The following is a 144,179-nucleotide window of genomic DNA, read 5'->3' as shown; positions in this document are numbered from 1 at the left end:
ATTATTATTATTTAGAGAATAGCCCAAACCTTTACTCTACATCCAAGTATCTCTCAGACTTTGAAGAGTTTGGAAATCTAATCCCATATCCAAGCTTTGCAAACATTCCCTCTCTTTATAATGGGCCAAGCTACAAAGCCAAATCCAATCATGCTGAACCTTCGCATTGCTCAATACTTTATGTGAGCTCCAACTTCTGCAATGTGTTTCCATCTCTTCTATTCATTACTGCTGTTATGCTGCAACTCTTTCTCCTTGTATCCACAGGAAAATGCATCAGACCAAAACTTATGAGACTTTCTAATAGTGTCAATGGTATTATTGCAGAATTGTATCCATTAAGTAGCCTGAGGCCTATTACAAGCATCTGGAAAGCTATCTATCAAGGATGTCTACAGAGACCTCTGAGATGTCATCTTTTCCCTTTCAGACAAGTCTCTCTTAATTTTCTTTTGGATAAAGAGCTCCAAAACACCTCTGCTTCATCTCTGGTCAAAGTATCACATAAGAGGTAAATATATGCTATTTATATTATGTATTTATATTTGCTTGCTGTCTTTTTTCTTTTTTTTCCAAAATTGCACAATAAAACTTTAATGATTCTCTGCATATATTATAGACATATATATGGAGATCTATGCTGCTTAAAAGTTAAGTGCAAGAGTTCACTTCATAACTAATTGCTGCAGAGGTTTACACTACCAATAAAACAAGACTCAGCATGGGGCAGTAATAGCCAAGGGTAGACACTTATCTTTTGCTCTCTAGAGATATAACCCACTTTAAACAGTATTAAATGCAAACCCAAACACTGATACAAGCTAAGGGATGGATTAAAAAACATAATTGGGTGCCTGATTCCTGCATAGGTGTGAGTCCTTGATTCTTCCTGCTTTCTTCCCATAGGACTTTCTAGTTCTCAAAGCTTTGGGGCTTTTCTGCTAAACGTTTTGAATTTCCTGTAGGCTCCTGGGAAGCTGTGGCATCTCACTGGTGGCTTTCTGTGAATATTTCTGGACTCTAAGACTCATCTATTCTACAAGGGAATATTCTTTAGCCCTGGGGCCAAATGGTACTGCTCAGGTTATGTCCATATGGCTTCCTCCAAACTGAGCTTGGGCATTGTCTCGTCTGTTTGCTGGCCTGACAAAACACATCAGCAAGTGATGCTAACACTTAAATGGACTAGACAACTGCAGAACAGTGCTATAGTCCATGCTCTGGCATGGGTTAGTCTGCTGGGATAGGTGCAGACAACACCTGCTGAAGCTGTAAGAATCTGGTGAACTCAGTATGTTATCCTGGAGTTCCTCCTGTTGAATGTTCCTCTGATACCTAAAGAATTACAGAATGGTTGGAAGGTTGGAAGGGACCTCGGGAGATCATCTGGTCCAACCCCCCTGCTCAAGCAGGGTCACCTAGAGCACCTTGCACAGCATCGCGTCCAGGCGGCTTTTGAATATCTCCAGAGAAGGAGACTCCACACACTCTCTGGGCAACCTCTTCCAGTGCTCTGTATCCCTCACAGTGAAGAAGTTTTTCCTCATGTTCAGATGGAACTGTCTGTGTTTCAGTTTGTGCCCGTTTCCTCGCGTCCTGTCGCAGGGCACCACTGAAAAGAGTCTGGCCACATCCTCTGCTCACTCTGCCTTAAGATATTTGTAGACATTGGTAAGATGCCCCCTCAGTCTTCTCTTCTCCAGGCTAAACAGGTGCAGCTCTCTCAGCCTTTCCTCAGAGGAGAGAGATGCTCCAGTGCCCTAATCATCTTCGTAGCCCTCCGCTGGACTTGCTCCAGTAGTGCCACATCCCTCTTGTACTGGGGAGCCCAGAACTACTAAGAGTACTCCAGCTGGGGCCTCACCAGGGCTGAGGAGAGGGGCAGGATCACCTGCCTCGACCTGCTGCCAACACTCTTCCTGATGCCCCCCAGGATACCATTGGCCTTCTTGGCCACAAGGGCACATTGCTGCCTCGTGCTTAACTTGGTGTCCACCAGGTCCTCCAGGGCCTTCTCAGCAGAGCTGCTTTCCAGCAGGTCAACCCCCAACCTGTCCTGGTGCATGGGGTTATTCCTCCCCAGGTGCAGGACCCTGCACTTGCCTTTGTTGAACTTCATGAGGTTCCTCTCCGCCCACCTCTGCAGCCTGTCCAGGTCTCTCTGAATGGCAGCACAGCCCTCTGGGGTATTGGCCACTCCTGCCACTTTGGTATCCTCAGCAAACTTGCTGAGGAGGCACTCTGTTCCTTCATCCAGGTCAGTGATGAAGAAGTTGAACAGGGCTGGACCCAGCAGTGACCCTGGGGGCCACTGCTAGCTACAGGCCTCCAGCTAGACTCTGCACCGCTGAGCACAGCCCTCTGAGCTCTGCCATTCAGCCACTTCTCAAGCCACCTCACTGTCCACTCCTCTAGCCCCCACTTCCTGAGCTGCCCGAGGAGGATGTTCTGGGAGACAGTGTGCAAAGCCTTGCTGAAGTCAAGGCACACAACATCCGCTGCTCTCCCCTCAGCTACCCAGCCAGGCATTCCATCAGAGAAGGCTATCAGATTGGTTCAGCATGATTTCCCCTTGGGGAAGCCATGCTGACTAATCCTCATCACCACCTTCTTGTCCTCCACATGCTTGGAGATGGCCTCCAGGATGAGCTGCTGCATCACCTTTGCAGGGATGCAGGTGAGGCTGACTGGCCTGTAGTTTCCCGGCTCCTCCTTCTTGCCCTTTTGGAAGACTGGGGTGACACCGGCTTTCCTCCAGTCTTCAGGCACCACTCCTCTTCTCCATGACCTTTCCAAGATGATGGAGAGTGGCCTAGCAAAAACATCTGCCAGCTGCCTCAGCACTCGTGGGTGCATCCCACTGGGGCCCATGGATTTGTGGCTCTCAGGTTTGCCTAAATGGTCTCTAAGCCCATCGCCCTCAACCGAGGGAAAGTCTTCCTTTCTCCAGACTTTCTCTCTTGCCTCCAGGGTGTGGGATTCCTGAGGGCTGGCCTCAGCAGTAGAGACTGAAGCAAAGGCGGCACTCAGTAATTCTGCCTTCTCGGTATCCTTCGTCACCCCAGCATCCACCCCATTCAGCAGCGGGCCCACATTTTCCTGAGTCTTCCCTTTGCTCCTGATGTATTGGAGGAAGCCCTTCTTGTTGCCCTTGACATCCCTTGCCAGATTTAATTGCAAGGATGGGAAGCAGCAGCTGGCATAAGATCAGTGCTGGCTTCAGAGGCTCCTGCGCTGGGAGTGAGAGGGCAGGCAGGGCAGATGCTTCCAGCGGGAGCTTCCCAGCCCTCCCTGCCATCAAGGCTGCAGGTGCAGGGCCCCAGCACAGAGAAGCCTGCATCCGCTCGGGGCAGCGTGGCAGCAAGGCGGCAGCACGTGCCCTCGGCCGTGCCTCCTCCTGCGAGCCCCACGCCCAGCAGCCAGAGCAGACACAGGCACCTGCAGCATGGGACTGCAGCGAAGGAGAAGCAGGCAGCCAGCTGGGCTGAGCTGGAGGCAAGCTGAAGGAAGCGAGAGTGGGAAGCCAAGCAGCAGGCGGTGCCAGCCGATGGCTCTGCGGCACAGAGCACATGTCTGCACAAAGGAGATGGCACCGCCAGGCCGGACCAAGACACCGGCTGCTGGGAGATGTCCCTGACGCTGCTGGTGCTCTGTTGTGCACACCAGTGACCCTGGCCAGGCCCCCGGGACACCCCCGTTGGGGTGCTTGTGGGTCTGCGGGCAGGAGGTTGAGGGAGAGTGACATTGTGGTGGGAATGAGGGGGAGCGGGTCACATCCACGTGCTTCAGGTTGAGTTTTGTGAATGACTCTGAGCCTCCTCTTCCAGAAGCTCCGCAACTAAGGCTTATTACGCTGCTTTCCTGCACGCCCAGCACCATGGAGCTGAAGGACACTTGTCCCTGAGGCTGGGGAGGGAGCGGCAGCTGCTGCTGCTCTGCTGCAGAGGTGTCAGTGGCTGCCCAACCCTCTGCAATCCCAAGCTGCTCCTGGCACCTGGGGCAGCTCTTCCTTCTCAGCCTGCAGCACCACCTGCTAAGGCACTGCCAAAGGCCTCTCAGCAGCCCAGCCCAGCCCAGTCCAGCCCAGCCCAGCCCAGCCCTGTGCAGCCCAGAACAGCCCAGCACAGCACAGCCCAGCACAGCACAGCACAGCACAGCACAGCACTGCCCGCGGAGGCAAGGAGAGGCTGCAAGAGAGCTCTGCTGCACCGGGCGCGCAGGGTGTCTGTGCTGGCAGCGGCGGGGCAGCGTGGGGGCAGCGGTGGGTGGGTGGGTGGGTGGGAGAAAGCGCCTGTGCGCAGCCCTGCGATGAGCTGTGCCCGGGTGGAGAGAGCCCGTGCGCCGGGCTGCTTTGCGCGAGGAGCCCTGCGGCCCTGCTCTGCCCGTCTGCCACACCTGCCCTGCCTGCCTGCCTGCCTCCCTCCCTCTCGCCGCCTCGGTGCGCGCTGCGTGCCCTGGGCTCCTTGCTGGGCCGTGGCCAGCACAGCGGTGCCCTCCTTGCCTCAGCCACGGCCAGGGCTGCCGGTGGCTCCTCGACTCCGGCCCGGGCCTTTGCCCACCTGCTGCAGCTCCAAGGGCTCCGGGCAAGAGCAGCGGTGCACGTTGCTCCGTGCCTGTGCTCGCCGCCTGCCTGGCTGGGTGGCTTTGGGGAAGAAGGATGGCTCTCGACGCCCGCCGACTGGTGCCCAGAGGTTTATTTGCAGCGGCCGGGAGGGGAGCAGGGCGTCGAGCTCAGCGGGGCGCTCGCTAACGGCGCCTGCGGCCCGGCGCCGAGCTCCCTGCTTGCGCGCGGCAGCGGCTCCTCGCCTGGCGCCTCGCGGGCGCTCGCGGCCTCCTCCCGAGGAGGGCGGCGCATCTGCGCACGGCCTTGCGCAGCGCTCGGAAGGCGCCGCGAGTGCAGCCCGGGCACAGCAGGGAGCCCAGCGGCGCTCTGCAGCCGGCAGCGGCGGCAGCGCGGGCGGCGGGAGGGGAGGGCGGCCGCGCTGGCGGGGGCCAGAGCTGCGCGGTGGGCCAGCGCGTCAGGGCCGGGGGAGCCGAGGGCCGCGCTCGGCTTGGGCCGCGGGGCTGCGCGGGGGGCGCGAGACGCCGAGCTGCGCCTTGGCCTGCGAGCGGGACGGGCGCCCAGGCCCCCAGCAGGATGGACCTGCGCTCCACGTGCGCTGGCCAGTCCACGTGTGGGGTTTTGGGCACGCAGTCGAGCAGCTCGTGGCCCTCCTCGCTGAGGAACACGGTCTGGTTGGGCCCGAAGCGCACACGCCGGCCTGTTGGGATTGCCGGTGGGGCTGTGGGGTTGACCAGCTGTGCCAGGTCTCCTGCAGCCGTGGGGGCAGTGGGCAGCAGCACCACGTGTGGCTCCAGTGGGACAGGGATGAGCAGGTCAGCGGTGTGCGTGTCCTGCAGGCAGGGCTCGTGAGGCTGTGGGGCTGTGGGGTTGACCAGCTGTCCCAGGTCTCCTGCAGCTGTGGGGGCAGTGGGCAGCAGCACCACGTGTGGCTCCAGTGGGACAGGGATGAGCAGGTCAGCGGTGCGCGTGTCCTGCAGGCAGGGCTCGTGAGGCTGTGGGGCTGTGGGGTTGACCAGCTGTGCCAGGTCTCCTGCAGCCGTGGGGGCAGTGGGCAGCAGCAGCAGCGTGTGCTGGGCGACAGGGAAGAGCAGGTCAGCGGTGTCCGTGTGCTGCAGGCAGGGCTCGTGAGGCTGTGCAGTGGGCGAGGCGTCCTTGCTCGCGAGGCTGGGAGGGAGAAAGGAGGTGAGGAGGGAGCGCAGGGCTGCGTGTTGTCGCCCAGCAGGAAGCCCTGGTGCCCGCCGTGGGTCTCCGCGTGGCCGTGGGGCAGCCCCCCTGCAGGCAAGGGCTCCGCTTACCCTGCCTGCCAGCTCCCTGCCGGCTCCTGCACGTCTGCCGTGGGGAGGAAGGAGGCTGCTGGAAGAGGAGGCAGAGAGGCAGTGAGCGAGGGCAGCCCCTGCGCGCAGCCCCAGCCGGGGCAGAGGGTGGTGGGCGCAGGCAGCAGGGGGTTTGTGGGCAGGAGGCGCTGCGGAGCGCGGCTGCGCTCTGGCACGGGGCTGCTCACCTCCGGGCTCCTGCACGCTGCCATTGCCCAGGCTGCCATCATCGCCCCGGGGCCCCTACAGAGGCCAAGCAAGCGGTGGTCAGTGGTGAGCATGCAAGCTGCGCCCAGGTGCCCCCTGCTCGCGGAAGGGCTGCGCTGGGAAGGCAGAGCTGAGGGTGGAGGCAGCTCTGGGGCAGGCCAGCGCGGGTGCCCTTGCTGCAGGCGCTGCCGGAGGGCAGAGCGGGCAAAAGCAGGGCTCTCTGCCTGCCTCCTACCTTGGGCCAGCGGCTCCTCACACCCGGTACGAAGAGCACCGCCACGCACAGCGCCGCGACGACGTTCCAGGCCGAGGGCACGTCGCGCAGGCACAGCAGCAGCAGCAGGCTCAGGGCCACGAGCTTGCACGCGGCTCTCGCGTGAGGCTCCATGCCGCCGGAGCGAGGGCGCCTCGAGCGTGCAGCCGGCACAGCGCTCTGCGCCCACGTCCTGTTTGCAGAGGGCGAGCCGAAACGCGGCACGCGGCTCTTAGCGGGGCTGCCCCGACAGCGACCCTCAGCCTCCCGGCACAAGGCAGGGCAGCGGCACCCAAACTGCTCCGCAGCAGCTCCCTTCCCGTGCCCGTGCACCAGCCTCCCCGGCCCCGAGCCTCTGCTCTGCTCCTGGGCTCACCCTGCGCACGATGCTCCGCGCCCCGAGATTGACGGCGTCAACCTGCACCGGGAGAAGAGGCCGAGGCCGCCGAGAGCAACCCTGGAGGAAGAAGGGCGCAGTGCGCTCGCTGCACGGGCCTTGCCAAAGGCAGGCAGAGCGCCGCGAGGGCAGCAGAGCCTGGGCAGAGAGCCGAGGAGGCAGCTCTTACCCCGCTGCCTCGCTCCTGGGTCGCAGCGCAAAGCCGCGCTCTTCACCCGCTCGCTCGCTCGCTCGCTCGCTCGCTCACGCACTCGCTCGCTCGCTCGCTCGCAGGCAAAGTGGCCCCAGAGGTGCCCCAGCCCCAGCGCCAGAAAGAACCCGCGTTGTGATGCGATGGCGACACCACGGCGACACCCCTGGGGCGCGATGGCACCGCCAGGCCTCGGCTGACACCGCTGTCCCCCAAACGCCAGCAGTTCCCAGCACTGCCAGAACAAGCCCCGCGCGGCTGCGGCCAGCAGAAACCCCAACACACCCGAGAGCCGTCACCTTTGCCAAGCCCATAGGAAGGCGGTGGCCTTTTCCTGGCGGTGCCAGACCCCTGTGTCCTGGCCATGCAGGCAATGCCAGCAGCGACGTCTCCCCGAACACGGCGCCCAGTGCCAGCGCACCGCGCGCTGCCCCAGGCTCGCCCGCGAGCGGGCTCTCGTGGCACGCCTGGGTCGCGGCGAGGCTCTGCTCTGCATCCGTGTGCAGCTGAGGAGCTGCCAGGGCCAGGGCTGGCATGGGGAGTCAGGCCCTTTCCCCGGAGGTCCCGCATGGCTGCGGAGGCAGCAGCCTGGCCAGGCCCCGCGCGGGAGGCCTGGGAAAGCGCCCGCCGGGTGGTGCAGGCACCCTCGATGCAATGCCCGACTCAGGGCTGCTGCCTCCGAGAGAGCAGCAGCCGGCAGGACGCTCGAGGAGCCAAGGGCGCGCTGGCAGCACGCCCGGCCGCGGGGTGCCGCGGGCCCTGTCCCACTGCAGCTGCCTGGTGCTGAGGGAGCCCGTGTGCCCGTGCCCTGGCAGCCCCGCGCTCACGCCTCTGCCCGCAGCTCTGCCCGCACAGGCTCCCTGGCTGCTGGGAAGGCAGCTGCTGCAGGGCCGGGCACTGCCCCTCGGCCCCCGCCACGCTGCGGCCAGCTGGGCACGCGTGGGCCCAGGCCAAGGAGCCCTGGCCCAAGCCGTGCCCAGGAGGCAGCAGATATTGGCCAGGGCAGAGGGCAGCTTGCTTGGGAGCTGCCTGCGGGGCTGCCAGGCCCATGGGTCAGGCAGAGGGTGTGGGTGGAGGCGCCAGGGGAGGCTGCTGAGGGCCACGAAGGCCTAGGAGGGACCTCGTGGCCCTGGCAGCTCTCCGCTTGGCCCACCATGATCTCCCTCCCCTTCCTTCACCCAGGATGGCTCCTGCCAGGCCCCCTTGTGTCCTTCCTTGGATTCACCATGCTTTCCAGGGTACCTTGCTCCATCGCCTTCCCAGGAGTGTGGGGGAGGCTGAGAGGCTTGTAGTGCTCCGGAAGATGCATGTTGGCCTCCTGGAAGATGGCAGTGACATTTGCTGGCACCCCATCCTCGGGAACCTGTGCTCACTGCCATGGCCGTTTCCCGAGAACGGAGAGTGCCCAGTGCCAGTGGGCCTCAGGGTGCCTCAGGGTGCGTGGATGCCTGGCCTCAGGTGCCATGGGCTTGGATGCGCGCAGCTGCCTTAAGTGCTCCCTAAGCTTCTGCTGCGGGGAAGTCTTCCTTGCTGCAGGCTTTGCCACTGCTCTCTGGAGCCTGGGACTGCTGAAGGGTCGGTCTTTCTTGCGCCTGAAAGGCTGAGGCAAAGAAGGCACTGAGTAGCTTGTCCTCCTCCAGGTCCTTTGTCACCAGGCCCCCTCCACAATGCAGTAACGGGCCCAGGTACTTCCTAGTGCACCCCTAGCCCAGGTGTCCCTCCCAGAGCTGAGCTGAACCTGGCAACAACTGGCCACACACGAGAGACAGCATCACCGAATCAGAGAATCACTGAGGTTGGAAGGGACCTCGGGAGATCGTCTAAGTGCAACCCCCCTGCTCAAGCAGGGTCACCTAGAGCACCTTGCACAGCATCGCGTCCAGGCGGCTTTTGAATATCTCCAGAGAAGGAGACTCCACACCCTCTCTGGGCAACCTCTTCCAGTGCTCTGTCACCCTCACAGTGAAGAAGTTTTTCCTCATATTCAGATGGAACTGTCTGTGTTTCAGTTTGTGCCCGTTTCCTCACGTCCTGTCGCAGGGCACCACTGAAAAGAGTCTGGCCACATCCTCTGCTCACTCTGCCTTAAGATATTTGTAGACATTGATAAGATGCCCCCTCAGTCTTCTCTTCTCCAGGCTAAACAGGTGCAGCTCTCTCAGCCTTTCCTCAGAGGAGAGAGATGCTCCAGTGCCCTAATCATCTTCGTAGCCCTCCGCTGGACTTGCTCCAGTAGTGCCACATCCCTCTTGTACTGGGGAGCCCAGAACTACTAAGAGTACTCCAGCTGGGGCCTCACCAGGGCTGAGGAGAGGGGCAGGATCACCTGCCTCGACCTGCTGCCAACACTCTTCCTGATGCCCCCCAGGATACCATTGGCCTTCTCGGCCACAAGGGCTCATTGCTGCCTCGTGCTTAACTTGGTGTCCACCAGGTCCTCCAGGGCCATCTCCGCAGAGCTGCTTTCCAGCAGGTCAACCCCCAACCTGTCCTGGTGCATGGGGTTATTCCTCCCCAGGTGCAGGAGCCTGCACTTGCCTTTGTTGAACTTCATGAGGTTCCTCTCTGCCCACCTCTCCAGCCTGTCCAGTTCCCTTTGAAAGGCAGCACAGCCCTCTGGGGTATCAGTCTCTCCTCCCAGTTTTGTATCATCAGCAATGCTTTGGCTGTACCCTCAGCAAGGGAGAACTTCAGAGACTGATGCACAGCTGAGTCTTAAAAGTTCAAGACCAAATTCTGATATCCATTTCTTCAGAGCAAACCTGGAGCCAGTTTGGGGCACAGTTTGCCATCAGAGGAGATAGAACAAATAAGGCTGATGTATACAGAATGGTTTATTTTTCTACAGCCGAATTCAGAGCTGGGATATGTCCCATGGCAAGCTGAGAGTGAACATGGAATTGAACTGCTTTTCGCAGCAGGAGACACCGGCTTGGGTGAGTGTGATCTGGTGTGAACCTTGCAACTGAGGACAGCTGCTCTTGGCCTGACTCCCTGCTTCCACAGTGGCAGTGATTTTGGCGCTACACCTGCCACAAGTACAGCATCTGAACTGAAACACAGCAGCCCTTCAGGTCTGACCTGCAGCAATACTGAGTAGCAATCACTGAGAAGGAGTTTCCTTTTACCAAAGCCTGGAAGATGCCACAGCTCGGAAGAGAGACAGGCAACAGAAGATGGCTCACCATTTTGCATCCAAAATGTCATGCCGCAGCATTATTTTAGGCAGGTTGAGGATGATAAGTAGGAGTAAGTCACCAAGACAAACTGTTGAAGTCAGCTACTTAAAGCATAGCGGACAACTATGACAACAGACTGTCAAGGGAAGCAAGATATCAATGCTAGAATAACCACATACCCCTCTTTTCCAGATATATTCCTCCCTTCTTCCTCTATTTCCTATAGCCATAGTGGCCAAGTTCTAGCTCTTAATCAAACCTCAATTTTGCTTATTCTGCCAAGAAGCCCCAGTCCTTCTTTAATGCTTCCAGCACTGCTAACAGCAGAGCCAAAGAGGTGATATCTCAGCCTGATCTGTTTGGCTGCATTCATCACAGTAGTATGAAAGTCTGTGCCAAGGTTGCTGAACTCCAGACAGTACAGTTGTGAAGACGTTTAGTTTTCACTATCACACAGCCAAATAGTCATCTACCCCAGGGTCTCTCTGTTCTAACCTAGCAGTGTCACTAAGCTGAGTGAGTATAAATACACAGGTTTTTCTACATTGCGACAGTGCAAACTGGGATCTGGCTAGCTATGAACTTTATCCTCCCTCATAACTACACCTCAGCTCTGCTTAGTCACTCTTTGACTAGGTGTCATGGGTCTGCTTGCCCAGAACAACGTGTCTTATGGCCTGGAACAAGCCTTCCCTATGAAGAGATGGATGCTGTGAATGGAAATGCTCGCTAGGCGGGGGGTTCAGCTTGGGGGGTGAAGGCCTGCAGAGTTCAAGGAAATGTGAAGAACAGATGCTTTGATATGGTCCTGGCTCCTACTGCAAGGAGGAGAGAAAAAGAGTTAACTCATCACAACACATAACCCCTTTTGTATTTCTTGCTGGGAGCTCCTTTAGTGTCAGCACAGATGTCCACTCTGGGGAACTGTTTGCTTTTCCTCTATTCATCTGTTTTTCTGCCAGACAGTGAAATAATAGGGTTTAGCATTCCCATCCTTGATTGGATGTTTATAACAAGCCAGTTCCAGCTAAACAAACTCTGGAGGAGATGTGTATATTTTACAAGACCTCAGAAATAAAGAATGCTAATAAAGACGCATAAAACCCTTCCAGGAGACCATGCCCTCTGGCCAGGGTGTGGTGACTATATTTCATGTTCTGTTCCTAGATGAACCCATGCCTGGAGCACTAGGGAATAAACACCTACGTAGAAACAGAGAACAGGAGACACAAATGTGTTTCCATTATCATTTCAACTTGACTCTATCCACCCATCTGTGATAATTCAATGGCTCCTGTTGCCATAGCAATGGAGTGCCTCACCATTTTCATGTATTTGTCTTCACAACACCCCTGTGAGGTGAGGAGGTATTGTCTACACATTACAGCTGGGGAACTGAGGCGCAGCGGGATGCATTTCAATCACCTTCTTTTAGTGCCTAACTGAAGTAGAGGGTTCATTTCAACATCCCAGCTCACAGAGTCAGGAGGGAGCCAGACCACCTGTAACCCAGCTCTGCCAGGCCCTGGCATCTCCCCGTTCAGGAAGACTGGTGCAGATGTAAGGTGTTTTACCTGCTAAAGCAAGTGGTTTGAGCACAGTCTTGAGAAACAAGACTGGGTGAGGGTATGCTAGAAGCTCTCTGGAGGATCAGGAGGTTGAATACAGGCCTTCTGGATCTGAGGCCACTCCTCTGACCACTTCCCTGAGCACTTAGGTACAGCAGCACCTGTATCTCTGTGCATACTTGGACCTAGAGCCACTGTCTCAGGGACATTAACCTGTGGTGACAAACTCCTCCACGAGGCTCACGAATCCCAGCCCTCACATTAGCTCCTGCCCACTTGCAAGCTGGGGATGCAAGCTGGAAGGCCATGCCTGGAGATCCTCCTCCTACCTACCAGCACTGGTGATGAGATAAACTGCCTGTTCTCACCCTCCTCCCCTCACTAATGAAGATGGACAAGCTGATAGGCCACCTCCACAGTTTGCTCAGCCATCCCTTGGGAATACCAATTACAGCATTAACAATATGGACATCTGTCCACTAGCAATTGGACTGAGACCACCAATTCATTTCTCAGAGGCTGTCAGCTGCTGATGCTGTTTAATTCCCACTGACCTCAGGTGTAGCTCAGGCATCAATTTGCAGGCAGACAGGGGGCTTCCAGGTTCTCGAGAGATTTGGGCCTTTCAGACATTCACCTGGATGTTGCCTCTTAACTGTGCTTTGGTGCTAAGGGCCAGATCTCCCGTGGGTGAAAGTCAGAGGAATGCTCTTTGACATCCATACATCTCTGGTAATCTTCTCCTACAGACATAGAAAACTGGGAAACAAGATGCCCTGTAATAAACAGGCCAAAGATTGTTTGGAAGGGGCTACCTGTTCCTGAATTGGAGACTGAGATATCCTTTGAGACTGCTACTCTTTTCAGAAAGGAAAGGCGAGTCTTCTTCCCCCAGCCCATGATGGCAGCATGTATTATCTTTTCATACAGTGCCTGGCACAGTCTGGTTTCCAGACCACAAAGGCTATTCCTGATGGACAATAACAACACCAACAGCAAGACCTTAAAAAACAACAAAAAACAAACAAACAAAAAAACCCAAAGAACCAGACCTCAAAACCCTACAAAGAAAATCTATTTGTGGTTCTCTTTGGGTCTTTTGGCTCTCATGCATCAAGGTTTCTCTCCAGAACTGTTCTAGCTAAAAATGGAGAAAAATAAATAAATACACAGAGGCAGAAAGAAGGAAAAATTGTTCTGAAATAACCTGATTCCCCCAAACTGAAACTTAAGAAACCGCTCCGCCAGATCTAGGAGAATCATGATACAATCTGTTCTGATTTTAGGCACTGGTCTAAGCAGAGGACTCTTGGGTTCAGTTGCCTGTTTGGCCCAGAGCTTTGTGGTAAGGCACTGAAGGTAGATCCAAAACCCCTTTAGGATCATAGAGTGAAATGGAGGTGAGAAGAAATCCAACTTCACCCACCCATTCTGATGCTTATGAGTCTCCAGGCATGTCTGTTTTCTCCAGCAGACACACTTAAACCCCTGCCACTGAGCGCATCCAGACCTCCTGACATTATGGTGAGAATAAGGCCCCCTGAATCCTGCCAGTAACATCTGTACAAGCTGTGGGATCTGGTGGTGCCACTGGCCCTCCAGCATGGGCAGCCCATGGTACAGCTCTCCCAGACATTGTCAGTCAGACACAAGCTGGAAGGGGGAAAGGTAGCAGAGGAGCACACCTGGAATTCAAGTCAGAAATCCATTCTTGGGCAGCTGATGTCATCTGAGATGCCCTGGGGTATCTGAGACATCTGCACAGGGCTGATAGATACAAAACAGCCTATGGGAGACCTCCACCCTTTTGAGATGTCAATGGGAGACCAGGTGGGACACCTTGGAGCCCTCAGAGGGCATTAGGGAAGCAGGTATGGCTGATTCACATGATGACATTCAGGTATTTAGTGGCATGGGAGACAATCTAGGATATTGCAGCTCCAGCAGAGTGTGCATTTGCTGTATGAGTTATGTCTGACCCCACACTGATGTGCTGGACCCTTAGGACACTGTAAATGTCACCAGATAGCTAGGGGGTGCAGCTGAATAGAGCTATTCAGTTGGCCAGATGTATAAGGGGAGCTGAGTCGCTTTCCAGGCTCCTTGATGGCTCCAATGCCACTGATTGCCATGGGAGCTTAGGTACCCTACGGACATGGAGACACATCCTTGTGTCAGCTGCAGTGGGCTCAGACCCACACCAGTGCCACTGTAGAAGATGCTTCTGCCACCAAGCATGACTGGGAAGGGATTTCTTGCAGCTGAGGTACTGCGCAGAAAGGAAAGAAGGTTTCACAGAATGTCAGGAAAGGAAGGACTGACTTCATGGCCAAGGAACATTTGGAGGACCAAGCTTCCCATCCCCTGTCCATTGGTGTTCATGCAAAGAGACCACCTGCTGTGACAGCCCCCATCCCCACTGCTGGGGTGCCAGGTCCCTCATCTCCCCCACTTTTAAAGCAAGGGCATCACTTTGCCATCCCCTGTGTCCTGGCCCCACTGCTCTGGAGAGGACAGGTTTTCTCACCCTGTCCGAAGTGTAACAGGACTGGGTGTCATCCACAGGCTCCGTTGCTATCCAACAGGGAGCAAAGTTTGGGAGACAGTGCACCAGACAGCAGCACCGAATCAGAGCAGCCTGCGGTGATCACACATCCTAAACACATGGAAACAACACCCCCCGCATCCAGACATCACTTTAATCACAGCCAAGGGCATTCCCATTCCCTGGAGGAACTAGCTGGGTGTTTTTCAGGCATCATGCTTCATTAAGAGTTTTTACAGCATTACTTTTCAGCTGCAGGGTGTGGTAAGCAGGGGGCTGCAGCTTTGACTTGCTCATTAGTGGAAAGACTCTTACGCACATGGCTAGATGATATCCAGCTATCGTCTGAGCAGGAAAAGCTCAGAATGGCATGAAATCAGGAGTGGTTGTGATAGGTCTGGCATTTGGGGAGTACTCTGAACTGTCTGTCATCCTCATACACTCACCACAAGGGAAACTTAATTAAAATGACATGTTACGAGAGACTTGCCAGTGTACTCCCTTCTTTCCAGAGCAGCTCATTGCTTAATCAGAGAAATGAACTGTACTTGATGGTTAAATGGAACAACAGAGAGTCTTTTTGATAGGAGATCCCCCAAAATTAAAAGAAAAGCTGAGGCCAGTGAGATATATTTTATCAGCACTCATTTCAGCTTGCTTTAAGGATCAAGATCCTACTAGTGACAGTTTAGTCCAGATGATAATCTGGCAGATTGCACTTTCCCTTGGAAAAATGTGTGACTGAGAGAACAGAAAGCCCCTCTTTTGTCATGCCTTCCTGTTTTGCTTGCAAGCACATGTGTCCCGCAGAAATACCTTTCCTGAAAATAAAACCCTGACAGACCAGATGCTAATGCACTCGTGTTTGATTGCCAGCGAGTTGACTTGGGGGGATTTGGAGGTGAGCAGGGGATTAGAGTGCAGCCCCGGGGACCAAGTTACACCAGCTGAGTCTGCTTTCCAGCTTAACGAGTTGGAGAAGTGTGCAGTCTACCAGAGAGGGAGCGCTCTCTCGTGGACTATGCAGGACATGAGCAGAGCATGTGTCAGCTACATCGGCTCAGACATGATTAATAAGGAAAATAAAGATGATGAACGAAAGAAATTACATAAACCAGCACAGCAGTAAAGTGAAACCAGATGCCAGGTTGTTTTGATCTTCTCCTTGAAGAACTAAAGAAGAGGGAAGACAAAAAAGCCCCCCAGTGTTTGAGCCACTTTTGGTGCCCACCATGCTGCTTCAGGCCAAGTGAGGTGAAAGGAAAGGTCCAGGGTATCAGATGACCTTGGCTGGGGGCTGTCAACTGCAGAAGGTTGTAGGTAGCTCCTGTTCTTGCTGCAAGACAGAGACATGGTGGATTTCCTCTACCCTCCCCCACATGAGGGCTCTGGTGAAGCTGTCAGCACTGAGAATGGCAGCAGGGCAGGTTAATTTTGGTGGGTGTTATTGGGCCTGTGGTGGTGAGGAGAGGGAAAACATAAGGAAGGAGAAGAAGGGTGGAGAGAGAATGAGAGGAAGAACCTGTAGAGTGGTACATGGAGGCTGACTCAGGGCTAACTCACACCTCCCTGTACAACATCATGTAGCTTCTTATCATTGCTGTATGGATGAAATGATTTTGCCCTATGGTCTTACAAAAAAACTGTGACAAAGCAGGGAACCCTGAACCCAGAAGTAGTTCTCCCAATTACTGGAGTACTGTCCACCTCTTTGGACCTGCCTTGGTTTTCAGTGAAGAAGGTGCAAGTTTTTCTGCTCCCATTGCACCCACATACTCATCTCTTATACATCTCATCATACACAAGTTTTCAGAAACTGGAAGATCCACCATAAAAAAAACAGGAAGGCAACTGGAGCCTTTTCCAGCACAGCTGTAACACAAGGAGCTGGAGCTAATGTGGGAAATGTAGACCTTTACAGTTAAGCTTATCTTTATTGGCTTTACTGTATTGGAGTTCTTTCTACCCCAGGGAGAATTCCACCTTGGCCTTTCCACCCAAAGGATATTGCCCAGAGGTTGGGATAGGTTCAGAACCTGAAGTTAATATTGCTGTGGATGGGCAACATCTCTCCATCAGCTGAATGTTTACTCTAGTCCTTGAGATACTCCCTGCCAGTCAGCCAGGTATGAAATCTTTTTGCATATTCCCATCTAAACAATCTAGGGTTAAGGAAGTGCAGCATAAATGGCTCGCTCCTGGGATAAAACATGGCTTGCATATATAATGGTTATAAGATCTTAGGGAAGATGTGTAAGTGACAGCTCTTAGCTGCATCTGATGCATTATCTATTCAATATTTCAGTTATTCACAGTGATGCTGATCCAGATACAGGCCTTGAAGTGTTTTGTGCTCTTTAAAACACAGAGAAAGTATCCCAGGCCCCAATATCTTCTTGTATAAGACTCAACACTATCTGCTGCAGTGACAGCTGCGGAAGGAAAATTGACAGTGGGAAAGAGGTATTGTCTGTGTCTCTTTTTCACAGCATGAAGCAGGTGGTACTGGTAAGAAAAGGCAGATTATTCTACCCTTAGATTTGCCCCTCAAAAATCCATCTGCGAAGGGGGCAGTAGGAGGGTGCACCCACCCACCCAGGACTTAAGGTTGCTTTTATTTTCCTGGGAGAAGAAAATAATGTCCCCTAGTATGCTAAGGAGGAGAACAGAAGATGTGCATAACAACTTGCTGTTGTCTGCACCAGACCTTCTCGTACCAGACCATATCTGCCAGCTTGTAAAGAAGGGATTGTAGCTCCTAAACCCCAGGATCTGTGCCACATGCAGACCTCCCCCTTGGGGCAGCTCCTGGAAGATGGCATAGGGTGGATATTGCTTTAACCCCAATGCTGTGACAGGTTTCTGTCAGGATGTGTTTGAGGGACCTGGGGAAGTGATTTCTCACCAGACTCTTCCATTTTGCCCACCTCTGAGCGCTGCAAGCCTCACAGAGATGCTTCAACACCAATTTGAAAGGCCAAGTCAGAACTGGCCTGGCCAGGGTTGGAGTCTGGACTCAGATTTGGTGTGTGACTCCTTGATCCCTGATGGGGAGCAAAGGCTGATGAAGCTGGAGCCGTGGGAAGTTGGGACCAGCCCATCAGAGCCAAGAACAGTTTGGGAAGGAGTTTTCCTGACCCACCTCAGATAAATCTCACAACAGGTCTTCCCACAGATCCCTGCAGACATGCACTTTTAATCCTTCCAGGTTCCTAGTGTCCCACTGCCAGAAAGACTTTTTTTTTTTGGGGGGGGGGGAATGGATGAATTTTGGCCCTGAGTGACAGAAATCAGCATTTTGGCCCACTGCAAGCCACTGCTGCAGCCTGGCAGATGAGTGCTTGCACCCTGACCTGACCATAGGTGAGGGACATGGTTCACGGGGCAACGGTTCCTGTAGTGAGGTGCAACAAAACCTGCTGCCTGGAGAAAATAACCCCTTCCAGTTCTCAGTACCATCATGCCCACGGACCTGAGGCCAAGCAATCTGCTCAAGTCTAAAAATGTGATCCAGGCCCTGCTGCCCTTGTGTCTGGCTCTGCTGTATACCTACCTCTGCCCAGTCTCAGCATGGATCTGATCCAGATCTGACCACTGTTCACGCAACGCCCTAGCAGCTGCTTTCTGCTATTGTCGCTGCCCTTCTCAAATTTTGTGCCCCACTAAATGAAACAGAGAGTGCCCTTAGCAAATCTAAGCCCAGGGGAATGGCTGACACAATGAATGGCAGAGCTTCAATCCAGAAGGACCTCAAGTTAGCTGAGGTTTGGGCCAATAGAAATTTTATGCAATTCAACAAGGAGAAGTGCAGATTTCTGCACCTGGGCCAGAATAAGCCTGTGCATAAGTGCAGGCTTGGAACTGACTCTCTGAGAGGCAGCTCTGACCATAAAGGCCTGAGGCCATGGTGGAGACCAGTTTGGATATGAGCCAACATAATGAATAAGACAAACAGCTACATTAGGAGGTGCATGGCCAGAGGATCCAGGGAAGTTGTAATGCCTTTCTCTTTGCATTGGAAAGGCTACTCCTGGAATACTGTCGAATAGTTGTTTTGAATTCCCCAGGCTCAAGAGGGATGCAAAGAAACTGGAGATAGTCTTGTGGAGGGCACCCAAGAACATGACCCATGAGGAGACACTGAGTGAGGTGGGCTCATTTAGTCCGGCAAGGAAGAAACATCCATCCAATAGCAGCCACAAAGTACCTGAAGGACGGCTGCAAAATTGACAGAGCCAAGTTCTTCTTAAGACTGCCACATGATATAACAAGGGCAATGATATAAATCGTGGTTAGGAGGTGCAGGTTGCACAATAGGATAAAATTTCTTCCGTGGGAGGGTAGTGCAGCCCTGGACCGGTCACCAGAGAGGAGCTGGAACCTCCATTGTTGAAGGATTTTAAGGCTCAGATAGCCAAAGCCTCAGCTGACCTGATCTAGTGTTGGCAATAGCCCTGACTGGAGTGGGAGTTGGGACTGGATGACTTTCAGCTCCAGCCACCCTGCCTGATCCCCGTCCAACATTTCCATGATTCTGTGAATCTCTGAAAAGTTTCTCCCAGCCCCAGGCAGATGGATCTGGCTCCTCAGAAATTCACTGCTTTGCCAGACCTGACTGTTGCTCTTCCCTTTTTCTCCAGTGGCTCTGCAGCATCCAAGTTTTCCATTTTGGCTTGCAGAGCTCTCCACAATAACTACCAGCCTCTCATGTCTGCTGCCCATACACAACTGCTGAAGGCAACAAAGCAATATGCAATCAGCCTGAGAGGCTTATCGTTATCAGCTTAGGAGATGTAGGTCTGCAGGGAATTTTAATCAGCAGAGACACTTTCGCACCCAAAGAGACAAGGTTGATATCAATTCCCTTAAATGGGCACCAGCAGAGCTGACCTGCAGTTCTTGGGACTCTTCCTCTGGTCATCCTGGCTGATATAAATCGCTCCATGGACTGCAGCAGTGCCGTGCTGATCCCCATCAGCTAAGGCTCTGCCTCTTCAGCCGCAGATGTACCCTGCAAAGCTTAATTTCTCTGCTGCTGAACGAATTCCTTTTCTGCATGGAACACGCTGTTGATTTCTCTTGCAATTTTGAAATGGACCCTAGGTAAAGGCCACCCCGAAAAGTTGTACTGGGCCACAGCAGGCTGCTGCTATCTAAAAATGACTCATGGTGTTCTGGGTCAGTACTTAGCTGCACGAGCAGTTTTGATCTGTTTTTTCTCCGTCTCTTTGAGGGCACGCTGCACTTGGCCTGCTGTACTGTACCACACTGTGCAGCAGTAGATAATAGGGACTTAGCAAGGTGTTAGCCTGGATGTGCGTGTTTCAGAAGAGGGGATTAATATGTGGGGGCTTGTCTGGGACTCCTGTAGACTCCGGGTTTGAAATGCCAGAGTATTTACACTGGGCTTTATCCTTTGTTTTCCCTCTGTCAACATCTCCATTAGACTCTGATTCCTTAAGAGAATCACATGGTTGACATGATTCCAGCTAAGAGCTATTGACTTTTTTTTTCTTTCTATAGTTAGATGAATTGTCGGTTTTGCCGTTTTGCTCCATGGCTGTATGACAGTCAGGACTGATTGTGTCTACATCTCCCAGGAGGCAAAGAAAAAGAGACATTGGGGGTGTTTTACTTTCTTATCTCTGGACTTACCTTCACTGAAGAGCTAAAGCATGTGATTAGCAGAGGAGTTACTCTAGTTGGGTTAACTGAGTTTGAACAAAACAACTGCAACAGTCCGTGTGGTTTAAATGATGATTGGAAACAGTCATCTTGAGGGTTATCGTTATGAAAGATAATTAAAGGATATTAAAAAACTAGGCATGGACTGAAACTGGATATGTTCAGCCTCAGTCTCCAGCAGGCTTAGGAAACAGAGCATGTGAAATCAAAAGAAGGCTGTTTTTTAACTTTAGAGAGGGTCATCAGAAAAACTTTAATACAGTTTAAATAATCATCTGTAACAATACCTTCAGATTAGCTTTTCTGAGAGTCTGAAGTAGGGCCAGTTTATAAATTAATTCCCAGTTAATTGAGCAGGAACTTGCCCATCCTGATGGGCACAGAGGGGAGTAGTGGGGAGGCTCAGGTAGACCACAGGCACTTCAGTGTTAGGTTGCCTTTGCTCGGGATTAGGGATGTGTTTGATGTTCAGGAGTTTTTTCTTGCGAATTATCCCACAGCCCCTGCTACACCACTGAAATTCCCATGTTGTAAACCCAGGACCCATGTGTGTCAGATGCCCACAGCTGCTTGGTCCTCATTTCATCTATCACTAAAATGAACATAAAACTTTGGGTTTGGTACAGACATTTCCTATGCAGCCTAGGCTAGATATTTAAACTTTGTGTCTCCTTAGTTTCTAAACCTTTAAATGATGATAATGGTCCTATTCTACTGCCAATTCTCTGTTAGATTTTGGGGAAGTCTGGCAATAGGGCACATAGGCATGTACCAAGATAGGCAAGGCGGAGAACTGGAGGAAGAGATAACACCAGTGCTGTATGGCCTGTGTTGTAGTTGCATCCAAGTTAATGCTTCACTAGCAAATATTTGAAAGTTCAGTTGTTTAGATAAGGTTGTAAAACTGGCTATTTTTTTCAAGCTGCCAAAGGTGCTGGAGGCTAAAAGAGACCTATTGGGTTAGAAGATGTTCTGGGACTGTTTTCTTTAAGGGCTTTGTGAACACTTGGTATAAAGAAAATGAAAGCTTTATTTTATGTTCAAGCTTTATTTTAGGGAGATATGCCATTAATCAGGTCTGGCAGCAACAGGTAAATGCTCCACTGAGGTTATTTTGTTGAGGGTAAGTCTGCAAGATACCATAGGGTAAGTCATCATGCAAAATGGCAGCCAGCCACTCGTGAGTCAATTAGTGCACTTGGAAGCCAGGTTACTATTCACTGTGAACAGAGCTGGCCAAAAACCATCATTCTTTGCCAGAAAATTTAGTGTTTTTCTTTTTCGGTTTTCAGACACACTGGATTGAAGCCTTTTTTTTTTTTCCTTTTTTCCCCCTAAAAATCCAAGGAACTGGAAACTTCCTGAATTCTACAAGTGCTGAGTGGATTTGCTGTTCTCCTCAGTTTCTCTGTTAAGGCCATCAATGAAATTGTCATTTTCATTGACCTGCTATGGCTGGTTTCCAGGCTCCTCTGCGAGGGCCAGACTTAAAGAGTACATATCAAACACACAGCTTTCAGCTACCCTGGCCATGGGGCAGACCTGCCTGATATCTTTAGTCCCAAATAAGACACCTGGAAATTTCTAAGGTCTCCAGATATAGATCCAGACGCAGCTGAAGTTTGTTGAACCTGAGTTATTGCAAGAAAAACATTTTAGACTCAGTGTGCAAGTGTTTTTTTTTTAATCAAAGCTGTATGAGATATTCACTCTGCCTCCTCTAGCACCTAACTTTAACTTGTCTATTAAAAGTTCAGCCTCACTAAGCCTCACGTAAAGAAAATCCTGAACAGTAGTTGATTAGGTCTCTCTTAGGTCCTCTTAGGTTGATTCATAGCAAGGTTCTAAAAAGCTTGGAAATGTCCTCTGGAAGAGCAGCAGAGCTCTATATACTATATAATGACCTTCTGGAGATGAGGCTGTCAAACATGCAGTTTTAGATGCCTAAATAAATATCCAGTATTATGAGACTCTTCCCTGACAGCTCTAATATTGACTATCCAAACTACCTACAATGTCATATATTCCACTGATGCCAGTGCCAGAGACTTCAGATCTTACAGGCTACAAAATCAGCATCCAAGAATATCAAATAAATCAGGCCATTTTGGGAAAGAAGTAGGTGCATTTGAACCTGGCTCTATGGGACTCTTCAGGGCTGACAAACAGTTGCTGATAAGTTTTTGTGGAGAAAAAGGGATTCCACATGCCAGACTGCAACTTGAAAACAGGATAATATGACATAGTAGGAGACTTCCTCACACAAAACCCAGCACAGTCGAAAACACGGGACATCAAACTCTTCCTGTACTGTACTGCCAAGAAACTGATGTCAGTTTGGGTTGGCATCAAGCTAACTCAAAGTCATGGAAATGACAAAATGGAGAAGGGCTTGTAAGGAATTAAAGGATGGAGGTTAACTAATGCCATTCAGTAAGGTCTGAGAGATAATAAATCTTGTCATTCTGACTTTTGATAATTTTTTTGATGGAGTCACAAGTCTGTCATGTAAAATCAAGTGGTGACATTGTGTTCCTCAAACTCTGCAAGTCCTACTGCAAGGTGATTTGGAGAGAGACAACTAGTGCTACATAGTGAACCCAGTGTGTCCACATCATAAGGAAGTCAAACATGATTAACTGATACTTTAAAATAAAATAGTAGATGAGGACACCTCGTTTCATAGGTGTTTTCTAGTGGAGTCTTTTGGGATCTTATTTGTTCCGGTGCTGTTCAATAACTGTCTCAAATTATCTGGAAGAAACAGGAAAATCAGTATTCACAAAAATTGCACATTGGTCCAGACCTCTCATTAAGTGGACACTGTTGAAAATATCTGCTAAACTATGGCCAAAAGTGTATGTATAAACCTGGGGACAATGAATTTATGTCACACTTCCAAGACACGGGTTTGTATTAAGGAAAGCAGAGGTGGGTTTGAGAAAAGCAATGCTACAACTGTGTAGATGTAAGCTATACAACTGAAGTGGAGAACATAAAACAGGTGATAAAAGGTGATATGTCTATTTTCAGCATTAGGTGATGAGACTCACTAATTGATATTGTGTCTTTTATCAGAGAAAGAGACAAGTAAAATTAGAAATGAGTGTCAAAAAAGTTACAGGGGTGAAATCCTGAAAGTATGCTCCATGGCAAAAGCCTCAAGGAGCTGTTCATTTATTTTACTCAGAAGATGGCTAGGATGTGAGCTAATTATGGTGTGCAAATACCTACAGGGCGGTGATATTTGTTTCGCTTCCTGGCTTTTTGTTTTCCAGGCAAAGCTGGAACGAGAGCCCGTTGCAGGAAACTGAAGCCAGACACACTAGACATCAGTGGATATTTTTAATGTTGAGGATAATTAACAGTTGGAATAATATACATGAGGACCTGACATCCTCCAAGGCTTGGATCTTTTAATTAAGGCTCGGAGGATGAGAGCAAAGACTAACACGAGTGTTGCTGTGCTGCTTTCCCTGGACTATCTCTGTAATTGGCGGAGATAGCGAGACTTTTCTGGAGGGAGAGTTGGAGCAGGAGCCAAGCTTTTCCCCTGTCTCTGCTGGCTGTAGAGGGTTTCCGGAGAGATCAGCTTTATTCCTCTGTATCCGCAGGCATAATTCATCACAAAATGCATTTTATTTCTGGTATTCATGAAGAGCTCAGTGCAGCGGGACCTGGGAAGTGCTGTGGCCAGGCTGATGCGGGAGGTCAGACTGAGAGATTAGAGCACCCTCTTCTGCTCTAAAAATTTAAAGCAAAGGGATACAGCTGTGGTTTAAACTTCCCATGGGGCATGTTACGGCAGTATGAATCCCTGCATCTGCCACTCGTTTCGGTGAATAAAGGCAGGTGTCAGGAACTGATCTTGTAATGCAGCATTGCAAAGCAGCTTCAGTCCATGGTGAGGTTGTTGCAGCAATGATGAGCTTAAGATTTGAGGGGGAAAAAATGCAAGGAGACATTCATAGGGTCTTAAACTTTAATGCTAATTCCAGCCAGTTGAATTATGTCTCACTTCCTTAACTTGTTTCTTTCTTTGTGAGATGGATCAGGCAGTGCCAGGACCTGAGTTTGTTCTGCAAAGGTGTGAGTGTTATCCCTAGTCCTGCCCTGAGCAAGTACTGTATGCATGGGATGGATATGGCAGAGCTACCTGGGATAATCAGCTTTTCATAGCTGATGGCAGGAAGGGTAGATTCCTGCCACTGCTATCACTTCATTACATGAGGGTCCTTTCAATGGCAAACAAGAAGCAGAAGACAAAGGAGAAAGTGATAAACATTTTAACTCACTTGGCTATGGGAAAAATTTGAATTGTTAAAGCTCAGAGAAATTATGTCAATAAAAAGACCTCCATATCGCTTAGTTTTTAACCTTTCATTGTCGGGTGCCTGACTCATATTTTTTTCAACACAGGAGATTTTAATGCTATAAATATCCCCCAGAAGTAAGTCACTGGAGCATTGCAACTACTCTGAGAGACCTTGATAATATTGACGACCCTGAGTGAAATTAAACTGTGCAGTATCATTGTTTATACTGGAAGAAATGAGACAACAGTAAGCACATGATACATGAATATAGATATAGGTATATATAGATATATTTGTATATATATGAATGAAACTTGTAAGTTCTATTTAAAAAAATCAGACTTTAAGCTGCAAGGATTTTATTTAATTTCACACTTTGATCAAAATCCAGTGTCCACCTAAATGTTCATACATAAGAAAAAAAATTCCCCAGTCTCTCATCATAACTCATGTAAGTCAGATTCCCTCTAATGCACTAGTAGCATACAAAGCAGTGTTCTCAATTTAGACCTGAAGTTAGCACAGCCCTTAAGTACTTTCTAAATGTTAAGTACCTTGGTAATTTCTGATAACTTTCTTGAGCTATATCAGTCTTCAATGAAGGACATATTGGGAACCTTCTTGAATATGGGCCACACAAGGGAATGAATGAAGCCGTGGAGAGAGCTGTTCTCCCCGTTGCATCTGAAAGACTTTGTGGCTTTCCACAGTCATTAGTCATGAAGAGAGAACTGCTGCTGAACACACGTCAATGAGACGTGTGAAATTTATATGAAGTTAATACAGCTAAAAGGTTGAATTACAAATGCTTCCCTCTATACCACAAGTGCTGGTCCTACGATACCAGCTAAATTATTGCAAGGAGCTTCTTAGCTAGGACAATCATGGAGAAATTCAAGGTCTTTTCAGGATGATAGTTTTCTTGCAAGGTCCACTAAGAAGGAAGGTGTCTGGGAGTGTGGAGAGGGTTAGTGGAAAGCCTAGGTGTAGAGAGAGATCTAAAGGACCCAGGGAAATAACCAAGAGTATTTTGCTGCAAATGTAAAAAGCTCTATGTGTGGTAATGAGGACAAGAAAGTATCAGGCAACGGGTGCCTGTAAAACATCAGCAAGATGGTGGAGCCAGAACCCAAATATTCTGCTTACCCCAAACCTAAAATAGCTCTTGGCTCTGCTGCTTACAGGGCAGAACAGGAGCTATCCCTGCTGTGGATGCACAGAGACTTAAGGAGCTGTTCTGCAGGGGCAGGTCTCAGGAGCTAAATCCCCCTAATCCAAGGGCAGAGCTTTAATATGCCATCCCCATAATTACTGAGTTAGACGTGAATAAGTCTCTGCATTGAGACGGTTGGGAGGGAGGCAGCCTTGGAGCTCTGCAAGACCTGCATCAAGGGACAAAGAGCTCTGGGAGAGGTAACTCAGGCTGTGAAAACCTGGAGAAGGATGGTGCTCACCAAAGGGGACCTGGGAATATTCTGACTCTGCATGAAGGGTCTCAAAGCACCCACCTAGTTGTGGTGGCCCATGCAAACCACAAATTCAAGGAGGACCAAGCATCACCTCTCCCTGGGGCAGGACCCACGTCTCAGGAGAGCCACTGCTGCTGATGAGAAGCTGCTCAGTTGGCGAGTGGCTCCTTCTGGAGGACTCTCTCCATCGTGCTACAGGAGCTGCAGATGTATTTATAGCATGCGCTGTTCTCCAGACCTCTACATTTTGTGTCTCAGTGGCTGGTGATCCAGGATAAAAATACTTCTTCAGTAATGAACAGGTAAGCTGGTATGGGGCCCGCTACTTTTAGAGCACAAACCTGCTTGGATCAGCAAATTTTCTAAGCCACAGGGTGACACTGTGTGTGGCAGGGAGACTATTGTGGGCTTGTGATTTCAGCCCCTGGCAGTGAAGGGTGAGGTTGTTATCCCAACAAACTCATGGCTGTTAGTTGTTGACCAATGATGTTTTAAACCAAGAGTGAACCCAAAACTTTTGCCACTATGTGTGAATTAACAGTCCTTTATCTAAATCCGAATCACAGTCCTTCTTCTCTCTCATTTGTAATTGTATGTTTGTCTACCTCCGTTCATTCTGCCAGGTTTAAAAGACTCTGCCAAGCGAGATAAAGTTGTCCTGAAAAAGCTTTTCAAAAGATTTTAGAATCATGTGCACACATATATGTATCTATATGTACACACATATGTGGGTCTATATATATGTGCATATGTGCGTTCATGTATATTTGTATATATGGACTCTGATTCATACTCAAAACTCACTGAGTATTTTGGGTTAGCAAAAGTTGCCATCTCAGTGTGTTTCACCTTTTTGTTTTATATGTTGTTGTTCCATGCGGAGGTGTATATGGCTTGGGATTTATCTTTCTAAAGAACTAAAAATGTCTTTTATCAATAGGTTACGTTTACTGCTGTAAACAAAGTGGAGTCACTCTTCACTGTGTGACTTCAAAACATATTTCAAAGCACTTAAAAATGACTGTTTATATGCGTGTCCATTTCAGGACTATTGTAACTTGAACTGAACAGTTATAATATTTGCCCATGTGGTGCAACGGCTGATATGGTGCCTATAGATGTGTTTATGCAGGTTCTTGGCACCACATACACTTACACCTTGAGAAGACAACAGTTGTGTACTTTGGGCTGACTCGGCTGTACTTGCATGCACTGAACAAATATGCATACAGGAAGGCAAATGTAATCTACTTTTCTCCCAGCAGCTGGTAGTGCACTGCTTGGCTTCCTGAAGAATTCAGCTTAGATCTACCCATCTGTAAAACAATGTCATTTCTCCTACTGTGTCCTAACAACTTGTTCTGGGTGCTGTCAAGGCACATTCAATTGCATCAGTTCAATACTGGAAATTCATTCAAGACATTTCTCCAGGCTCTCTGGTGGCTGCTGCTGGGAATAATCGTACTTTGCTCTCCAGCACATTGCTCTGTTTTTCAAATTGGACTGCTCGGACCCTGGAACTGTGACCCCTTCTTTTCCAAAGCCTTTCCCCATGTGGCTGCCAAGTTAGCAGTGGGACGAATAAGCAAAGATCCTTCACTAAATCTTGGCCAGAGGCTGGATTATGTAATCCTGCAAGAAGAATGTGAGACATCTAGAGCTCTGACTAGTTTCATGAAGTTTGGAAAGCTTTCTTCAGCTTTCATAGGCCCTCTGAACCCTGGCTTCTGTGAGGCGGCTGCACTTTTAGGGGAAAACTGGAACAAAGCCATCTTCTCATGGATGTGCATCAATTATAAACTGGATTCTACCATCCACCACCCTACATTTGCAAGGACCTTGCCCTCTCCAACCCGAGTTTTGTTTACAATAATGAAATATTTTCACTGGGCCCACGTTGGCATTATTTCTTCCAATGAGGATATTTGGATGGACACAGCCAACAAGTTAGCGAGTGCACTCAGGAACCAGGGGCTTCCTGTAGGCATTGTTACATCCATGGGTAAAGGGGAAAAAGGCATTGAAGACACTTGGCAAAAGATTAAAGAAGTTGGTGGCATTAAAAGTAAGTGTTTTGAATCTTATTCCCCTTGTTCCTCCTGAGTAGGGACTGCGTCGTTATCCAATGGGCAAAGCCTAGAGAAAGAAATTCTCAAGTCATTTAAGTCAAACAGAATTTTATCTCTGACTTTAATGAGGCCAGGATTTCACCAAAGAGAACCCTGGGCATTTTGTATGTGATAGAAATGGAATATAATAGCATTCTATAGCAATCAAAGATTGGGTCCACGTTGTTTGGAAAGATAACACTTAATAAAGATGGGTATCTGCATTTGACTCTTTGAAGCGTAAAGGGGGGACAGGTTTATAGGAAGCTTTTGTATTGTTGCTGTTTGGGATTATCAGAAATCTCATGCTTTGGAAATGCTGGCATTGCTACCTGAGTCCAGTAAAGGTATCAGAAGGGAAATCCAGTGCTGTACACTGCACACTGAAGGAGTGGAAGGGCCTCTGTTGGTGTACAGCACAGGCAGTGAAGAATAATCTCTGTGCTCATGAGGAAAGTGAGACAGAGACATGTTTTCCTGGCATAGGGCACTGTCAGAAGGTCTGTGATCCTGGATGTACCTCTTTACAAACAGCACTGTGCCAAGGAAGTACAGTGTGAATCCAGATGATGATGCATTTTAGCTCAGTGTTTGACTGTCTGGCTAAAGGATAACAAAGGTAACAAGAGCTGTCTAGCTTGGAAGTTTGTCTGTGCCCAGATCTGTGCTTGAGACCAAATCCATCTTGGGTGGGTTCATGTCATCACCTTCACAGCTCTCCATGTGAGTTAGAGGTGCAGGGCTCCTTTCAATAGGGAGAACCAGTCATTCTTCAAACATGACCTGTCTGACCAGCTTAAGCTCCCCACTATAGCATGAGATGTATATAAGTACCTGTTTCTTTCCTTTAAGTCTCAGGGAAGTCTGAAGCCATAGCTCAGACACCCACCTATGGGTGTACTGCTGTGGAACAGTCTAAGGGACCATTTGCTGTCCTTGAGCCAAGTGGCACGGACCAAACACACAGCATGCCAGAGGGCTTGGGTTATCTTTTGGGCCCCACATTATGCTGCCATGGCCCTAACAAATTATCATTACTTTCTGTGCATTTTTTTCAAAATTCAGCTCAAGGTATCAGAAATAATGTGAGGGCTGTGTTGTAGCCCATAAGAATGTTCCCTTTACATCATGAAATTAAGGGGATGTGTTTGTACGCCTGAGGTGTGGCATGACAGTGATGGGTGTGAGGGTGTGAAGTCTGCTGGGATAGTGCTGTTGAAATAGGCAGGACAGAAGGAGCCAAATCTAAAGCAAAATCTCCAATATTATTTATTGAGAATAGATTTATCTCATAAAATATTCCTGGATAGTGTCTTGGAAGTAGCTAGCTGGTACAAAGTCAAACCTCACTTACGAGGCCTAGGATGACCATGGTATCAGGTACCAGAAAGCCATCTAGGATTCATGAGCAGCCTGAGGTCATATTAACTTTGGATGTGAGGCTACAGGCATCTCTATATCCATATGCATAGATCTGGGTCAGGGAGTGAGCTGGACATTATCAAGACCCAATGTGGACCTCACCAATGAAAGCTGCAGTGCTCTTCTAATTGGACTGTAGCTTTATCCAAGACAGAAGAGGACCAAAGGAGCCTTGTTTCAGGTCACCAAGTGGGTTCAGAGTCTATAATCCTCCTGCAAAAGCTCCAGGGGTGGTTGATCCCTTCATAGATGAAATGTGAATACACACACATAGATATAGGCAAATGAAAGGTCCTTACTCACCTACTGAAGCGCCACAAATAGTCCATCCCTCCAGTTAAACTTTTGTAGGTTACAAAGCCTCCTAGCCCTCTCACTGAAGGGGTTCACGTATGCAGCAGGCAGGAACCCAAGTGGGAATGTGCCCTCTTGGGGGGAGAATTCCAGGTACCTCCATAACAGTATGATTACTCTTAGGCTTGCTTGTAGGCTTTCCCTTCTCCCCAGGAGACAGTGGCTGCTTCATACAGTTTCTTCCCAGAAGCAGCATGAAATAGATGGAAGAATAGAAAAGAAGTAATCTGAGATGGCATTGTTTTCTAGTATTGGATGTTGGGACTTCTTTTACTTCCAGAGGACTTTTATGGACTCTAGAGCCCCTCTAGACCCTAACCAGGACTCAGTTCCTCTCTGCTGGTTTCCTGGTTTGGGGAAGTTTCTCAAGTGAATAATGGAGCAGCTGATAAGAAGATGTTGCCTGTAGTTTGTAATAAAAAGACATTGAAACAAATGAATGCATTTGGGGTGTGAGGAAGACCCCACCTAGAACTACAAGAATGGGCCAGGAGAGGAAGGATGGAGCTGAAGGAGGAAAATAATTCAGAAGGAGGAAGATGATGAAGAAATGAAAGATCTATATCTGAGCAACCAAAGTTCAGGGACAGTTCGGCTCTTCTGATCTAAATCTTCTGCTCAGTCATGTCTATAGGGCTTCTCAGATATTAATCATTTCACTGAGCTGATCAAACATTTCAAACTCTTTCCAGTTCAACCCATTTTACTTGACTTTAACAGTCAATACTCATGATAGGCCATGGAAGGGAGCAAACGTTATCCCTTAGTTTTTGCTGATGAGGAAATCAAGGCAAAGAGCAAGCTTTACACAAGATGCTTCAACAAGGCAACAGTTCAACTCTCTATGAGAATTCAAAGTTCCCTTGTTCTCAAACAAGTATCCATACCAGTTCATTCCTAATGACTGAATTCAGATACAGATGGCAGTTAGCATTAAACAGGATTGTCCATGCTATGAAACCTTAGTGCTTCCAAGGAGTTGACAGGATCTGGCCCTGAAACTGCTGTAGTTATTGTGCTCTCTGTTTTGCACCCACCTTTACTGATGCATCTGTAGCAAAAAGCAGGCACGAACTTCCACAGAAGCAGGGATGGGCAGAGGATGAGAACATGGGAAGGGTAGTACTGCAGGGTGGCCAGGCTCTTCTTGAGAAGAATTGAGCTGGTTTTTCTCCATCTGTAACAGTGTGGAAGAGCTGCAGGTTTGAGAATATTCCCATTAATATTGCAGCTAATTATGCTTCAAGGCTTCACAGTGCACAGATATTTATTAGGAGTTGGTGACCCACCCCAAAGCCCAATACAGGACCTGAAAATGCTCTCATTTGGTTTACCTACTTTTGCTGAGGCACTTTCCTTTTTAAGGAGAGGCCACAGCTACTCTATAGATCCTGCTCCTGCCTGGTTTATTAGCAGGCAGGTCTCCTTTGCAACCTTCCTTCCTATTACTTCTCTATTTTGCTGTGCTGACTGACTCCGAGTTTTAAAAGGCTGTCTTGGGTGAGAGAACCAGAGTGCTTCCTTTTGTAAAGGGCCAGCAGGTGCTGTGGAAAGCCCATTACACAGATACCTGTATCTGTCTGTCAGAGTCCAATACTCTCTGACCAGGTTCTTTTAGATATTCCACACACGGAGAGTGCAATGTTTAATATAAAAGTTTACTTTGAAGGTATTTGGTGTTACACAGGATTTTTGATTTAGCAGAGTGATACAGCAATATGCTGAAATCACAATACAAGTGTATACACTTAGCAAAATATAGCAATTGCAATATACAGTTCAATCACGATACCAATGTGATTCCCATTACCTGTCTCTATAATATGCTCACCGTCACGATGGTGGGTGTCTCCAGTCACTGGGAAGAAATATGGATTTCTGGATTGAAGCCAGCTCAAGCCCATTGCGCTCTTCGAAATTCTTTTGTTAGTTGTTCAGGTTTTATACTCTATGTTGGGCTGAGCCACATATACACTTCCCCTATGCCAGTCTGGCTAACTCAGGGAGACATTCACACTCCTGATGATAAACTCAGGAAGAAGCATTTACACCAGTTGATCCACTCAACAGATACGACTGCTTATCTGAAACAAAGGTCACCCTCTGGTCCCCTTTGTGTTGAGATAAAGTCATTTTTCTGTGCAACAGCTGTGGTTAATGAGTCACACCCTATATTCCTGAGCCTCATGGGCACCTCACCCTTGCCCATCTCCTTTGAGCCTTCTCCCGTTGTAGGGGTTTATTGGTCGGTCACACTGTCGCCCACACCAGACAGGGTGGCATGGGCACCACGGCATTTTGCAGGCAGAGACACAGACTCCGAGGTGGCCAGTCATGAACCAGATGTAACACAACACGGTTCCGGAGCCTCTATATGCAGTGACAGGTTGAATGGGTGGAGCTTGGGCACTGATAGTGACTACGTGGTGTCTGTCAGCTCAGGGCACCCAAAGGGAAAATTCACATCTCTCAGCCAATGGCAGCGGAGAGCCATGACTACCCACCACGCTAGCCCATGCCTCACTTTGAAAGTTCTCTCCACTTCACTACAGCTCCAGGAATGGGTAATGCTCACAGCCTCTCTTGACAGATGTTGCAGACCTCAGAGGTTGAACAAGAGGAGTGTAGCTCCCCAAATCCTCAATACATTGCAGGGTGGGAGACCATTTGGGTCTGACTTGATGCAGTAGGTCACACAGCTCTTTCACTGGGGGGTCTGTTTTGTATTGAAACCCCCAAATGGATTAGTGATGTTGTCTGTGATCATTGTGTTTCAGTTGTACTTCTGTGCATGCATTCTCTGCTCATTGGAGGGGAAGAACAGGCCGCCTTACTCACAAAAGCTCAGGAAATGGGACTAACAGACGGAAGATACGTCCTCATTCCATATGACACTTTACTTTACAGTCTTACATACCAAAACAATTCATTCTACGCTTTTGATGACAACAGCAAGCTCCAGGAGGCATATGATGCTGTGCTCACGATCACACTGGAGTCTGGAGAAAGGACTTTTTATGACGCATTCAAGGAAGCTAAAGAAAGTGGTGAAATAATCAGGGAGTTGGAAGCCACCCAGGTAAATACTCTTTCTCTCTGGCTTTTCTGGGAGGTGGTAGTGGGAGACATGGGTCATTGTTTTATAAAGGGACAAGTAATAATTATAGAGAAAGCACAGGGGAGAGACAACTCAGACTGTGCTTGTACTTTGAAGTAAATATGGTGAAGGTTGAATTTAGTCTGCATTCATCTGGAAAGGCTCTTTCTCCTGAATATCTGGTGATCTAACTTAGAGTTACTTAAGCTGCAGAACCATGCTGGGGATTCAAAGATTGAATCTGGGGCTGTCAGATTTTGTTTGCTAAGTGCTAGCTGCATTAGGACCAAGTTAGAGAGGTCTGTTCTGCCGTGGATGAAATCAGAGGAGTTTTTAAAGCACCAGAATAAGATATCCACATGCCTGAGAATCTGTGGGGAAGCTACAGGTAAACAAAATACTGTATGCTTCTAGAGGGAGATGATTAGGAGCATTACCACCTCATTCTTCTTAGTGCTATAGTCAAAGTTATGCTTTCAAATGTGTCATCACAATCATCTAAATGTCACCAGTAGCCTATAAAAAGCACAGTCATTTTCTACTCTGTAGACATTACAAGAACTGGAGAATCTGTCACACTGGTGAGGGGTTGCAGGATTCGGCTGAGCTAAACTCATGCCACTATTATAACTGAAAAATTGTAAGTACTTTTAAGGTACAATTCATCAGATCTGCATTAGAAGTCTACTTTAGAAGAGGATGAATCATGCCTTAAAAGCAACCATTTTTTTTCCCTTTGCTATAAAGAGAGCTCAGGTTAACTATACTGAATGTAGAATTCAACATTGTAGATGTCTGAATCTGCTTGATGAATCCCACCACAGATGCCAAATTCTATGGCTCCCGACAGCACTTCTCATCTCAGTTTTTCAGGATTGTCAGTCTAAGACTATAAGCTCTCTTTTCCCACCAACTGTGAATGATCATGCAACTGCAAAAGCCACCATGTGTGTTTTGGGGGGAGGGGGAGATGTAACAGCTTTCTAAATCAAGTCCGGAACAGAAGGGATCAAAGCAAGGAGAAAAAGCTCTGAGACCCCAAAGAAAGAATTTGCTCTGGTTCTACTTCATGAATTGTATGTTTTATGAATAAACAATGCCCTGACAGAGAGGACTGACCACCTGGGCATGACATTTTTCCACCTGGGAAGGGGAGGCAAACCTCTTGCTATGATCTTCTCTTCATGGAAGATTATTTAGCCTAGCGCTTTGAGGCAGGGTGTGATGAAGAGCCAACTCAACATCACACTCAAGTCTTGGCTCTTCCTATAACAAAGTAAATTTATATGGTTTTAAAAATATTTTGAGAGTACATTTTTGACAGCAACCATAGGAAAAAGATGGATATTCAAGGTGACCCATATATTTTGGTCCATTCAGAGCTACCTTCAATATAAGATTCTCCAAACACATTACTCTGTGAGCCTTAATGCCAGTGTTCAGGTACCTTCATCTTGACATCCCCAATATTTAAGCTGACCAGATGTTTCCAAGGTCTAACGCCTAGACTGAAGGTATAAGTGAGGCCAAGATATCCAAGTCCTCCAGTAAAGCTAGAACCAATATATTGGCTTGAGGGTACACAGACAGCCTGTGACAAGCTTGGAGAACAAAACCGGTGACTCAGTTCTTGAGTTTACAGCCTAGCCAGTGGAACAACCTCTGCCTCAGATGACAAATCAGAGGTTGGCAGCAGTATATCCCGGCCTTAATTTCTCCTGTATTTTCAGGTTTCTCCACTCTTTGGAACAATCTATGATGCCATTTATTTCATGGCAATGGCTATAGACAGTGCTCGGAGGAAAGGAGCCTGGATCTCAGGAACTAACATAGCCATGCACACAAAAAACTTCAGTTTCGCTGGATTTAGCCATTGGATAGAGACAGACGACTCAGGGAACCAACTGAGCAACTACGTGATACTGGACACAGATGGCAGAGGGAACCAGCTCTTCCCAACCCACTTGCTGGACATGTCTTCAGACTCTGTGAAGTCCCTAGGCCGGGCCATCCACTTTCCCAGCAGAGCCCCACCCAAGGCAGATTCTGACTGTTGGTTTGATCCAGATGTTCTCTGCACTGGAGGTAAGAAAGGCAGAAAAACAGTGTTAAATGATGTAGGACCCAGGCCACCCATTTGTTTCATCTTTTCTCTTACTCCAGATGATTGCCCCTTAAATTAGAGCTCCTCAAAGAGAAAAACCTAAACCCAACATATTCATATAAAGATGACCAGTCCTCATGTTGTTCATCATGGGAATCCTATACAGAGATCCCACTGTTGATCCACAAGACTGACATTGTTTATTAGGTCACTAACACTGTTGACAGTGTTACGTGCTGGAAAGAGCTTTCCCATATATCAAGGTGCTGCCAACCACTGTGTCCCTGTCTTTTTGAGGGAGAAGAGTAACAAGAGGATTTATGTTGAAGACACCCTAAGAGAACTGCACAACTGCAGATGTTCTCACCATCTCTTCTGGTTAACACCAACTTCTTCACACAGTTAATTATGAGGCTTTAAGGATCATCTGAAAAAGAAAATAATCGTTACTCAAAATAATTTGAGTTACAGTACCTCACAGAGGTCATAATCAAAGACTTAGAAGGAAAGATATCTGTGCTGTTTGCTGGGTTTGTGAGATAGGGCACTGGTTTTACTTATGACTTTTAATTTGAGGAACTGAGGTGCAGTTTTAAAGTCATCAGAGAAGTCCAAATCTCAGGAAAGGACTCTTAACCTCTGCTTGACATATTTACTTATAATACTACACAGTTACTCCTGCTGCTGCGGGATATGTCCAGAAGTTTCACAAATTCCCACAGTCCCCTTAAAGTATTCCCTAATGAGCTTAACACAAGCCCCAAAGCCCCCTCACGTATGCCATAACAAGTTTGCTCTTTCCCATGAGTCCATGATAATCTTATTTTCCCTTCTTATTAGTTGTAAATTCTGGCTGAACTTTGTCAAGGCTTTGAATGGTTCCTGCAATGGCCTATCCATCAGTGATGAGTTCTCTGGTCTTTGTTATTGCCTCTGTCTCCTGTTCCCTTATGTTTTTGCATCTGAGTGTTTAATTTTTACTTCTCCTGCCTCTTGTCCTGGTCTTTTATGCTCAATATCCTCACAAACCAGCTGTCCTTACAGTCCACATATCCTTACAGGCATATTTGCTGCTTTGGTGAGTCTTTCCTTCCTGTCAGTTGGTGCAGTCCTTTGAAATGACACACATCTCAGTAGGACTTTTTAAAAAGTGGAGGCAACAGGCAGTATGAATCTCACTGCTCCTATATGGTAGAGGGAAGTCCACCCTCTTCATGCTCCTTTGAAAGCCCCAGGATTTGTCGAAAGTGGGCCGACAATTTTGTCTTTTGAAATTATTTCTTTGATCATTAGCTCAATGCTGATGCTGCAAAACCCGCTCCGTTCCCTTGCTGCAGCAGAGGCAGGCATCTCATCCCACTGCTACTGATGTTTGTTATGATAACAGAGTTATGATAACAGAGATAACAGATAATGACTAGAATGCATATTCATTAAACCTTTCTCTTCTCTATTATGTCATGAAAAAATGAGGAGCAAAGTGCAGCAAACAAGACCGGAGGGGAGGGTATGTGCCATTAAACGCCTGCGACTGACTATATTACCAAGGAATATGCTCACATTTCAGTCCATAACTTAACTTACAAGCAAATGAAGAGAATTTGCACATGCAGTGTTTAAGACAATGTAACACTGCTAGCTCCCCCCAGTGAACTTTGTGCTCCAGCTAGCTCTCACTCTCAGCTTAATCAGACACTGTTTCAGTGAATGCAATTGGATTTTGTCTGTTTTCCAGCCTTGGAAGCATTCTTGCGTCATGATGGGTAACAGTGCTCCAGAGAGGCTTCCCTCCTTCAGACAAGTGGCACGATCAGGAAAAGACCTCTTGCTATTGCTCGGTTTTCTGTGCTGGTTTTGATTTACCACATTGCAGCAGAGCTCTCTAAAGTATAGCCAAGCACTTGTGAGTTATACAAGGCAATGATAATAAATAAAAGAACTTCTCTGGGGTTCTTTTTCAAAGGAGCATTCTTCAGACAGTAGTATCTCTGGTGGCTATCTGAGGAAGCTTAGGAGATAGTGCCAAAAAAAAAAAAAAAAAAAAATCCTGACTAAGTATGGAAGATAGCAGCAACAAACTCTGCATTAGTCCTACCATGACGTGATCTGGGACACAGATCCTCTGGAAATGCTAGGAGGCCATGCAGAGACTTGAGATGGGACTTTCATGCCTCTGCACTTCATCGCCGGTTTGTCCAGAAGGCATTTGCTATTTTGTGCAGCAGCCAGACCAACTCCTTCCTCTGTGTCTGGGCCATTCAAAACTCACTCTCATTTCAATAGCAGCTTTCTCAGCAGGCAAACAGAAGCGTGGAGCATCAGGCCCTACTGTACTCATTGGACTTTCCTCCTGTTCAGAGAAGACTTTTGCCTCCACAGCACAAGGATGGTGATTTCTTTCTTCCTCTCTCACTCTGTTTTGACAACAAGCCAATGAAGTTTGAGACCCTTCACTAAGATGCTGACCCAGTGTGCAGCTTTTCTTCTCCTGTCTGCCATGCTCTACGGACTGACACCACTGCCCCCCTGGGCTGGGATTCCTAAAGGAAAACCATTACCATAACTGGGCATCCAGCCCCCACTGGGACCATGTTGACTGGGACCATTTTCTGAGAAGCAAATGGTCCTTTCAGCCCTTTATGATTTGTCTTCCACAAGTCTGCATCTAAACTGACCCAGTCCCTCCTTTTCCATGGTTATAACATTATGCAAGACCTTTGTGGGATGTCTTCTGGCTTCACACTTCACACCAGTCCTTCAGGGGGAAGGAGGGCTACATCTTTGGCAGCTCTCTTGTCTCCTAGGGTTGAACATCGGGTTGCCATCACCCACTCTTACAGAGACCAGAACACACCAGCTGTGTCTGTACATGAAGAACAAACCCTGGTCTCCAGGCCAGTTTGGTGTGGTTTTGCTCATTCTCATACTATTCAAGGTGAACATCCTCTGGGGAAAGCTGATTGGGTCTTCACTGCATGTTGATGGAATGAAAACTTGGTCTACATCTGTATGAGCCTTGTTCCAGACTGGAGCATGATAGCATGAGGTGTGGGAGATCAGGGCCCTGGACTGAAGCAGGAAGTGAGTCCAACTGACAGCAAAACCTGGCAGGAAAATTTCAGCTAAAATAAAATTATTGAAATGACATTATTGAAATTATTATTATCCTGGCTGTTTCTGAAAACAATACCAATTTCCAAAAATTCTTACAGCTTTCACTGGGAAAATCTAGGTCTTGTGCTTATGTGGTGGCATGCAATTTTGGAACAAGACTGACTTAGATTGATAAGTCTTTTATCAATCCAAATTTCCCCATACTTGTTTGTGTTTAAGGATCTCTGAAGATAAAAAGAATAAAATAAAAATAAACAAAAGACAGAAGGGGCAGAGACAGCAAACGCTTCCCATCGGAACTGAGCTCATCCATCCACGTCAGCTTCCCTTATCTTTCTAGCAAAGAAATTCATGAGCAAAGCGTCCGTTCCCAGCACCTTCTATCAACGGGTGATGAGGAAGACATCAGCCTTGTCTTGCTACCCGTTGGTCTGCTCTTTTCAGCGTTAGAAAAATGTAACAGGGAATGAAAAATCCCAGATGGGCTGGTGACTCACACTGGCAGCCAGTAGGGTACCGCATGATTAAGCTTTTTCAATGTTTCAATTCCTTGAGAGGAGAAGGTCAAATGTTCAAAAGTTATGAACTTTGCAGAAGCTTTCTCCATAATTTAATTTTTCCTTGCAAATCCAGTCCTTATTTACTTGATGAAAAACTGTTTTCCCACTGATCCAGGGCTCTGAATCTGTTATATAAACAAAGGACATGTAAATAAATAATTAAAGTATTTGCACTCTCATGTAGATAAAGTCATTAAGTAATGTCTATACACAAATTAACGTTACATAGGAAATAGCCTTCTAGCATCCTCGTAGCTGAATATTTGATTTTGCAGTCCGGTGTTCTATTAAAGAGATTTTTCAATATTATTGCCTAAATCAAAGGGACCTTCTAATTCACTGTCTGATTTTTTTTTTTTTCTTCTTCTTTGCACAGGGATTGAACCTACAATCATGATCCTGGGACTAATGCTGGTATTTGCTCTGGTGCTATGTGCTGTGGGCCTGGCTTCTCTCATCAGGTGAGAATTTCAGTATATATCTGATTTATTGCTAATTTTAGCTTTTGTGGGAGTTTTGCACTTTAAGCAACATTTGGACCATGTAACTTATAGCAGGTCTGGGCGTGGTTTTTGCCCTTCAGCTACACCTCTCTTCTCTTTATTAACAGAGGGTGGCTTGAGCACTCTGGACAGATCTAGGGCTGTATCTCGTTGATTCTAGCAATCTCTGGAGGAGCCAATTTACACTTAAACGTGTTCAAGTTTGGAAGGGCATTGCAGTAAACTGTTGAAAGGACTAACTGGATGATGACTCTGAAGTGTTAGGAAGCTGACTATCACTTTGGAAGTGCTAAGTGTGCCAGGGCAGGAATCTGCTTTGAGAACACTGGGGTGGAAACTGAGCAGGCTGCCATGTTAAATGTCTATTTTGTTACTCCAGATCATTCTTTTCCTGGATTTCTGTCCCACCTGTTGACTAGTATGGTCATGCTTCCTATCGAGCACATAGTTTGATCCTCCTTAATTTCCCCATGTATTAGAGAGAAGGAGAAAGAGACTCTCTGGAGAGGGTTCAGAGCAGTTAATTAGGATGCTTCATTATTATCAAGTTAATTCACTCTTTGTTTTGCACCAGAGTCCAGGTCCTGGTCATCCGTGTTGCGTATAAATTGGTCTGGGCATGGGATCTGCTCTGGAGCAAAGAAAGCAGTCTCCTAGGGAGGGAACAGTTTCCAACAACTGCATATGTCACGCTCATGTCCTGACTCTGCACCCGGGGTGGACAAGAGCCAGTATGCAATGGGTGGGCAAGGAGCTATGGGGAGCTCTTTGGCCAGGATGGTACGGCTGTAACCTAAGTTAGGCTTCTGCTCTGAGTTGTCCCCGGACGAATCTGTGGCTCCGTCCTGTGCCACTCGGAGCGAGTCTGTTCATTCAGTGGGGACAGTCATCATCTACAGGTGGTTCTGGTCAGTGGACATCAGCAGGCTAGAAATTTGGTATCCAGTCATCTTTAAGCTCAACAGCAAAAGCAGCATCCATGCCTTGCTTGGATTATACACCTAATTTTAAATGACCAAAGTAAGCTGACATTAATTCTGGCCTCAATCAGATGAATGGTGCTTCAGAAATGCCTGCTTTTCTCAGCTGTCTGGAAAGGGAGCCGAAGTGTTTCCTAGCTCAGGAGGAGATGTCTACACAGTGCATGACTGAAATTAGAAGGCATATTTATCCAATAGCAATGTGTTCAATTGAGTAGGGTTTAAATACTCCAAGTATCCTGTATTGTCCCATCCTCTTCTGCCTGTGAAATCATCCCCAAACCTGTTTTCTCTCCAATCTTGAATCATCCTTCCAAACCCAGATGATATAAGGCCACCCAGCACGCAACACCCCAAACACCTCCCCCGCTTATGACACGCAGCTGCTTCTGATGCTTTATAATTGCAGGCACTGAGGAGTTCATCTCCATCTACTCGTTCTTTAAAACCCGGCTCTGTCCTTTGGCCAGCAGTCTCTGCAATTGCATAAATAATAATAATTAAAAAACCCTACTCTATGTGTAAGCTGTTTCACAAGTACCAGACTGTGCTTGGGAAGGCCCAGTTGTGAATAAAAATATATGGCCATCTGCAGAAAAAAAAAAAAGGCTGGAGTGACTCAGACAATGATTTATCTTAGGGAAGGGCTTGTCTGGAACTAAATTTAAACCACAGTGTGGACCGAGTTCAGATGTGGGAGCTTTGGTCTTAGCTCTGCCAGGGATCTGCTACATAACCTTAAATGAGTCACTTCATTCCCTGTGCTTCGCTTTTGGGAGGGGGATGCTTTCTTCCATGTTTGGGGGAGAGGATGGGATTGCCTGAGCAAAGTTTTTCAGGAAGACAGGCAAAAGGTACAAAAGAGATGAATTTTTGCATGGAGCTGAGTTGGGTGGTTTGGGACAAAATGGTTAGAGAATGATTGCAAAAAGTCATCCCAAGTGATACTTGCAAATATGTGCCCAAGGCTCCTCTGATTTCCAGAGCTGTCCATGCTCTTCTAAAATGCCCAATGTGGAGCGGTATCTGCAAAGGAAAAGTGAATCGTTCTGACCTGTGGAAATTTTGCAAAATGAATTCCTTCCACAATATGGTTACCAAAAGGAATCCTATTGCAACAGGATCAAATTTGCTTTTTGGGGATCTCATCAGGAAAAGTCTTAGCTGTCCGCAGATCAGACCTTTTCTGGAGTGTAAACAGAATTCATTGAACAAAGAAGTGACATCTGCATCTCTAGGGAGCTTTTCTTTTCCTTCTCTGTTTCTTCCTAATGAGTATTTGATGTCCTGTGGGTACAGTACGCTTTGCGTTGCAGCTTGGCGTCCATTGAAAGAGTGAGTTTGAAAGGATAGTGTGCGACTTCTGTCTCTTCTCTGAGACATAAAATTGCCACTTGGTGGGTACTAGTGTAAGATGAATCCCAACTGAAAAAAAAAGCAACAATAATAATAATTAAACTCTGGGATGTTTCACATTGATTCGAGCAAAGTGGACATAGGCCTGGTTGAACTAGCCCATTAACATGTGGTGACTTGTGTCCTGGCTGCTTTTATAAATTATCTATCGTGCAGTTTCAGGCCTTTAGAAAGGCTGCTGTGCCTGAAAGCTGGTTTATTTGTTCCCCAGCTAGATTAGCTGGTCTAATAAGAACTATTTTTCTCTCCTACTGGCGATATGAAAAACAAAACCAAGCAATACAAAGTATGCATCACATACACATCCATTTTATGTTTGTATCCAGATTGACTCAAGGTGTCCATTTGTGATGAGACCCTTTGAGATTATAGCTTTTGTTGTCCGTGAATTGGCTGAGATCCCTGGATAATCCTTATTGTTTGATTCAGAGGATTTCAATCCTAGTAGGGCATCATGGCTTGTCTACTGCTTTCACCCGTGTCCAGCCCCATTGCCTCACCACATGTGACACTTCCCTAATACTACGAGGAAGACAGATGTTGGAGATTCATATATGTTGTAAACTAGTTACATAGTTAAAAATGATAACTCTCACTTTCTGAATCACTCAGGCATAGTATCCTGAACAGCCAGTTATTCAAGGGGCCTAACAAGATATTACTGACCTTAGATGACCTTGTCTTTGTCAACCCAGAGCTGAATAAAAAGGTAAGTCCTTCCACTCTTGCAATTAATCTGGTGAAAGCAGGACACTCAAAGGCAGGCTTTCTGTATGATATTTTCATACCCATGAAGTTCTGGGAAGGTCATTCACTTCTCTGTGCCTCATTTTTCCCTGTATATCAGATAGTTCCCTATGTGTTGAGTGGTTCTGGATCTCTGATTAGATGCACATGAAGTGTCAGAGCTGTTATGCTGATGTAAAATACTGTTCTTGGTTGTTTTATTCTAACAGCCAGGGCTTATTCTTTGTTCCTGAGGCTGGATGACATAACATGGCTTGTGCCCATACAGACAAATTGTCTTACCCTGTAAAACAAGGTGTCTGCATGTGAACTGCCTACTGGCCACAGTTCCTGGCCTGTGCTAACTCCTGACCAGAGCCAGAGATTGTTTGGGAGAATGTTAACTAGCTCAGGCCAGGACCATGCCCCAAACCATGCTAATGATATGGCCTGCTGTGGGACAGTTCCATTGCATAGGTCACTGATGAAGATACAGGATTTCTCTCCATGTCAGAGGAGAGTCTTCGCTGTGCCTTGCTCAGAGGGACATCTGCCTCTTCTGATGTCTCCCCTGAGCCATGGCATTTCCATCACATAACGTATGGCTGTAGTGTTTCAAGATGCTACATGGGGTCAGACTTATGAGCCTTGCAGAGGCCTGAAGCTGGGGAGCCTGGGAGGTGTGAGAAACCCTTCTAGCATGGGTGAAGCATACAGCCTGGAACTGAGCTGGAGCAGAGGTTTACATCCAGAGGTGTTAACTACCTTACATCTGCTTTCATTGCCTTCCAGAGGCTGACTTTGGACAGTCTGACTGATGCAAACAGTGTAGCCGAGGGCAGAAGCCTGAAATCTGCAGACCCATCCGTTTCCTTGAAAAGTGCAGCTGCCACTCACGAAACCTCCAACGTGGCTTTGTATGAGGTAGGCAGGAACCTAGTGTAGCCTCCCACTGCTTTGGTTCACTGAGCTGCTCAAACAGTAGAAGTCTCGGACTGCAGCACTGTAGATCCCAGGGTCTGAATACTGTTGGTGGTCCCCGAGGGTGGAGGTAGATTATTCCCAAGCAGGGATTTACCAGTGTTTAAGGGGACTCCCCAATATTTTGAGTCATGTGAGGTTTTGATATTAGACAGGTAGCACCTCCATCCATACATGGTGTTCCCAATTCTGGTCGTTATTAGAGATGTCATCACCTGAAGGCACTGTGAAGAATGTTTCTTACCAGACAGAGCTTTTAGATGGATGATGACATCACTAAAAATGACCTTTCTTACAAGACAGGAGCAAAGTACTCCACAGGATTAGGGACATCAAATTCTATTGCCTTTTGTGTCAATAGAGCTGTATGGAGTTTAAGCAAAAGAAGTAGTTAGACTCCCTCCCCCTCTCCCCCTCTGTCCCATGCACACTGTTTTTTCCAAAAATCATGGAGATTTTTCCAGAGAAGGTACAAATGAAACTGGTTCATTAATGCCGCAGAGAAACTCCAGAGAGACACTTTCCCCTTAATCAGTTTAATATTGTTTGTCAGACACCAATAACCACCTTCCAGGCACGATGTTCTGATCCAGGTGAAGGTCTTGCCTCACCCTATTTTCAGAGTGTTTCCTGCTGATATTCTTATTTGGGCGCAATACAGAAAAAATCTACTGCTATGAACATTGAAAATTTCGACCACTCTCAAAGTCAAGGATCTGGAACTCAGATCTAGGTCCCTATATCAACTGTTCTTCAGAGACTTGTTCTGTCATTCATCCACCTGTATTGTGGACAGGGAGACTGGGTGTGGCTGAAAAAATTTGAGACGGGAGCAATACACACTCTGCGGCAAAGCTCCACCAGCATCTTGAGGAAGGTAGGAGCAGGGGCTGACTGGGCATGTGGAGGGAAGGTTATCTGGGGGCCTTTGCAATTGTAGGGGTTTTTTATTCTCCTTGTCTCCTGTTTATCCACTGAATCATGCATCATTGCTCTTAATAATTCGTGCCTGGTGAAATCTGGTGGAATGGACCATGCACAATTGCAAATGACAAGCCTGTCAATGACCAATGTATCACATTCAGCAGCTTGCAAAATCCTGCTGTGGACCTGATACTTCAAAGCTGGTACGACATTGAATGTACAATAAGTCCTCTAAGTGACTGTGTCCTCAAAAGCATAGTGGTTTGCAGCAAATCACCCCTGGCTGTATCAAGGCAGGATAATAGACTAGTAACTATTTTTATGCATTATTTGTTGACTGCTTAGCAGTGTGACACAAACATGGCCATGCCTTTCTCAGGGTTCTGCTTTGTTTCCAGCCAAGATGCCTGTTAGAAGCTTGCCTCTATCTTATTGTTATTACTAAATGACGAGTGAACACATTTATTTTCCAGATTCAAGGCCATTAGTTATTGGCAGCTATTGCTAACATTAGAGTGGCATTTTTGTGCATATAAATATAACAAGAGTTTACCAGGGCATTTCTCCAAAGCCACCATTAACAGATGGATACTCCAGATCTGGTGTTACTTTGCAGACCAGACCTGGAACAAGACTCTCTAGGAGTCTTGGAGCAAGACTTTACATGTTGAACTGAGTTTTCCCCAGCTAAGCCATTTTGCCCTAGTGAAGGACCCAATCCAGCTTGTCTAAACAAATACAATTTTCTATTGAGCTTCCTTCTGCTATCTTGCTTTCTTTGTCTTACCAGTTAGACTAAGAAGAGCAAAGCTAAAAAAACCCAAAGCATAGGAGAGCTGAAAGGAAAGGGTAAAGAGTTTGTTTTCTTCCCCATCCTTGTGTCAACATGAAAGACTGTTTGGGAATAGAGGAATGGTAAGAGTATCTGATGATATAAAGAAGCTGCTGAGCAGATGTCTGGCTGACTTGGTCTCCTGTGATTCACTGTCTTGCTTCAGATGAAGGATCTGCGTCATGAAAATGTGAATCCGTTCCTGGGCTTTTTCTCTGACTGTGGCCTCTTTGCCATAGTAACAGAGTACTGCTCTCGAGGAAGCCTGGAGGACTTACTGAGAAATGAAGATATGAAACTGGATTGGATGTTCAAGTCCTCTCTTCTGATGGATCTAATTAAAGTAAACCCATTGCTCATGCTGAGGCCTGACCTGCATGTGATTTTTGTATTCACATAGCTATTTCATCTAAGATTGTGGGATTTTTATAGTTATGCTGGGATAACCAATGTGAACGTAGTTATGCTGGTATACATGGGTCTTTAATAGAGATCTCTTACTCCTGTTCTGTTACTGTCTGAGAGAAACTCTATTTAGATAGTAAGACTACATCCACCTGTCAAGCTGGGAAGTGAAAACTATATATCAGGCTGGAACTGACTGCCTGGAACAATTAAATTGTTAACAAATACCGACTTTCCCAAGACCCTTTCTTGTCATACAATCAGAACAGCATTCATCACAGAACCAAACTGCAGTTATCCCTTGTCATGGGATGCCTACATGTATGGCCACTTCACAAGAGTGTCCATACACTTCAATCACATCCCGCGTGTTTTGATTCCATTATGGTGAACTGCCAGTCTGGGGACATGGGGGCAGGTGGCTTGCAGAGGGTGGACTTCCAGAACTATTCATACAAGCCATGACCCACCTCCTGCTCTTCCCCGAGCGAGTGGGATCAGGACATCCAGCCCTCAAAGGCTCTGTGGCCTCCCTTTGCTTAACATTTGAGCACCGTTTGTGTCTGTCTTCTTAAACTAGTCCAAAAAGTACAACCTCGGAGCGCAGTGAGTCCTAGGGCTACAAAGAAGGAGGCATCTGGCTCCTCCTAAAGATGCTAGTTCTTTTCACTGCTACTTCTGGCCGCCAGCTAGAGCTAAGTCAAATGCTTCTTTCTAATTGATTTCTGAACTTCCCTCTAATTTCTTGGGCTTATCAACACCTGTGTTGCGGTTTGGCACATTCTAGAGGATGGTGTCTGAACTGACTTCCATATTTGGCATGGGGTCAACACCATGTTTGGTGCCATTCAGGGTGAAAATCTGGTGTCTCTGAATGCTGGTGGTTAATATACTTTCTAAAGAACGGCATCATTCTTTTCTATATTTCACAGGGAATTAGGTATTTGCACCACCGAGATTTTGCCCATGGACGTCTCAAGTCTCGTAACTGTGTTGTGGATGGCCGGTTTGTGCTGAAGATCACTGATTATGGGTATAATGAGCTCTTAGAAACACAGAAATGCCCATACGTTCAGCCACCCCCAGAAGGTAGGTGCCATAAGAAAAGATCTGTGGGAAATATTTGTCCATGGTTTAAAGATGTTTGTCCTAATATAATTGTGGACCAGTGACCACATGAGGAACTATGGGCTCACAACATCTAGTTACCCATATGCAATGCACTGTTATAAGAAAGGATATGCAAAGTTTTTTTCAGACTTCCTGCAAGTGAAGTGAATAGCAGAGTGTCACAGTAACGGAAAGAGATTTTATTATAAGCGGAAACAAAGCTTAAGCTTGTCAGAGTTGGGGAAGGATTTAATTCTACCTCAAATTGATGCAACCCTGAATTTTTCTGATCAGTGGAATTGGTTTCACATCCTTAGCTCTGACCCTGTTTGTGATGATTTTGGTTAAGTTAAATGCAGAGAGCCATGTTTTCTAAAACTAATCCATCTGAAGCCCAAGATGATACAGGTGTCTTTGAAATACAGCCTCTACTTGCAGTTCCCTAAAAGCTGCCGCATGGAATTTCCACCATTTAGGGGCAACATCTGATGGGAAAAGATTTGGAGACTTTGGCTGGATTTGTTTCACCTGGTCATTGCCTTGGGGTTCCTCTGGTATCCCAGCTTATCCTTGAAACCTCATTTTGGGATGGCAACAGGGATTTGACGCTCACACATTTCCACAGTGTCCCAACTATGGCAGTTGCCAGAAGGCCTGGCTTCTCTCTCCTTACAAAAATTAGATATATTGCAGTACCTGGAACACTCCTTACTTCCATTACCCCGAATGCACAGTTAGCAGGCTAACAATATCTTGGTTTGAAGAAGATTCATTTCTTGATGTTTCGGGGCATGTTTTACAATTTTGTTTTTTATCACTTGAACTACTAGGATTATAAAGACTGATCGTACTTCAGACTGTCATAAGTTGCTATTATAAAAATTTCTTTAATCTGAGAAGAACTACATGAAAAATATTTATTAGTTGTTGCTTTGTAAAAGAGCAACAGCAGTAATAAGGAATACAGGTTTTAGGGCCACTATTTTGTGTGACTGGTGTCTTCAAACAAAATAGAAGTAAAAGCTCTTGACAGCAACGAGGTCTTATGTGAGCCCCAAAGTTCAGGGTTGGCATTACAATATGCAAAGTTTTGGTATAACAACATTAAAAAAAAAGTAGAGTGAAATTTGGAAAACTCAAATTTTTTGTCGTCATAGTTTAATATTTCTAACACATCACAAGAAACAAAAGGCCTAGTCCAGTAAAGAGTGAAGTATGTTTCAGCCTTTCCTCAAATGACTGAAACGAAGAGCCAGGAGGATCATTATAAATAGCAGTAGTCTGAGCCCAAGTGGAAGAAATGTAATGCTCGTGAATGTTTTAGAATTGCTCTGGACAGCTCCTGAGCTACTGAGGGACCCAGACATGCGCAGAAAAGGCACGTTCAAAGGAGACATTTACAGCTTTGCGATTATCCTACAAGAAGTGGTTGTTCGGGGTCCACCATACTGCACATCAGATCTCACAGCTGAAGGTAGGAAACTATTTTAGTTCATTTTTAAGACTCTATACACAGTGTTCATGGAAAGTTTGGTCAACTCCTTGAGTAAAATATTGGTATGAAAATGAGGTCCCAAACACACGACCTTTCTCAGTGAGAAAAAGCTGTTTTCAACAAAACATCCATAATGAGCTTCAAAATGTGCAGTTCTGATCTCAGCCTCTGTATGTGACTCATTCACTGCTGCCAATGGGATTGCAATTCTGCATCCCTCATGCCTCATTATATGCTGTGAGTCCTGAGTCCCAGATGATTTGTGTCTCTTGTGATGCTTCAGAGCTTGCCTGCAGCTAAGCTGCTGCAGTACACCCAGTCTTGCCCCAGAATTTTGACTTTTCATCTCAGTGTGGCGTGAAATCTGATGGCAGAATTTCCCACAGTTTGGAAATTCATTTGCTTCCCACCCATCAGCCCTTATTTGTATGTCATGACAGGGGTGAGGTTTTGGGGCTGGACTCTGTGCTGGTGGTGGCTTTTTCCTGTTTTTTCCATCTGTGTAGTCTGCATGCTCAGAGTCTTAGAGCATCTGTAGCATTTATGTGTGGGCAAAGCTGTCTGGGCCATTTCTGCTTGCTGAAATTATTTCTAAATGCTTCTGTGACTCAGTAAAGTAGGGTGGGTCTTTAGGGTGCAAGTGAAGTGATGTCTCCGTTTGTTATTTGTTAATTGTTATTTTTTCATTAATTACTTCCCCGTTTACAGAGGTTCACCCTCCTCAGCACAGATCAAAGTGGTACGTCATGACTCTGGTGACTTATACAGAAAGTGGCTTATATCCAAAATAGCAAATAGCTGAACTTCTTAGGAACAGCTCATGGTGCAACTCTCGTAAGATCAAACCATGTTGTGAATGCGCAGGAAAACCAAACACACTGCAATCAGGGTCAGGTCACAAACACTTTCTGGACAAGGAGGGGGTGAGAACAATAAAAAAAAAAAAAAAAGAGCTGATTTCAGTGAATGCCCGTTCACATTTCAGACTGGGCAGTTCCTGGGTGTGGTAAGGCCATTCAGTGTTTGCCGGTCCAGCACCTGCAACAATGGGACTCTGACCTTGCTGCTCTAACAATGGGATAACAATGATGATTATAATGTAACCAGCTCTGTAATTCGGACTTGGACCAGTGTGGATCCTTGTGTTTTGACCTCCCACCTAGCCCTTCCGGAGAACCTCCAGCAGATGTTAAATGTAGCGCACTCTAGTTTCCCGATCTGATAAAATGATGAATTTCTACTCATTGTTTCCTAATCCTCAAAGAGCTTTCACTCGTGGCATGAACTTTAAAACTGTCTGAGGAAGGCATTTTCCCTTGGCTGCCTCTGGAAATAATTGGGCCAGGTTCTTTGTTTAGTTCATTTGGTGGAGCCTGGTAGGATGGGCCAAGGAGAGCTTTAAAGTAAACTGTCAGCACTGAAAATCTTTGGGTACTCACAACAACAGCTGTGGAAATGCAGGCCTTGTGGTAGGAAACTGCCAGAAAGTTACTGCCCTGCACTATACAAGATAAAACCTTTGAAAAGAGACAATCAGATTTTTTTTTTTAAGCATGAAGATACACTTCTACCTTATATTTTTTTCAGTGACAAAGTTGGCTCCCCAGCCTTCTCTGCTCTCTGAAGGTGACTCTTCTTCTCAGTCAAAATTGCAGATATCCAGGCTTAAAAGCAACAACACCACCCCACCAAATCTTTGAAAACATCCCCAAAGTTTCAGTGCTCTGATATAAAACAAGCTCCCACAGAGCGTAACCTCAATGCAGCTGAGGAAGTGGCAACCTGTAATTTGGGATATGAAATGAAGTGCCGGGGCAGGGAAGAGGGAAATTTCATGTGGAGCTACAGCAAAAATGTCTCCTCCAAGATATATTTCATAAGAAATACTTAAACTGAAGTCAGTGCTCAGGTCAGAGCACTGCATTTTCAGCAGAGGAGACTTTGGTTGGTCAACAGCTCCAGCAAAGGAAAGAGAAGGTGCCAGGGACTTGCAGGTGCTGGAGGCTGGGCTGGTTCCCAAGCATCTTTAGCCATCCCTTCTGCTAGGCAGTCACTGTCCTGGCCCTGCTGCACGGTAAACTTCAGCCTGTCTTGGACTCATGTGTTGGGGTCAGACATCACAGTGCCCCATCCATGATTCAGCTGTCAAAGAAACCCGCAGCTCAGCTCCTTCGTCTGTTTTATCCAGAAACTGCAGGTACAAGGACTAACTTCTCAGGATCTGCAAGCCCAGGCCCAGTTCTTTATTAGTCTGCTTTCACCTCCAAGTAGGGAGTCACTTCCCAGATGTTGTTTTGAATCCATGCCTCCCCCTTAAAATATTTTCCACTGTTTCCATTCCCGGCAACCTCCTACATACTGGTTCCCATTTGACAAAGAAGGGTCAGTGGCTGGTATTCTTCCTGTCTGGGCATGGCCTTAACCCTCTCCTCTCTTAGAGGACCACAGATCCTAATATAGAGAGGCAGAGGCAATTTTATTAAACATAAACCTGCAGGCTCACACATCCCTCACACAAGCTTCTCCCATCCTGCCACGTTATTGCTCATAACTTTGCTCCCCAGGGATAAGAAGGCAAACGAATATCTCTTTCTTAATTCCTCTGAGACTCCTGGCAGACATGACAGCTGCAGTGGAGGAAAGCAGAACCCCTCCAAGTTCATTTGATGCAGTCGCGAATAACAGTCTGTGATGGCCAAGGGCATGAGCAAGGAAGAGGTGAAAAGGTCCACATCCTTTACCCTCAGCGAGAGCCCCCATTCGCAGTGTGTTCTGCATTCTCCTCTTTGTCACAGAAATTATAAAGAAAGTGAAGAAACCCCCTCCCCTGTGCCGCCCAAGCATAGCCCCTGAGATGGCCCCCATGGAGTGTATCCAGGTGATGAAGCAATGCTGGGGTGAAGCTCCTGAACGACGGCCCAGCTTTGAGGACATATTTCACAAGGTCAGTGGACAGAGCAGCAGGTGCAATCCCTTGTTCACACCTGGCAGCAAAGTGTTGAGGGTGGTGTCAGGAAATGGTTGGAGCAGGGGTCTCAGAGCTCTAGTTTTGCCACTGTCGTCGGCTCATTTTGCAGTCTGTGGTATCTAGATATCTGTCTTCACTGGCCAGCTCTAGCCTGGCTCTCATTCTGTGCTGAATGTGGACTTCAGTGGCACTACCACGCAAGGGTGTGATGCAGGACTGGTGTCCTCATGTCTGCAATGCACCTGCCCTGATGGTGTCATGGAGATCAAAAAGCTGCAAATTGTGATCGCACCTCCAGATCAAAATGTTGCTTGATCTTTTAAAGTCTGACAGAAAGACCTTTTTATTTCTTCTTAATAACATTGTCAGAGATTTGTAAAATCCCAAACTGACAGCAAACTGAATGAGGTTAAATGACCCTTGATGCCAAGGAATGGCTGACCAGACTAAGACTTTGGCCTGGAGAAGAGGCAGCTGAGGGCAGATATGAAAAACATCTATGAAATCATGAGTGCTATAGAGAAGGTGATTAGGGAACAAGAGTTTATCATTTCTTGTAATACAGGAACTAGGGACATCAAATTAAATGAGCAAAATGACTCAGAGGAAACAGAGGGAGATATTTCTTCACATGGTGCATATGTAAATTGCAGAACTTGTTGCCACAGGATGTTTCCAAGTGTTTAAAAGGCAATTAGACAAATTAATGAAAGGAAAATTCACCAAGGGCTGTTAAACACAAAGATACAACATTTGGCTTAGGAAACCTTTGAATTGCAAATTGGTGGAGGCTGGGAGCATATCCAAGGGAAATATGACTGTACATGAGCTCTCTTTCAACATCTTCCCTAGACATCTGTTACTGGCCACTCTCATGGACAGGAACTGGCAAAATAAACCCTTGGTCTGATCCAGGAATGCTGTTCCTATGTTCTTAAAAGGTCAAACTAGATAATCCAATTCTACCCTTCAATTCGATGCAACTATAATTAATTTTACATCCATGCAACTCCACTGCTGAGTCTAAGGCAGCATCTGAAGCCACGATTTGTCCAAATGGACCAGATGCTGAGCTTCAGCTCAAGAGGAGAGAGCATAACGCAACATGGAATCGGGGTGGGGGAGTGGCAGTACACATACATGCATGCATACAAAGGTGGCTTTAAGACCAATAAGACAAAAGCAGGTTGTAAATATTGCCTATTCCCTGCCCTGATATTTGCAGATCTAAATGCAAAGGGTTGCAGTTGAAAGGTTGGTCATAACCAATGAAGTTATCATGGGATAAACGAGGGTGCAAACCAGCAGCATGCTAAGACTTCCTCACAGTTCACATATGTGCTGTCATCCCATGGGAGGTGATGTTTGGCTTAACACTCAGTGAAAGGTCATAGAGGAGCAATATGCCCCCAAACAGTTTCTATAGTTAATGATGCAAGTTCACAAGCTAGTGTGCCTGTTTCTTTATTGTTTGAAGTTTTACCCTTGGCAAAGCCAGCCTTTAGTATTCTTCCTTTAAAATAAGTCTTTGCTTTTTGTTCCTTTACAAATTTGTAGTACTACAATGGTTTAATGAGATGGGGAAATAACTCTCCAGTTTGATTTTCCAGTTCAAAACCATCAACAAAGGCAAAAAGACCAATATCATTGACTCAATGCTCAGAATGCTTGAGGAATATTCAAGCAACTTGGAAGATTTAATCAGGGAGCGGACTGAAGAGCTAGAGATTGAAAAACAGAAGACAGAGAAACTCCTGTCACAAATGCTCCCCCCGTAAGTACTGGTACTTTAGATGGTAAAAAACCTTGTGTCACCATATAGCCAGATTGGACCAAAGAGTTCCCCAGAGCTGAGAAAGTTTGCAGACCAGACCTCCAATTTTTGTCAAGCACCTTCCAATCAAAGAAAGTAACTTTGCTTTCATTGGCAGTTCTTAGAGCCCTATAGACCCTTCTATTTATTGGAAGGTCTTTTGGGCATAGTAGGAGGAGAGTGTTTGAGCTCTTGGGTGTGCTAAGACAAGAGCCCTTGCCATGTCATCTTTCCTCACTTTGTCATTTCAGATCAGTGGCAGAAGCCCTCAAGACCGGTGGCACTGTGGAGCCAGAGTATTTTGACCAGGTCACCATCTATTTCAGCGACATCGTGGGCTTCACAACCATCTCCGCCCTCAGTGAACCCATCGAAGTAGTTGACCTCCTGAATGACCTTTACACTCTGTTTGATGCTGTCCTTGGCAACCACGATGTTTACAAGGTGAGAAGCACCTGGACATGGAGATCAAATCATCCCTGAGTCAAACATTCCTGCAGTTTTATTCCACTGCTCTTTCCCCAATTTTTCTTTTTTCTCCTTTCTTTTAATTTTTTTCTAATAATGTCATGGTGTTTGCCAGGTGGAGACAATTGGTGATGCTTACATGGTTGCCTCAGGACTCCCAAAACGAAATGGAAACAAACACGCTGCTGAAATAGCCAACATGTCCCTGGACATTCTCAGCTCAGTGGGAACCTTCAAGATGAGACACATGCCTGACACTCCCCTCAGGATACGGATAGGGCTGCACACAGGTAAGCAGCAGCACTCGCCCGTGCCTGAACATCAAAGAACTTCTTCACAATTGTCTTTCCAGCTTTGAACGCTTTCTCCCCACTCACCCCAGAACAAGCATCCCTAGATGATGCTTAAAAATCTTCCGTAGCAACAAGAGCATTAAAATGGAAGCACAAACTTCAAACACAAAAATGGCTCCGTATCATTAGGTGGAGAAACTGTGTATTCTGTCACAGTCAGAAGCTACATCAGACGCATTAGTCCCAAGGGTTAAGTTGTAAGGATAACTCTTTGATGTGCCACAAGATTTTCACTGGTGTCATATGGAGACACCCAGTGATGTCTTTGTAACTCTGTTCTGAAATAGAAAAACATAGGAAAACATTCATATAAAGTGAGACAATGAAGAGGCTGGGGAGATTTGCTACAGATAGGATATTACTAGAAGAATATATGGTGCAGCTATTAAAAAAAAAAAAAAAAGCATGTTATAAAGAAAGTAAATTATCTCTTTTCTTAAACCAGAAGTTAGAAGCTATTCAATGAACAATAGATTAGCAGGTTTAAAAAGAAAAGAGGAAGTTCTTTTTTTATGCAAAGCATAATTAAACTTCAGAGAAAAAAAAACAAAAACAAAAAAACCCAGTAAGACTGCAGTCATCATATAACTGAAAGTATGACTGGGATTTTAAATGGAGGAAGAGACATCTGCTGTTATCATAGAGTCAATATTTTTAGAAGACATATAAACCTTCATTATTTAAATCACAGTCATCCACTAATACGTTTTTCCCAGCTGTTCATTACTGGGCTTTTTGCATCTTCCTCTGAAGTACCAGGTATTGGCCATTGCTGGAAGAAGAAGAATGAATAAGATTATCCAGGAGTCTGATACACTATTACAGCTTTTTTTTTGTTTTTCTTTTTTTTTTTTTTGACTCCTACCGGCTAACTACTAATGCCCACTTTTTTACAGACTTGGCACTGCAGATGCTTTACAGAAGTCAGTGTCCTGGTCCCTATTGTATACTAGGGAAACAAAAGCAGAGAAAAGGCAATGTCTCACCCAGAAAGCCCCAAGAAGAGAGCTGTGACTTGAGCAGAGCTAAAATCAATACTTTATATCTCCTAGACCATATAATTTCTTTTTTGGGAATTATGTCTGAAAAGTCATGTCCCCACTGTTTTCTTTGCAATTTGAGGGTCTTAGCTGGTCCTTCACAGAAGTATGAAGCATAAAGGAGTGATTGCAGGAGCACTGTGAGTTTTACACTCTGGTAGCAATCAGACGAGAATAAGACCCTGACTTGTCTTCCCCAGAGCAGGAGTCTCTGGAGCACTGGCAGTACATTTTCAACACAGAAAGAGAAGAATTCGGTGTGCAACATCTGCTGCTGCCTGTTGATAGAGGTTTTGCAATGTGCCTTCCATACACCCAGCCAAAAATCTGTCCCTAGGTGAAGTGAACAGGGGGTTAGTTATGTTTTTTCTTCTTTTTATGAACTCTGGGTGTCTGGAAAGTGATTTTGCCATGAGCTGTTGTGCAGGGTGTGAGAGGAAGAGGGGAAACTGTTGGTGTTTTCTTTTTAAAGAACCAGAAGCCAGATCTTGTTTTGCACAGATCTGGCAACATTCTTCTGTCATGGGAGCAGGAAGAAATACGTGCTCCAAAGCAAACCAGCCTTCCAAGCAAGTGCCCTGAAAACAGAGTTTGATTAACCCTAAACCCCATTGCTCCTGAGGAAAGAAACCCTAAGGGGGAATCACCAGCATCATGAAGAAACACGTGGCGAGAGGAGGGCTTGGCTAACATTTTCGCCAGCTTGGAAAGACTGGAGAATGGGTGTGAACCATCATTTTTGTGGTCCCACTCCCTTCTGGAACCCGGTGCTGAAAAAAAACTCATGATCCCCTTCCTGCAAGTGCAGGAAATGCCACTGTGGCGTGGGCTGCCCCATCCCCATCCCTCCTGGGCTATCACGTCCACTTCCACCCCGACAGAGAGCTGGGACCTCCTGCTGGCCAGTGCTCATGGCCCGCTTGTGGCAGTGCATGGGTAAGACGAGGGGGACAAGAAGGTCAGTTGTCTGTTTTTCCACTTTTTTAAATGTGCTCTGGACTCTTGGCTGTCTTTTCTCGACTTGACTGCCGGTCCAGAGAAACTCAGCTGACTCAGCTACTTCCACGCTGGCCATATCTGGGCTGGAGCTGGATGGCGGGAGAGAGCAGCGGCAAGAAGATGAGCTTTTCCGTGGAGGCTTAGCTGGCCCTGTTTATCAGTCAGGCTCTCTGGCAGGCAGCCCCACGCTTCAGTCGAGCTTATTAACCTCCACAGCATCGCTGATGGCTCTTGCAGAGGTTTAGCCAGCACAGCTCATTAACTGACTCTGCAACCCCTGGCAAAAAGATATTTAAAAACAAACTAGAGACCTTGTATAATTAAACAACTAGGCCAAAACGTTCTCATTGCAGAGTGTCTGGTTTCCTCTGAAAGTTGTTACTATGGGAGATTTATCTCTGGAAGTTTTTTGTTAGTCCTTATTGAGGCTGTCTAGACAAGGGGGAACACACACAGGCAGCGAAGGCAGCAAGTGAATTAACTCTTGGACACATTCAACGAAGAGCAATCCTTTTGTCGTCCTTAGATGTTAAGGCTGGTTTTGAGCTGAATAATAACTTTCCGCAACTGAAAGACAAGCTAAGAAGCGATGCTCTAGAAAACCCTAAAAATCTTGCCTCTCTAAGGATGTGAGCTTCATGGAAATGACTGGATGATTGACCTGACTGATTAGGAAACTTAGATTTAGGCTTCCACACGGAGGTGTTTGCAGGAGTGTTAGGGACCTGTGCTCCCTGTGTAGTCAGTGGAGATCCGGCAGATATGGTAAGCAGACCCTGGAGAGCCATTTCAGCTGCGGGAGTCTGCTTTAAGGTGAGCTGAAAGTCTCTTATGGCTCCGTTGACTGCACTGACCTGGTCTCCAGTGGCTACAGTGGGAGCTCAGCTACCTGAATTTATGCTTCTTAAAACAGAATAAACTCCCTGTGCAGTGAGGGCTGTCTTTTTCAACAAGAACCATTTATTTGTGTCCTTACAGCACATAGCCCAGAAGGAGCTTTGATCCATACTGAGATTTCTGAGTGCTGCAGTCATGTTATTATCACAAAATAAAGCAAGCCTATGCTATATGAGCTAATGTTCTCTCAGAGAAAGCTCTTACTGAAGCATGCATTAAAAGGCTTCCAGTGAGACCCTTTATTTATGCATATGCCACACTGATGAGCACACATTAATGATCAGTTAGGTAAGCCTTAAGTCCTTGACCTAGGAGTATCAACAGTGCCTTTACAGCTGTGCTACAGAGGTGCCTATAGACTTCCCAAACCAGACCCTGCAAAAGCTTCCTTTAATGCTTAGTTCCTCTCCTGAAGAGCTTGAATCAAAATAGAGAGCATTAAAAAGGTGGGAATGAAATCAAAAGGGACTCAGCCTTGCAGTGACTTACCCAAAGTCGCAGAGTGCATTAGTGGCAGCAAAACCATTAAATGAGACTCTCCTGATCACCAGTGTTACCCACATGCTGTGTTCAGATCACATAAGCTGTTTAAGTCCTTGCAACACTCTTGGTATTGGTATGGTAGTCTTCCTCTTTTTTTCTTAAACTTTAAGCAAGTGATGCCTCATTGGGCAGGAGTTAAAACCGGTTTTACCTCTAGTTTGCATCCTCTATAAATTGGGTTAAAATAGTGCTACTTTGAGTTTCCAGAAATGATTTTTCAAGGGTTACAGCAAAAAGGAGCTATTGGAAAGTTCTCCATGTTTTTCAACTTTGCAAGAATGGTGTATTTCAAAGTGCTTTTTATTCAAATGAATAAATGGGTTAGATTGAGAGCTAAAATTCGTGTGCATATGTATGTGCCTTAATAGAGTTTCACTGGTTTTAAGATACATATGAAAACTCTGTGAAGAATCAGTTTTGTGACTAACGTTAAAATCATGGTAAAACTACCTGCTTTGTTACATTGTCATCAATACTCAGCAGCCAATGAGTAACTGATCACTTCTAAATTAGGCTACAATTATTAAAAAATATATATATACAACATTTTGTATTATCAAAAATCTTTTCTTATCTATAGTATACTTTCAAATACTGTTGATGATGTACTACATTCACATGTCTTGTAATCTTTCATGGGAAAAGATTTTCTAGAGATCAGCTTTGCTAAGTATTAACCCAGAATAATCATGAAATTGAAGAGCTACATACAGAGCCCCAAAAGACTTGTGACATAAAAGCATTCAATGAAAAATACAGAGAGGCCTGTCTTTTCTCTGCAGGAAGCCCCACCTCTCCTTACATTTCTGAAAGCACTCTGTTTTCTATTTTTTTCTTTTTTCTTTTTTTTTTTTTTTGCATTTATTTTGCAAGCCAGACTTTTTAATACGTAGGTGATGAAATTTAGCATCTCATCCTTCAGAACACAGTCCAAACATTCGCTGACCCGAGTGCCCCAGATGACAGTTGTTTGTGCTGTTTGGCTGTCACATTTTAAGTTCGAGCTCTGTGTGTGCGTGTTCGTGTAAATCTTGCATGCATACCTCTCCCTGAGAACTTGGCATGAGTTCTTTGGGAGCTACTTTGGAAGGGAGTGGGTCTTGACTAAAGAATGAGAGAGAGGAAAAATAAACAATATTTGGCCAGACAGGCAAGCTTATGATGTCTTCCTTTCCGAGGAGGGGACACAGGGTGGTCCAGTGTGCTGCCAGCATCTTTTGAGATCCAATGCTGACTTTAAACCTTATTTCACTGGGACATGGGGCATGTCACAGGATATGAACTTCAGTTTTCCCAGATGGAAAAGGAGGTCAGAACTGGCTGATTAAGATGAGATTTCAATAGTGCTTGAGCTTCTGATGACTGTGAACGAATTTCTCCCAGATGAGAGCCAACCAAAGTCTTTCCACATAAGACCTTTGTCTGTTAGGCATAAAACACCACTGTACAATCCAGAGCAACGTTTAATCTTCGGTGGCTTGTAGCAAGCAACAAAGCCAGTAACATCTTTAAAGATCCTTCTCCTGTATTCCGAAGTAGTTTTCGAATATCAGAGGAGTGGGTCAGATTTGCCTATCAGTGAACTCCTTGATTTGTGCAGTACCATTTGTTGGGTTATGCAGATGATGTCTCTTTCCAGGGCCTTGCGTGGCAGGCGTGGTAGGTCTTACCATGCCACGGTACTGCCTCTTCGGGGACACAGTGAACACGGCATCACGGATGGAGTCCACGGGCCTGCGTGAGTATCTGTAACAGTGCGTGGGGCTGGGTTACTAACAAACTTCTCCAGAAAGGCAAAGAACTGTGTGTCTTTAGTTACAAACATTGCAATGGAAGCAGCAGTGGTGAAAGGACAAGTCCAAAGATTGAAATTAAAAGCTGCCTGGGCAGCAGGCATCAGCTTTGCCCTCATAGGCCAGCCTTTAAGACAAGGAGGTCATTCAGTTTTGCTTCTCTTTTCCATGCAGTATCTCAAACAAACATTCAGTCTGGTCCTGCGATATGGGATCTGCAAACGGACTGACTCAGTGTGACTCACACTCTGCATGCCAATTACAATCCTCTGATTTGGATCCCATTAATCAAAATTAATGTGGATCTTGCCCTAGATTTCTCCTACACGGGGGCTGCTAGTTACATCATGCTCTCAGGCAGGTCAATGCAGAGGTTCCCTTGTTCCCGCACAGCATTATAATGTACCTACCTGTCACAGCTGGTATAAGGCAAGGGGTGAAACACATGTGGGCACTGCTTCCATCACGCTGTTGGAATCAGAGAGGGAAAAGCAGACCACAGACGACGGTGCACTGCAATGTGCAGGGCTTATTGGTGTAGTTTGTGATGGTTTCACTCATCAGCAATAGCAACCCTATGAGCAAATGGATCTGTAAACCATGGTGGCTGACCTGTGGATGACACAGCAGACAACTAGGGACAGCAGTGTCTTTAGTTGTCTTGCAAGATTTTCTAATTTTCTCATTTTTAATTTTTCTAAGACTTTCTAACCCATCTGTAAGAGCACTGGATGGTATTAGAGTTTAATCCTAAAACCTTGTCAACAAGAGAGTTTTGAATATGCTTTTGATGTTCAAGCCTTCAGTACAAGGAGATTTCTAAAGACAATATGTCTCTTATATTTTAATCCTTGCTCTTCTCTGGCCTCCTTCTTGACATTTCTAACAACTCTAAGAGATGGGCCAATATGTCTAGTTCACAAGCCACAGGAAGTCTGTGCTATTTAAAATTAAAATCTTGAGAACTTGTCAGGCCAGAAATATGTTGTAGTACATAGACCACATTGGAACTTTTTTCAATCTGTCATATAATTCTCACGTTTCTAGCTCCAGTGATTTTGATTAGATAAATTAGACTAACAATTAGACTAACCATTAATCAAGAAAAATTGTCTTTCTTGTGATTATAGCTGACTTTTTTTAGGAGGCATGTATTGAATTTAAAAAGCTGTGGAAAGCAGTAAATACTTTGATGGCAGGTTCCTAATGGCAAGACAGATGTTTGAAGATTCTCAAGTTTTAGATCCTTGAAAATGTGAAGTCCCACTGAAACTGGAAATACCAGGAGCACTGCAGATACAAAACCATCCTTTCATGTTAATAGAAATATAAATGGATACATAGTAATAGGAGAATTCTAGGTTATTTTCTCAGAAAATGTAGCTCAAAACAGTATGATCCTCCGCTGCATATCTGAACTGCTGTTCTTTCTGATCATTCTGCAAAAAATTTAATTGGTTCATCCCAGACCCTTCAAGGGGGAAGAAAATGAAAGTGTGATACATTTGAAAGATCTAGATACACAGCCACATTCTCATTATGTCCCTGAGCAAATTCCATCTCTCTCCTGTTTGTCTCAACACCTGGTTTTCAGATGACTGTTCATGGGAAGCAGGTCTGGACCAAGACATTTGGGTGCCTGGAGCAGGACTTTCGTTGGATGCTTCTCCTTTCTCTCACTCTCTAGTTAAGCTGTGGCAATAGATATTAAAAATGACATCCTTGATTCCAGCCAGCAATGTTGTTCAAACACTCTTCACTGTCTTTATTAAGAGCCTGACTTCCCATTCTCAGCACGTTACTCTATTTGGCATCCTTCTGCAGAAAATCCCCAGTGCAAATCTTCTCTCACCTTGCGCTTTTTACAGCTTTATCTGGGAGGATCCAATCAATCAATCGGCACTGTACTCTTCATAGAGGAGCACCACACAGCTACAACAGCTACGCTCCTGCATGCCTTGGAGCAGTTTTCTCCTTGCCAGTATGAAGCAGTGGGGAATTTGCTGCGTGTGTACAGTATAATAATCCAGCTGTTTTGCTTTCCACTCTCAGCTTACAGAATTCATGTCAGCCAAAATACAGTGGATACACTTCGGGCTCTAAACGAAGGCTATGAAATCACACCTAGGGGAAAAACAGAATTGAAGGTAAGAAGGCCAGGGCTGTGGGAAATGTTTCATAGGGAGCTTTCTTGCTTAAGGAATTTTAATATTAAGCTCTTGTTTGGCCTTCATTCACCACTCTTCCTTCCAATCCTTCCCAAACTGTCCCCATCCATTATTTGAATACATGAGGTAATTCTTGAAACACCATGGAAAAATCCATGGGATCAAACAGCCAGCTGTATGTGCTGGATCTAACAATTTATTCCTGGGTTAGAAGCAGAAAAAGGTCTTGAAAAGGTTGATAAGGAAAGGAAGGCATTCAGCAATGCCACCTTGATTTGAAACCCTCTGTTGTGAGTAGATTCCTGATGGAGTGGGTAAGTGAAAAGAAAAATGTCTTTTCCTGAGTGAATTTTTCTTTCCTGGTCTTTGTTTCTGAAGTTTTTCTGGGAGAGTTTATTTGAACCTTGGATCACAGATATAAGCACAGCTCTTTAATCAACTTTGGAGCTCCGTCCAAGAAGTTTTCAGGCCCTTGAAATCTGATTTCTCATGAAATGCCACCACTGCTTTGGCATTTAACTCTGCTCACTGCTGGGAAATCCTGTCAGAAGGAAGTCCCCTGGGATGGATTCTCAGCTAAGATAAATTAATAGCATCCACTGACGCTGGGGAAGATGCACCAATTCATCCCAGCTGAAATTTATACTTCTGCCAATTACTGCCCTGCAGACAGAGCTCTGCGTGACATTGAAGTCTGCCTATTTAGTAAAGCCCAGTTCTGTCACCATTTCTTTCAGTTTCAGACTGTCCTTGAGTTACTTGCAAACAACAGGGAGTCACTGATTACAATAGGATTGCTCACATGAGTCAGGCCTTGCTCAGGGAGGGTAAAGTGTCAGAATCAAGTCGTTAGTAGAATTTACCAGTCTCTCAGTGATTGTCAGAGAAATGTAAAATATTGGCAGAAAGAAAGAGGAATGCTGAGTGTATGAGGCAACTGTATTTATTATTCAGAAAGGGCTTGTTTTAACTCTTAAGACTGATAAATAACAACAGAAAGAGGAGATATACTTTAGAATAATGCATGGTTCCAAACCATGACTTTTTTTGAGGTATTGTATAATGACAGGGGATTCACAAAGTTATAAAGGACTTGGTTGAAAAGAGAAATACAGAGGCTAGGATTCATCTGATACAAAGTCGGTGTCTGCAATGTATGCATCTCCACCTGACTGAGTTGTCTATAGTCCCTGTTTAGTCAGTGAGAGCTGTAGGTACAGTTATAGCATCTTACTAAGGTGGGCATTCGAAACAGGTTGGAGGAATACAGCTAAAAGCTGACTGCTACCTTCTTTCCCTTGACTGCAAAGGGTACCTGGATGATTTGCTCAGATGAAGATATCCATACTATAGATGTTTAAATTTGGTTATACTAATTCTACTCAACATTCGCGTAACAGACAAAGCAGAGTGCACTGCCTCCTTCATAAGCCTCCCACTGTATGAATTGAGGACTTTTAATAACACAAGAGGATCTCTTAGCATTCAACATTTACCTATTTTTTTTCCAGCCACAAATATGACTGATATTTAGGACTCTATTTAGTCTACCTCTGGCAGAGGCTGCTACTTTTCACAATGTCCAAAGGCAGGGCAACACTAAATAATTCAAAGCACTGTTTCTCCCCTTGCACTGTCAATAGATAGAAGTAGGAGATTTGCTTCCCATAAACACCTATAGTAGGTGGTCTGAATATGGCCCCACATCTCTCAGCAGTCTGTCATCAAAAGTGGAATCATCTCACCTACTTTATATGTCTGCAGTGGAGATCTCTGCATCTGAGGGAGTCATTCCAAGTTTAGTTAATGGAAAGAAACCTTTAAAAAGTCAGTGAAGATAAATGCGCACTTTAGGTAATATTAGCCTTACTTATTTTCACTGTCCAGCTTATGTGAAGATGAATCACACCCCAGAAGTGTCTGTTTTCCTCCATTGGCCCCAAAAGGAGTCAAGGGTGATTGAATTCGATATGGATGTCTACATTTCATCAGATGCATCTCACCTTAAAAAGCTAAATTTATCAGTGTAAAAGAGGTGAAGCGGTTATTGTGATACTTAGTCTAGCAGTTGTAAAACCTCTCAATTAATGATGATGCCAAATAAGATGATTAGAGAACCTATAGTTTCTCATTTCTCCCTTCAGGTCAATGAGGGTCATTTGGCAGTATGACCAATGCCTCCTCTTTTAGGACAGCGAAACTCAAATCATCCCTGAAACATTGTAAAGGAGACACCAAAATTTCCAGCTTTGCTCTTTCTTGGAATGTATACTAAGACCTCAGAAACCCAGTGGTGAAGTTACATATCTAGCAGAGGGTGGTCAACAAGCTGCTTTTTATCTGAACTTTCTTTTTAATTTTAGGGTAAAGGAGTAGAAGACACATATTGGCTAGTTGGGAAAAAAGGTTTTCTAAAGCCCTTACCTAAACCTCCTGACATGAAGCCAGGGTAAGTGTGTCTTCATCACTGGTTCAATATATTCATTAAAAGGTCACTGTTGGATTTCACAGTTTGAATTGCTGTCTTTCCATGGTATCTGTTTGCAAATCCACATCATTTTTCTTAGGTGATGTATGTTTCTTCAGACATAGTACTGGGACTCAGAAGTGGCAAAACTGTTTCATCTTTTCTCCTTAAATACAGTTCCCAAGAAACTTACTGTTTCCTCCCCATAGTCCCTTGGAGATGGAACACTATGGAGTTCCCTCCTGAATCTCTTTCCTACTGTGTGTGCATGTGGGAGACACACAGATAGTGACACTTTTAGGCCTGTAGTGTCATCATCATATGGACGACACTCAGATTTTTCTCTCCTTCCCTCAAGCTCCTCCAGGGAACACCAGCCTCATTCACTGTATTAACCTGAATTTTCTCTGTAGTGTTGCTATCTGAACAGAACGAGAAGGAGATTCTGTGTTTTACACGTGGCACAGCTATATAATTAAAGACTTAATGATGTTGTCTGCACACAAGTGGAGATGAGCAAAGGTTGCACACACAAAATTCATTAAGCCATTTTGTAGCTTTGCAATGGATGGCTTTGCAAACTGAATATTCCTTGACGTAGTCTTTCAGCTGTCGTATGCTGTACGCCTGCAAAGGATGCTGGGGCCAGGACATAAAACACAGGAGTGGGATTTGTTTGACAACTCTGTTGTCGTGACCCCTATTAAAGCTAGTGAACCTTGATTCCGTTTATAGTCAAGAAACGGAAATACCCTCTCGTAGGATGTGATTAGACTGGCCTACTTAGACTTCTACATAAAGAGATGAATCTCTCTTAAAATATTCCTGTTTCATTGACTATAATGAGAACCTACAGTGACTAGCTCAGAGATAGATGTCTGACAGCAAACAGGGTCTGTGTTTACTTTGCCTCTGACTTTCTGAGTAATCTTGTTCTAACTTTTGCCTCATTTCCTCTTAGTAAAAAGAGGGTATTTACTGCCTTTTGTGGATAATGGTTAACTATACAGGAGTTTCATATATTCAGGAGCCCCCAGAGATTTTGTGTAACAGTATTTTGGGCAGTAATTTTCAAGGTATTTAAGTGTCAATCAGGGTGAAAGACAGAAGGCGTCTGGAAGGTAATTGTGAAAAACACATCACATTTCTTAGGCTTGGAGGCATTTATTGGTAATTTTGATGGAAAAGAGCTTTTATTGAGTAATGTGTGTTGATACCAATGATGTATTTGTTATGGGAAAAAAGAAACTTTGAGGAGCTTTGCCAGATTAGCAAGGTGAATTGGCTTGCCATGAACTCACGGAAGCACCAGTTCTGCTACCTTGAAAGTAGGCCCATATCACCCAGGTTTAACCATTTAAAAGCTGCATCTTGGGCCTCTATTGACTGTTGATGTTTCTTCTACAGTCCTCTAAGAGTTGGGGAGATCTGGCCCCCGGTAATGTTTGCCCTTCATTAATCAGATTTATAGGTCAGAGCTGTTTCTAAACATGGACTGCAAATGATAGAAAATACATCAGGCTTGGAGGTTAAATAGGAGAGGGCCTACCTTGTGCTGGCTTCCTATTGCCCCACATGCCCAGGATCAGGGGTTGCTGAGTGTCCTTGTGTAGCTTCAGAAGAGTCTACCAGTAATGTTGCAGAGAGGGAGGCGATCTTCTGTTCTTGCCCCAAGGCCCTGGCCTTGCTGGTTCTTTTGCAGTATTTCTGTCCCCACAGATCCTCACACAGCAGTTGAATGAATGAGAAAATAGTCACTGAAAAAATCAAACAGCTTTACGAAACCAAATCTGTCCTAGTGAAGGGCTCAAAATGAAAGTGGGACCCTGTAGAAATTAAAAGGGGAAAACAAGTAACTGCATCTTCAAGCAAAGCAAATATTTGGAGAACTCGCTTGTGCACAGACCTGCACTATTATCGGACTGATATCAGACAAGGTGTCCTGTTTTTTCAGACTTTTCTTGCTGGGTCAGTTTTATGCCAGTTTATGAGAGGCTGAAAATTGTTCCTCTGTTATGACCATTTTTTGCTCAATATTGTGGTCTCAGCCCACTGCCCGATATACTCCTGTGGGAATTTCCACATCTGTAGGCTTTTGAGCTGAGGAAGGAGGTTCTGAATGAACTCCTATTCATCTTTTCATCCTGTTCTGAAGCAACTCATCTTGTCTTTTCCTTAGGTCTTTACTTTACATGAATTCTGGTGAGATCTGTTCCCTCACATCTAGGGGGATCAGTGGGTAGCAGCAGATTTTCTCCTCCGGTTCGTAAGGTTGTGGGACAAATTCCTCATCACCTCATTCCTCATGCCTCACTGCAGCTAGCAGTCCTCCTCTGAGAGGTATGCTGGAGATTTTCAGCCCATAGCTTGGCTTTGTATCCAAACTCTTGACTTAGACTACCACAGGGAATTACTCTCATTAAGTATTAAACAGCAAGGAAAGGGGATTTGATTTAATGAAGAAAGTTTCAACTCCCAGGACAGGACATTCCCTTTACTTAAATGAGACCACTTAAGGTCTGTTTTTAACATAATTTGCTCAGCCCCCTGAGGGGCATTTTGCTTGAACATTTTCTCATTTACTCTGAGGAAATGTGAGAGCTTATTGCTCACAAAATGCTGGATGCACACAAGGCTGGATGTTGATATTTCCTGTGCTGCACGCTCTGAGGGACTTCTTTCACTTGTCACCATGAAATTTCCCTCCATAACGGTCTAAGCATCATGTAAGAGAACACAACTGAGCTATCTGGCTTCGCATTTTCCCATCTGACAGCCAGATTGCCAGGAAAGATAAAATGGCATTTGTTTAGGTATCAGTGGAAGAGTCCATGTCTTACTTCGCAAGTAGAGTGGCCTGAGCATCTACAGATGAGCAGTTGTGGTGGTCCTGCTGAGAGGTGGTACTTGGCAAGAAAAGGAAATACAATTGTGTTTGGTCTCATGTCCACGCTATGGAAAGAGAAACCTGTGGGCCATGGACTTGAGGTTCAGACGCTGGGGACAGAAGTGGTATGTGAAGACAGGGCTCAAAGTAACCCTAAGAAGAACAATTTCATATTCATAAAGATCTCTGGATCTGTGTCCAGGCTGTATCTGACACCATGAGTTATCTTCTGGAGCTCATATGGACCTGGACAAATCGACCGACTGACTCTGGTCTCACTCACAGTTGGTTAATGCCACTTACTGCCTATGACAAATCATAGCCCTTGAGATGTGGGGTGTTTCAGGCCTTGACTGCAGTTGTTTGTGGTAATGGTAGCAGATAAAACCAAAAAAAGTGTTAACTTCCTATTATTTTCGACGATGTAGACTTCATCAGCCAAACAGAGCTAGCTGTAAGCACAGTCCTTGGCAGGAGTAGATTTCTTGGCATGTGAAGGCAATTGTCCAGCTCTGGTAGGCATTCATGAGCGAAAATGTGACCACGTAGCTCATGAAGCTGTTCATAGATGTCTAGGGATATTCATTACCCTACTTCAAGCCATCATTACGCTTGCAGTAGTCTTGGCGTTCCAGATGGGCCCTGAGAATGATCCTTGACCTTTACATAGGTGAATCTATATGCAGGTTAGAAGATAAATTTCAAGCAAACTTAAAAATGTAGGAGAATATTTAATTAAGTACATGATTAATATTAATGGCTCAGTAAAAAACTGTGAAAACAATCCCTTCTGGTAATGCTGAAATTGCTGAGGGAATACATCCGATTGTCTAGAAATGATTCTCAAGCCACAGCTACATGACTAACAAAAGAACAACTACTGCACCTACGTAATTTAAATTTAATTGATATTCATCAGCTTCTCTGTTTAATCTCAATTACAGACTTCTTGGACACATTAATTGGAATATTCTCATTGATTTTCATTGTCTGCAATAGGCTTTCATAAATTTGAAGCTGTGTGAGGAGGTTCAGAAAAATGCACATTACTCTTAAAACCCAGATGCTGTGGGTGATGTGGCTCACACAGGATACAAAACACTTTAATTAAGAAGAAAGGTAGTTCAATTAAGATACCTAAAATGCTTCTTACCACCTCTGCCTTCTTCTAACCATGCATAAAATCAAATGAAAAGGCTATTCTGAAAAACCTTATGTCCAGCTGCTAGACCTGTATATCTGTTTTCAAAGCTAAAAAGCTTAGAAGAAATCAAGTTAGAATCCCTTTCACATGTTATTTTTTTGAGTTAGGGTGGAGGTTCAGGAGTAATCTCAGAATACTTGAAAAGTGCAACGTTAATGTCCTGACTGCAGTGCTGGCTAGCATTCCAGAGAGTTTTCATTTCTGAAGGTTAACCTCTCTCCTTCCAGGTCTGGTCAAATCTCAGACACCACACTTGTTTTGCATGGGAGCTTTAGGCCACCTCTGCATCACAGAAAACAGAGCGGGGAGTTCAATAGGCTCCTTAGTCCTTTCCTTGCTCCAAGGCAAGATACTACACCTTCCCTGACAGATGTCTGTCTCATAATGGAAGTTATTTCTCCTCCTTACTTGTAGCTTGTTAGGATTTGTATTGCTTCATCTCAGGATCCTGTGGATTGAGGCTCCATCTATACCCACAGAAGACAAAGAAAAAGGCTTTTCCCCAGTAGCCTTTACTCTACCACAAGAAACAACGGCAAATTGGGATGGGCATTGAGAAGATATGGACATAAGGAAAGAACATAAGGAAAAACTTTTTTATTGTGAGGGTGATGGAGCACTGAAACAGGTTGCGCAGAGCATTTGCGTAGTCTCCATCCTTGGAGATATTTAAAAGCTGTCTGGATAAGGTCTTGGGCAACCTGCTCTACGTGACCCTGCTTAAGCAGAGGGTTTGGATCAGATGATCTCTAAAGGTCCCTTCCAAACTCAGCCATTCTGTGATTCTGTGAAAATAAAAAAGATGGTGATATTGCAAAGAACAGCCTGCTGGGCAGCTGAGTGGCAGCCTACCTGTAGTCTAGATTGCTTTGGAGGTTTCATAGTCAGATAGCTTTGAAGGAAGACTCTGAGGTTTCTTTGAGGATATACCAGGGGACTAATTTGGGGGCTGTAGAGCAGTTGTTGAGAAAGCACAAAGTTATTAGTTTATAAATGCAGGATACTGGAACTGGCATCATGCAATGCTCTGGGACAGGCATCCATTTGTCAGCACTGGTGGGGAACTCCTCTTGTTCAAAACAGCAGAAAAGATATGAGGTTATACAAACTGAGCACATACAAGCCTAACCTGGGCTGAATTACAGATGCTTTTGGCAAAGCACTGATAAACTATCTAGTACCAGGAAATAGTCAATAGCCAATGAAATTCAAAAAAAGACAAGCGCCTGGTTCATGTTCATTTCACATTTCAGAGGCATGAGTGACCTAATAGGTTTTCTAGCTTTCTAATATCTGTGATCTAGGTTCTGAAATCCCTTGCTTTGACACTACTGAACACAGTGCTTTCAAGCAGCAGGAACCCTCTGTCCCAGAAGGTAGTTAGTTGTATCTAGTATCTTTACCTTTCTAACACTATTTTAAATAAGCTATATAAAGTCGACTGGAAGAAAATAAAAAGAAGAATAAAATTCAGCAAAGAAAGATACAGACCAAAGGTCCTCTCAAAGGGCTTTTAACCGTGAGCCCACTGCCCAGGAAAAGAATATAAGAAAGTTTTGGATGGTTATCATCAAGCCCAGGTCTCTGCTCTTGTAGGAAACCATGCAGTAGGTGTTTAGTCCAGAAAAGTCCAGAGAATACCCAGTCTACCACCACCAGAAATGATAAGTACAGAATAAAGTGAGAAATCACTAAAAATGGGGATTCAGCCAGGAACAGGAAGATGTTTTTCTATCCCTTCCTCCCATACATGAGGGCCAACCTTGGAGAAAGTACCAAGATTCTTGTTTTAAAATGAAATGGGCAAACAGCAGTGAAGGATGCTCAAAGAAGCCATCTCCTAGTAGCAGATGAGAAGCATCCTGTTGCAAGCCAGGAAAAAGACACCTACTAGGACAACATGGTTTCTTAGTCTACCCACTACAAAACTGTGTGATTACTATGTCTGTGTTGTGGCACACTGGCAGGATGGGAGAGGATCTGCGAAGGATCTCTACTGTTGCTGTTGCCGTACCTGCCTAGAGCATAAGTGAAAAGTTTTCTACTCAGGCCCCCTTTTGAAATTTTTCAGTCGATACATTTTTTAATCAGAAAGAAAGAGCTTGTACAGCAAACACTGAAAAACTTTTGCTGTCCTTGCATGGCTGGAATTATACAATATCATCACAACATTTCACAAATAAACTTTATATAACACGTAAGAAGAGTTATTTGGAGAAATCAAAGCATATTCTGGCTCATAGTCTTGATCACTCAGTGTCAAGACAGACAGTTTTTGTTTTGCAATCAATGCTTTCTTTTCAAATGATTTCTGAACCCCTAACATGACAGCACAATAAAGGAAAAAATGTTTTCTGGTCCTGGCTACAGCATAATGAGAATGAGAAAGAAGAATTTTATCTGAAATCTGATTGTTTTGGGGGAAAAAAGGATAAGAAAGCCAGTGACTCATCTCCCTTTGAACAGGGCTCTTTGACTTGAAATGCAGTTGTTACAGTTGATATGTTTAAACAGGATCTTTCTGAGGAAGCTGAGGCTTCTAGAAGACTGGCTAGAATATTAGATTAGAAAATTATTGCCTATATGAAGAAACCTTAAATGAAGTGTTCAGAAAGGAAACAAAGTCAGCTAGTGACAGTCTGGAATACCTGATTCAATGCATAGCCCTTTCTGGGTGGTTCTGAAATTATGTTTTGGGTCTTGATGTGTTTGTGGATTGTATTCTATCTTGCAGGTATGGCCTCAGGCATGGTTAAAAAGTGCCAGATATGCCCAGTAGCTTCTCCTGGGTCACCCAGACAGGCTGTGTGGTTGGGAGGTGAAGTGGGAGGTAAAGGTCACTTTGAAAGAGTACAATGAAATGTGGGGCAAAATACAATAAAACATCTAAGAAGCAAGTAGTCACAGAGACAATCCTGACTGGGTTGAAGAGGAAGCTTTGGGATGAGCAGTCAGTGAAAGAGCCCCAGGGCAGGATGGAGCAGGACTGCAGAGCTGAGATGTGATGGGCTGCCCAGGAGACCTGTGCCTTGGAATACAGCACACATTTCTCCAGCACTAGGTTTGTGTGAGGGGGAAAAGAGACACAGAGAGGAGGACAGAGAGGACGAATGCATGTAGATGACCGAGGTCTCCAGGCAATTCAAGCTGCAGTAGTTCTCACCTAAGGGTATGGAGGGACCGAATCGTAAAGATGCACTGTCTATGGGCCTGAGCCTTCCCTCCCATAACTGTGTTTTCTTAGGAACCAGAGGCTGTGCTGACTGCTGCAAGTTCAAGCCAGGGCCTTGTGTTTTCACTGCTCAGAAGAAAAATGTTTGTGCTATCATTTTAATACGCCTTCACTCCGCATTCAGGAAAAGAAAGGCGAATTCCTTGAACTCCACTGTGTAGCCCCTGCAGGATAGGCAATGAGTGAGGGGCTGGACTAACCAAAGGCTAGATCTTCATGGCACTTTTTCTCTGCTCTTTGTTTTGATGAATTATGAGGAGGATCAGAGGATCAGGATTCAGCCATCTAACACATATCTAGTTTGAGTTCCTCAGGGAAGAAAGTCATTCATCTCATCCTGGGATAAGCATCTAAGATGTGTCAAGAGCCCTCTGGAAGTGCCTGGCTTTGTAGACTACAAAAGATGTCTGTCTCAGAGCAGGCACCTAACTTTGAGACAATTAAAATTAAATTAGCTAACCTCATCCTTTGCAATAAGTGGAGATGAAGTGGTATAAGATAGGAGTAAATAAAATCTGAACCAGGCCCAATATTTGTTTTCCTTTTTAGCACCAGAGGTCACTTACATGTCATTTGGTCTCCATGACAGTCTATTCTTTACTGTAGATGATACTGAACTGGTTTTCTCTCTCTAATGGCCTACATGTTCACTACAGGTGTAGAGCTCATGGGTTACCTGCAGAAGAAATTGCAGAGTTCAAAAGGAGGAAAGCTGAAAAACTCCTTGACAAAAAGGCCTAGATCTGAGGTAGTAGCTGTAGGACAGTCCCAAGGTAGCTCTGCTGTTTAGTGTCTGCTTGTGTGTTATTTGTCTGCACTTTGATGGTTTTAGTGTCACACTTTTTTTTTTTTTCCTAAAAATATATACAATTTTTTTTTAAGTGTCTCATTCAAAAGCTACTGAGAATAGCAGCAGAGCTGTCTAGAGATAGTAGTAGCCTTGTTGGGAGATTTCCCTGCAGACAAATTTATGACCTATGGCCAGGCTCATTCTTGGTATTACTGTGTTTACCTGCAATGTATTACTGATTCACTGGATGTTGATGTGTACTGCGCCAGAAGGAGTCCAGTCCATGGTAAACACAGAGATATATCTGGAATTCAAGCCTGGAAGAATCCAAGTTGCCTATTGTTGCTAGTCTTTAATGTCTATTTCCTGCCTAGCCATAATTCCGTATCTCATGACATGAAACAGGATGCAGCTCTGTTATTCATCAATATGGTACCTACTGATATGAAAATACATGTGGATTTAGGATGATCTAGCTGGAAGTCAAAAGTTATGTGGAGTATAATAGCATGAATTGGACAGAGAAGTGGAGGCTGTTGGCCCGTTTTGACAGCTCAGCAGAGAGTGAAGCAGCGTCTTTCGGTGCCTCCCTTCAGAGGACACTTTCGTGTCTGAAGCAGCACTAGACACCTGTGTTTAAACACTCAAATGGCTCCTCCAGGTTCAATCCCCTGAGGTGCCTGATCAGATGAGTGTTACTAGAGCAAGGCTAGTGTTTCCGCATGCACACCCACGCATGCACGTGGAGGACCTGACGCCTCATGAGAATGCTGTAAGGTTGCTTTTCTTTCCAATATCTCTGAAGGCAGCTATAATGCTTTTACTCAGTGCCTATGATTTAAATTTCATTTAATTTACACTTTCCCAGAAAAGGGAAGATCTGGAAGAAAGTCCTAAGTGCCTGGATACACCTCTAAGATGCAGAATATCAAGCTGACAGATTTCTCTAAAGCCTGAGGTTCCATCCAATTTTCTCACAAGGATAAAACCCAGTGGAGCACTTTTGGCTGTAATACTTTTTCCCAGCCACGACTTTTAAAGATGCAGGAGGTGTTATTAGGCTGTTTTCTCTCCCGTAAGAGATTTTTAAAGTTTTGTCTGAGGCTTTCCCTATTCTAAGAGCTGGGCAAAAGTTTCTCATGAAGAAAGATTTAAATACGGGGCTTAATGTGCAGAGCCCTGCATAAGCGCTACCATAGGTGAACACTCGCTGTTAAATAGAAACTCCAAGTCACAGAAGACCACTGGGCTGATCTCCATCTTATGAGCACAAGCTACTCTTCGAAGGCCAGAGGCAAAAAAGAGCTCTCACTTGGGTTAGCTCTGGCTGACACAAACTGCACATCTACTAATACAAAAGCATTTAGCACATGTATCACCCACAGACATGAACTTCTGCACTGGAGTAAAGCTGGTTAGCAATTCACTATAGAGAACTTTAGCTATAGAGAAAGTCTTCATTAGCTTACTTGGCTCAATTCATGGGAAACAGCAGAAAAATCAACAAGGCATTTACACCTAGAGTTTTTCAACAGTCCTAATTCAATTCTTTTTGTAGGTATAAGGCTTTCAACGTAGACAGCTGTGCCCTTAACAGCCATTTATTCCCATATGCTTACTCCATGGCTTAGTGATGTGAAATAAGTCACATTCCTAGGAAGGACGTCCTAAGTGACCGAGTCCTGGCCCCTGTTACTATTATTGTATGTTATTGTATGATCCCTTTCAGAAATTGATCACATGCCATCTCAAAACAACAAAGGTTTCTAGTTGGGCCAGGTGAGAAGATAGACCCAAGAGGAGAAGGTTCTGATCAACATCACCCCCCCAGAGATAGTGAACAAGCTGGACATCATAACCAACGATCCCACTCCATCCAGGATGAAGTCCAAGGCCAGGCATCTATGAAACATCCTTGGTTTGTGCATTCTTGTGGGCTTTTCTGCTAATTTTAGTTCTGTACCATGGAAATATCTGCACCTGAGCTATCTTAGACATTTAGCTTAGAATGAAAGGAATCATGCCATCAGTATGTTTTTTTTTTCCCCCTGATAACAATAGAGGCATACTAGACAAGTAGCTCAGACACAGTGATCTGTAATGGATTGACCCAGTTCTACAGTCCCATAAGTCTGGCATCCTTTGACTCTTTTCTTTTTCTTGAAAGTTTGCCTCTCCCTCTATTCTGATCTCTCTTCCCATGAACTCCACTCAGTATGAGAAGATTCCTCATGATTCTTTCCTCTTCAGGTAATACAGTAAATACCTAAATCACTGCATCTTGCTGGCCCGACCATATGTTAGTAGGATGTGGCTGACCAACAGTTAAGGTCTGATACTTAAGTCTGAAAGCTCATTCAATAAAGGGTTTTTGCTAAAGATTCACTCTGTCCTCAAAGGTGAAACCCACCCCTAGAGAGAAAGCTGATGCCATTACAATTTACCCTTTCTCGTTCAGTCCCTCCACACTGGAGTAGTCAGGGATAATCTGAGATGATTTTGCCTGCATGATCTCTCCAAAGAATAAAACCAGAATTGCAGAACCCAAGCATTCACTTCTATTGATTGTTTTTTCCATCACACTCTTCCCCCTTTCTCCTACTCTGCATCACCTATCTCTTTTTTCTTTGTATGCAGGGACATGTCCCAGCATCACACTGGGAGGCGTAGCTTCTTTGCCCAATAGAAACGTAGTGGTTGCAAAAGGGTTGTGATCATATTTGACAAGTGGTTTCGGCTGTTTATGATAATGTTCAATGAATGGTCAGGGGTATCCTACACTGAATCCTGAATCTTATGTTATTGGGTTGATACATTTGCAATTTCTTAAGCTTCAGGCATTTGCTTTAGATCTCATTTCTGTCTTTTGTCCTTGGTTGTCCTTGGCTGTCCTTGGTTTCCTACTGAGAGCGAGAGTGAAAGGAATACAATGTGTGCTGAGTTTGGAGGTCCTGACTCTTCTGTCCTGTATTGCCCCCAGATTTAATAGCCAGTCCTCAAGGTAGGCAAACAGATCACCAAGCACCATCTGCAAAACCTTAAATCAAATGCTAAAATACAATTCCCTTGAATGGTAATAAAACAATACTTAATACATAGTGCTACAGTGCAGGATATCAGAGCAATCAGCCCAACATATCTGGTTCTGGTTGCAGTGTTATTAGTTGTTTTTGTTGTAGTTTTAGCTATACTTTAAAGACAACTCTGCCTGTGCTGTCGTTAGGGCAGCTTCATTAAGTTCCTGCACAGTTTTATATTAGAAATTGGTCATTTGTGAGAATAAGCCTGGGGCCTTTGTTATCATCCTGCTCCTCTCCTTCCAAGGCCTCTTGTCTTATGCTTGTGGGATCCCTGCTACAGTCTCATGACTATTCACTTTTATACATATTCATATTCTAAAGTCATTGCTTGTTCATTGTGCACAGCAGGGGTGCGTACAATTTAAAACGATATAATCTCTATATGTATACAACAATTTCTCAACTGCTCCTTATTGATATCTATATAATCACAACAGTGTTATTGGTATGGGTTAGGATTTGCCTTTTTTTCAGGTTACAACAGCCAGAATGTCGGTTTCCTCTCTTGTACACAGTAAATTTGATTTAGAGATGCTTTATGTAGGACAGGACAGTTAGAGAGTTGAGACCTACCTCAAGCCCTGCCACTCACTCAGCTTCTGGCCTTCTACAAGTCCCTGGTTTTTGTTTTGTCTCTGAACCCGCTGTTATGTTGTAATAAATCTGAGACTACCAACCCGTGGTGGAATCTGGATGTCATGGACACTTAGAGCATCATATTGAATGACCCACCACAGCTCCATCACATCGATATAGTAGCTTGGATCTAGATGTAGTCCGTCTGTGTTAGCTCGGCTCTTAAGCCCTTAGCAGAGCTCATTGTCTCAGGAATAGTGTCAGGTTAAGGCACTGAATCTGCAGCTGGATCTGAGATGCATGGCAGGTCTTGCTGGTTCTCTGACCATGGGGCCGTGGGGTTCCCAAGTAGCTGGACCTTCAGATTTCCTAATGGTGGCAGTGAAAGGCCTCAAACAGAGAGAAATAGCTGATTAACGGGGAACCTCTGTTATAAGCAGTTAGAGACTTTATCAGGCTAGTGACGTACACTTAGGGAAGTTCTTCACGAGCAGCTGAAACCCTCTGGTTGTTTTCATGTAAATGTAATTTACATTTGTAAAGTGAATATCCTTGGATAAAAAGGTCTATATATCTCATTAACCCATGCAACAACTTCAGTGTCTGTAGGGCCTATTGGGACCACCGTGTCCCTGCAGCTCTGTACCAACATCCCTCCTTGTCTGATGCTTCTTAATGGCTTTGAGAATCTCTGCTGTTTTTGCTGTCGTCTGACACAAAATGACGTAAAACAAAAGACTGTTTCTTAGTGAGCAGGGCTGCTTACACCTTCTGTCTCCTCCATTTTACAGACACGACTGGCAGGACGTGCTGACCAGGAAACTCAAATCTGTCCTGAGGGACACAAAGAGGACACTGACAAAAGCAACCTTTAAAGAGACGGGGAGCACAAAGGAGCCTGGAATAAGTATTGCAGAGGAGGAAACCTAACAGGGGCACAGCAAAGAACTAGTATGACCAAGCCTGACACCTTGAAGTCAACCCCAAGAGAGGAGCCAACTCCCCACCATTTAATCCTCTTCCAGCTGAATGCAATATAATGGCTGTAGCCTCTTAGCTCTTAAAGGGGGATGAAACTGAGTAGGCAGATGAATCCTGATAGTCATTTCTTGTTGAAAATCAGGCACCGCCTCAGAGCTGTATTCATCATGGCTTCATCTGCGAATTTTTGGCAGGGGTCTATTAGCAAGGAGAGTGATGGTAGGGGCAGTACAACCTCTTCATCAGCATCTCAGTCACAAGGCGGAGCAAATAATATTTTAGGTAGGTGTGTGTGGCAGCATAAACACATTTGGCTGCATTTGGGATTGAATTCCAGCCACAATGCCAAGTGCTAAAACAGGTTAACCATTTCCCAATAGTTTTGTTGTTGTTGTTGTTGTTGTTGTTGTTGTAGGAAACTCTAGTTTCATAAAAAGCAGTGGAAGCCACAAGGCAGGATTTTTGACAACAACAACAAAAAATTTTTGACTCCCTCACAAAGGGAGATTTTGAATCAGAATGTTTTGTTCTTGTACATCAATTCAAATTGAAACATTTTCTTTCAAATTGACATTTCATCTGCAAATGCCATTTTGATGCTATTTTCAAACTAAAATGACAATTTTGAAATTAAACGGTTTGATTTGAATCAATATTTGCTTCCAAATGTCAAAATGTGATTCTGATCAAAATGTCAAAATATGTCATCTTCTCAATTCCAGATCTAAACTGGAAGAACATTTTGTTTTGCTTTATAGACGCATATATAACATATCTAAAACATTTTATGCTTTTCATCCCAAAGCAGGATGAGAACAGAATGCCAAGATATTGGAAAATTGAGATGCACAGAAGGATATTCTGCAGTTCCTTTAACTGAACAATACTAATAACGTAAGAATTTTCTTTCCTGCAAAAGTGGGGCTCAGGGAATGAAAACTGCACCATGTAACCAGTGCAAATCCTAAAGCATACCACTCTTTCATTCCCAGTCTCCTAGTGGTCTCAAAGATACTTGTCTTCAAGCAAATCTCCCAGTGGATAAAAATCCCTTTCTGCAAAGGGCCAGCATTCAGCCTTTAGGCAGTACTTCCCACAGAGAGCACTTCATCACTGTCAAATAAATATTTTTGTTGTTGGCCACTTCTTATTCCAGGCTTTTTACTCCTTTTCAGCATGTGGCTTCTAACAAACCACTGAGAACTATTGTTCTCTCTCCTGCAAGGCTAAAGAAATTTGCGGATATGGTAATTTAATCAGTATTACCACAAGAAGGTCCTCATTGAAAACACCAAGACCTTTCTCAAACCTTGTTTGAACTCTTCTCAGTAGAGCACCTAGGGCAGGTTTTTAGGAGGACAATAAATAAGAGCAGCCAACAACCACTTGCTAAGCCTTTTCTGGTTATGGCAGATATCTTTATAAAATGAGACAAGCTAGACTCTACAAAGCTAAGGAAGGTACTATGTGAAGAACTAATGCACCATAACAAGTATAAGACGTGTACTGTAAAAGGTGCCTGGAGTGTTAACACATTAAGAGTGAAAATGGGAGGAAAACTCATTCATGCTCTTTGATCCTGAGATTCTACTCCATGGCACCTGTATTTATGACAGTTTTTGGCTACAATGTGATGAAAATTGGTATTCCAGGTGAGAGAAATTGTTCCTTGAAAGACATCTGTCAAAAGTCTTATACAACACTTCAGTTGTCCAAACAGGGCTTAGGTAAGCTTTCACCTTCTATGCTGTGTTCATCCTCCATTCACAAATTCATACAAGAAGTAAAGTCCTGTGGAAGACATTTGGGGCAGGCAATTCTGTCTCAATATGCCTTCTTTGGAACAATTCCAGGGAGGAATATAATCTAGATTAGTCTCTGCAGATGTGAGTTTAAAGTCAAACAACTTCTGCATAACTTCTGTCTTTTTCATTGTTTTCCCATGTTAAAAAAAAGAGTAGTCTCATCACAGAGTGTGAATCAGAGGGTTTCCATAATGTGGAGGATTGTGTTATTTTCTTTCTTGTTCCACAGTCCTCAAAGAGAGCATTACATGCCAGGCTTCAAAAAGAGGATGCACAGAGCCTGGGAACATGCCAGGGAGCTGCTTCTGCTCTTGGCGTGGTATTTCCTCCTAATAGAGAATTGCAAAAATGGGTTTTACTTTAGAAAGACCAATGTGTTGTCAAGACTGACCTCCGAACTCAGAGGAACACCCATAAATACATACAAGGGGAGAGTTATCTGAAAAAATATAGCCCCGTATGGAGCAGTCTGAGGCAGTCACCCAGGGATCCCCTAAAAGCCAGTGGAGAGAAACAGGCACTTCCTAGGAGGGTTTCCTGGGCCCCTGCATGCAGGTACCTCGCTGTGTGCTGAGTGTCTCGGCTTCTGTTACAGTCAGCGGAGATCTAGCCAGAACAGACCAAGGACCTGATGGTTCAGCTAACCCTAAAAAGGGTGCCTACATCTGGCTAGCTCAGTCACTAACTTTGTTGACTGTATTGACAAGGTCTCCATTAGTGCAGTGGCAGCCCAGGCACAAGGTCCACGCAGAGATACCCCAATGGAGACATCTGCAGTGCAATTCAGCTGCCTAAACACAAGGGCTCAGTGCCATTTAGGATGTCCTAGGGTATCTACAACATCCAAATGGAGCTGACAAATATGATAAAGGACCTACAGGAGGCCAAAACCTTTTGCAGTGGCAGCTGGAGACCAGACAGCAGATCTTAAGATCTGAAATAATACTAGACACGTGTTTGATGAGATGCGCCTTTAAAGTTGGGTGTCTTAATCTGAAGCTGAATGCCATCCCAGACACCTGCATTCAGGTGAGATGAGTCATGCCCGAAAAGTGCCTGCTATCAACTGACAGGTGCTGCACTGATCAGCTCAGGTGGAGAAACCTACATCACAGATGACTAAAGTCAAGCTGTGTGAACCTCACTCCCACACAGGCACCGTCACTGGCTCAGAGGAGATGCTAGACTCCCTGACTTTTTCCCTGAGTCTGGAAACTGCCACTGTCTTGTCTGGGTGGTAGGTGTGTGCTAATCCTCTTTGAAACACGTGTGCTTCCCAGCACACAGGCAAAATGGATGTAAAGGAGGATGCATATGAGCGGAAAATATATATAAAATTGGTGAAGTGGCTTTCCCCAGTCACACAAGACATACATGGCAGATGCAGGAAGCTCTGCCATCATCTCCTGGATAACTTCCCACTGATCCATTTAACTGGTAATGTGACAATGAGCAGGAGGGAGAGTGAAGTTCTAGTTCTATTAAATACCAACCTAAACATTTGTAAGAGCATGAGAGTGGAAAAAAACAAAACAACCCCCCCACCACCACCACTATGTATATATTCCCTCTTTCAACATCTACATACATATTTCAGTTTTGTGGTCTCCAGCTTTTGACTTCCTATTTCCTCACTGAATAATAATCTTTTGAGAATGTGTTTATGCTTATGCAGAAAAATACAATTGTTAGGAAAAAAGAGTTGGCTAGTTATATACCCAATTTTCCAGCTGAAAACCATTTAAACAAAAAGTTTTTAACCAGCCCTATTGCACGCAGTTTTGGGATTCTTTCTTCAGCCTGTTGTCTTCAAAAATAAACAACATTCTTTGAATTTATTAAAAAAAAATAAAATAGTAAATCTGTGGGAAAGGGGAGCAGAGAAGCAAAATTCTGATCACTGACGACTTTAGTAATCCCAGGATAATTCTTAATCTCTTTGAAGCCAGTGGTATTTTTTTGTCTTAATTTCAACAGGAAGAGGCCAAGGACTCATCCCTAAGTGTGATAACCTCTGCTGTTAAAAAGCTATAAAATATATTTATATTTTCCTAGCATTGTTCTGTTTAGACAGGTTTAGGTTTACTCTTGGGACTTCTTTCCGTATTAAATGTGCTTATTGTATCAGGCTCTTTTCTTGTTTTTTTGCTCCTAAAACTAGTGTGTGGTTGTTCTGATGAAGAAGATATGGCCTAGAAACAGCAAATGCAAATTTTCTAGCTCTGCAAAAGACTTCTCAGGTGATTCTGGACAAGTCGCTCGTCTGATTTCTCAGATAGTGAAGCACACACTCTAGAAAACTGTATCAACAAAAAACTACAATGTGATTGCTGGAGGGTTTGCTGCTAATGTTACAGGATAAATTTTAATGTAATCCTGCAGACCTGCTGAGAGCTGTAGATGTATTTGTGCACAATATACACTGTCTGAATGTAGTTCATATTTCTTAAAGGGTCTACAGTATTTTTAACAACGATTTAAAACCAAATGCCAATAAAGATCCCGTCCCTCCTAACTGAAATTCGTGTTATTGCTTCAGTCTTCACCTTCATCTCAGCTTACTTTTCAGCTCCCTGTGCAGATAAGATACTATGGAGAGCCCTGTTCACATATTCACTCCATTCTGCATTAATTTAGAGGCAGACCCCAAACCAGGGTCTCACAACACACAAACCATCAGCAGGACAGCCAGGCAGTGGAGATATATGGAGATGCAGAAGGATCAAAGGAAGGTGTGGATGGCCACAGCATTTATGGGGCATCACAACAGCTGCAAGGCTGTATGTCTGGGAAAGTTTCCCAAGCTAGGGGATATTAAGGTGGGGAAGGAAAAATATCACTCCCCAGAGTCCATTTCTCATTAGAAGATATCAAGATGTTTGGGACTGCAGCCGGGTGAAGGCAGGAGTCGGGTCAAGGATAGGTCTTCTGCAGCATTACCCCTCTTCGAACTCATGAAGCAATGCTGTCTCTGTCCTGACACCCTCGAGCAAGGACATCAGTACGTTTCTTTTCCCCAAAGCTCTGGTTATTTACCTTGGCATCAGAAAGATGTGTCCTTCAGGGTGAGGCCAGGGACAGCTCCAGGGTCACTGCTACAGGAGCCCTCCCTTCCCCACAGCCTTTTGTCCTCACACCAGCAATGGGTTTGTCCCTTTGTCGAATGCCTGGGAGACGTCAGAGCACCCCTTCTATCCATGAGATCGAAACTGTGCTTCTGCAAGGTCCTACACACAGGCAGACCCTTACCCCTCCCTCATCCTTCCTCCCCAAATAACAGTGGCCGTCGGCTGGGTGCAAGGCCATGGGCATCACTGGCAGATTTTATTTACCATCCTTTCCTTGTTCACTGGTATTCCTCACAGTCCTCCCCAAGTCTGACTTTACGTTATCTACAAATCTTAGTCCATCATTGTTCTCCATTCTTTCCTGACCAACATTTCTGAGTGACTAAGTAAATTATATTAAACAGTACAAAACCCACTAGGGAACTGCAAGGACCATGTGGATAAGTTTATGCATGATGGACCCTGGTCATTTAATCCTCCTCTTTGCTGCCTGCCTTCACATCAGTTTTGGTCCATTACATTTGCCCCTCACTCTGTGATTACTTCACTCAGTAGTCTCCTTTCCTGCATAGGACCTGTATAGGATCTCCTGAAAGTCAATAAAAATTGTATCAGTTGGTACTCCTTTACTGATTACTTCCATTGACACAATAAGAGAATTTTATTCAAAGGAAACATATCCCCTTTTTGCCACTCTCTCTCCTCAACTTAGGGCTATGCATTGGCCAAACTAGTTAACACAGACTGCAGGCTCAGTTAAAAAACCTGTACAACAGATTCCAAAAATAAGTACACTCACTCAGGGCGAACAGATATAGACCCAAGGACCAAAGCTGAAATATGTTATATCTATGTAGGCCTGATGTCCAAATGCAAACCACACTATGATGCATGAATTTCCAGCTGGTCTTGAACAGAAGGCATTTATTAGAGTTGAAACTTTTTGTTGTTGTTAGAATTTGCCAGGTTGCAAACGTTCTGCAGTTTTCAAATGGAAAAGGGTCTGGTTTTCTAACAGTGTGTCTGCCAGACACCTCAGCTGCCCATCTGTTGGACTATCTCAGTTACTGATTCCAGTATCTAGCTGCAAAGCAACCCTGGAAGCAGATGTCTTGGATCCAACCTCCATATCCAATTTCCTTTATTTATTTATTTTTTTTGTTCAGAAAGCTGGAACTGACATAGCATTTCAAAATTTTGAAATCCTTCAGGAAACCAACTGACCTTTCTCCACGCTGGTTAGAAAAATGTAGGCAGGAAAAGGAGACAGCAAGCAGACTGCATGGCTCAAGTCTCAGCCTTGTGGCCTTTGTTCACCAGGAGCAGTGCTCTGTCTGATTGTCCATGCAGCATATAGCCCAAATTTCATGGCTTATTGAATATTTGTTGTGTAGCAATACCAGAGGGCTCTGACCATGGACTGAGAGTCCTTTGAACCTGGTGCTGTGCAAGCAGGAAGCAAACAGCTTAGACTCCTCTGCAGTGAGCTCTGCTCTGAGACATTATTGCTTTAAGGTACAAACCTGAAAATTGTCGATCTGAGCACTTCTGAGTTTAAAGGAAACTCAAGTTTGGCTCTCAACATGCATACTGTGACTCAGGACTGTTTGTAATGAAAAAGCATCACAGGAGCAAAGCGTTCCTTGCCAATCCTTGTTTGGATCCGTCTGTGAAATCTTGGCACAGTGTCCCAGGAACACTGTGTGGAAATAGAGCTTTTGTTTAACCTACATGTGTGGGCTCCCTGCGGAGGTGATCATCTGCCTGGCCAAATCTTTAACTCTAGTTCCCCAAACACCGTCATCACAAAGAAAGCGCTGGAGGGAATAATCATAGGTTGTTATCCAAATAAGGTGCCAAAGTTTATTCACAAAGACTTGTCATCAAGTTTGATTTGGTTGATTGCACCTGTCAAGACAACAACAAGGTTAGGACCAGAAGGAAGTACGACCCGATACTCACGGTGGGTCCATGTCTCAGGCCCGATCTGCAGGGTGACCCAGAGAACACCCTCACTCTGGCTATGGAGACTAAGGATCACCCTGAAAACCTTCTTCTCTTCCCTTGCTGCTGTTGCTTTGTCCTGGTGGCTGGGTGTTGGGAAGGGTGCAAACAAACCATCCATCACTGGTCTGTGTGGAGAGGGACAGGAAACATGAGGATAATAATGTCCTGACCAGATGGGGTTAGATTTAACTGACAAAAATGACTTCATTTATGTGGGATGAATCTGCCATGGTTGTCCCTACATGACCAGCCAGTAGAAAAGGGGCAGATGGAAAGATACTGAGTGAAGAACCTTCCTAGCTGGTGAATCCTCTGGCTGTGGTGAGTTTCAGTGGGTTTCGTGTCCTGAGAGGTCTCTAGCAAATTGTTCTCCACATCCATGCAAGCAAGGAATTTCAGGAGGCCCTAAGTAATGAGAGCAAACCACCTTGCGTGGTGCTTCTGTAGCCTTATAAAAGGCCTTGCTGAGCAAGCACAAAAGGATGCTTCTCAGAAAGCAATGGCTACATCTGTATGATTAAATGACATGATTCTGGCATGGAAGCCAGCTACTAAACTCTCTTCTCCTCCCAAACACCCAAATTGCCTGGTGGAAATTTTTCTGGCTCCAGACATGGCCCAGAGATTGCTTGGGATGGTGCCCGTTGGCCTAGGGACCACCAGCGATCAGCATAGATGCCTGAGTCCATCACTCTGGAACTGGTTGCTGGTATTGATGGAGTTAACACAAGCCAGAGTAACCCCCCCAAAAGTACAGCCGCAGCACTGTTTAATGAGCTAGAAATGGTTGTTTTGGACACCATGAACACTACCTCCATGTTCTCTAGGCTATGTGAGTCCAGTGAAATTGTGTCCTGATCCTTGTGCCTAGGTTTGAAACACAGTCCAAGGCAAATATGAAATCAGGATAATAAAATCTACAGAAGGGCTTGCAGATCTCAAGGGCTCAAGGATGTTTTTCTAATGAGGGAAGACTGTAGTTTCACTTAGAAATGCTGGGTACTGAATTAAGGAATTTAGATGAGAAATTTCTCTGGTTTGCTTCCCACTAGCAATATTCAAACTAGTTGAACATGAGTACAGCCTGAGAAGCCACCTTTGCTGTCTTTCCCACTGTAGTAGATCATACCCAAAGAGAAAAGCCTGGGAGCATGCTTTTATGGGGCAATGCTTATTATATTTACACAAGACCCGAGAGCTGCATACCGCTTACATGCTTATCCTCACTAGCTCATATGTAGGTGCTGGACACATTTCTTCCAAGACCTGTTTCCCTTTCCTTCACCAGAGAAGGGTGAAATGCCTCGTGCCTTATACTGGCAGCGTGTGGCAGAACAGAGGACTCGCTCTGGATCTTGATGTCCTAGGAGTGTCCCATCCCATCTCCTCCTTCCTCTTGGTGATCAGCCAGGAGAGATACAGTCCACAGAGGAAAACCAAATGGGTGAGAAGATAGGGGAGGAGACACAGGTCCTGCAGCTACCTCAGCAGGGAAGGATGAGTCTACTGCTATTTAAACCCTTCTTTTCTTTCTGAAAAGACATCACTATTTTTATGAACTCTTTTGCTTTTTCTCATTGCCTTGCCAGTGACAGATTGCCTTTCCCTAGTACACAGAGAGTCTGGGAAGCTGAAAGGCGTGGAGGGGGCTGCAAGGCAAATCCCTCTGCTGTTTGCAGCTCCAAGGGGAAAGGAGTGGAAATATGCTCCTGGATTGAAAATAAACTCCGCAGAGGCACTGAAGGAATACATCTCCTCCAAGCAATCACACAGACTCTGCTTTCAGCCCAGAGGCCGACTTTCTCTCTGAGCCTGCCTGGTAACTCAGACTAGCACTGTGTAGGGTAAAGCATATTCATGCTGCTGCAGTTATTTTTATGCTGTCCTGTATTTGCTATAAGAGCTGGACCCGGAAAAACATTTTGCTCTTGATTTTGTACAGCTCGCCCAGTATCAGCAGGGTTTATTTATAGAGAGAAAAGAACACTTGAGCAGCCCACAGCTCTCCCCAAGCTGGAATGAATATTTAAGTATACTTTATTATTTTCACACTGAATTATTTTAACTGAACTAAATGTAAATACAGTCATAGTGAGATGGAATAACTTCAGGATGAAAAATACCAGTTACAGCCAATGACAATAATTAACTACTACTCCTATCTGTAGCGTTTAGATTTAAGGTGCAATTTAGATGACAGAATTTTCTGCCATATATGTCAAAGCTTATGCATATACATATATATATGTACGAAATTAATCAGCAGCCATTCACCACCAGAGGGCAGGCAAAGTATATGTAAATGAAGTCCTATGTGTTGCCTGCACACATCAGTGAGTGAATTTTTCAGTGTCCAGAAAGATATTGCCAATGTTTTCTTTGAGCATCTCCAGTGACTTTTGCATCCTGAATCTTGAGCCATATGGCAAATCCCCATGTTGCACAATGCACTGGGCATTTTATTTTATTTAGAAATTCTCAGCATTTTTCAAGGATGAAATGGGCTGAGCTGGAAGTAGTACATCACAGAGTGACCGGAGGACTATCACATGTGAATTGTGAGAAACTTCTTCAGTGCTATGGCTGAAACAGTAATAATGGCATGTGTGTGTGAAGTAGAAAGTGGTAGGCCAGTGGAAGCTTTACACTGCCTCTTTTCAACTGACATAAGCTAATATTACTCCTTTGCAGTCAGTGGATATTCACTGATTTACAGTAGATAAAAGGACTGGTCTCTTCTGGGGTGTACTGAACATTAAACAAGACTGTATTACCTGACAACTGAAAACAAGTGAGATCTAGATTTTAATAATGTTGGCATGGACAAATAAACAATGTGTCCATTCCCATAGTTCCGAAACCAAGGAACACCTATTTCATCCATTAAGATGTTCCATCAAGTGAGGTGTCCTCACAGAAACACGGACCTTCTAGACAGATACAACTAGCAAAAAATACCTTCTCTCCTTTTCACTCCTGTTATGAAGAAGATAGAAATACAAGAGTCTTATCACTAGAAAGTAACTCCTAAGAAGCACACTCCTCCAGCCAGGGGATGCTTATGATATGGCATAGACAAACAATGACAAATGACCTTCTAGATATGACAGCCCATGAAGTCTCTAAGGATTGATGTCTAAAACCCAGTGCCTTTGATCTGAGGAGGGGGAAAGGATATAGGATCAAATCCCAGAAGCTGGATCCCAATTTGCTAGCAAATATCTTTGCATTGGTACTCAAGGAAATGCTTTGTGGGGGTACAGATGTTCATCAGGGCAGGAATCCTGCACAGGACTTAGACCAGTGGGATGATGTATGTCATAGGCTCAAAAGCAACAGCTGAATGGCAAAATCACTTGCAATGTTTGTAGCACCTCCAGAAATGCCTCTCCCTGCAAAAAATGTTGCTTCTCCCAAGGAAATCTGAATGGTATCTTAAGTGACTGTGATATATCCAACTTGGGGTAGAAAGCTGGGCTTTGTACCAGCAGCAGGTATACCCACAGCCACCAATAAATCTAGGCTATTTTCTGTTTCCTGACTCTGAGAGAGACTCATTCCCTTTAATTTTGAATCTGTGTCTGAGTTAGTCACTCTCCACTCCTTTCATGTTCACAGGAGAAAGTAGGAGCTCATTGTGGGTGACTCATCTGCCCCATTTTTGATGTCTGCTGGAGAATGAGATAAATCATGACCAAGAGCTTCCATTTCCTTCCATGAGCTGTGAAGGAGATTGGGATTGAGTGGCTCATTGATAGATGTCTACTTTGTAGATGTCTACATCTGATCAGAGAAGTCTCATCTCTTACATCTATGACATCATTCTGGGGTTACAAACTTGCATAAGGAAAAGGAGACCAAGAGGTCATTTATCAGTTTACCCAGATCTTCAGTGCTGCTGCCATTAGTCCTTCTATCTGTATTTGACTGGGGACATGAAATGAAGAAATGAAGTTTGTGCAGTGGCTCTAAAGCTTTTCCTAAGTGCAGCCCACCTCCAAAATCTAGGAGATGCTCAGCCTCAAACTAAATTTTCAGGGTTTTGAACAATCAAAGAGACTGATGAAGAGCAGGATTAAAAAGGTGCTGTTTCCTTCAGGTTTGTGCCCTGTATTTGTTTTACCTCTCCACTGAAATAACTCTGTCATTCCCCCATGTCTCCCACTGTACCCCCCATTTCATTGTTTAGTAGAGGGTTTAATTAGACAGTGCAGGTGCTTTTCTTCTCCAAGAGTATGTTTCACCTGACCTACTGTGCATAGGGACTCCCATGATGTCCTGCAAGACCACAGCAGGGAGCACACTTAGGGATGGAACTAGAGTTTCAACATTTTTCCTTCATGCAAAAAAATCCAAATATATCATTTTGGGGGGCACTAGATAATTCAAGAAAAAACAACATCTTTAAGAGGAAGTAAAGACATTTTGGAAATAATCCAGAATCCAGCTGTCTGTTGAAAAAAAAAAGGCATTCAATAAGTGATGACGTAGGGATGGATCAAGGGGCTATGGGAAGAATCAAAGGGTTTAAGGAACATAACAAAAATAGAGCATTTCTAAGTCACTTCTTCTCTCCTAGGATTATGGTTGCAAACTTCTGTTTTTCAGTGTTTGCCTGAATAATCAGTATAGCCAGAGCAAAGAACAAGGCAGTTCATACTCTTGACCGATGATGATGAAACCTTTTCCACAAGAGCTGAAAGCTACCCATTTCATGGTCAGCTTTAAGGCCTTGCAGATATAGTGCCGATAATCCTTTCACTATGGCTTCACTGCAGTAAGGTACCACCTGCCCAAAGCTAACACGGTAGCTGGTGGAAAGAGAAGGGACAACAAAAAAGTAAAATTGCTCATCTCCGTGGTGACTGATAAAGTCATTTTCATGAGGTCTGAGTCAGAAACAGGGACTAAAAATGCAAAGGGAGAGACCAGCCTTCCTCTTCATTCCCCAACTCAAAGGAAAATGAAAAAAAGGAAGAAGGAAGAATGATATTTCACATATTGAACTGACTAGGAGATCTGAAGGGAGAAATATGATGTTTAACCCCATTAACTCAGATGACAGAGCAAACTGTTCTGTAGCTTGTTTGGCACCACTTGATTCATAGAGCTTCTTGTTATTTCAGTGGCAGGCAAAGATATGAGAAATATTTGCAAGAGAAACCACATCAGTCTTGTCTGGTTTGCCATGTCAAGATAAACCAGATTTGTCACATGGAACACATTTTCCTGAATCTTTTGATAAAGCTTGCGATATTTCAAATACAGACTAGAAGACACCCCTGGAGATAACAGCACACAAAGCTCAGAGACGCTGCAAAAAGTGTTGGTCAAATGCTGCTGGATGCAAGCTGTCTCCGACCATCAGAGCTGCAAGGACATGTGCAAGACAGAAGGTCTCTGCCCTAATTTTTGCCTTCTTGAGACATTCGCCTGACAGCTTCTCCTGCATTCAAGCCGCACCTAAAAACTTCCCTGGGGACTGGTGGGAACCTCCAGCCCACAACCATTAGAAAATAAAACCAGAAGACCATGAAGACACTTTTGGCCTTCCAAAATCCAAAGACAAATGACACTTTACCACACTTGCCCTCCAATAATTATTAGACTCTCTGCAGCTCTAGTGTAATACTTTTTCTTTTCTGGGTGTTTTGCCCACATTTTTCTTATTCTTTTTCTCTTACTGATACTGTCGCATGACCCAGCAACCTCCACATCTGGCTATTCCCTCCACAACTGTATTTGGGTCTCCTTTCTTGCTCTCTCACTCTGCAGAAGACCCTTCCTGAGTCATTTGCCAAAGCCACCTCATCTAAATCCTGCAGTGGTACCTACTTGCACTGGGAGTTTCAACAACATCTGCCACTCCATGTGGTGTACGATGTTCTTCCAACACTCCACAAATGTCTCAAGCACTGTTAGGTGCGGGTTGCTTTCTTTTTCAGTTTGGAAGCACTGCCTGCCTCAGCATCAAACAGTGCATGGAGACAGGTTGCCAGCAAACAGGGACAAAATGAGTCAGGAACATGCCCATTCGACAAATCACTGCATTGTAGCATGGGCGCAGCTGACCTCCCCAGCCACATTTGGAAGGGTGAGTGTGGAGTGTCACTGGCCATGCATTTATCATGCTTTTCGGGTGGATTTTGCAGCTGCTCAGGTTACGGGGAGCTGATTTAGAGCGAGCTCAGGTATGTCTCCTCTGCAGATGAAAGTGGGTGGTTGTGGAAGCATACCTGTGGCTTCAAAGGAGTTAAGATAACAGTGTCTGGTCATCCCTATGGGTGAATCGAGGGGCAGGGGGACAAGCAAAAGGCCTCTGAGCAGGACAGAATGAGGAACTCTTCCCAGAGCTAAGCCTGGGATCAAAGAGACCTTGAGCTTTAGGAAAATGAGTGGATATGAGTATATATGGGGAGAGTGTGACAGAAGAGCAGGACAGACTACAGAGAGCCAGCTCACCCCTGGACAGAAAGAGAAACAGAGACACTAACGCCTTCCCGGGACTAGACAAAACAGTGCTTGGGGAGAGGGGTAAGCACTCCCAAATCACGGAGATTTTGGAAGTGCCATATTCAAGGCTGGAAGCTCAGAGAGTTGCTGGACACTGAGCAAAAAAGCATTGTTTGGAGTCACTGGCTCTGCCTCACTGCACACTGACTCTGTCTACAACTCGCAGTAGGAATGTCTTCATGGTCCAAAGCCAGGTGGACCTGAGGGAGGTTGTGGTTGGTATCCCAGGGGACTAAGCCAGGCTTAGTCCGGGGGGAAGCCAAGAGCAGCACGTCCCTCCAGGACAACTAAAAACCCAATGCCTGAGACCTTCAGGAACCATATGATGAGGTTGAGACGGGACAGGAAACACAGCTAACCTGGTGACCGGAACAACACTGTCGTCCTGCTCTCCACCAATGTCAGCATCAAGGCAGGCCAGGATCCTGACATGTAAAGCATCTCCATGGGCCCAGCAGCAAGCTTCACTGAACAGCAGCTGGAACAGAAAAAGAGGTAGTGGCCAGAGTGGAGTTCTTGGCCTTCTGGTTCTTCATGCATTTTTTAAAAAGAACAGGCTATAATGGGAGCTGGAGGAAACAGAACAGAAATATAAAAATTCAAACTTTGTTTAGTCTGGGGAAATATCATTTATAATTAGAGATGGGCATCCTGTTGACATGATACACCCTATTTTAAGCATGAGGTGAACGTGCTCAGCTGCTAATCTTTTGCAAGTGATTAAAAACTGCCAGTTCATCTCTGACTTGCTGGTTTCTTTCTTTTTTTTTTTTTTAGCATAATTTCTGAAAAGCAACTGGACTAACGTCATCTCAAGATAATGATGCTTATACTGGCAGCGATGTCTTGGAGTATCTAAGTAGCTGGGAGTTTTGGTTTCTGTTTATGCTCCTCTGCTCGTTTCCATGCCAGCCCCACCAGCCAAGCCTGCTCATCTCTCCCATGGAAGAGTGGGAAACCCACGAGACTTGGCAGGGTTGAGCCTTTGGAAGGACATGGGCCAAGCTTGATCTTGTGTGATCTGCGTAGACTTGTGACCCCTTTTTTGTAGCTGGATTAACCAGTTGCCCTATCTCATTGCCCTAGTGTGGAACATGCACATATGTGCATGTCAGGTTTAGCAGAACTGATTGCAGTGCTGATGCTTGCAAGCAGCTTTGGAGGCATGTTCCTACAAGTCTTCAGGGTGTGATGTTCCTCCTAGTGTCCTTAGGTTCATTCACAGGGTTTGCATGGGCATATCTATGCTGTTGGATAACCTGGCTCCCGTATTTACTCCCAGGCCTTGATCCCTGGTCACCCACATTGCACATTAGCTCTCCTCTGGGCTCTCTTCCCCATTAAACCAGTTAATTCCCTCCAAGCTGGGTTAGTTCTGGGGGTGCTTTGCTGCAGGGACTGCATTAGGTTTGGCTTTTTCAGCTCTGTGCAGCCCTCCTACACTATCCCAGAAGTCTTTGCACACTGTTCCCACCTTATTAAAGACACTTTGAATGAAATTTAACAGTGAACTAGCAGTCTTAGGACCATAAGGACACCATCCAGGGCCAGAGATCCAAGTGCTATGTAACTGCACACAGACAGCTTGCTCTAGAGGGGGACTAGGTCTGTGTGGTTGGCACCAGTGATCATTCCCTGGGACAGACACCTTTAGTGGGAGAGTTGTAACCTTGGAAGCATCAGCCCTCAGGCATCAAAGGGAATCAACCATAGGTTGACCCATGTCCTCTGCAGCCCACACACCAGAGATGGAAGCCTAACAGCAGCAAGGTCTGTGGGAATAATTCCTACAGCTTCTATATGAGGTTGAAATATGTTGTTTTCAGGAGGTTCAGTTATCCTTTCTGCAATGGATCTTTTTGCTATATGCTGTGCACCACCTGGAAAATACTATTGGACCCACTTCTCTAAGTAATTAGTCCACAGCTCTCCTCCAGCCTTGGCTGTTGTGACAACAAGCTGGCCATCAGGTGGGCATGGTGACAGGAGGTGACATAATACCTCCTTGTGCCTTGGTGAACTCTTCCTGTGTCCCAGCCAAGTAAGCCAGCATGAAATAGAGACGAGTTTCAGTTTGGGTGGAGGTGTATGTCAACAGGACAACGTCAAACTCATGCCAAACCAAGCAGTATGGCCATATTCACTAGGCATGGTGCCACATGACGAAAAGATGAAGGACAGTTAGTTCAGGTGCTGCACAGGGCTGCCTTGGCCTTATGGCTTTCAGATCCTCGAGCTTACATCTCGGCACTGCCCTGTTCTGTTTTTTAGGGGATTGACATACATTAGAGGTAAAAACATTTCTGACACGAGCTGTTACTCCTTAGGATGCTCTTGGAACAGCAGCATTGCTGTCAAAGGCCCAAGAGGATGCCCATCCTTCAACTTACTGTCAGAGGTAACATTTATCAAGAGGGTGGCTTTATTTTCTGTAAAACAGGAGCTCCAGTACATGAAGTCTTATAAAAATAGGCGACATTCATCTCTGTACTGAGGGAGAATTCAAGGAACATGACGTCCCGTGAAAGTGCTATTCTGAGGATATGAATAAGATTTTGGGACTGCTGCATGCAAGCAAGCTTCTCCATAGGACTTGCTTTAGTTGCCAAGAAAAGTCAATGAAAAATCTTTCAGTTATTAATTGTTAAGTGATTTGACCTTTAATAAGTGTATATATATGTACACTTATGTACACAAACATATATGTATAGCTATTGCAATAATAAAATTCTCATTGTTATTTATTATATACTTGTTACTACTAAATTTATTACCCTTGTTACATACTTATTGCAACAACATGTGCAAAATATATTTACTGTGATATTTAACTAACCACATCTTACACATCTGTAGATGTTTTCATCTAAAGTCTCCAAGCATGTTACAGATCTGAAATAACTCTGAATCACAAAAGCTTGTGTGCTACATAAAATGATCAGTAACCTGTTGCAGAGAAGCGAAGGCCTCTGGACTGGAACCCAGCATATGTTTAGCAGAACCCGCTAAGCTGCTTGGCACGTGGAATGAGAAGGACATGGCTTTCATCTGATTTTACTGAGCGGATCCAGGAAAACAGGACAGAACGGAGGTTCTCCAGGGCAGGGAATCAGCACCCCTTTCTTAGTGAGGATTGTTGCTGTTTCATATCACGGTCCAAAGGGCCCCTTTCTGCAGCAGAGCTGTCTCACCTCGTGCTTGCCCATCGCTGTCTCAAAGGGAAAAATGCCTAAAATGCTGCATCCAAACATCTCCTCCAACGGGTTTTGTCCTTCCTTGGCAAGCACCCCCGTCACATCAGGGTGCCTTCCATTAGCAGGGGAAGCGGCGTGACTAACATCCGTCACATACGCGTGACATCCTTCCCCAGGGGAGCCACGTGCACAGCGCATTGTCTTGGCGGAGGTTTCTGTTTGTGTTGTTACGTACGCGCGTGCGGGGCCATAGATTTATGTTAGCAATGGCAAGGGGGGAGAAGATCCCCATGCACTCACAGGGGAGAAGGTGGGAGGTTTGCAGCCGTCCTTCCCAGGGTGTGGGGGGATGGCCTGAGGGGCCTTGGCTGATGGATCCGAGACTCAATGTCTTCTTAAGGCATCCTGGATCCAGTCAGGAGCTGACAAAACCACAATGGAGGTTTTATTCCTACAAAATAAGACATGGAACCAGTGGACACCAGCCTAGATGTCAGGGTGCTTCTTCTAAGCATAAGAAGACAACACAGATGATGCTCAGGTCTCCCACCAGTTTACACAAGGGCAATGCTTCTGAAGTGAAATGGAGTTTTGCACCCAAGGAAAAGAAACCAAAATCTGACCCAACGCTCTCTTTAGAAAGCCTTTATGCTATTACCCATTCAAGCATTAAATTGAATTAATCCTCTCCCCCAAGGGTACATCTGGGCATCACACTGCTGTGCCCCATAGAGACACCAGAGCTAGCTGGGATACCTGAAGCAACGTATTTACCCTGCTGTGGCACTTCAGTCAGATGCACCCTCTTCCTTCACGCCCCATCCTACACGGTCCTGGATAGCTGGAGTTTAGGGCTTGCTCTTTAATGGAGGTGCTCTAGCTCGCCCTGCTTGAGCAGGAGGGTCGGACCAGGGGTCCCCTCCAGCCTCAGCTATTCTGTGTGCAGTCTGCAGAAGCTGAGGCTGCAGCCCTGAAGGGACCAATTCTGCTTGCGTGTCCGCACCACCGTAAATCCACCGCAGTCGCTTCGGTTGCTGTGATTTACCCCAGCCTAAGCACCAGCCTGCCCTGTCCCAGCGTACCTGGGAGTACGTATAGCTTAAAGCACACGCTCGCATCTGTAGGACAGACACAGAACTTCAGAGACAGCACATGTCACCGAAGCCTGCGGAGGGGATTTTTGTGGTATTCACAGAATGTTTCATGTGTCAATACGAGAGGAGCGTAATCACCAGCTGAGGCACTGCAGGAAATAAGCCAAGGTTGAATGAACGAAATGGAAAATAAAGAGAAGAGCAGAGGACACACACACATTTTAAAACTATTACGGAGGTATGTATTCACGTGCTCATGGGAGCCTGGGAATATATAAGAGCTCATGACTGCGAAGGAATGAATTCAGGGACCAGTCTATGGGGAGTATTTTTTTTCCCTGTGACTTCAAACTTCTCTCCAAGCTCGCAGAGTTTTAGTCAGCTGGCATGCAACAGAGGTACGACTTCCCCAAGGAAACTCTTCCTCAGCTTTCGCTGGAAAGGCTGCTGGGAGAGTCCGGGAGACAAAAGGCTGCAAGCAGAGGCGAAACCTCCTCCTCCAGCCACAGAGCAGGTACGTGGAGAAGCGTGTGAATCCGGGAGCCTGCTGGAAAGTTGAGCTGTCTGCCTTTTGCCTGCAGGAGGGAACGGGGCTTCGGTGACTAAGAGCTGCAGCCTTTAAAAATAGCACAGATGAGGAAGGTACTGTATAAATAAAATATACTGTGTTTGTGAATAGGCTGAGGAACTGATTAAACGCACTATGTAAATGGCTCTATCTGCATGGCTGTGTATTTAATTCATCTGGGACTTGTACCACAGTGATTTAGATCCTTTAAGTTAAGGAGGCTCCGGTTAGTTTATAATAACACTGTTATCATATTTCTTCTTTGTTATTATTCTCAGTGTTAACAGTAACAGAAGATGGGCAGATGTTTTTTCTTTCTTTGCAGGACTTTAGTCTATTTATGGTGTTACTGAATTACGGAGCTCTGAACCAAGAGTGCTGCAGAAATATCAGTATCATGCACTGATTAAATGCTGCTAACCAAGCTCTCTGACACTGACTCCTAACACAGCCTTGGGCAAATCACACAGTCCCCATATAAAATGAACAGAGTACTATTGAGATCATCTGGTCTTCTCGCTATTAAAGCTGTCATTGAACTCTCCTTGCTGGAGTACGAGATGTGAGACAGCAGAGTTATTTTTTTCGACTCTTAAGATCCTGACAGCTTGGATCTCACCTTGGGCGAATGACGACTTGCTGATAGTAGCGATTTTGCTGCATCTGCACTGTTATCACGAGGAATTAATGTTTACGCACTATTTGGAAATTCTAAAGTTCTAGAAAATCCCAGCTTATATAAGAGCCAAAGATAAGTTTCTAAAGCCAAACTCTGTGGTGTTTTTCATAAAAGTACAAGTGTGTTTCCCTTGAATAAAAGCCAAAGCTAAACCACAGTGGAGATCTGATTTTTTTATTAAAATATAATCATTTCAACTTTAAAATGACCTTATCATTCTAAAATATTGAAAATCTTTTATTTTCAATAACAAAAATTCATGAACAGTCTTCTCTTTTTAAAGCAGCTAGTTACAGCTTAGTGAATAGATCAGTGGTTGGCCTTTTACTAGCAGAATGATGGATAATTCACAGGAGGGATATTCAGTATCATTAAAGTCAAATATATCAGAAATAAATTTCCTTGATTCATTTTATCTCTTCTTGGATCATATAAATTGAGTACATCTTTTCTTAAAGACTGAATCCACCTGCAGTTAAAGGAAAAAATTGTGGATTTAAAAATGAGTTTCTCTCTGTCTTTGCTGTACATAGATTAAGTTGGTGAGAAAAGGTTCTTGTTTGTTTCCCAGATTTGACTTTTCTCTAGGACTTTTGTTTTCCAGGGTAAATATTTCATTTAGTTTTGTCTTAAAATGTTAGTTCATTTCTGGTTTTGTACATTGAAGTATTTTCTCCTGTCTCTTGCCCAATTGCTCTCTTATAAAGTCTCCAGGGTAATGGACTTTGTGGGATTCTCACTCATTTTCAGTTTCTCTCCTGGAGCAAGGAGTAGAGAAAAGGTGAATGAAGTCAGGGAACTGGCTAAACCCTATGTTAACTTTTTTGTCCAAGTGGATTGGAAAGACTAATGCCCTCTGGAAATCCTTTTTTGTTGGGGGGAAATGCCGTTGGTTGCCTGGCCTGATAGAAGTGCATGCAGGGAGGACTGTGTGAGAGAAAGGGAGGGAAGGTAGCAGCTTGAAAAGACAGGAGGAAAGGCCTGATTTGGGTAAAACTGGTGATACAGGCAGTGTAGGAGTAGCAGTTTTGATGTGTGGACTTGACACCGGGGAGCCAGGAGGCCGGATCTGCTCATGGCAGTGGTCCTGGTGGGTCCGTGAGACCTCACCGTGAAGACAGCACCAGCAAACTGAGCCAGGAGAGGGAACTCCTGGAGACGTTGGGAGGTCCCAGGAGCTGCAGATGTGCCTCCTTCCTGATGGCGTTGGCTGAGGATGGCATGGATTGTTTATTTTTTTGATAGGGTTAATATTAATGTTTCCTGGTGGGATGAATCACCAGGGAGCTATTCCAGTCCAAGGGAGCAAAACTCGCCCCCTCTCCTGCCCCTGCAGTTCAGACCTATTTCTAAGCAGGGAGTTTGTTTTGTTTATTTCTCTCGAGAGTTTGATTCATGTGGCTCGACACAGGGCTCAGCCCAAAAGCAGTGCCTTAGAAAGCAGCATCGTTAAGGATGGACAGACTCCAAAAGGTCTGGAGGTTCAAGTCACATAATCGTGAAGACATATTCTTGTTTATCTGAAACCCTTGGGAATCTGCAGCAGATGACGGACAGTCTCATGAGAGCCAGCTGCCAGGATTTGCTTTTCCTCCCTACCCCGGGTTGAGTTGTTGTGGCGAGAGACTGAGAGCCAGCGGTGGCAGAGGGACCTGGTGCTGCACCTCGCGGTGCAGCCAGCTTTGCCTGGAGCCGGCAGGAGCTCCAGCTGACTTCAGCAGGAGCCAAGCAGGCAGTGATAACTGAGGAGACCGCGGGAAAATCAGGAAAAGTCTGATTTCACAGAGTCACAGGTGCTCTGAAAACCCTCTGACATCAGAAGGATGGGAAAGCCCTTGCTGCCTGATGGAAACGGGCAAGAGAGCCTGCTTCTCCATCTACCTGATGGAGAGGACCCAACCTGTCTGATGGAAATGGCCCTTGTTCTATAGCCCTGGTACCAAGCATGCACCATGCTAATATTTCAACAGCGCTTTAGGGTGTACACTGCTGAGTGGCCCAGTCCAGAAGAGCAAGCATGAAAATACTGAAAATGAGAAGCCAAACAAATGTTTCAGACTCTCTGAAATTTTTTCCCTTCAGGTCCCTTTTGGGAAAGGGCAGAGACCGCGAGGAGACCGCTTTCCTTTCCCAGCATGGTTGGCGCGTCTCTGAGGTCACAGTTTCAGTGGAGCAAAGTCCTGAGCAGCAGGGTCGGTGGATGCCCTTCCCTCTCACTTTGTCCATTCTTTCTGTCCAGTCCACCCACACAGTTCTGCTGGCACGGCTGCTTGGCAGTTCAGTAAATCAGCTCAAGGAACTGATATAACTTTTTAAAAAAAGAATGACCAACAAAAACCCTGCTATTTTTCCCCCTGTGAATCCAAGCTTCCCATTGACCTCACAAAGCAAATTGCTCTGAACATCCAGGTGCAGGAAAATGTGACACTGCAATCATCTAAGACATTCGCTATTCTTTATTACAGGCATGATATTTTCATTCCATACCCAAATCTAAATCAAATCAAAATGTCCTTTCACCAGAGATGATGTGTTGTTTTTTTTTTTTTTGAAGACCTCAAATATTTGAGGTTTCCTTGCGAAAGCTTCCCAACAAGAATAGCTGTGCATTACAAGTGATATCACATGCTGCTGATGAGCTGAACTATAAATCCAGAGCTTCCAAAAGGCAGTTAAATTTCTGGACTCCACAGCGATCCTGGGGGCCAAGTACAGCTGCAATGTGAGTTTCCTGCTCCCACCAAGGGGGTAGCAGATGGAGGGTTGTGTCTAGGGAACATGCCAAAGTGATTGAGTAAAGAAACAGTGCTGTGGCCAGCTCCCACCAACGAAAGCTTAAGACCATACATGCTAGGAGAAGCTGATCAAAACTAGTTTGATGAGAGTCCAGCCAAGGGGAACCTGTCCAGCTTGTGTTAATCTCATTGACAAACAGCCCTCCTGAGAGCTAAACATGGGTTTTTCTATCCCTTGCACCTAATCACGCCCTCTTCCACCCACACATACGGCCGCCCCTTCGTAGCACTTACGCCTCTCATGTTCAGCGTGCATTGCAAAGCAAACAAGATGATAAAAGCCCCGCTCTTTGGCATGTTAGCTTAACCGCAGGAGAAGTGCATTGCAGCAATCCAGGCTTGCGAGGTTGGGAAACAGCAATGGGGAGATCAGGGCAATGGCAGGTTTTCCAGAAGCAAGTCTTAATTAATTAGGAAAATGAACTGAGGAAACTCCTCAGTTAGGCAGCTGCTCCAGCCCTAGAGGGCAGCACAAAATAATAAATAAAGAGCTGAACTCTCAGGCAATCTGAAATCATATTCTGCATGACAAAAGTGTCCCTTTGCAATGGGAATTTTTACTAGCGGGTCTGGTAGGTCGAACACTGTGTACTCGCTGCCAAAAATTAATCATCTCATCCGGACATTCAGACCCCTCTTTCTTTGTTCATATCAATTGCCCTCATTCCTGCATCACCCCAAAGAAATCCACACAGGTACTTCAAGTCAGGTGCGTGGTAGCTGATACCGAATCCCAGTCCTTCCATCAGGCTGGTATCGCACTCTTGGACTAGCGGGACTGTTACTAAAAAAGGGTTTATGTCTTCCATGAAAGATTTCAAGACTGTGGGCTTTCTATTTATCAACAGCGAATCCGAAACCTTGAATCCCCGAAAGTCGTTTTCATAAAGATGCAGATAGCGATTTAGGTGGAGGGGCAGGAGGGCTGCAACGCTTCAGGAATGTGACGCGCGGACACAAAACCCTAAAGTAAACACGCCGCCTGCACTGTGCACAGAGTTAAACAATGCAGCCGGCAAAGATAAGTCACTTATTCCTCTGAGCAAACCCGGGGCCCAATCCTGCCCGTTTCTCTGTCAAAATCCCCAAGTTTCCCGACGCACGCCCGTCCCGTGCAAGGATTGCAGGATGTCGTACAGAAGCTGGCTTTGTTCAGAGCGCAGCGGTGCCTAGGACCCAGCAAGAGCCCGGAGAGGAGTCAGAGGGAGACAAGCAACATAATTTAAAGCAGACACTGTCCCAAATAAGGTTATTTCCCTCAAAATGCCTTAGTTCTAAAGTTGAGAGTAAGCCGCTTTGCATCCTGAATGGGTGAATGGGAAGCTGAAGAACAGTTTCATCGGTGCCAGGACTGAATCAGTTTTGAAGACGTGGATATGCTTTTCAAAGACATGATAAGCAGTGTTTGGGGATGCAAGAAACCCTTGAAACAAGGTAAATGTGAAATATTCACTCTTTTTAACAGTGAAGGCGCTAACACAGAAGCAAAGTTTCTTGTCTGAGGAAGGATCAGACCCTGGGGAGTTTGTTTTGTGTTTTGTGTATTCGCTTTTATTTAACCTCTGTTTGGCACAGAATAACTTCACTGTAAGTTGTCTAAGCAGTTAAAAAAAATACTTTTGGGGAAAAATTGGAAGCTGCTGCTGTTGTTAGCTACAAATGTCATCTATTAATTTTTTTCAAGTTTAATATTTAAAAGAGGTGGGGGCAAATCTTGTTCTAGAGTGGGAACTGGACAAACTGAGATTAAATCCTAGTTCTACCACGGTTTTCAAATGTGTCTTGTGGCAAATCACTGCTCTCCTCTGCTTCTGCCCTCCCCTCTGTTAAAGGGACATAGTGACACTGCCTGGGTACCATGCTTTTTCTAAATGACAGAATACTTTACCCACTTGCTAAGACTCCTTGGTGGTGTCACTGAAACCACCTGTATTTTTCAACTGTGAATGGGGCTGGGTAATTTTCCCAAATTGTGACGGAAAGTTGTGACATTAAATATGGTCAAAGCTCAGTTCAGCTCTGAGAAATGCTGGGGTTTTTACCACAGTTGACAGTGTGAGCAAACCGGCACCATGACTGAAGCTGCTTCAACTTGGTGGAAGCCTCACAGCAATAAAAGCTCCTTTAGGTTGAGTTACTGCTTTTGCTGCTCCCAGACTGGTGTTGAAAGTCAAGGTGAGAGCCATCAGTCCCAATGCAAGCAGGCAGTTGCTGTGCCCAGCAGGCTTCTTTGCCTTGTCTAGCATTCGCTCTTTCATGGCATGGGAGCCAGCACCATACTGTGCCACATGTTGGGATGTGCCTCTGGTGTGAGGACCTGTGACAGCAAAGGGTCCATGATGCTAAACTACAAGAGGTCAATGGGCTCCTTTGAGCTCTACGTGCTGCACTGGGCAAAGGCGGTGGGTGGCTGAGACCTGCCAGGAGGGGAGAGAGGAGGGGGACACAGTACTTGACACAAGATATTGCCGAGCAGGGTGCATGGTCAAGAGAGTTGTTTGGAGAAAATCTAAACAGGAAAAGCTCTGCAGTTGGGCAACTAAGCTGAAAATGACCTTGGGAAGGGAATGTCTGTAGGTGAGGATGTAGCACTATACCATGAGGACTGGCTTACCCTGCTCTGGACTGAGTCCATGTAGTCTAATATTTTGAGGAAGAGATCATCATGTTCTAGTACTTTGGGGCTCCAGTGTGACAGCTGCCTTAGAAACGCCCTGAGGGACAGATTCTTTGCTCGCTATGGATCTGCCTTACACAACAAGCCATTAAGTCATGTTCTTGGTTGGAAATATATTATTTTCCCAGTTGCTTTATGAATTTATGACTTTTCAAAACATGTTAAGACCCTGGATTCTGCCAAGATTATCATTTAAGAAACAAAGAGACCATTTTTTGCACTGGTAGTGTGACAGAGTAGACATTGCAGGCAGCATGGGACACACACCGTCCGTTAGGGTGGTGTCCTGTTGTGGGTAATATCCATGGAGAATTTGTCATCTTATTTAATTGGATTTAAACACAAGCAATTTCCTTTTAAGTGTTCTGAGTAAAACCTTCAAAAATCACACATCATCAGTATGTTTGTCTTTTCTCTCAGTTCTAGCAAACTAATACCCAAATGATAAAAGTCATCCTCCCCTCCACCCCCTGGACAAATTTTCTTGCTCAGAGTCTACAAGCACCCACTCCCCGTAGGCCTCAGGAGTGTGTAACAGAGGGGGAACACTGAAGATATTATAGATGGTGGTACCAGCAGTTCCTCCCTCCACAGAAAGATTTTGGAGCATTTTGCAAACAATAATTAAAAGGCATGAGAATGAGCGTGTTCATGCTTGTTTTGGAGAGGGGGAAACTGAGACTGAAACTGGCAGAAATGGATGTCCCAGGGTGTCAGGTTCCCCACCCTGAATGAGGCTGATCTGGGGGAGTCCCATGGAGACTTCATCCCCAGGTGAACCTGTTCAGCAATCGCCATGCTCTGTGGAAACGCAGAGCTTCAGACGCATCCCTCAAGCAGTGACTAAGCAGAGGGATCTCCACCAGCTGGGAACGATTCCATCTTTTCTCTTTTGCTTCCAGCCTTGTGATGCTCTGTGGGTGGAAGATGCTGAGTAATGGTACGTTGACACGGCCTTTTGGAGGCACATGCAAATGAGATTGGCTTTGAGCAAGCCGGATGCAGGCTTGCTCCTGGAAAGGCTCAAGAGCAGTGCTAATTAAGCACTGCTGCATGGACTCCTGTCGAGAGCTGGCGTGTGTCTCACTGGTTCGGGATGTGGGCAGGACTAACCCAGATCCGCCTGCAAGAGGCCATGCAAACATAGACAGAAGTCAACATGTTTGTAACAGAGGCTGTAATAAACAGGTGATCTCTAGAGCTCGTGTTGGCGGTGTTCATGATGGGGGAACACGCACATCTTTGATAAAATCTATTTGCTTTAAGCGAGGTACTACCCCCGTGCCTGTGATTTCCCCATCTGTAAAATAGCCCTGGGTATTTTATGGTACTGATAGCCCTTTGCCAGGGTGCTGCCTACAAGCCTGAACTCTCCCTATTTGATCACTTCAGCTTGAAGGCTTCGCCACCTCCAGCTGCACAGGGCTGTGCTTTGTATATCTTAAACGTTACGTTGCTAAATTTTCCCCTCTTTGAGAACAGTCTGTTAAAAGGTAAATGACTCTTCAAGAGCCTTGGAGCTGAAACTCAGTGGTTTGAACTACTTGTTTGCTGGTGAACAGCCTGCTTGAGAGAGACACGCACAGCCTCATCTCCTCCTGAAAAACTCTTTCCTTTATTGTTTCTGAGTTACCTGTTGTGACATCGAAGTCTCATGCTTGGACTCAGAGATCTCATTAGCATCTACCTAGACACATGTAGTCTTGTTAGCATTTCTCTCCCACTGCTCAGCAACAGGCCTACCAGTGCTGACTGCTCCGTTTGCAGCTATTTATTCTTTTGAGTGCTTTCCAAAGAGTTAAATTCTCTGGTGAAGCCTTCATTTCAAACAAATCCATTCCATTTAATATCTGTGCTCTAAGGCATCTGCTTTCAAATCTGTTTAAAAGTCTGTCTGTACCTGGGATGTATAAAATGGAAAAATGAGATTTGAACAAAAAGTTCTCAGTCCATGATTTAAGCTGTTTATATTAGCCCATCAAATCTGGATGCGCTATGACTAATGAGCATGTAAAAGCTCTTCGACACTCTGTGATGAGAGGAATGGAGACTTGTGGAAACTGTTCCCAGCACTTGTTGTTTCTTAGTGGCACCCACCCTTCGGTCAGGACTTGGCACCCCAAAACTCTAACCTGGTTAAAAGTACTTGAGCTGCCTCTGTAAAGAAAGAGGTAGCTCTGGAAGGTAACTCTGTCTTTGATGGTTGTTCTCCTTCATGATGCCAGACAACACTGCCCGGCTTGGGCACGTGGAGTTAGGTGGGTGACCTGGATACCATCCAGGTAGCAGCTCAAATCACACCAGGGAAACCCCATGAAATGCCTTGGACCTGCCTTTCAAGTCCTCATATAAATCTCTCTTTTCCCCACTAGGCTTGAAGGTATGTCGGTGGGTTAATTTACTGCACCGCGTACGTGCCTCTCTGTGCTAGATGACGTTCTGGCTCCAGCTTTCGCATGCCTTCATGAGCTGCCTGCTGTGTTGAGTTTGCACTCTAACCCTGATCACTTTTCCCAGCAGAACCATGAAACTGTACGTCATCTTCTTCCTGGCAGTGGTGAACAGAGGGATCTCCAACTATCGGGCCACGGAGGGGACATCCTGTGACATGGTAAGCATATCTCCCTACACAGGCCCCTTCAGATCCCAGATAAGGTGGGACGCCCTTGTTGCAGGCTCTGTAGCAATAACTGAGGTCTCTGCGAAGGGAAACCCAAGGTACCCCCCAAGACCAATCTCTCCTTGGATGCAGGTGGGCTTTGCTCGGCTAATGGATGCTCTGCAGGCTGTTCCCAAGCAGTATCTGTTCCTCGCCATAGCAACAGCACATAAAGAAGGATTATTGTCTCCATTTTTTCTGAGGGGGAATTGTTTGGCAGAGATATGACCTGATTTCCCCCAAACTGCACAGAGGATCTGTAACAGAGACAGGCCTAAGTCACATTGTAATCTCAATAAAGCATCTTCTGTGAAATACGTCCATATCAGTCCTCCTTTTGCAACGGCACTGAATCTGATCTCTTTTGCCCTGCTACAGCATTGCTTCCAGTGGAGTTGTTCCTAATTTCATCTAGGGGTGAGAAAAGTGATGAAGCCTCTGGCTCCCATACAGAATTTGCCCCTTGAATTTTTGCAAGTGCCTGGTACAATATTGTAAATGTTCTTCACAGCTGAACTTCTGTTCACTCGCTCCCTTCCCTATCCCAGTACTGCTGACAGTAATAGGCCATTTAAAAATACTTATCTGTTTTTTTGAATGTTGAAGCTGTTTAGCACAAATCCCCAAGAACTTCCAAAATAGGGAAAAAAAATAATTTGCTAGCTGTACAAATCTCCCTTATGGGACTCATTCCATTCCTGCCCACCCTTCTGTATTACTGCACTTCCTGAATTCCAGAGAAATTAAGACCTAGTATATAAAAAAAGATCTTGGGAAGGTGACTGGGTAGCTCCGTTCATTGGCTGGAGAGGGAAGACTGATGAAACCAGTGTAAACATGACAGTTTGGATCCCATGTATCACAGTCGCATGAACTCAGGGTGAGACAGGCAAAAATCCAAGGAGATTCGCCCCATCCCATTTCTTGACGGGTCACAGATTAGGCTGATTCTTGAGAAGTAAACATTTGCTTGTTTCCACAACTCCACTGTAAACTGCTTTTGGCAGGCCAACTGTGCAGGCCAAAAACCCAAGGTTGTGTGCAACAAGGCTGGGATAAATTCAGTACTGACGGAAAACGCTCTGTAGTCAGCAACTGGGATTCTCATCTGGTATAAATTAATAGCTCAGCACTGCTAATTTCAATGGAGCTTTACTAGACCTCACTTTCTGAACACTTGGTCCAATGAAAGTGGGAGAGTATAAATCCAAACACATTTCCGCTCAGCTTAAAGAAAGAGCGAGCTACTGAGTTAGCTGACAAGCCCACTGGGAGTCCCTGTTATTTCGCGGAATGATTTTTCATCACAGTCTCGCTGTTTTATATGTTACTTTCCCTGTGGTGACACCTTTAAAATAGCAAAAGATCAGAAATGGAAACTTTCATCCCAGATCTTCTGGAGGTGAGTGAGTCAGAAACCTGTACCCTTCTCTGACTCACCACTGGTGTTCGTTTAGTTAAACCAAAGCCTTGTCAAAGAGGTTTTAGAAAGTAAGCAATCCATATCACAACCCTGACATCAGAGTGAGCAGCACTGATTTAACAAGTTATTACACATCTGCTGAGCCAAGGTGACTGTCAGCAATCTACCCATTTTCAAGAGAATAAGGCATAGCTTAAACATCAAGGAAAGAGGTTCAACCTCACTCACTTCACATTGCAAGGAGAGAAGTTCCCACTAGTCCACATTTTACCTCCCAGAGAAAGATGTTTCTACAAGTTCATGTTACCTGACAAGGAAGCAGCTTCCAAATACTTCATACAAAAGAAGAGGTTGTGGTTAACGGTGCATCACCCTGCATCGAGGTAGTGCAAGAACGCACAACCAGTTACCACAGGTTAGCCGATATGTGGCTGGAGCCAGAATCCAAACGATCCTCAACTGTAGGGTTGTGGGGCCAGTTTTTAGGGCAGCACCTGGTTGGAACCAGACACCGGATGGACCAAGCGCTCTCCACCTGCAGCGCCTCCTGCCAATGGGCTTTAAACAAACCGGTGACAGCGCTGGCAGAGCTGATGAAGTGAGAATGTGAGACAGACAAAAACCTCTTTTCCAGACTCAAGCTGCCAACCCACTGGGCTACGGGGGGAGGAGGGGAGATACACACATGCAAGCAGATGCTGTTCACTCAGTCCCACGGAGATGTGCTTCATCTTTTCTTCCTAGTGTTGAATATAACAAAATTAATGCAGTTTGAGCCCCAGGGGAGAAAACACAGTGCAGAACTGACGAGATAAGAAATACAGCGAGGATCAAAATAGTCAGTGAAAAGGAATGAAAGCCAGAAAAATGGGAGGGGAAATGTTATTGGAACAAATGGCAGACAGTGGGAGGTATAGATTTTATCATCCTTTTATCACATGGAGGGTTCAGTGCATGCAGATTAAAGGCCCAATCCTGCAAGGTGAACTGGGGCTGACCTCACCCTCAGGGACATCGGTGGAAACCAGCCGCCTGACATCGATGGGATTTGGATCAGGCCCTGTCTACGGTGAGGAGTGCCCAGAGGGAGCAGAGGGTGCTCAACACTTGTTGAGCTCTGGCTCAAAGTGTGGGAAGAAATTTGCCGTCTCTCTTGGGCTGCAAAAAGGCTGCTTCTATTTTACTCTAGATTTTTGCATCTTTCTGATTTCTCCCTCTTCCTCAAACTGGATAAAATGAGTCTTCCTGCTCTATTCTTCGGTCCTCTGGGCTTAACCCAGCTTTTTCTCCTTTTTAGCTCAAGACAAGTAACTCTACAATGGTCTTGCAGGAAAGAGCTAATGGCTGGGGGAAGCCAGAATATTCCCTCTCTCTTTCTCTAATTTGTTTAGCTGGGGGAGATCTGAATGGACTGGAGGGAAAAAAGGAGGGGGCTCACATTTTAATAGGCCATCTATCTGGGAACAAGATGTATCATGGGAAGGATTGCAGAGCAGCCTGTGTATATCCAGAGTTTGGATGTGCTGTTACGTTTCTCTGGTGCATTCATTCATGTGCAGCCTCCAAAACTCACACAATGCAAAAGAGATTCACGAAACTCTGGCTATTACCCCACTTCTCCTAAACAGACCTGCCAGTTCATCCACCTAGAGCTTTGCATGAAACAGATGTTTGGGGAAAAGGGTTGTTGATTTTTATTTTTATTTTTTGAGTCGGAAAAGCTAATACAAAGCTTTGCGTCATGGAATCTGAATTCTGCTTCTCAACAGAAGTTAAGATTCAACAGACCTTTTCTTTCTTTTCTTTCTGATCTTTCTATAAACAGTACGCGACCCGGTCACCCATATACATTTGTAATGAGAGTTTTCCTTCAGTAAATTAAATGCTGCTTAAGCCTTTTGCATTCCACTTCCTCCTGCTGTTATATGTTCTCCTTAACAGCAAAATACAGCTTGACATTTATGCAAGGGTGATTATGTTGACGTTTCCGAAGTTCCTTATGAGCATACACTCCAAATTCTGCTCTGGACACAGATTCGGTCCTAGCTGCAATAAAACCTCTGACTTGCATCTAGGAGATGAATTTGACTTTGACATTTGAGTTCTTCTCTACTGTGCTGCCAAAAAGTGGCCTGAAAGAGCATGACCCCATTGCACACCACAGCTTTCCCCCCCCCCAAACATGGTTTTACATGATATGTCCTTTTCCTGCAGTATCAAAAATGTCTCATAAGGAGAGCTGCACAAGGTATGCTTCCCATGTCAGGAGAAGGGAATTATTGCCTTAGGAAAAAAATAAATGCTGATGGAAAAATTGGAGGACTTTGGAGGTTTGCATCAGAAATTTTTGAGTAGTTGAAGGATTCATTTGGTTAAAAATGCATTGCTTAACTAAGCTGTGGTTAAAAGAAGACATGATCACAAACACCCGAGGGGTGTGACTAACAAATAAAGTTTGTGCCCTAGGATGCATATATATTTCTCCATGGTTTGCTTCGGGAGCTATCCTACCAACAGAGAGGAGCTTTTTGAAATACCACTTACTATTGCAAGTAAAAGTTGCAGAATCTAATACAGTGATTTAGGATGAAGTTGAGAAAACTAAACATCAGAACAGAAGTGCAGAAACAATGTTTGACTGCAGTGGGAAGAAGAGGAAACACCATCACTTGGGACTGTTAAAATGAGCCTGAGAGAAAGGTGAAAAAAAAGGAGAACTTTCTCACACCAGCTGAAAGTTGGGCTAAGTGATTTCTTTAGAGAGTTTCTTTTCAGATCTAATTTTGGATACTAGATCTCCATAATCTACTGATTGAGTTCTCCCACGTAGGTTTATTTATATAGGAGAGATCATGGACAAAGTTATAGCAGGTATCCCATGCTGAAAAAACTCTACTAGTCTAAGTCAGAAGTATCTTTAAAATGAAATGAGTACTAACTGTAAGTTACAAAGAAGTGTTAGGACTGTTGTGCTTGTTGTCTGAACACTCAAAGAAAATAATATGACCAATGTTTCAGAAGAAGAATCTGAATGGGTGCTGAATGTTATTTTTTTTTATATTTCATGCAATGCTACTGTTCATTTCTCAGGTGACAACCCTTTTCTCTGTTTTTCTGGCAGGCACACATGCAGGCATTTTGCCACAGCAAAGACCTTCACCAAATCCCTCACGAACTCCATCTGAATGTAAACAAAATAGATCTGTCTGGAAACCTGATTCAAAGTATCCCTGAAATGCCATTATCATTTTATACTTCCCTCCAGTGCCTGGATTTAAGCTCTAACCAGATAAGCTTCATCGAGCCCGGAGTCTTTGCGCATATGACAAGATTGCGGGAAATAAATTTAGCCAACAACCATTTATATGAGTTTGCTCAGAATGGGACAGCGGGGATTGGACTTTTACCCAAGGTGGAAATATTGGACTTGTCCCACAACAGTCTCTACAACGGGATGGCTGAGTATTTCATTGAACAAGCTCCAGCACTGCAATATCTTTCCTTGGCAGACAACAGTATTATAATGATATCACAGAAGATGTTTCAGGGATCTCCCAGTCTTCTGGAGATAGATCTTCAGAGCAATATCATCATGGAAATAGAAGAAGGTGCTTTTGAGACCCTAGCGAATCTTTCCAAACTCAATCTCTCCATGAATTCAATTACTTGCATCTCTGATTTCAACCTCAGGCAGTTGGAGGTACTTGACCTTAGCAGGAATAGCATTGAGACCTTCCATACCACAAAGTCGGAGGATGAGTATAGCTTAAGATGCTTGGATCTGAGTGAAAACAAACTGCAGGCCTTCCCAGTCATCCCCCAAGTGAATAAGCTGGTAACTCTGAATTTATCAAAGAATTTAATTCAGCTCACAGCCGAATCCCCTCATAATAAAATGGACTATATGGAGAAAGACTGGCTAGATGCATCTTTTCATCTTGATCAGAAGCAAAGTAGAAATAAAAGTTCTCTTTATTTATCACAACTCATATATTTAGACTTAAGTTATAATGAAATTAAATCTATTCCAAACGAGTTCTTTGAATCAATGTTGTCACTTCACACCCTTAATCTCAGTAAAAACTGTCTCCAGACTTTTGCAGTAACTTATGACAGTACACTGGTCTCCCTAACTGTCCTTGACTTGAGCTACAATGCTTTGCAGAACCTTTTCCTCGATGCTGGCACACTGTCAAATTTGAAGGAGATCTATATTCAAAACAACCACCTTCAGACTCTGCAGTTTGATATCTTTTCACGTCTTCCTAGCCTCAAACTGCTTAATCTACAGAGCAATAATATCAGCCTTTGCAGCATGTACTCAGGACTGGCTAAGCAAAGACTTGCTGGAGAGGAAAGTGGTTGTGTATCATTTGTTGATTCTCCTGCTCTTCAGTACTTGTGTCTAGCTGACAACATGTTGACCATCCTGCCAGCATACACTTTCTATAAGACTTCCCTGATTGTCTTGGATCTCTCCATGAATCCAGGACTGAAAATAGAAGCTAAAGCACTAACAGGACTGGAAAGGTCTCTAGAATATTTGTATTTACATGGCAATAGCCTGGCAGAACTAAATATTGACTTGCCTTGTTTTAGTCACCTTAAACATTTAAACCTCTCTGAAAATCAGCTGAACTGGCTACCTACGTGGGGTAGTGACTCTCCATTGGAAGTTCTGGACCTACGGAATAACAGGTTTAGTACGCTACAGAGCAGCAATATTTTAGCATTAGAAAATTCCCTTAAGAACTTGTATCTCACTGGGAACCCACTCAATTGCTGTGGAAACATCTGGCTTTCATCAATGATCCAGAACAAAAATGTCCAGATCCCCAATGTAGAGCACTTAACATGCCAGTACACTCAGAACTTCGGGTACCAGGAAGAAATGCACATTGGGAATATTAGACCAGAAGACTGTGAAAAAGAGGATCTAAAGAAAATCAACTTTCTTATTATATTAACATTTGTTTTGGTGTTATCCGTGATCATCATTGGAGTGGGTTCATTTTTTTGCTTCCGCAGGCAGAACTTTAGCCATCAATTTAAAGCATAGCTCACACAATGCCTTGACAACTGAAGAAATCAGGTGCTACGCTGCAAGCGTGTAGAAATGAAGGGTAAAATTATTGTCTTTGATTTTAAACTGTGGATTTTAAGACCGTTTCAAAACTCCCCTGAACTGCACCACTATAGTGCTCTAGCTTGTGGGGAATGGAGTATTTGTCATATTTTGCACTTGCTTCATTCACAAGTAGATCTGTCTAAAAAGTGTATATAGTCATAGCAGAGACCCCTATAAAGCCCTGCTGTTGTAAGGGATTAGTAATTTAAATCTGACCAAAAAAAAGAAAAAAAAACCTTTGATGTCTTGAAACTTTTCATTAAACTCAGAGATACTTTGCTGATGTCACCTGCATAGAAAGAAATTTTGTAAATTGAACATGTTAACTGAATCACCTTTTTATGACAGTCAGTGGGGCAGTTGATGACATCAGCTGGGTGGGGAAGCTTCGTGAAGCTTCACAAAATGATGCATCTCCATGAGGTATTTCACTTTGGTCTGAACTTTGCTTTTTCCTTAGTGGTTAAAAAAAAAAAAAACAGTTCCTAAACCTTCTTAAACTGAAATCATACAAACCAACACCACTGCGGTGCAAAATATGATCATGCATTCTTTTGAATTTGATTGCAAATCTCCCGTCCAAAGCCAAAACAATGCAGCTAAACAAGCAAGCCACGTTTCATGCCAGTCTGTTGTGTTCATGACTGCCATTTAGAAATTCCACAGCTGTTTGTGGAAACCAAAGACTTTAATCGTAGGACACTCTCTTTGGATACCTCCTTTTGCTTGTAGGACATTGCTCCAGCCACTGGGACAAGACGCCAGAGAGAGAAGTGACCAAATACACTAGTCTTGTCACTTAATACCTACGAGCGATGCAACAGAAATCTCAGGTGTGAAACAGCTGCACTCGGCATTACCCAGATCTGCTCTGTCATCCAGATCTACGTCACCCAGATCTGCTCTGAAGGTCACAGTTCCACAGTTCAACTCAAAGAGAAGAATTTGACCCTCACGTGCAATACATATTTAACTGGGTTTAATGTGAAGAAATTCATCTCTGGGGTGAACGCTTTAAAAAAATATCTTAGAGAATGAATTTCAGCCAGCTAACATTGGACTGATACGTTTATATTTCTGAGGAAGACTGCTGGGAACTCACTGCATATGGTTGCATTTCAATGCAAAAAATATATATATATCTAATTTTAAAGGTCACGGGAGGTTAGACAGCAAAAAGGTTTTTTAAAGATATGAGTGTGAAACAATGTAAGGAGAACCTATTTCCAGGCCGTTATTCAGATTACAGGTCCACTCTTTCTATCCAGAAAGAGATTATGGTCAAGAGGACTGGTTGCATGAAAAATTATGTAGACCCTCATTCTGAGATGGGTTTAACATGGTCAACCTATTACATTACTAAAAGCAGACTGTTATGTTATGCCCTGTACTCTGATAGCAGATTCACATTTTTGAAGTGAAAATAAATGCCTGACCACATCCTATAGGGGTCCAGTGGCTTCCAAAAGAGCTATATCAGGGTTTCTGTTAATGCCAGGAACTGTATGTTATGGCACATAAGAGAAATAGAGATCTGACCATAACCTATCCAGGTAGTTAATTCAGAGTCAATTTGCTGCTCCGCTTCTGTTTCTTCCAGCTAGTGAATGTCAAAATTAACACACTACAAAAGGATATATAATTCTATTTTTAAAGCAGTTATGTAAGAAATTGGCTGGTAGTTTTCATTGTGGGATTTTGTACAATAAAAACACCTTCAAGTTTTTGTAAAATACACAGGGATGTGAATATATTAAAGCACCAGCTTGGAATACTCCACAGATGAAAAGCCACGTCTTCCTATTTCTTCTATGGTGTTCAGACTTCACCTTAGTCTTTTTTTTTCTTTCTTCTTTTATTTTTTTTTGTCTTCTAGTCCTGAGGCAGAGGCAGCTGCTTAATATTTTAGAGTGCAGCCAATGAATGTCCAGGAAGTCAGCTGAAGATTGAGGCAAGTGGTGTTGGAGTAATTCATTTGTGCTGGGGGTTAGAAGCAACAGGACCCGATCCAACATCTACAAAAGCCAACACTACACTTTGGTTCAAACTCATATTCTTTCAGGAGAAAGTTTGCACAAGCAGCAATCCCAGGGTTTAGTTGGAAGTCTGATGCCGAAGTCAGTGAGCTTTTCCTTGGTGTGAAAGCAAGCGGAGCTGCGCGTCCAAACACAGGCTAATTTAGCCACACACTGAGTTCATGCATCTTGTGCTGAACACAGCAAGATTATATCTCATCAGCCAGTATTAGCTTGGCTGCCATGACTGGAATTAGTTAATAACCTGATGACAGAGCCAAACCCATTTAATTAACAATTTTAACACTGCTTTTGTTTGGCTCTACCAAAAGAATGAAAAGGAAGTGCTTGTTATTACTAGACATCTGGGACTAATTAAACTCACATTGACTTCCATGGGAGCAAAAACAGATTTCTCGAGGAATAAGCCCCAGGAGTAATGTGCAACGTGGTTCATTTGGATTTCTCTGTTAGCAGCATATGCGATCGAGAAGTGACATGAGCCCACTCTGACCAGTTCCCTTATTGTAGATGGGATGAGGAACGTGAGGGAGAGCAAAGGGAAAGGAAGCATGAATAAAGCCACAAAGAGGGAGAAACAGGGAGAAATGGCAGATCTCCAAGTTCTTATTCCTCAAAATGCAGTACTAAGTCTTAGGGGACACAGACGACAGCCCTCACTCTTGCTGTCCCCAGCAACTTTTGTGCCTGCAAGAAGCCCAAATTCCGATATGTCTGATCCTGGATCAAATCTAGCACTACTCACTTATCACACATCTTTCTCCCAGTCAAGCCCATCTTCCTAATAGGTGGGCAGGATACGTACTGTTATGACTGTGATTTTGTAACCTAAATGTATACCTTCTTTCATTACTGCTTCATAAAGTCCTTGCAGCTGCATTTGTTAATGCAAAGAGAACCCATGCTACTAAGCCAGAGAATATCTTTGTGGGATACGTAGTGCAGTGCCTGGGATTAAACAACCAAAAAAACTTTTTTTCTTTTTTTTTATAACTGTTGCATGCAGCAGGTGACTTCCTCTCTGCAGCTACTTGCATGGGGCAGGTTCAGACACCAGATATCCTTCAAATGTTTCCTACCATGATTTGCTACACTCAGACACTGAATGGCTCCTGTGGTTTGTTCCCAGAAAAGTTTCTGCGCAGTGGGGTAAGACAGATATAGGCACCTGAAGCACTAGAAACATTCCCAGAGAGGGTCCCTAAAAGTGCAGCAAGTCATGACTCATGTTGGTCATCCTTGGAAAGTGAAGTCCTGTCTTGCAAAGGTGTGAGCCTTTCCTGCAAAGCCAAGGCTAATACCTATGCAGAATACAAGAGCCTACTATCTTCAGTGGAGGTCCCAAAGGAGCTATTTAACTCAGGCTACATCCTCCCTTGAGAACTTAAGTGGATGCAGTGCAGAGTCCTGGCAACCCTTCTCTCTGCAGGAATTAACTTTACCTTTGCTGTGCAGAAGCATCCTGATAGTGACAACACGAAAAATAATGAGGCACAACAATGGCTACGGAGAATTATTTGCCCTAACAGCAGATTCACTGGTGACAGAGCTCTCTGCAAGGACCACAGTCAGCTCTGGACTAGCCATTGGGGACATCAAAACCAGACAGTGCCTCCTAACGTTTTAGGAGCCCAGAGCATTCGCTTTTGTGTTCTCATCTATCCACCCAACCATTCAGCACCTTCTTACATGGCTGGGAAGAAACAACCCAAAACCACAGCCTGAATCTTCTTCTGCATCTATCTCGATATGAGAGAAAAATATATGTCTCACCTTGCAAGGCAAAGTATTCTCTAGCCATATCTTTATTTTCCATAAACAATTACCAATTCTGTTTGTGCACACACGTGCAAACGTGCACATACACACAGACTAGTATAAAAATACCTCACTTAAGGATTAACTTTGTTTAACCTAAATTAGAACAGCCTGTGCTAAATGATCTTCTCTAATAATAACCATATTGTTATACCAGTGCCTGCAGATTCCTATTTCATGCCTGTTTGTGTGGAACAATTTGATCAAGATTTTCAAACACAGTTAATGATTTCTTTCAGATGCCTTAATTTGTGACCTGCATCTGGCAAATCCTGAAACCTTGAAAGCCTGATTTTCCAGAGAACTGAGTGTCTCTCTTTGCAAAACTCCTTTAATTTGTCTCATATAAGCCACAGAAAAACTGAGACTGTCCAGATTAATATTACTTTCTTTCACTTACAAGCTTTCCTCACTGATGAAGATAGTTGTCCACTGCATCAAAGTTGTGTTAAGCATTTAAAGAGTTGAAATATAGCTACTGAATAATGCCTGCTCTGCCCTGTAGTCTGTTCTTAGAAAGACTGAATTAAATATCTCCTCATTGACAGAATAATCATTCACCTACAGTTGTGGCTTAATTTGGGTGAAAAAGGAAAAGCAAACATAAGGAATAAACAAAAATTAAGTCTAGGGTCTGCAGCTCTCTGGAAACTCTACATCTGTCCAGCCAGAGCAGATTTTGGTCTTGCAGGTCATGACTTGGTGAGGGGTCAGATAGAACTTGCCAAGAAGCAGGAGGAAACAGGGGTAAGAGGAGCTGCCAGCCATCAGAGAGCTCAGGGTTAGCAAAGGGAAAGGAAGGAAATAAAGTGTAATTCCCTCAAAGCAGTGGAGATCTGGAAATACTCCAGAGGAACAGGCAGTAAAATGCACCTACCTACCTTCCCTTGACCCAAGAGGTAAGAAGACATCTGTGAAGTTTCAGCCCTTCTCTTCTCATGGAAAAGTGAGGAGGGATGCTAGGAGGCAGATAATAGAGGAGCAGAAAGGAGGGATGATAGAAGAAGAAATGAAAAAAGAAAGGAAAATGGAACAGAGAAAAAGGTTTTTAGTACAACTGAATTCAGTTCTTCGCAATGGGTAACTGAGAAGTGTAACTGGAAGCTGAGGAGCATCCAAGAGAGAGGGGTGGGAAAAGCTTGACACAGAGCCTGCCAGAGCTGAGTTATGAAGGGCAGGGGCAGACACGGACACCGTGGCTGGGTGACATGCTAACTACCCACAAATATGTGACGCATGTAAACAGAGGAGGAAATCAACTCATGAGGGCGACAAACAGAAATTATGGTAACCAAGGAAACAGGGTGAAACTGAAACAGGAGGAAAAAGGGACTGAATAAGCAAAGAAAAGCCTTCTGAAGAGGGCCCATCATGCTGTGCAACATTCTTTCACAAGAAAAGACGTTTGGCGGCAGATGCAACATGATACTAGACAAAATTTTGGCAAATATGAGGAAACAATCCTGCAACACTAGGAGAGTCCCTTTCCTCTCAGGCTATTGATCATGGCTGTTTTGTTGTGTTGCAGAAACACGTTAGTTTCCTGGGTTTCCTCCTCCTGTTTGCTTCTAGTGTTATTGCATTGAAGACACGTATTTTCCAGGTTCAAAAGCTATGTCATCGGTTGCTTTGATATTAGATTGTCTCCAGGATAGCGATTGAACTTCTCAGTAATAAATGGGAAAGGTGCCATCAGTCAATGTCCCTTTATGAAGAGGCAGTCTAGAATGTGACAACAACAGAGAATATTGTGTATCTGACTGTCCTGAAAAATGGAGTAGAGCATGGTGTACAAGGTCCTGGAGACAAGACCAGAGAAGGAAAGAAACACATTCTTAGGCAGGAAATCCACAGTAGGTAAAGAAGGTTTGGAAGAGAAAACTGGGCAGGAGGCATGGGGTGGTGAGAATAGAAGGGGAATGACAAAGCTGAAGCAGGAATTTGGAACACCAACAAGGAAGGAATGATTAGGATGAAATTGTGAACTACAAGTAGAGGATGCAGCACTACAGGGCAGAAATAAAAGCAAGGAAGGCTACACACTGCTTTAAGCTAAATAAAACTTTACTGTGTTACTTTAATGTGTGGTCAATATTGGTTGTTACTTCAACATGTTTGTGGGACACCAAATAGAGCAGTGGTTGATATGCTGGGGGCAGGGCTGCTGTTCAGAAGGATCTTGACACAGTGGAGGAATGGTCCAAAGAAACTTTATAAATTTTGCTAAAGATAAATGCAAAGTCCTGCACTCAGAGAGAACAATCCCATGCAACCATCCAGCCTGGGGACAAGTCGACTAGAAAGAAGCTCTGAACAAAAGGACCCGAGGATCCTGGTGGACAACAAGTTGTCCAGGAGTGAACGCTGTGCCCTTGCAGCAAAGAAATTTGACTGCATACTGAGCTGTATTTGCAAAATTGTAGTCAGTAGGTCAAGGGAAGTTATTATTCCTCTCTATTCGGCACCTGTAAGACCACATCTGGATACAGTGTCCGGCTGTGGCTCTCCTAGTGCAAGAAAGATACCAACAAACTGTAATAAGTCCAGCAGAGGCCACCAAGCCAGTCAGGGGGCTGGAGCATATAGTATATGAGAAGAAGACTGAGGGACCCAGGCTTTCTCAGCCTGGAGAAGAGAAGGCTTGGAGGACAATCTATTAGCAGTCCTCCAATATGTGAAGGGCAGTTACAAAGAAGAGCCAGGCTCTTCCTGGAGGTTCTCAGTGAAAGGACAAGGTGCAGCAGCTAAGAGTTGCAACTGAGGAAGTTCAGACTGGACATAAGGAAAACAAATCTTCACAATGAGAGAGGTGAAACTCTGGAAAATCTTTGGAAATTTTCCAGACTCAGCAGGACAAGACCATAAAAAACATGATCTAACATTGAAGTTGGCCCTGCTTTGGTCAGGGAGTTTGACTACAGCCCTCCAGAGGCCCCTTCCAACCTAAACTATTGTATAAGTCTCTGTAAAACACGGAGGACTGGTCATGTTTTTAGGTTGGGAATAGATTAATAGAGAAACTACTGAGCAACAGAGTTTGTTAGTGGCATCTACTTCCTGCACTAAAGCTCTAGAAGAGATTTAACTGTAGAAGAATCCAGAGAGATGGCAAAAAATGGCTGATGATATCATGTATGGGCAGAGCTAGACAGAACATGTAGGTCTGAGTTCATGTAACATTTTCTTTTTTGGTGCAAAACGAAAATAAATAGTTTCAAAATTTTCCTTGAGAATTCTGAAAAATGTGATATGGGGAAATGCTTGCTTCATAAGGCCAAAGATTCAGTTTGAATTCAATTCCTACTGCGGCAAGCACATTCTGATACGACAAAAAAAATTGAAATATTCAGTTCAGTTTTATAATCTTTGTTCTAGAGAAGATGAGGAAATGTTTCAATCAGCTAATGTTAAATAGCATCCACCCCTACTTATCACTAAAATAAAACAAAATGTTTAGGCTGTTGAAATTAAATCTTTTCATGTTATAACACACCAAGTAGCACCTGGGCACAGGAAGAACATAAAATAACAGTAACCTTTTTCATAAGTAACCTTTTGAAATTCCAGAAGAAACCTATAAGGTAAGATATGCTTTCAAAAATATGTTTTTTTAATTGTGAAACTTCCTTCCCCCATGAGTACTTTAATCATAATTGGTGCATTTTTTAAAATATTTACAGGTTTTATGACTCCATTGCTTTTCATTTTTAAGTGCTGTAACAAAATCTTCTGACAAGAATTGTAGATTTGAGAGTTTGAAAAACCTGAGCTTCATTAGTCAGTGCTTACTCTTGGAAAAAGCTCTTTGTAACAGACCTTAGCAGATGTTTCTTATCTTACATATGTGATTCAAGACTGTATATTGCCTCTAATCTGTCCCTCATGGTCCACCATAGACATTAGGCAAGTTAGAGCATTACTGAACTGGACCCATCACTAAATCAAGGTCCTCTCCTATTTGGAAAGAAGGAAGCCCAGTGAGGTTAAGGGCCATGAAAGTACTTAGGTGCCTTAATTGCCACTTCAGGTACTTACGTCCAAAATCTAAATCCTCACATTCCTTGTTCAGCTGCTGACTCTTCCAGGTGGTGCCTAAAGTCTGCAGAGGACTCTGTTTCTGATGTTAAAATTCTCTGTGAATGTAACAGACAGCTCTTTGGCGTATTTAGAAATGCCTCAGACAGCACAGAGCCACTCATATATATGTAAGCCCTGACAGGATACACATGTTAAGCATTCCCTGCCAAGGCTCCTAAGCTGGTAGATATTACTGAAGTATCCCTACTAGATAAAGCTCTGTATAAAGTACAGTTGGAAACAGAGCTGCCATCCTCCGTTATGCGATAGGTATATTGTGCCTAGACTGTCATTTCAGTTCTCTTCCCTATCCAGAAACTCAGAACTGGATTTTCTACTCCTCAAGCAGTGCCCTTCTTGCAAGGTCAAGGGGAAGGCTTGGTGGGACCCTATCAATTTATCCTCAATTTTATCTCAATTTATAGAATGTTGCATCCTTTAAGGAGAATTTAAGTATTCCCTCACAGAGGGAACAGTGTCCTCAACACAATGTATTGGCCACTGGGATTACAGAAGATAGAGGGGAATAACCTGAACAAGGTGGCTGGGAAGTACCATGCTCCCGCATTCCTCAATGTGCTGATTAAAGCTAACCAGCTCCTGCAGAGGAGGAAATTGAATTAGGGTGTGCCATACCCTACGCAATGTTCTAAACACTATACTACAGGAGAAAAGGGGAAAAAAAGCCACCGCATCCTCCGGCCATCATGTTTCATGAGGGAAGGATGTTTCAAAAGAAGGTTTAGAGATGTGAACCACAAGTGGCCTGTGCTGTCTTCCTCTACAGCCCAAATTAAGGCATTCAAGTCACAAAGAGAGGTTAAAATGAAGGTGCTGTCATGAAATATTATGGCATCTGAGTATCCAGATGAACATCTAAATTCTCCTAGAGCATCTGCCGCTACATGGCACTGGAAGCTGTGACTCAGGTCTTCTAGTAGACCTACAGTCCTACTACCTGGTGAGCTGAACCTCTCTTCAGGCTCCACTGACAGTATGGGCTAGATCTTCACTGGCTGTAATGGGAGCCTTGACCACCAGCTCACGTAGTAACACCTACATCTAGACACCTACATTTAAGTATATTAACCTGGAGTTAAAGGCCTGATTCAGTTGCCTAAAGATAGGCAGCTAGTTTAGCCTATGGCAAGAAACTAGTGCTGTTTGGGATGCCCTGGGTTTAGGGCTGCAGCAATACAGAGTTTGCAGGTGTGACGCAAGATCTTGTTATTATAGAGTATCAGCTGGAGGCCTAGCAACATACCCAAGGGTATCTCAAATGCCTCCAAACACCAATGTGTGGGCACCCAGTCAAGTCCAAGTCAGAAGTAGTTTGTAGAAGAGGCGCTCCGAATCCTTTGCTTGAACTGGTAGGTATGTCAGATCTGGTTTCTGAAATCCGGTGCTGCCTTACCATCTTAAACAGGAATCACAACCAGAAATCAGGACCAGTTTTCAACCAGGAAGGTTTTGCACAGTTCTCTGCCTGTTCTGGTGAGCACATCCATGTCACATTAGCTGTTTTCTTCTTTTCCCACGATGTAATTGCTTTTCCAACCTCCTGCTTCCTTAGATTGCTCTTGAGGAGGCTTTCGAGTAAATACAATAAAGTCCAATGACATCAAGTGTTTGTATGTTACAGATCATGTTACTTCGTTCAGTTTGCATCATGCACTTCCTACAGCTGTTCAGCAGACTTCTGGACTCACCCCCACAAAGTATTCTCAGATGTCTCCTAGCATAGTACCTGAGTGCCACAAAGTTAAACAAACCACTTACTGTAGTCTGTGGAGCAATGCTGTCAGCATCTTATGGCCCAAATGTTGTTTTTTTCCTGCTATTTCTTATTTCACAACTTGTCTGTTGGGATTTTGGTCTTGTGCAAGAGTTTTTATGGGAAGAAAACCGTATCTCAAAGAAAGGTCTTGCATTATTTGGATCAAATAAAATGAGTAGAACTCTGTAATTTTCTTCCTCCAATAAAAACTTTGTTCAGTTAATGTAGACCGAAAAGACATAACTAAGACTACAAATATCCAAAACTCCCTTGTTTTTCCCTGCACTGTTTACTTCAGCTATCCCCTCAAATTAGAAGAAAAGACACAACACGATACTCTCTGAATTTGGAAGGTATGGCGACAATTTTGCTGATTAACCCAATGCAGTTTACTTAAAGAAGTCTCAGCCATAGCTGAATGAGATCAAATTACAGTCTGTTCACCAGTCAAGCTTTCATAACTCCCTATACCTCACCCTGCTTGTGAAGCAGATTAAACCATCTTTATGTTTTACTTCACAACCGGGACAGGCTAAGACCATGTCCAGTATTGTTTACATCCTGACTAGGGATAATTAATTACGCCACAAGACTCAGTTCCATGACAGCTGCTCCTATCCCCCTTCTACTGTCTTGCTTTGCAGCATTCCCAAATGTGCTTCTCAAGATCATCGGTCCGTTCTTTCAGGAATGACATTACAGAACCTGGCAAAGTTTTCCAGCTAGGCACTGTGAGAGAGTTCAGAGGGGATGCAGCGGCAACTGGGAAAGGTGTGAAAAATGGGACCTTTGCAGAAAGGTTATGAGAAATGGTTGACTGTGGAAGGGGGAGAATTAGAGCATATAAACAGAAAGGGATGTTTTAAACATTCTGAATCAGCAGGGAAGAAGGAAAAAATACATAGGAAATGTAAGTCAAATGTTGGGTGAATTTATACAGTCTCAGTTGTGGCATAGATATAAATGTATATTGGGATCAATCCTCAACCCAGGGGACTCAGCAGAGACTGCCTCCTGGAAGATGCTTTATGCATGGGGAGTGGAGCAGATACTTTCCCATCAGTAGTTTGGACTTGCAGATGTTTGGAATTTGAAATATTTAGGACTTCTGAGACTACTCTAATTATCCTGCAGGGTTTTCGGATCAGCCTAAGTTCCTGAATCCTTCTTGTTCTACTAATGAAAAATGTGCTTGCGTTCTCCAAGGACGATTCAGCCTGAATATCTAAGCTTCTGTATATATCATATGGTTCTGAGTCCCCATCTGTGTCTCACAGTGAGCAATCCTGTAGTTCCATGCACACCAGCAATGGTACTGCTGCTGTTGGCAGTCACTTTTTGCTCTAGAAATGGTGCCAACAAGACGTATGGGACTGCAGATGACATTGGATGGTGCTCAGCAGGTTTGATGCAAGAGAGCTGGAGTAAAGGGAATGGCATGTGGTGATTCCAGCAACTTTGGATTGTGCTCAGAGGAAGATCAGTGTGAAAGCTGGTGCCACCTTAAAATGTGAGGCTTTGTACAGAGTATGTGTTCTTTTAATGCATTTCTTGCTTTTATATCTCCATCTGCTCAGTCCATCCCCAACACTGCCCTGCTTCCCCTCTGTTCTTCCCTGGATTCCTCTCATCTGTTTCAAGATGCCTGTCTCAAACAGGACATAAACCCAACAACATTTGAGCCTGAGCTGAACTTTTGAACTTATTATATTTGAGTGGACTAGAGATTAGGTCAAGGGAATTTATCCACCCATCTTGCATCGAGAGATGAGGCCTCTCTTCCTTGTTTATTATTCCTACAACATTTAAATTAAAAAATATATATTATTGATAAGAAAAAAAATACTGTAATTGGAACTGTCATTTCAATGCACCAAAATGTTATAATATCAGCCAAGGCTATGCTTTAAAGGATGCAGGCAAGTATGAATTATAGGTTGGCATTGTGTCAAAAATGCAGCTATTGTTCTCAAAAACAGGATGCAGACCAAGGGGAAATGGTGTCTAGTCTTGACTGCTCATAGTATAGGCTTAAAAAGCCCATAGCCCTGTTGAAAAGGTAAAGGGTCAAAACTTCATGGGAGAAAAGTTTCTTGATTTTGCTGACGGTCTGTTGATTTCCACCATGCAAAGATCTGGATCTCTAACCATAAGACTTGAAAATTTGTTAAAAGTATTTATTTCATCCATCAGCTTGTAGAGTGTGTTATCCATAGTGCGTGGAGAAGACTTCAAAGCAGCAACAGATTCCTTCTAAACATAGAAAGTTCTGCCTAAGCAAGATTTTTCATCTGAACCTATGTAAAGTTCACTTAAAAATCAATAAATTCTTTAGACCTAGGTGGAGGAAGAAGAGCAACTTTTTTGCATTCCTCAGGTGAGCACTTATCAACATTACAGTAGCAAGTAGCACAAGGAATCCAGCAGGGATCAGGACTACTTTGTGGTAGATGCGTATCAAAAACTGTCTGAAGAACTTCTGGTCAAAGCCAGCCAAGAACAGGGGGGAAGAAACACAACTTGGCTCCTTCTATAGAGGGGAAGGACCTGTGTAAGTCCCTTGAAGCACACAGAGAAGCCACACATGGTGTCTCGGTTTGGAGCATCCTTATTGAGTAAATACCTGACACATCCACACCTTTGCTGAATTTCTTTGCAAAGGCCATGCCCCGTCTTTTGAGGTCCCCTGGGGTAGGAACTGACCTTGAGGCTGCCAGCTTCACCGCCAGACCAGTCGGCTCCTCAGCGCAAACTTAACTGGATGGGGTTTCCCTGTATTGTTCTGCTGGTGGGACGGCTGCCCTCCTTCTTCCCCTGGGCCAGCATAGCTCATGAGCTGCTCCCAGACCCAGGCTGGATCCCAGCAATGCTGGAGAGAAAACCTTTCTGCAGGGAAAATGCTTCTGGGGAAGGCATCGGACAACACCCCCCCGGCAGCTCAGTCCTTCTCAGACCTCCCCAGGGGTATGTCTACATGGACGGGTGCAGACAGATGTATATTTGCTCCACCCAAGCGCTGAGCTGGTCGGCCACAAGCCAGCTTTATTTCTGTAGTACTGTGCTTACAAGCTCCGCTGAGAAGCTGGGTTACTAGCTTGCATCCCAGACATGACCGCACAGCCTCCAGACAACGGTCAGCTCATGCCCTACCAGTGCCTCTCTGTGTTGACAAGCCCAGGGTGAAGTCAAAGGCTGAAGAACCAGGAGGTGACGTAGCTGTCCTACAGTGGTCCCCCTATTAAATTAAGAAGATGCTTAATAAAATGGGAACCAGCCAACCCCTCAGTCCACTTGGGTTGGCAGTGATGACTCAGTAGCCAGACAGATAGCTCTGATGTTTAGTGTTGCTTTTATCCAACAGGAGGAAAGCGATCCCAAAAAGGGCAGTGCAGTGTGCTACCATGGCTCACTGCATCTTATTTGGTTGAGGAACGATCCAAGGATTTTAGCTAACATCACAGACAGAGGATAGCTGGTGTGATGGACAACTGGGATAGGAGGCATGAGTCTTTGCTGTATAGCACACACAGTTAGTCAACATAAGCAGCCCCATTTTCCTTTAGGGTCCTGGAGAAAGCTATGGCTCTTGCAGGATAGCAAAGCTCTGAAGAAGGAATATGTTCAGTATCTGTGGACAAAGCGGAGATTCCTCTGCCTAATCAAGCAGTAGTGGAGCCAGTTTTGCCATCAGAAAATTCACATAAATCAATGGGTGTCTCGCTGGAATAAAGACTGCTTTGGGTGCAGCTCATTCCTTCCCAGTGAGGAGCTGTGATCTGGGTCTCCCCAGGCCTCTTGTTGTCACTGCAATATTATGGTTACACTCCAGTAAAGCAAAGAGGTCCATGAGACAGAGATGAGGCTCAAGTGCTCCCTGGAAGCACATTGTAGCCCTTTCCTCACCACGTCCCAGAGAGGGAGAGAGGCTGGAAGGGGTGTAGAGAGGCTACGCAGCAGTCCTGGGGAGAGATTTTGGCTGATTCAGCAATGTTACTCATGAAGATTCTTCGGCTGCCCTGGGCTGAAAAGTCCATGTGGTCCCTGCTGTGGGCCAGGCCACTCCTGACTAGGGATGTTAACAGATAAGCAGTGCCCTCATTATCAGCTGCAAAAATGATAATCAACGTAGTAAGCCAAATATTACGTTTTTCTCACAGTGGGAGGCTTATCCCTGTTGGGGAGGCTTGGAAAATATCCAAAGGGGCATGAAAAACCAGCTGGGGGAGTGGACAGAGTTCATTCAAGGTAGCAGACACTCTCCCTGGGGTACTTCGAGGTCTCAGCCACCGCCCACAAGCTCCCAGGTAGCACAGGGACAACGTGATCAGTCTGGGGTGCACGTGGACGGCAAGAGACCTCCACGGTGCAGATGCCGAGGGGATCAGAGTATAGATAAAGCAGGAGGAACATTGTTGTATGTCTGAGGGAAACCAGGGAAGGGGTGGGGGCCAGGTGCACAGAAAGATGGGGACAAAGATGTTTTATGGGCAAGTTTAAAAATGAACAGTGGTTTTCATTGTTTTTGCCTATTTGCTTATCAGTGGTGATTACAACGCAAAGTAAACAGTCTTCCTTCTGGCCCAGCTTGTTCTTCAATTTTCTCATAAATCCTGAATCACAGTTCACACGAATTGTATCACTGGGAGGGCAGATGTCTAAAGGAGACTGAGTAGCTGTCATCATTAGGCAATAATGGAAATGGTAGTCAATTAATTGTTATTATTCATGATTTACAGTGTTTGAGTTAATTATTAGTGCTTGAATATTTAAGCCTCTTTCACCTAAGCTCCCCAAAACACTACAGTCCTATGAAATTATTGGACTCTTGTAAAGGATTGAAGCTGAGCCTTAGAGGAGTTAATTGAATGTAGAAGTGTAGGTGGAAATTGAACGTAGAAGTTGTGACTCACAGTCACTTGCTTGTATCCCTGTATTGTTTGCATTGCTTCCACTGCCTGTAGAGCTCCAATTTCTGAAAAATGAAGGCTTTAACCAGGCCAGTAGAAATAAACAACAATCTAGATTTAACATAAGAGAAATAAATACCCTAAAGACTAACTGATACATATAAATAACTGTTTCCCGCCATCCCTAGCAAGTGTATGAAAGGTTGTGCATGCTGGAGAGGTTGCTCTTCAGAATAAGGTTAATTGATGGTATAACCAAAAGGGGCCACTTGGGGTTTTGGTTGCGTATCTAAACACAGGGCAGAGAGACTCCAGCCAGGGCACCACTGCCAAGTCAGACAGGAAATTTGAGAACCCTTTAAGGAAGCTAAAGGAGCACGTAGGGGAACTATAAATTAAAACCACACAATGGGACACTGTTTGTGCAGGAGGGAAAAAAGATTGTGCTTGCATATACGCAATATTTCCTTAAGGTTTCTCTGGCCACTCACCCTGCTACAGCATGAAAATATCTGACAAGCTGTTGTGGGGTCAGACAAGACGGATGTATATTTTAGCCCATTCTACCTGAGATAGCAAAATATGGTTGCAGAAGATTAGCAGCTCAACCTCCAACTCCAGGAGGTGATTTTCAGTGGGACATCCACAGTTAGTGTATGAAAAGTTTTTGAATAAGCCAATGCCATATACATTTGAGTTGCATGTGGCCCTTGCTGAAGATCTTTTGGTGGGTAAAATGTTATTAGTTTGTGAGAGGTTACCAAGGAAATCAGGAGAAATAAAAGCCTCAGTCATCAGGTCTTGCTGACTTAGCTCAACTTAATGTGCCAATATGATCCCAGGAATACATGCTGGAAAGCACTTACTAAAGCATTTCCTGAGAAATGGGGTTCCCTATCCCAACTAATCTTTAAAAGTTTAAGCAGAATTAATCAGCTTCAGGATATTGGGAATGTCCTGGAGATGCACCAGCAGTCCAGGGCCACCCAGCCCACTGTGAACAGTGTGATGTCCTGTTTCTGATGGGGAAGAGGTCATGATGTTGTTTGGGTGCTCTGTCCAGCTCAGCTCACTGAATTGCACTCGCCCACCAGAATAACCTCTAACCTTCAGAGTGATGCTCCTTCCTGTAGAAGAGAGAGAGGCTGAAATCCCTTGCAGAGGACGGTTTTGAACCCTTCGTCTCTATTGCAAGGATGATGTATTTCCTTGGGGGGATATATCGAGTTGTTCTTCTTGCTCCTCCATTTAATGAACAGCACGTAAACCTAGCCTTGATTTCTACTGATTTTTGTTCCAAATATGTCAAATGGTATTGCTCAACTCGAATACCCCCAAATAGAAAATGGCTTGAAATTTTCATTTCATGTTGATCCAACCTATCTCTTCAGTTTCTTGTTTGGCAACTGAAGCACAAATATGTATGATGGGCTTAATTTTCACAAACCGTAGATCCACCAGCTCTATTCTATGCAAAGGCAAGCACCATTCAGAGCAGCATGCACTGCCTTAGCAAGGCCTGGGAACTGTTCATTTGCTAGTAAACTGCCACTTATGTGTTTCATTTTCTGGGGAAAAAAAAGTCACAGTAAATTTATAGCTGAAAGCAATTTTGCAGTAGTCCTAATGAAATACAAAGCAGATGCCTTCAAAAAGCAGAAACAGAGCAGGGCTGTCTGATGGCTCTGTGGTGGAAACAACTTTGATCCATATTTCAAAGACTGAACTGAGAGTGGACCTGCACTTCCAAACTTGGTTTTTGTTTCTCTCTTAAAGGAACTATCCACTTACAAAAGATGTAGTATTTGACATTTGTTTTCTTATAAACAATGTAATAAAAACTACTCATTGTTCCTTATAATGTCTTTCCCATATTTGGCCTATTATCTGTGTTTAGAAATGTTTATTCTGAGTTTTGATTCTTAATAGATATGTCTTCGATTTTTTGCTCAATAACTTCAGATTTATTACGTTCTCAGTCTGGGATTCCAGTCTCGGGTTTTGCCATTTGACACTTCAAATAGTTCATTTACTTCTATAGCATTACTTGAGACTGGAAAGAGATCTGGGACCCACATAAGTCCAGATAAAGTTTAAGTACATCTGGTTGGACACATCAAAAGCACAGAGAGCCAGTCTAAAAAGGATCCAGTATAAATCATTGCATCATCGCTATTGGAAAATGTGCAGTTTAGGTCTCAGAGTTTCCAGAACATGTAGACGATGTTCTGACATCAAGAGAGATTACAAACGTGTTCTGGGTTTGACAGAAAATAGGAAAATCTCAGAAAAAGTTATTGGGAAAATTACTTTGATTTTCAATATTATACTTCCCATTACAGCAAAGTGTGCCTGTTTCGTGATGTGTTGAGCTGGGATAGACAGCAAAAAGGAAAAACTGCATAGATCATTAATGAGTGTAATAACAGCAAAAGTAATGATGCACTGACACTGATAATTAGAAACACTGCCAAGTATAATAAAATGGACTATCATCAAAGGGACCTTATGTTAGAAAAATATGTAGATTACAAAGGGAGACTGTTAATGATATAGAGAAATTGCATAATAATGAAATGATTAACAGTCATCTGAAATACTATCTTAGACACTTTGCTTAAGTAATCCCATTATTTAAGTAACGGTTGCCATCTTATCCCTTTCTGCAATATTTCCTCTACTTTCACATGACTTTGCAAAGTTAGTGACATATCTTTGAGGATTTGGACTGCATGCTACACCTCTGTGCAACTACTATCGAAAAACTGTGTAAAAAGGGGAGTGTTGTTTTACCTGGGAGGTCTGAAAGAATCAGAATGGGCCATTTACTGCACTGGGACTGAGAAAACAGGTACAATGATGTCTAGGAAGTGCCATTTACAACTACTTGAGTCTTTTTTTCAGCCTCATTTTTCACCAGAACTCAGAAATGTTCTTTGAACGTAGGCAATTCAAACTACCCAAGCAGTCCCTTTAAATGACCATTAAAGGCAGCCATACAGCAGTAACAGCACTTATAATCTTCAAGCATCAGAGATTAATTCTAGAAAATATCCCAGTGTCAGCTGCAAACGACAGAGACAGCCTGCTTACTGCAGTCAGAGTGGAGTGCTGAATTTTTAAGTTGGACTTTATCCATCAGGCCCTAATGGAAGGATAATAACGATGGGTGTGAGAGGAGACTGAGGTCTTCTGGTCATCTAGTTCTTCCCATTTGGTTTCAGCTTTGTGGTAATTTTCACGTCACCTCTGAATCAAACTCTGCATTTAATGAGATCACAGTGTCACTGATGGATATTTTATTATACATATCCAGTCTCTTCTACCTAAGCTATGCAGGCTCACATTTTTCAGAAACACATATTAAAAGACCATTAAGTCTCCATTTTGGTAGAGGGATTTTTTTTTCTTGCTTTCTTGGGACAGTGAAGGTGACCAGAACTAAACTGCACAATTAACGGGACATAACTCATTTCCATAACTGTGTGGAGTTTTGTTCTCTACAGTTTATTGTGTATTGGACAAACTGCGTTACACTGACTGCTACGTTGATACTGTAGTTTAAATATGGGGAAAATGCATGCCCTAGGAAGATACCGTATCTGCCATCCAAATATCCATAATTAGAGTTTGCTGATTTGATCTTTTGGGGACCAAACACTCCACAGTGGCCTCTCACAGGGATTTCTGTGCAGCACATTCCTGTTGAAAGAACCAGTGTTTCATATTATGGAGAATAAAATCCTTTGGAGTCTGTTTTACAGATAACAGCAGACTTATTTCCTGAAGTTTCAGCTCACTCAGCCCATGGAGGCTCAGAGTGTGGGTACTATTTCTAACATTAGTTTGTTTGTGTTCTGCTTGGGCAAAACTTGAAAAAAAAGCAGGTAAGAGGAAGAGCCTTACCTTTTAGTTAGGCGTACTTCCACTCTGCCCCCATTTCTCTCATCTGCTGGTTGCTGTTGGAATGATTTGGATTTTTCATCTTCTACTCCAGATCAAATCTCCTCCCCAACCAGGACAGGGGATTCTCCTAGGGAATAATCCAGGATCCTTCACTGCCAATATTTCCACATTGCCACCATAAAACAATATAGTGCAGACATTGGTGCCCAGCATTACAGTGCAATGTTCTCCCTTAGGTCCAAGACTCTCTTGGTCCTCCTAGAGCCATTTTTAACAATGTTTACCGGTCCAGGCTTGTCTTCAGTTTTTTTCCAGCCAGTCTTCGTAGCTTGTTTAGGTTTCTTCATAAACTCCTGTCCTTCAGGCAACTAATGATTTTCCTTTCCCCTTCTTCCCTCTACTTCTTCTCTCAGCATGGATTTACCTTCCCTGCTACCAGCATCTCTCTTTCCAAATCCAGATTTCAGCATACCTTTTCCTTTTGATACTGAGTCCTAGTTCTCTGCCACATGTTTTCAGGCTTCTAATTCCATGTCTCAGTGGAGTAAAAATAAAATATGAATTTTATGAATAAAAATTTGGCACAAATTAGGTCTGGAACTTGAACACTTTCAATGTCATCCCATGAAAATCTGTTTTCAGATCTGGGATCTGAGTCCTGGCCCAATGATATTCAGATTCATCCCCTCTCACTTCATCACCTTAAAAGCTAGGCAGATAATTTGAGGTATTTGTCTACAGCCAATAGAGAGACAGAGGTACTTCCAGAGGAGTCACCCCACCTATATTTTACATCTGGTTTTGGGCAGGAAGGGTGATCTTTGGAGATTCGTTTCTCTCTCCACTGCCAATAGTAGGAGTAGAAGAGTAAATTAAAGTTGGTACGTTACTTTTGAGTAGCTGAAAAGAAAAGCGTCAAATCCAGCCATTAATTCTTCATCAATTAGTGCTGGATTAAGTCATCTGTGCATGTTTTTTCTACTAAAGTTAGCAGGGTACATGGTCTTCCCCTCTTATGAGGAACAGCTCAGACAAACACTTGCCAGGCAAGGTCCAGACATACCTGATCCACCCTAACAGACTTAGTGGGGACACAAGTGGCCATGAGGACCTTCCCAATCTATATGTCTATAGGATTGTATGGAATGAAGAGCAGTAGCTGGATCAGGCCTTTCCGGAAAGAATTTCTCCTTCATGTCTACAACCAGTCTCTGGAAGTGCCTATTTCTCTTCACTGGCTATAAAGAGAGCTCAGACACAAACATCTACATTGCATACATCTATATTTAATGTAGCAGATCCCACCAATGTGGTTCAAATGGAAAGCACATCTTGTGCAATTTAGTCTCAAGTATTTGCAAAAGTGTCAGTTTTGATAACACAGCTGGATATCTCCTACTTACTGGCAATGTAGAAAGATCTCTAAAACCATTGCAATGCATACAATGTTTATTAGAAGTAAAGCATTTCTGATATCTGCTATTGAGTGATAATGTGCAAGGTTGGAGATCATCCTCACAGTTTATAATTCAGTACACTTTCTGGTTGTCTAAAGACCAGATGTTTCAGCAAGAAGATGAGGAGCACTGAGTGGGAGGAAGATTTGAGGATAGGGTGATAATGTAGAGCTAAAAATTGCACATTCTCCAGAATCTTATGTGACTATAAATCATTGTGGGCTCCTTCAAAAAGCATCAGAAGCAAATTCCACTCACACTCTCCCTCCAAATGAAAACGGGTAACACTGGGAATAGCTGTGGTCTGGTTTTGAGCAAATAAGAATTAATTAAGTAATGGGATGAAAGCAAATATATTTTCATTTCAAGGTAGCATGAATTAAAAAATGAACAAGATCACCTTCTGCCATATTGTTACAATGAGATTGAAAGGATATATGAGTACAGCACATCATTATCAATGCACTTTACAGAGTCAGTCTTTGGAGAAGCTAAAGATTTCTTTCTATGTATATGGAAAAGAGGTAAACATCTGACTATCCATCCATCAAAAACTCAAGTCAAGGATTAATAAAGAGATCCTCTTCTCTGCCTTTCCTCCATAGCTTCATGCTAAGTGGGCCTCTCCAACAGGAACAGAGATGGGATAGGTCAGTCTCTTCAGAAAATGGGTAACTATTCCCACGGTTTTCAGGTGTATGGTTGTTCTTGTGTTCCTTACAAATCTCAGTAATTTCAAGGAATAACACTCTATATGTCAACGTAGTTCACTGGAGATAGAACCACCTACTCAACCTTGCTTCTGTTTAGTGCCATCTTAACTTAAGCTAGACTAAAGGGTGAACAACTTGACTTTTTTTTTTTTTTTTTCCTGAAAAGCTCAAAGCCAAACCCCAGCAGTAAAATGCTGGCATCAACAAGGGAGAGGGTTTGGATTTCAGTGTGGCAAAAGTTTTCCCCTAAGTCTGACCTCTGGACACTTTTCCCTCACCCTGGATGTTTTCGATGAGGATTTAAAGGTTGTGGCTGGAACTTTACTTAGGACTGGCTGGCTCAAGCTTTCAGACGGCGTCCGCTGGCAGTGCTCATCTCCCACAGGAACGATAATATTGTTGGCCAACGGCAAAATGATGTGACAAGATGAATCTCTCATAGACGCTGGATTTAGAGACCACAGATACTTTCCCTTTACAGATATGAAAGCTATAAACAGGATCAAAGCTTCCTTCTTGCAAACATTTACACATATGCTAAGTTTCATTCATCAGACTGGGTTAACTGACATCAGACACTTGTGTACATAAAGTTAAATATATGTGTAAATACTATCAGTATGGGGGGTCTAAAAGCAAAAGAAAGCCCTGAGGCAAACCGTTCAATATACTCAAGCGGGAGGTTAAGAAGTTACAGCTCAGCTCTGGTACTTGGCTTGTGTATATTCTTAATGCATTCGAACGCACGAGTACAAATTTAGCTTTGACATGAGCAGCGGAGGAGAGAGACTTAAGCAAAAGCTTTTCACTGCACAACCAGGGTAGACTGAAAGCAGGAACATGCACAGTGACGGCAGCTCGGCACAGAGCAGGATTTTGGTAAAGGTCAGCAGAGATGTGCTGCCAAACCTCTGAGCCACCCTTCTTCAGATCAGCTTCTCAAAGGTTATTCCTGCAAGGGAGAGGAGGGGTAGGGCAAGGGATCACGAGCGTGTTTCCATTTTAGCACAAGGAGCAGAGCAGATCTTACTGGCACAGTGGAGAAGGGTATTGTACAGATAAAATGTCCTTTAACCCTCCTGAAATGTAAATCTTTATGTAAGCATTGCCTTTCTCGAGAAGGAGCAACACTCAAAGATTTGCGCAGCCAAACTAATTGCTGACCCTGTTCAAAAGCATTTCCTCCAAATACAGTGATTCTTTAACAGCACAAAAATCTGTAAGAGTCATTTAAAGAACTTTTTCTTTTTAAAACACATTTTTGGGCTCTCTTCAGTCCCAGAACTGAGAAATCGTATGAAAAATGTCAAATTTGAATGCAAGGCATGCTACAAAAATATGTCAATGTGTTTGGGCCTACTGCATCTTTGTGGATAAAGCCAGTTAGCTTCAGACATGACAGTAAGCCACATGGATTTTTGGAAGATAGCTTATCACACAGAGGAAGTGGATTCTGCTGCTCATTGGTTTGTTAATGAGAGATATACACAGTGACACAGAAGCTTCCTGTGACTTCCTATAAGAGGTCAGGAAGGACATAAAACCCATAAACAAGTCTGACAGCACTCCGAGTATGACAGCATGCTGAATAAACCTGAGTCACATGCATCGCAATAGCTTGTTCCCTGGAAACAGTGGGATGCGCTGGGAGAATGGGAAAGTAATACCTTTACGGTTCTTGGTGTCATCAGGAAGTGTTGCACACCAGGCAGTGTCAGAATGAATTTCGGAACATTTTGGTAAAAGGGCATTGCAATGGAAAGGAGATTGCAAAAGAGGCTATTGCTCCCGAACACTTACAACAGGACTTGGGAAGGACTTCCTGTGGCCTGAGCTGCTCCAGAGATTTATTTCAAATGAGGGTATGATGCTCTAAGGTTTGGTATGGTCTATTGGTCTAGATTTCTACCCACACTGGCCAGGATCAATCCACTAATGTGGGGGGCTCTTCCCTCCTTGTGAGTCTCAAAGCTGCAAAATCATGCATGTCTCAAAACCCTGACAAGTAGAGCTGAGCACCCCTAACTTCAGGTGGCTTCAGCAGGACTGAGATCCTGCAGGGTTCAGTCCCAAAACAACATCTTGACAAATCGCCAAGCATAAGTGGGAACTTACACATTTTAATTGATCTTTCTTAGCAAAACCTCTGCTTAAAGAGCTGAACAATTCTGGTATGTGGGATTAAAGTACCTGTTAGGAATGAGTTCACTGAAGTGTAAAATCTATGGGGAGAGGTCATTACTTTGCCGTTGAATTGAAGGGAACAGGATATCCTCTTTCTTGTGCAGTTTCATAATGATAAAACACACAAGATCTTGGTTCTTATCCTGATTTCTGCTCCTCATACTGAACAATTCATTCTGCACTGTCTACACTCTCAGACTCTATGTTCCTTATACTGGTACGGAATAGGGTGTGGGATTTTCAGAGAAAACCCTATATTGTGTGTATGAATAGTACCTTTCTTGCTTTTGTTATAAGAGACAAATAATGAAAAACTGCCTTTGCAAGGGAGTAGGTTTTGCCTGTTCTGGGCCCTGGGAACCATCAAAGCTTTGAAGGTTGGATTGTTCAGCAAGAGGTTCCAGATTAAAGCTGATGCCTTCGACTGCAAACTGGGGCAATGAAGTCCACTGCCTTTATATTTTTACTGTGAGCCACCAAAATAAGAAGCTCAAATCTAGAATAAGAACCAGAACTTAACCCAAATTCAGGCTTGTTATTGTTTGTGCTCTGGTTCAGATAAATTGCAAAGCCTCCATAACAGAAAGAATGGGGTCTTATTAACAAAAGTAGTCCAGCAGTCAGAATTTACAGCCTGGGATGAGTGAACAGGAATTACATTCCTTCCTGTGCAACTTTGGCCAGTCACTTGAGGTCAGACCTGAAAAGGTGCTTGGGAACCTAAGTTTGACCTATTGCTTTCAGAGGACTTATGAGCCTAACTGCTTTTGTGCACATGGTCTTTAGTTCCTCTTCTCTTTACGTGTAAAATAAATAAATAAAAAAACTCTCCTCTTGATTCAGTGCTCTGTTGTGCAGACAAATACAGTGAAGATAATGTTTTGCTCAATACTATATTGAAGATTTGATGCACATTTACCAAGAAAATTTTTAGGTTTTTTCCCCTTTTTAGTGTTTCCCGAATTGAGTATTGAGTATAGACTATGTTCTGGAAGTAATTGACATCACTGCTGACATTACGTGTTCCATTAAACACTGTGAAATGATGAGATTTGTAACTCACAATGAAAGCTCTCGTCCTGGATGAATATTTTCCCCCCTTAGAAATAATTTTGATTAGTCACATCTTGGATATCAGATAGTGAAAACAATTATCTTTGGCTGTTTTCAAGTGTTATTATGAGCTAACTTAATATTTAAAAAGTGACTCAGAAGCCCCGGACACTCATCTTTGAACCTTTGACACGGTTCAGAGGGCCAATTCCATTCCCTCGGCAAGCATCGTTGGGTTGTAAGTTGTTTGTTTTCCATGGGATTTATGTTATCCATGAAGGAAAGACTGTGGATGAGTAGAGGAGCAACACAGGTCTTTAAAATGAGCAAATGATCTTTTCATGGAGCCCAAAGTCCCTCAGAAGACCACATCAGACACTGAGACCTGCCTTGCCTCTCCTGCACACAGTAGTCTCCTAGAGATTAATGTCATAACAGTGCTCCTTAAGGATTTAGTGTCATTGGCAAAAGACCATCCAGAGCTCCGGGGTTGGGAACAACTAACTCTTCTGGCACAGTGACACTTTCTACCAGAAGAGTGACAAAATACAAAACATTCTCAGGGGCCAGCATGGGACAGACTCCCACAGGAACAAAGAACCCTCACAAATATTGCAACTCTCTTTTCCAAACACAACACACATTTTTGACCTCTGTTCTCTAAAATAAGTACAGAGAATCATGTATACTTTAAAAAAAAAAAAAATCCAAAACAAAACACTCCACTGCATCCCCTTTCCCCCCAGAGAGAATGAGAGAACAAACACATGATACATTAGTCATAGATTATAAGCCATTGTGATCGTCTTGTCTGACGTCTTGCGTAAGAGGCCTTTAGACTTCTGGCAATTAATTCATGCTTGAAAGAGAAAAAAAATGCACTGCGGTGATTTAGAGAATTTCTAGCAATGGAAATCCAACCACATTCCCTGTTTCAAGCTTTTCCAATGGCTTGTTTCACACCCCTACTCCAAATCTGAATTTGCCTAGCTCTAACCTTCAGATCCAGTTCTACTTCTGTCTGTAAGACTGAAAAACCCTCCTAAATCAACCTCTGAAGTAAGTGCTGTAAGAATCTCATCAAACCACTTATTTCCTCTTGCTTTCGTAGCTGCACAGCCTGAACCCCTGATCACTTTTGCTACAAGGCAAGTTTTTCTGCACCTCAGTTATTCTTGCTTCTTTTAACTGAACCTTTCCATTTTTTCTTTTTTTTTATATATTTTTTTTTATTGTAGACTCCAGAAATGGGTACCTTTTACTATAGACAGTCACTGTCAAACAGGAACAGAACAAAGCCCCCAGTACTTCTCAAGTTTCCCACCTTATACACTCTGAGACTCCGTCGGATGATTACATTCAGTTGAATAGCCACCTCCCAAGTCTTTTCCTGCCTTGCTGCTTCCCATAATCTTCCTCATCTTGTAAGTGTGACTCTCAGTTTTGATCCCCTATGTATGATTTTATGTTTTTTCTATGTTGTAAACTGTCTCCTTCATTCTTTGCCATTTTCCCTGTCTTTGTGTCATCTGTAAATGACTAATTATGATTTTTAGTGACACCAAGGCTTTTATAGGGTTGCCAAACAGCATGTGGTTGAGAACATATCCCTCCAGAACCAGACATGAAGGAAATGAGCATGGAACGAGAGTAGAGGTGGTAGAATATGGAAAGGCTTGTTTCTATTAAGTTTAATTATTTCTGAATATTATATCTGTAAATTGATGTTAATCTCCAAATGTAGACAAAACTTCTTTGTTTAGCTTTGTGTTATGTGGAACATAAATGCTGTCTAGTGTCAGTACCTCCTCATATCAAGTTTGCAGAGTACCCTATTCAGTTTTGGGTAGAGCACCCCTTGAAACATGATAGGTTTGCTTCTCTGGGCAAAAGTCCTTTGATTTGTTTTCTATCTCCTCTTTGCATAAGGGAAAATCCTTGTGAGAGTTGTGTGGGTTTTGGTACCTGTGGAGCAGGCACTTGGTGCGCCGCTTCTGCTGGCTGCTCAGCGGTGCGGGAGAAGATGCAGTGTCACCCTTTCAGTCCCTGCTGTCTGGCTCCGGTTCTGTCCACAAAGCTGGAGAGAAGCTTTTGAGCTGATCTGAAGCTGGGTTTGGGCCTGAGGTTGCCTAAACCAGACTTGTCTTCTGGAAAGTGGGAGGATATTCCCCAAGGTCTGTGTTCCCTCAGGCACAGGTGTAGGCATCACAGGAGCACCACTGCAATCCCGCTACCGCAGGCTGCTGAGCAAAGCTGTCAGGCCACAGACCCCCCAGCCCTGCTGCTAAACCTCTGCTCTTGATCCACGTCACCACGCTTGGGGACACAACTATAGCACCCTATAAGCAGGGGGAGGAGGCAGCCTTTTTGGTAAAAACACCCTCCTCTTGAGGTCATGGCTGCTTAGTGGTGGCAGAAGCCAGACTGGCTCCGGGTCGCTGAAGCATTTAAGTCATTGCCAAGGGCTCAGTGCTCTGAAGGCCCTAGGTCCCTCTTGTAGCCCTTTCTACCACCATCCGCACTAGCAGTTGTTAGCTTCACCTAAACCAAAACAGTGACTTCTCCTTCTGTTGCAGGATCTGACTCAACTATTCCAGACACCCGGCTTTATCATCCTACAGCCTTCTTTAATGAGAAGCTACAGATGGGTTTATCAAGTTTAGTTGGCACAAAGCAGGACATTAACACTCAGAGCACTGATTAGAAGTAAGCAAAAAAGGAGTAACTCAAATACAAGAGCCTCATATTTCTCACAAGCTCATTTCCAGAAAATGTTGTATTCCAGTTGACAGATCTTTCTCCCAAGTTATTACAGGCAACATCATTTTCTTTGATCTCCAGCCACTAGAGATAATGATATGAATTGGCTTACCACAAAGCCCTCTGCATACACATAGCTTTGACCTCAAAACCAACGCACTGGCTTGGTCTGTGAGGAAAAAAACTAACCTCAGCCCCACAGAGTAGACAATCACATGGGAATGTCCCAAAACAAAGGTTTTCGTACTGTGAGTCTGGGGTCTGAACCAAAAACAAAACGGATTAGAACCCAAACTACCAGCCTGCCTGAAATACACCAAAAACAAAAGCCTAATTTGAGAACAATATCACAGCTATCAAAAAAAGGCAAAGTGTTTTTTGTTTTTTTTTAATCAGCTACACATGCAAATAGTGTCATGTTTCTCTTTGCATTCCTCAGTGGCTATAAATTAGTTTATTGAGGATCTGGTATACATGTGCACACATATAAATAACCCAGGCAGATAGCAGAGTGCTGATAAAAATTTAAAGGCAATTCCCAGTTGAAACAAATTGCAGGGGGCTTAAATAGTGGCCCTGTGGGGGTTAGTATGTGAACTGCTTCTGTAAGCCAAGGTGGAGGCAGTGTTTTTGCATTTGGAAACCAGATGGTTATAGAATTTGATCCAGAATATTTAATTGTTCTTGGCTTTAATTCCGAATTTTCCTCATTACACAGGGAGACATCTCAGAAACATGCAAGCCGAATTTTACTCTCGTTTATACCAGTTCAACCACAAAGAGGTCAGCAGGACCCTCCAGAAGCTCCTCCATGGGCTTGTCAGGAACGGGGGTGTTGAGCATAATTGACCCCTACAACCTCACACCTGCCTGACTCATTCACCTCTTCAGTTCCTTGAAATCCCAGGCACTGTGTCTAATGCCAAGAGGAAGTCTATTACGTAGCACTCTTCCTCTAAACTATTTGTCTGAGCCCTTTTCTATCAGAGCTTGTTCTTCTCTGTTCCTTACAGGATGATGTGTTCTTGCGAAAGTTATATTTGGAAAACACCTACTTGTTAGGTCAGCAGTTTCATGGACCTCACTGGAGATGCCAGGAATCAACGTTTCTGCAGTACTTCACCTGCAAATCATCACCCTATTTCTTTTGTGTGAGTTTGATTAGCTATGTTAAGCAGCTGTTTGAAGGAAATGGGCTGCCACTACTGTGCTTGAAAGAGCACTCCTCTGCCAATGCATCCAAGAGGGCTAGTTTGATGGTCTGCAGAAAAGGACAGGTGCCCGCTTACAGTTTGGCTTAGCGTGATCCTTGTTCTCCAGACACGGCTCGCTTGGAGACAGGCTCCTCTCTCAATCACACTTGTAAAACTGAGTTTCATTCACAGATTACAAAACCAGAGTGGGTCAGTTTGATCTTTTAGCCTGATCTGTAAAATGTAGGGAGCAAGCTCCTCTGGACAAGATCCTATTTGTGCCAAACTGTATTTGTAAGCAAAACACCCAGTTCTGACTGAAACATGGCCTTGATGGGACATGCTACAATAGGTATGTTTTTCCTGATTAATTGTACGTGCTGTTAATAATGTATATGCTAATCAGTGATAGCACTGATAAAAAATGGGTTAACAGGGATTGTTTAGATTTAAGATTACAACCTACAGCTTTGTTCCTCCTGGGGAAAAACATGCCGCTAGCTCATGCTCTTGGCCAAAATGTTTATCCTGTTTGAAAAACTACAGAACTAAAGAATTTCAGAAGCAAGGACACACTGCTCCATCTCATCCTTGAGTTTGTGGTGACCTTCAGAACAGGAACTGAGCTTCAGCATGGGTTCACAGTTCCCCTTCCCTGCTATAGGAAAGTTTGAGATGGAGATGAAGTTTGGAGATGAATAAAATCATTTTGTTTGGTGCTTAAAATTATTGATAATATTATTTTTGTCATTTCAATCCACAGTGCTTGCATAATAGACATTCCCCCCGTGTTTTGCCAGCAAGGTCTGAGCTCAAGACTCAAAGCCTGATTTCCAGTATTGAGTCTAAGGGACAGGCCGCCAATAACCACATTTAGCCATGAAAAGCCAGTCAATAAAGGATGTAACACATCCTATTACATTTGTTGGTCATCTTGTCTCCTCTCACTTCATAATATACTTACTTATTTGTCTCATCTGTCTGTTATATCATCTTTCAGCTTGTTGAGAAAAGGATTGTCACAGCTTAGATGTTTCTATGTTGCCTAATATAACAGGATCCAATCTGACTATACCTTTATATGATATGATGATCAATGCTATTGCAACTCTGCCAACGGGTTGCACACACACTCACGCACACACACTCACACACACACACAAGGAAACGTGATCTTTTTTCCTGTCAGCCATCTGAAATACAGCAAAAAATCAGTAACAATATGTTTGTGGGGGAAATTCTGAGCAAGGAGACTGCATGTGAAGAATTCATGCTAAAACATACAAATATTGTTTAAAAAAAAAACAACATAGTTCAGGGGCTTTTATCTTTGCTTGAATTTGCAGAGCCAATGGTATTTCCCCTTCACATTCTATATTCTTTTGAAGTTATTGGGAATTTTTGCCAGACTCGAGACTATCTCAGTTTCATTTCCCAAAGACCAAATATTTTATGTGAATTGCGGTTACCCAATAATGTTACTCTAAAAGTTCCTTTGGAAGAGAAAGAAAGGAGTTGTTTCCTCGCCAAACAAGTTCCTGGTCTTATCTGTTTGAGTTCAATTAGCTTGGAAACACTTTACCTGTACAATCTCTGCCAGGGAATCTCCCAGCAGGCATTTTGAAGGCAAAGTTCCCAGCAGAGGAGTGTTTCTGTGAGAGAAAAAGAGCACTGTCATATTTATTGCTAGTATCACATCCTGCTCTTTTGGTTTTGATTTGTTTCTAAAATTTCTCAATTCCCTGGGAATTTTCTCTTAACATGCTGGAAGGTCATTACTCTCAAGAAATTGGAAAAAGAAGTTTCAAAAGTTTAAAGGTTAGATCTACAGAAAAACAGAGCACCTAGTTGTTACTTTTGACACCAGTGTAATGCCCCAAACCTCCAATTAGCTGCTCACTAACCCTGAAGGTCCCTAAAATCCCATTTGCACCAGCGTTTGCATCAGTAGCAATCCATAGCTGCCTACAATGGTCTGTTGATGGTATAAGAGAACTGTCTAGATCTTGACATCACCTTTTAGTACCAAGCTTACCCCTAAAATCCAGTGATATTAATAAATCAGGTGTTTCTCTATCTCCTCTTCAGGGTCTAGTCTGGTAAACACGCTCAGACTTTGCCCTGTCCCTCAGAATAGCACCGAGAAGACATGGTGCTGGGATGTCCTTCAAGGTACTGTAAAGGCACTCTTATTTCAGGGTAGGAACTGAGTTCTCCAGTCATTCAGGGACCTGAATCCAGCCTTTCATGTCTCCATGAATGTCCTGTCTTCCCATTACATTTTCTATTAGCTGTCTTAGGTATCGCTCTGCTCAGCAGCATAACCCTTATCCTTGGAGCACCACGCCATGTGGCAAAACCCAAATCCAACATTAGTTGCTCAGGAGAGGCTGGGCACCTAAGAAACCCTTACACCAAGCAATCCTCCTTGTAAATCTGACCCTGGCAGAGACTATTTACCAATGCTATTAAAACCCAGAAAACCCATCCCTCGGGGTAGGCATTATAAAATAAACTGAAAGCAAGTCCCAAAAGGCTCTGGCCAAAGAGATTACAGCTTAATCAGACAATAAGTGAATGAGGCAAAGAGAAGAGGCAGTTTCCCCAAGGTTGGCAAACAGATGAAGGAACAGGAAGAGGCCCCCGGCTTCCAGTTGTGGGGCTGGTGTGATACTCGGATATCATGATTATCTCGCGTGACTCAGCACCTTATCTGATAATGCACTGCTCATTTAATCCTCACACCAGGCATCCGAAAAACGTATCCAGTTTCCCGAAAGCCAGGCTGACATTCTCCTCTGGGCCTCTTCCCATTTATACTATTTCCTCTCAGCAAAGCTTGCAAATAACCCCTTGCTTTCTTTTATGTTTACAGCCTTCACATGTCGACTGGCTGCTGTCCTACGTTCCTCCTCAGTCATCTCCGTGCCAAGCTTTACGTATCAAACTCTTTAATCCTTCCTCACGCAGCTCTTGCTTTCCAGGAATACGGTTCCCAGAAATGAATGACTTGCTATGTGCAGATCTACCACCGCTGCAGAGCACATGCATATCTGCAGCTTGGGAAAGGGGTGTGAGCGAAGCTCGGTTTAGCTGTCTTCTCCCTGTCCTCCCTTCTGGGTCACGTTGAGCATGAAGGATGACTGTAAAGGCTCCTTCCAGCCACCCCTCAGAGACAGGAACAGACTGGTGTCTTTCAGACAAACTTCCCTTGAAGTTTCAAGTAGATTTTGGAGCAGTTTCATAACGCTAATGGCACAAAGGTTGTACCTCTGCCTTTACGTAGGATAGTCGCAGGCGAGATCTGAATCTCATGTAAAATTTCTCAGCAATGTCAAAGGTTAACAGGACAGTGGTCTGTTTCTAAAGAGCAGCGTGATAGCTACTGGTAGCCAGAAAGCAGAATATTAATCTTAAGCCAGAACTGTAAATATTTTCTTAAATTAAAACTCAGCTTTTGCTTCACTTTGAATTGCAAGGTTTTGTTATTGGTTATTGGAGGATTATGGGAACTAGTTTGGGAATCCTGAAATGAACTGTAGCATTTATTCTCTTAAAAATTATCCCTGGAGCTGTATTTTGGAGTTGTCATCCTCCTATTCAAATAGGGTGCAACAAGAGAGCTTAAGTGATACCATATGAGCAATACATCCAAAAAAAACAGAAGCAGAGACCAGTACAGACCCGAATGAAGAGTACGAGAACAACCAAGTTTGTAGCAGCAGCTCCCAGCTGAGAGGTCACTGAAGTTATGAGTAGGGTTATGAGACTGGTGGAAATTCAATTATTTTTGGACTGAGGACATCAGGCAGATTAACAAGGAGTTAAATATCAGAGCTGGAGAAATAAGAGGAGAAATGGGAACTGCTGCCACAGAATGAAAAATTTGCAGTGAAACTGGTGTTTTCTTACAAATAATAATGGAATCTTTGAAATTTTGACTGATTAGGGAACTATACTTCAACCAAGGATTAATTTGTAACAACTGCATTTGAATAATTGTGTCGTTCCTACAAGAAATAATAGCTAAATCCTCTCTTGGCAACATTTTGATAGAAGCCTCTATATTTTCTACAAATGTGGATGAGTTAAATTAGAGTCTTCCTAAGAGTCAGACAGTGAACATCTGGTTTGCATCACCAAGATCTTAAGTGTGTGTTTGCATGTGTACAAAATAACTTCATTACTAACTCCCCCTTCCCTATTGTTGCTTGTCTTTTCTCTCCACTTTGAGACCAGAAAAAAAAAAAAAATCACATGCTCTGTGATCTCAACACTTCACCGAGAAGAAGATCTAAGTTTCTCACAGGTTCCCTCTGAAAAACTTCCTAATAGAATCAGAAGGAGGAGAAATGAGAAAGTCATGAAATTAGTCATTGCTGTACGTTTCCCATCCCCAAAACATGTCAAGTTTGGAGTTTATTTTCCAGCTGAAGACTTGCTTTAGAGGGTTAAAAAACCTTATCTAACCTAAGCCTGTCCCTTTCTCCCAGACTTCACGGTTGTATTCGGCTAAGAAGTTTGTCTCAGAGGTCCCCAGGCTGGCTGGGTTGTTTGCTAGTAGACGCCCTTTTGGTTCAGATGATTATCTGCTTTATCAAGAGAAGAGTCTATGAACTTAGCACTTGGAAGAAAAAGCTTTTAAGTCTCTGAGGAGCTTAGACAAAAATGTCCAGGCATGGCTGACAATAAAAATGAGGAGTGGGAATCAGAAATCAGAAGACAGAAACTAAAATAAATGCTGGCATAGAGCCATTACTGCTTATTCACAGGAACAACCTTGGGGATGAATCTGACCCACTTATATATAGCACATATATATGTATATATGCATGTATATCACATATACTCGATATCCCCTCTTCTGGATTGACTCCATATATACAAAGTCTGTTGGACAAATAACGACAGTCCTGCAGGCAGGGGCCGGAGTGGGCAGAGGGAGAAGGAGCAGCCGAAGGGTGCAGGTGGGTCTCCTCGACCCCCTGCCACCACCATTTTCCTCAGGTTGTACCTCAGCTCCAAGGGTGCAGTGTGTGTGTGTTGCATCAATACTGGCGATGGCTTAAACTCTTCTGCTAGCCCATCTCAGGACCAGACCCTTTCCCCAGCCAGTGGAATTAAAAATGCCATCTCAATAACAGAGCGTGCAGCTCAGCCAAGAGACAAAGCTTCGCGTAGAAAGAGGAATGGGACACAAAGTCCAAATGTCCTGACACCACTTATTACCCCATTTATTATGCTCTGAGAAACTAACTGAAGAAAATGGGAACATTTATGAAAAATCACCTCTCTCTTCTTTGGCTGCTCCACATTGGGTCAGGTCACATATCAAGGTCAGGACTTCAGAGACACTGGGACCTGCTCTCAAAATGCGAGCTGATGACCTTGGTTACATGTGAAAGATAACACAATCTGTCACGCAGAACCTATGATTGCATATTCCTTCCTTTAATCCCAGACCTTCCTCTCCGCCTTTCTGGGCCAAGGATTTCTAATGGACAATTAAGCTGACTCTGATTGAGAGCGTCCAGTTTCAAGTATCGTAAGCTCTTTCTTTGAAAGAGGCAGGTCTGCTCTTCCTGTTGAAGATACCTCTATCCAGGTGCTTAGTCTGTGGCATCTAAAACGCTTCTCCTCTGGAGGATCTAGCTGTAATTACGTTAGCACTACCTCCCGGGAGTTTCACACGCTCTCCCAGTGCCATCAGCCAGCTGCACGAACAAAGCAATCTCATCTGCCTGCTTGGAGGCTGGTGCCATTCAGAAAATTCTGCTGGAGAAGAAAGGGCATTTGTAAGGACAACCCTGAAGTAGCACTTCATTTTTCAATAGTGAACATTCATCATTGTTTTCTTTGCCAGTAGAAATGTACAATACGCAGATGATAAACAGCTCTTGTTTGATTTTTGGTTCTGTGGAAATACATGTGGTTCCAATTCATCTGCCCCAAATATTAGAATATTTTTCTGAATATGTGTCCTGGTATGCATAATTATCAGTCTTGCTTCTTGTACCACACCCACGGGGTGATCAGCTAACCTCATGAGAAAAAGCAGTGGAAGAGTGAAGGGGAAGAAGCCTATTGTTTCTGAGCACGGAGATGTCTTTCTTCTAAATCATTCCCATTGAAGCCTGAGGCCTGGTAAAGTAAGACAAAGATCCTTTCACTGGCCCAGAGGCAACGACAGTGAAGAAGTAGTGCACTGAAATAACACCATACTTTGCTTTCTCTACTGACCTGGACAGTGGCAACAACAGAAATTTCCAGACAACAAGTTACCAGATAATTACTTATCTGCCAATTGCTAGGACTGAGAACCACTGTTGTCAGGCTCTGACACCCAGGTTGTCCCTCTTTGTGCTGGCTCAGATCCTGGTGCAATGAGACACAAAGCAGAACTGGGGCTTGAGCAACCAGCAAGGGCAGCGGTATTACCCGGGCGATAAACAGGAGGTGGTGCTGACTTGTAGATGCACCAGATCCACCCGGGTGAGTTATGACAAGACCAAAAGTCAGGTAGAGAGTCAAATGTGGCACCATACTGACCTTCCAGTCCAGGAGTTAAGAGGTATTTCCCCACCCGCACACCTTGTCCCCAAAAAATAATTC

The 144,179-nt window shown here is 44.3% G+C and overlaps 2 protein-coding genes across 6 annotated transcripts; both read left to right on the top strand.

Moving 5' to 3' along the window:
• The first annotated feature begins 27,360 nt into the window (after nt 1–27,360).
• Nucleotides 27,361–71,390, top strand: GUCY2F (guanylate cyclase 2F, retinal). Its single transcript, XM_067289534.1, has 18 exons — nt 27,361–27,739; nt 32,348–32,649; nt 34,398–34,752; nt 38,822–38,906; nt 41,957–42,053; nt 42,863–42,994; nt 43,848–43,928; nt 44,974–45,150; nt 46,145–46,301; nt 47,647–47,796; nt 50,613–50,761; nt 52,396–52,559; nt 52,850–53,042; nt 53,182–53,356; nt 58,538–58,636; nt 60,744–60,838; nt 63,223–63,308; nt 71,306–71,390. The coding sequence occupies exons 1-18, from the start codon at nt 27,361–27,363 to the stop codon at nt 71,388–71,390; spliced, it is 2,961 nt and encodes a 986-aa protein (XP_067145635.1).
• Nucleotides 71,391–93,739: 22,349 nt separating this feature from the next.
• LRRC32 (leucine rich repeat containing 32) lies at nt 93,740–111,475 on the top strand. 5 transcript variants are annotated; one of them, XM_067311339.1, is made up of 3 exons: nt 93,740–94,271; nt 102,997–103,087; nt 107,680–111,475. In XM_067311339.1, exons 2-3 carry the CDS (start codon nt 103,001–103,003, stop codon nt 109,615–109,617), a joined length of 2,025 nt encoding a protein of 674 aa, XP_067167440.1. In that variant the 5' UTR covers nt 93,740–94,271; nt 102,997–103,000; the 3' UTR covers nt 109,618–111,475. The 5 variants fall into 5 exon arrangements, with proteins under 5 accessions (XP_067167440.1, XP_013805773.1, XP_013805771.1 ...); XM_013950319.2 differs by having other exon boundaries at nt 102,994–103,087; XM_013950317.2 differs by lacking the exon at nt 93,740–94,271 and adding an exon at nt 94,282–94,399.
• Nucleotides 111,476–144,179: the final 32,704 nt, after the last annotated feature.

Source organism: Apteryx mantelli, chromosome 1, assembly GCF_036417845.1.
Source record: "Apteryx mantelli isolate bAptMan1 chromosome 1, bAptMan1.hap1, whole genome shotgun sequence".
NCBI lineage: Eukaryota > Metazoa > Chordata > Aves > Apterygiformes > Apterygidae > Apteryx > Apteryx mantelli.
Note: the sequence above shows the minus strand (reverse complement) of the source record. Positions and strands in the feature narration are given on the sequence as shown.

Excerpts from the sequence above, each read along its gene's own strand:
- LRRC32 (XM_013950315.2), top strand. The coding sequence starts at position 99,211 with ATGCAAGAAACCCTTGAAACAAG. Across the intron at positions 99,234-102,993 it reads CAAGAAACCCTTGAAACAAG|CAGAACCATGAAACTGTACG; the intron begins GTAAATGTGAAA and ends CACTTTTCCCAG. Across the intron at positions 103,088-107,679 it reads AGGGGACATCCTGTGACATG|GCACACATGCAGGCATTTTG; the intron begins GTAAGCATATCT and ends TTTTTCTGGCAG.
- GUCY2F (XM_067289534.1), top strand. The coding sequence starts at position 27,361 with ATGAAGTTTGGAAAGCTTTCTTCAGCTTTCATAGGCCCTCTGAACCCT. Across the intron at positions 27,740-32,347 it reads GCAAAAGATTAAAGAAGTTG|TTGTACTTCTGTGCATGCAT; the intron begins GTGGCATTAAAA and ends ATTGTGTTTCAG. Across the intron at positions 34,753-38,821 it reads AGATGTTCTCTGCACTGGAG|GGATTGAACCTACAATCATG; the intron begins GTAAGAAAGGCA and ends TTCTTTGCACAG.